This window comes from Bubalus bubalis, chromosome 2 (assembly GCF_019923935.1).
Source record: "Bubalus bubalis isolate 160015118507 breed Murrah chromosome 2, NDDB_SH_1, whole genome shotgun sequence".
NCBI classification, from domain to species: domain Eukaryota; kingdom Metazoa; phylum Chordata; class Mammalia; order Artiodactyla; family Bovidae; genus Bubalus; species Bubalus bubalis.
The window spans coordinates 146,444,990-146,582,130 of NC_059158.1; the positions used below are offsets into that span (position 1 = coordinate 146,444,990).

Here is a 137,141-nt window from a genome sequence, read left to right on the forward strand (position 1 = left end):
CTGTTTAATTCCCATCACCACTCAACAGCTGCTCAGATATCTTACCTCTCTGCAGACATTCCCCTTTCCTCTCCTGAGGGGCATCAGAAAGGGTATGTAAGACCCTTTCCAGCACTATGATTCTGTGACAATTGCCTTAATGTTACATTTCATGTATAGCTTAATCCTACTGATGAAACAGTTAAGTAGTATTTTTACCCTAGTTAAATGGTATTTTAAGTGATATTTTGACATATTGTGGGGATGAGGTGATTTTAAGTTTATAGTGTTCAATTAAACCAAGACTTCTTGAAAGAGCTAGAAAGTAGGACTGCTCCAGTTTTCAGCAAATCCGCTCCTGGATATATATCCAAAAAAACTAAAAACACTGATTCGAAAAGATACATGCACCCCAATGTTCATAGCAGCACTATTTCCAATAGCCAAGGTATGGAGGGAAACTGTCCATCAACAGACAAATGGATAAAGAAGATATGGGCTATATATATATATATGCGTGTGTGTGTGTGTATACACACACACACACATGTACACAATCAACTACTATTCAGTCATAAAAAAAGAACAAAGCTTTGCCCTTTGCAGCAATGTGGATCAACTTGGAGGGTATTATGCTAAGTGAAATAAGCCAGACAGAGAAAGACAAACACTTTCTTTTTTTCAGATTCTTTCCTTTTTTTTAGATTTCACTTACATGTGGAATCTAAAAAACAGGACAAGCTAGTGAATATTTTTTAAAAAGAAGCAGACTCACACATAGAACAAACTAGTAGTTACAAGTCGTGAGAGGGAAGTGGGGAGGGCAATACAGGAGCAGAGTGGGGAAGGATTATTAAGGGATTGCAGGAAATCATGTGTGTGAAACTTTTGAAAACTGTAAGCACTATAGAATGTAAAGAAACTTTCATTCAATTTACAGACAACAACAATAAAAAGACTGCTCAGGTTCTGTCTCTCCTCTGCCATCCCCAACTAGTCTTTTTCTCTGAAGAGAACTGGGGTTGGTTTATTTAGGTAGCGTCAAGTATCCAATGGGGCCTATTCTCAGCATATCCCAGTGTGGGTGAGAAAGATAACACCGCATCCTGAAAAGCTACAAGGTGCAGGGAAAGAAAAAGACAAAAGAGCTTTATACCAACATCCTGACGAATTAAAAAAAAAAAAAACCTAGATGGAGATTTAAGCAGAAAATCTAAGACTATGAGCTGTGAGTTGTCAGGATAATTGAGAACATTATCTTAAGTGATAATGAACTAATGTAGAAGAAAGGTGTTTTTTCAGCACTGGAAACAGGTTGTACCAAAATATCAAATTTAGGGAGATCCCAGAGAGACAGTGTGACACGTGTGTTCTGGGGGTGAAAAGGGCTCCCCCATCCTACAAAGCTGAGCACATTCATGCCTTCACCGGGGCTGGGGTCCCCACTGCAGGGAGGCAAAAGCCTGCAGCAGATTCCGGTGTCTGTAACCGGCCCTCCCTTTCTGCAGGGGGCAGGGTCAGCCCAGAAGGGCTTGCAACGGTACAAAGCAGGCAAACTCTTGCCTGAGAGCAGCCAAGAGTGTAGAACTTTGTCTCCGGGGAAGGTGCACTTCACTGCTCCTTCCTGAGTCCCCCCCTGTGGCGACCCTGCTGTGGTGCCCCAAGCTGAACTCAGGAGCTCAAGGAGAACCCTCACCTCCACTTTTCCATCTGTGGGACCGAGCCATTCAGTTCAGGCTGGCTGAGGGCAGGCTGTTTGGACCAGAGATCACTGTCTGGACATGTCACCCAGCATCTCCCATGTCAGGGGCCATGCTAGCCCCTCCACACACACCAACTCTCAGGCTCACGTTCTGTGAGTACCAGCTCCCTAAGTGCAGACAAACCAGCCTGGGAGGACTCACAGGGCAGGAGCCGAGCCATGGGGAAGAAGATGAAATGTGGTCAGCCGACGCAGCGTTGGGTGCCTGGTGGGAGGAGCTGGTGGCCTGCTGAGTCCTGGTTCCCCCATCTGCTCCCAACCCTCCTCTGTCAGGACACGGCACACGGCCTGCCATGGACGTGTGTGGATGTGGAACTCCACGCTCAGCCCACACAGTGACTCAGAGACGCCCGTGAGCTGATGCTGTCCCACTAGTCACCAACGCTCTGGGCGCTGCTGGTGATCGAGGCTGTGCCAACCGAGCACCATGCTAAAAAAGAGGCCAGTGAGAGACTTGGGAACGTCTGGAGCTAGCAGATAAAGCAACTGCTGGAAAGCCTCTTTCCATTGAACTAAGATGCGAAAAATGTAGGTTATCAGTTGACACAGTTTGATTCCACACCTGGATTTCTGAGTAAACTCTCAGGAAACGATTTTATCCAAAAGAAACCTAACAAAGCTGTTTTGATGCTATGTCCCTTCTGTGTCTCCCCCCCCCCCCCATTTATTTGGCTAATAGACAGAGGTGAGTCAAAATTTTTTTAAAACAAAACAAATGCAGGAGACATAAGAGATGCAGGTTTAGTCCCTGGGTCAGGAAGATTCCCTAGAGGAGGGCATGGCAACCCACTCCAGGATTCTTGTCTGGAGAATCTCATGGACAGAGGAGCCTGGTGGGCTACAGTCCATAGGGTCACAAAGAGTCAGACACAACTGAAGCAACTTGGCATGCATGCAGAAGACACCCTTAAGGTGTATCAGAAAATCACCCAAGTAATGGTAGCTCAGTTGGTAAAGAATCTGCCTGCAATGCAGGAGACCCCAGTTCGATCTCTGGGTTGGGAAGATCCCCTGAAGAAGGAAATGGCAAATCTCTCCAGTATTCTTGCCTGGAAAAATCCCATGGACAGAGGAGCCTGGCAGGCTACAGTCCATGGGATCGCAAGAGTCAGACACGACTTAGCAACTAAACCACCACCATAGAAAAACACAAACACGGAAAGGAAACCAAATGGTAGAGTGGCCCTGACCCAGAAGGCAGTGATGTCTCTACTTCCCCAGCCTGCACTCTCCCCCTTATCTGCCTTCTGTCTCTCACTCTCACTCAGGGCATTCTGTCTGCAGACAGACACGAGACTGAATACTGCAAAATAGGCTACTTTTATACTAACGGCAGTTCAATAAAAGTGAAATACGTAAAAGCTGGGGCTTATATAGTTTTATTATGATACTTTTCAGCCAAGCTTTTAAAAATTCTCTATGTTGGGAGAAGTATAAGCCGTGTATCTTGCAGGAGGAGACATAAGCAAACAAAGCCGGCGTGTGTACACAAAGACAACCCCCGCCCAAATAAAAACCCCACCTTTCCTATAAGAACCTAAATTCAGGCTCCACTCTCCTCATCCCCATGTGCTCTGGGGCAGCTGGCTTTTTTACGCTGGTCCTCTTGACGGTTTTAGGTGCCAAGGAGGTGGTCCCCACAAACTGCATCTTTCTATGAATCTTTCATAAAAGCACTTTTTCCCTCTTAAGCAGTGGTAATTTGATGTTCATAGAGATTGATGAGGAGCCCTGGGTGTCAGCAGAGAATCAGACAGATGGCAATTGTGACAATAAATAATCGTAATGCCTTTCACTCTCTTGACCTCAACAATTCAAGGGTCTCAAAACACAGCAGAAACTTAGAATTATAGGGCAGGAAGAGACCTTGGGAAAGGGCACCTCATTCATCCTTCCAGCTTCTCACCCAGAGCTCAGATTAAAACGAGGCGCTCTCATCGGCACTTGGCCTCTGACTGCGGTGGGACGGCTGTGTTGCTGGCGAGAACACCGATGTAGCTCATGAGTTATGGGACACGCTTTCTCCCTGCCCCAGGGGAAATCGAAGCTTCCAGACTCAAGGGCAGAGAATACAATGAGCTTGAGCTCCAGAGCCCTCCCAGGGAGATGCGGAAGCTGAATAGAAGTTGGTGCCAAGGACCTGGCCAAGAGCACCATCCTGGCAAGAAATGGCCACTCCGGCCACCAGGAAGGAGGAGACTCTGGGGAGCCCAGCTATGCCACAGACCATGCTGGCCCAGACCCACCACACTGTGGATACACATCGTAAATGACACACCTCTTGGAGCCCAGGCCAAGACTTCATATGTGTGGATTCATCTTCATTGGCTGCTAATCAGCTGTTAAGAGGGAACTCTTTAAAAAAAACTTTTATTGAAATATAGTCGGAGAATTCCATGGACAGAACAACCTGGAGGGCTGCAGACCATGGGGTCACAGAGTCAGACATGCCCGAGCAGCTAAGCACACAGTTGGTTTACAGTGTGTGTTAGTTTCTGCTGTACAGCACAGTGAACCAGTTCTACACAGATCCCCTTTTTCAGATTCTTTCCCCATGTATGTCATCACAGAGTGTGGAGTAGAGTTCCCTGGGCTCTGAGAGGGGACTTGGCATGAGCTGGTAAATAGCCACTCACCTCACCTCTCATCCCCCAGCCTCCATGATAGGGCATCCGGTGAAGGACAGTGTCAAGTATTTCCAGATGGGAGTCGGGACAGACAGAAGAGTGCAGTTCCCAAATCTCGGTTGGGCATAAACGATGGAGGACAAGTACAGAGAAGAATTGAAGCTTTGCTTTCAGTTACTCTTGTCTTCCCATTTCCCATCTTCAAGAACCAGTTCAAGGTGACTTCTGGCAAATTGGTTGTAAATATCCTTATGTTTAATTTTTCTTCGTTTCAAGGCCTCTTGAGACATCCTTCCCCCTACATGGATTCCATAATCATAAATATTCCAGCCAGACCACCCGGAGTTCTCTTGTTTTCTGTCCTGAGATCTCTCCTTTCCCCCTTCCCTCCTGAGTCTGAGCTGTGTTTTAATTCTCATCTCTCTTGAAAAGATGCAAATACAAAAAGTAGCAGTGTTTTTCGGAGAAGGCAATGGCACCCCACTCCAGTATTCTTGCCTGGAAAATCCCATGGACGGAGGAGCCTGGTGGGCTGCAGTCCATGGGGTCGCTAAGAGTCGGACACGACTGAGCAACTTCCCTTTCACTTTTCACTTTGATGCATTGGAGAAGGAAATGGCAACCCACTCCAGTATTCTTGCCTGGAGAATCCCAGGGACGGGGGAGCCTGGTGGGCTGCCGTCTATGGGGTCGCACAGAGTCGGACACGACTGAAGCGACTTAGCAGCAGCAGCAGTGTTTTTAAGCCCTTTGGGTCTTTGCAGTTTCCAAAATTAGCAATCTGAATTGAAGGAGTTTTAAATCTTGACAAATTTCTCAACTTACTTTTTCCAATTAAAAAAAAAAATAATATATATATTTTATATATATATATATATATAGTTGTATTATCAGAAAACTGACCTTGAAGCAACAAATGCCCACAAGTAAATAGTGCAGTTGACAAATCATTAAGAAAAAATGAAATTCTTTTTATGAGTCCTATTTATGGCTCAATTATCCTATCCTAAGTACTGACATAGAAATAAATTCATGGGTGGGTGAGCATGCTAAGTCACTTCCAGTCATGTCCAACTTTTTGAGACCCTATGGACTGTAGCTCTCTAAGCTCCTCTGTCCATCCAGGTATCACTAAAACAAGATAGATTCTAACGTTTGAAGTGTTCTAGAAATAAACCGTTCCTCAAAGGTACACATACAGCTCCTCCTCTGCCAGCCAAAGCACAGACCTTCCAGAGAAATTCCAGGCATCATAGTATGACAGTGCTCCGCCATCTGGTGGTCAAAGGTGGAATGACACTCAATCCTAAAGGAAATAGATCCTGAATATTCATTGGAAGGACTGATGCTGAAGCTGAAGCTCCAATACTTTCGCCACCTGATATGAAGAGGTGACTCTCTGGAAAAGATCCTGATGCTGGGGAAGACTGAGGACAAGAGGAGAAGGGAGAGACAGGGCATGAGATGGTTGGATGGCATCACCAATTCCAACTCAATGGACATGAGTTTGAACAAACTCAGAGAGATAGTGAAGGATAGGGAAGCCTGGCGTGCTGCAGTTCATGAGGTCACAGGGAGTTGGACATGACTTAGCAACTGAACAACAACTCAGCCAAAAGTCCGAAAATAGTCATATCAGTTCAGTTCAGTCACTCAGTCGTGTCCGACTCTTTGCAACCCCATGAATCGCAGCATGCCAGGCCTCCCAGTCCATCACCAACTCCCGGAGTTCACTCAGATTCATGTCCATCGAGTCAGTGATGCCATCCAGCCATCTCATCCTCTGTTGTCCCCTTCTCCTCCTGCCCCCAATCCCTCCCAGCATCAGAGTCTTTTCCAATGAGTCAACTCTTCGCATGAGGTGGCCAAAGTACTGGAGTTTCAGCTTTAGCATCATTCCTTCCAAAGAAATCCCAGGGCTGATCTTCAGAATGGACTGGTTGGATCTCCTGGCAGTCCAAGGGACTCTCAAGAGTCTTCTCCAACACCACAGTTCAAAAGCATCAATTCTTTGGCGCTCAGCTTTCTTCACAGTCCAACTCTCACATCCATACATGACCACTGGAAAAACCATAGCCTTGACTAGACGGACCTTTGTTGGCTAAGTAATGTCTCTGCTTTTGAATATGCTATCTAGGTTGGTCATAACTTTCCTTCCAAGGAGTAAGCGTCTTTTAATTTCATGGCTGCAGTCACCATCTGCAGTGATTTTGGAGCCCAAAAGAATAAAGTCTGACACTGTTTCCACTGTTTCTCCATTTATAGTCATATAACTTCATATAAATCATGAACAGTAAGGTTTTCTCAAGTTCTTTATCAATGAGCAAAGGAAGTTGGGATTATGAAAAAAAACAAACCAATTGTGAACAATCTTCTCTAAGGCTTACAAGCTCTTACATTGCTTGGTTGGATGAGCCTGACTGGTAACCAAACAGGTTCTGAAAAACTGCATTTAAAAACTGAAGTCTGCAAATCCCTTAGGTCAAATGTCTGCAACCATCCATTGTGCCATGCACATGTCTATTGGTGGTCAAGTGGAGGAACAAGTAGCTCATTTTGACACTACAGTTGATAATTGATATCAATGGATACTTGATAATAAAAGACAGGGACCTGGAACACTCTGAGAACCACTCGTGGGTGTATTTACCCAGCTATGGTCTGCATGAGCACTTCCCAGGGTCTGGTCTATGAAAAACCAGTTCCAGAGACAACTTACAAAACTGGTCAGAGATGTTTGGAAAACCACCACTCCTTCTCTAGTCTGCCTTCCATTTATCCTTCGGAGGAGATCCACAGGTTCTTTAGCATATGAAAGCCTCAGAGAATTCTGGCAGTAAAGATGCTTAGCTTTGCTTAGCTCAGAATATCTGAAGTTTCTTGAACCTCTCAATATATTTTCTGGCTTCCTTATTATACTTTTCTTCTTGGGTACTTTTTTTTAAGCTGTGTGATTCCGTTTTATTTTTTATTTTTTTGGCTGTGGAATCTCAGCTCCCCAACCAAGGACTGAACCCACATCCCCTGCATTGAAAGCAAGAAGTCTAAACCACCAAGGAAGTGCTGGGTCTTTTTTTTTTAATTGTCATGATTTTTAATATTACCCAAACAAATTGAGGAATACAAGTCTAAATGCAGTCTCAGCTCTTACGCTAGTTGAGCAACATTTTTGAAAGTTCCCTAACCTCTGTGTGCCTTCTTTTTTTCAGATGTAAACCAAGAGAGAAAAAAGAAGACAGAAAAATTATTTTATCTCAGCCATTCTTAAACTCTGCCCACACACAACTTTCAGCAGTCTCTGTGCTGGGTTACCTGAAGCCATTATCCTGTGATAACACTTCAAACTAGCCAACTGAGAAGACATACTTGTTCCTTCTCCTCTCTATACTCAACTAGACTGTGAAGGAATAATAAAAGCATATTAACTTATAAGGAAAAACTAGAAAGGGAAACAACCAAGACATGTAATGTCGAAAAATAAGAGGTGGATGGGGAAATAGCAACTGGTTTAACAGAATGGAGGAAGTTATAACATGTGGTTGTATTTTCCAAAAATGGCACAACCTTTCCTCCTGTTATATGTATTCTGCAATGTCACCGTGCCATTCTCCCTTTAAGAAGTGTGGTCTTACTCCCCTCTCCTGGAATCTGGATTGGCCGTAATGACCATGGGATAATGCATGGGAAAGCAGACTTGCAGCTCTGCCTGGGTGTCTGGGAAAGCTCGCTCCAACAACTCCACGCTGTGAGGAAGCCCAAGCCACATGAAGTAGTTACTTGTAGGCTCTCGGGTTCACAGGTCCTGCTAAGACCAGACTTCGAGTCATCCCAATCCAGGCGGCAGACAGGTGAATAGAGAAACCTCGGACAGAGAAGCACCTTTCCCTGTCTATTCTATCTACAAAAATACCCTCATCCTGCTCCACTTTTATTCATAGCCATGATTTAATTCATTTGTTTATTATTATTCTCCCTTGCTAGGATATAATCTTCATAAGGTCAGAGGACCTTATCTCATCAACCACTATATTCCCAACACCCAGAACAACACCTGGCACATAAAAAATAGTCAATAAATATTTGATGAATAAGTAAATGAATAAATTATTTTAAAAGGAATGGGGATGCAATCAATGTAAGGAACAAAATAAAACTTCCAAGAGGCATTAGTTGATACCCTCAGGGAAGAGTATAGTGTCCACATGACAAGAATTGGAAGCTAATGGGATGGTGGATCAACAAAAATAAACAGGGAATAAAAAAGAGCTTTACAAAGTGAAATTCAATAGAAGGTTTATTAGATTAAGGTGACAAAATCTTCCAAGAAGCTAAAACAAAAGAAATGGAGATGGAAAATTACAGGGAGGTAGGGAACAGAGGAGGCAGGGAGAAACTTAGGGGATCAATCAAGGCGACCTCACTTCTAATACAAGTTCCAGAAAATAAGAACAGAGAGAATGGAAGCTAGCTAAGCAGTAGCGAGAAAGCACTGGAAGCCGTGTGTGCACCAAGCCAGAGAACCACAACCAGTGGAAGCAGACCACAGAGGACAGGGACTCAAGGAAGCACAGGACTGGAGGACTGCGATTTGTCTGAGCGTTTGGAGACACCATTATAAAGTATTTCGTTGGAAATTTCTGTTGAAGTGCTTAGGAAAAAAAAAATGTTTATATAGTGGTAGAGCCACAGAAAATTAAGACAATGATTAAAAAACCAGGAAAAGCAAAACATTATGTGATGGCAAGAAATTAATCAGTCGATCTAAGAAAGAAAGGGAAAATTTTATTTGAGCCAAATTGAGGATTATAATTCTGGAAGAGCATCTCAGAAAGCATGGGAATTGTTCCACCTGTTAGAAGTCAAGGCACGGTTATATAAGTTTCTTGAGACAGAGGGTTGTACATCAAATGACGGATTATTGACAGTTTACACAATCCAGATCTCAGAGTCACCATGGCCCCTTACAAGATCAAGAAGGAATGTTATCTTTTAAGGAGTTGTCTTGTTGATGCTGGAAGAATGCTGCTCTCTATGGTTGAGCAGGTATTTCTGCCCACAGAGGTTTGGTTGATGCATAGTGCAGATACACAATACACAGTGTGGGAGAGAGGGGGCTGAAGGGCAGAGAAAAAAAATTTATGTTTAAATTTTTCCTGTTTTTGCCATAAAATATGAATTTTACTTCATGAGTGTAATCGAGCAGCAAAGAGGTGGGACATTAATTTACCCCTCAACTGTGATTTTGGGAGGATGGGGAACAGAAAAGCAGACAGAAGGGAGGAGCATGTAAGGAGCTAATTCTTCAACTACAGGGAGCCAAGAGATGGTGTCTGCATGGATAAATACTACACAGTAACATAAGCATGCTATGAATCAGTATGAAGTAAATACAGAAGAAACAACCATTGAGTTCTCAATGCAGGGCTATGGAGAGCGGATACAAATAGAGCAGGATATGAGTGCTTTTCTTTATAAGCCTTTTGATATGCACTGACTTTTCAGCTAAGTGCACACATGTCTTTGAATAAATACATTCTTATGTGTGTGCTAAGTTATTTCAGTCATGAACAACTCTGCAACCCTATGGACTGTAGCCTGCCAGGCTCCTCTGTCCATGGGATTCTCCAGGCAAGAATACTGGAATGGGTTGCCATGCCCTCCTCCAGGGGATCTTCCCAAACCAGGGATCAAACCCATATCTCCTGTGTCTCCTGAATTGCAGGCAGGTTCTTTATCACTGAGCCATCTAGAAAGCCCTACACATACCATACATACATTGTAAAAGAAAAGGAAATTGAATGAGATGCATGGGAAAGTATAGCAGATAGAGCGGTTCTAGGCCTGATTTTGCCTTCCTTCTCCTTTTTCACATTTTCCAAATTTTCTGTAAAAAAAAAATGTAATGTGTTTTAAAGGAAGTGTTCCAGCAAACATTTTTTAAGAAACATACTTACAAATATTTATGCCAAAGTCATAGTCCCAAAATGTTGATATGCATAGATATTACCTGGGGAATTACTTAAATGCAGGAGCCCAGGCTTCACCCTCTGAGATCTTGGACCATAAGAGATGCTCCAAATAGACCAGAGGGCTTCCCTTGTGGCTCAGCTGGTAAAGAATCTGCCTGCAATGTGGGAGACATGGGTTCAGTCCCTGGGTTGGGAAGATCCCCTGGAGGAGGGAAAGGCTAACCACTCCAGTATTCTGGCCTGGAGAATTTCATGGACTACAGTCTATGGGGTTGCCAAGAGTTGGACACGACTAAGCAACTTTCACTAAATAGACCAGAAGTGTCACAAATGGTTCAAAATATAAAGCAATACCAAGCCAGGAAATTTTTTTTTAATTTCTAAATTACCCAATCCATAGTATATATTCAACAGATATGAAGTTTACATACTGCCTTTCTAGACCGGACAATTTTCTAATCGTGAGTGTGTGTTCCTGCAAATGCCTTTGCTTTGCTCATGCTCTCAGCAGGTGCCAGCTGGGGTACAGAAATTTGCATTTGCAACATTTGGAAAAGAGCTATGACAAATATAGACAGCATATTAAAAAGCAGAGACATCACTTTGCTGACAAAGGCCCACATAGTCAAAGCTATGTTTTTTCCAGTGGTCATATACAGATGTGAGAGTTGGACCATAAAGAAGGCTGAGCACTGAAAAATTTATGCTTTCAAACTGTGGTGCTAGAGAAGACTTTTGAGAGTCCCTAGGACAACAAGGAGATCAAATCAGTCAATCCTAAAGAAAATCAACCCTGAATATTCACTGGAAGGACTGATGCTGAAGCTGAAGCTCTAATACTTTAACCACCTGATGCAAAGAGCTGACTCATTGAAAAAGACCTTGATGCTGGGAAAGATTGAGGCAGGAGGAAAAGCGGGTGAAAGAGGATGAGATGGTTGGATAGCATCATCAACTCAATGAGATTGAGCAAACTCTGGGAGACAGTGAAGGACAGGGAAGCCTGGCTTTCTGCAGTCTATGGGGTAGCCAAGAGTTGGACATGACCAAACAACTGAACAACAACCCCAGGTGATGTTAGAAACATAGCTCTAGGACTTTATTCCACATGGTGGTGCTCTTCCAGTTTGGTCCCTGTACCTCACAGTCCACGCAAGACCCAGTTCTTCATTCAGCTCACAACATCTGGGACCACTCTGTAACTACAGGGGCAAGAGAGACACTTTGAACTATCCTGGAAAGTACAATTTGGTGGAGAGCAGCAGTAGCAGCTTGTAAATTCAACTGAAAAAAAAAATTAACATAGTGAAGCAAATTCCCTCAGGAAGTAAAAGTGTTCAAGCATCACTCACTCAGCTCTCCACTCAACCCTCCATCAGGGGATGGCATAGAGAGCTTCCCACAGCCAGGAGGTGGCTCGACTTCAAGGTCCCTCATAACCTGAGAGTGGTGGTTGGTTTACCTACAGCAACTTTTCCTTCGCCCCATACCACCCCTAGGTGGTTCAGGGGTAAAGAATTTGCCTGCCAGTGCCGGAGATCCAGGAGACATGGGTTTGATGCTTGAGTTGGGAAAAACCCCTGGAGAAGAGAATGGCTATCCGCTTCAGTATTCTTGCCTGGACAGAGGAGCCTGATGGGCTAACACGTTAATATACCACCCTCTAGCCCCCTACACTCAACCAACCCTGAGGACATTTAACAATGTTTAGAGACATTTTTGTTTTTTAGAACTGGGGCATAGAGGTTGGGGTGCCACTGGTACCTACTGAGTTGAAGCCAGGACTGCTGCTAGAAATCCTACAATGCACAGCACAGCTCCCCCCACCTACTCCAACAAGGTATGCTCTGACCCAAAATGTAAATAGAATCTAGACTGACAAGCCGTGTGCTAGAGATTGTGATACAATTATTCAAGTAAGATAAAAAGATTGGCTGTCCTCTTATCACAATAAAGCTCTATTATCTATTAATACTTGTCTTGATAAAATGTGTTCCATGTGCAAAAGTTAGAACCATTTACAGACAGGTGCATCACTCAACCTTTCCCGAACAGGATCAAAACACACACTATTGCCACCTCTCCTTAGCAGGCCCAGCTGTAATCTCATAAAAGATGCTCTGCATGGTATGCTTTTTTTGAAGTCTTAATTCCCAACAGAAGCTGGAGATGGTAAAAAAAATAAAATAAAATCTGTATAAAAAGTTAGCGAGAAAAAAAACAATTTGATGAGTGATGTCCAATGCTAAAAATAAAGTAAGAGGTGTTAGTTTCCTAATATTACAGAGACTATAAGATGCTATAAAACAAGTTTCAAGATAGCAGCATGGCATTTGTTGGAAAGAATGGTACATTGTTAGAATTGTGAAGAAATTCTAGAAATAAAAGATCTGGCAATGTGCTAGGATAAGGTGCTCCATTAGGTTTTATTACTGTGTAGATGAGGTGAGGCCAACAGATCAGGAGATAATAGCCATTGAAGAGGATGTTTGTGACTCGTAAGTCTCAAGAGCAGAGAGAATGCCGTGCCACACAGGGCCACACAAGGGTGCACCAGGGTCAATTAGGAGGCAGAAGAGGGAAGCAGGGGCAAGAACCTTTTTTTTTTTCTTTTTTGGCCACACTGAACAGTATGTGAGATCTTAGTTCACTGGCCAGGGATGGAACCCACACCTGCTGCAGTGGGAGCTCAGAGTCTTAACCACTGGACAAGGGAAGTCTTTACTGTGGTCTTCATGGGAAGGAATGGGTGAGATAGGGTAAGCAGGCTAATTTGAATACTTTGAGCAGGCTGGGCACAAAGGGTATCTCTAGTTTCCTGGTGCCTGGCCCCAGGTGACTAGGGCAGGTGTTCATGGGCCCCGAGTGTGACAGCCCCAGTGAAGAAGGTGATTGGGGTTGTGGGCTCTGGATCAGTTGCTTTTGACAAGGGTACTGGACAGCAAGCTGTTTCCTGTCTCTAGGAACTGGCTAACCCTGGGAGGGGCAGTCATTCCAGGGTCATCCAGGCCACAAATAACAAAGCATCAGAATACGGAAAATAAAACGCATGGTTAATACACAAAGGGAATGTCAGAATGAATAACGCAATATGCGAAACAGTAAACTTATTCTTGCTGAGTGTGCATAGCTCCATGGGAAGAAGATATATGTCCAAGAAAGGCGAATGGAACATGAGAGCGTGGTTTCTTTCTCCACTGCAGATCAGGTTTAATTCAAATAGCTGGGTCATATACTGGGTTAACAAAACCAGACATACACCCAAATGCCATTTACTGATTGGTGGATAACAAAATGTGGCATAGTCATACAAGGAATATTGTTGTTTAGTTGCTAAGTCACTTCCGACTCTTTTGTGACCCCACAGACTGTAGCCTGCCAGGCGCCTTTGTCCATGGGCTTTTTCCAGGCAAGAATACTGGAATGGGTTACCATTTCCTTCTCCAGGGGATTTTCCTGACCCAGAGATTGAACCCACATCTCCTGCATTGTCAGGCTTTACAGCTGAGCCACAGTGGCTCAGCACAAAGGAATATTATTCACCAATAAAAAGGAATGAAGTACTGATACGTGCTACATCACAGATAAACCTTGGAAATGTAATGCTCCATGAAAGAAGGCAGACACGAAGGGTCATATATTGTACAACTCTACGTATATAAAACATCCATAATTGGCATTATAGACACAAATAGAATGCAGATTAGTGATTGAGGGGAGGGGGAATGACAAATGATTGCTAACTGGTACAAAGTATCTTTGGCGGGTGATGAAAATATTCTAAAATGAGATAGTGGTGACTGTATATATAAGACTATAAATATACTAAAAAAATTGAACTGTACACTTTAAAATGGTGAACTTTATGGTATATTAATTATATCCCAATAAAGCTGGTATAAAAAATAATAAATAAACAGACTGTGCAAGTTTCTTCCTAAGACATGGTAATGAATGTATTGTGAGTAAGCAAGAAGGCAGGGCTCAGGGCTGGCTGTCAGCCCAGAGGAAGGACCAGCCCCCAAGTCCCTTCCCCACAGCCTCAGTGGGTAACTGTATTCCACCCTAAGCTATTTATGACTTTGAGACGTGAAGGCTTTTGATAGTTGAGAGCCTCCTATTAACATGCAAATACGCCTGGGAGAGTTATAAAATAGCAATCACTCCCCAAGGTGGAAGGCAATCTTGTCAAAGAAGAAACTGCTGGCCACCTGCATTCAAATGTGTTAGTGTAGGTATGGCCAAAACGACTGTGAGCCTCAGCTCAGCCCTCAGCCATGTGTGTGTGTGTGTGTGTGTGTGTGTGTGTGCATGTGCAGAGGCTGACAGCAGGTGAGAGCAGATGACGGATGGAGCATGCCCAATCTGGAACAGGGAGTGAAGGACGTGGAGCCTGGGAACATCAGAGCTTCACAGGGAGTCAGAGCAACAGAGGCAAGCCCACACACCCCACGCCAACAGGACTCTTCATTCTCCCTGAGGAGACAGCGCAGCCACTCGCATCAAGATGGGACTAGAGAACAGATCTCAAGCAGGCTTCTGTGAAAGCAGAGCAGGACAGATGTGAAAAAAAAAATCAGCAGGCACAGCATCTGAGGCCAAGAGGCAGGGCAAGTGCTGCCTGGACGTATATCTCCTTGAGCATATATGTCCTTCCCATGGACCCATGCACACTCAGCAAGAAGGTGAGTGTGAGCGGGCCCAGCTGGCCTCAGCCGGTAGGAGGGGATGCCAGGAACCAACGGGCAGGACCTTAAAGCAGCAACACCAGGACAGGCATGATGAGCCCTAATCGCTCCCCACGGCAGGTTCTGACTGACCTTCCGTTCTGTACAAACTGAACACAAATGATGGGAGAACCAGGCCAGCCCTCACCAGCCTCAATAGGAGGAGGTGCACTAAGAAATCTGTTGGTGATCAATGGACTGCCAGGACTTCCCTGCACTAGCAAACATGACTGAAGCAAACGTGTCTACCTGGCACAGGCCCAGCGGCAGGTGGAGAGACAGACACTGGGTCCCAAAGCAGTGGGGAGCTAGTTACACTCAAGAGTCAGAAAGAAAGAAGATGCTCTTTCGGTGGTCCCTGGCAGAGAAAGGCATCCTCCTTTTAGACGTTGGGACAGCGTCAATTCAGAGAAGAAGGTTGAGGGCAGGAACCTAAACTGGGTCACCACCTCCTATTTTGTGAGCAAATGCAACTGACCGTGTGAAGAAATGGTACTTAAGAAGAAGAGGAAGGCACACCTGGAGACACTGCTGTATCCAGAGCAGGAAAGCATCCTGCATCTCAAACCTGAGTGAGCATCAGAATCAGTACTCTTGCTTGGAAAATCCCATGGATGGAGGAGCCTGGTAGGCTGCAATCCATGGGGTCGCTAAGAGTCGGACACGACTGAGGGACTTCACTTTCACTTTTCACTTTCATGCATTGGAGAAGGAAATGGCAGCCCACTCCAGTATTCTTCCCTGAGGATCCCAGGGATGGGGGAGCCTGGTGGGCTACCATCTATGGGGTCACACAGAGTCGGACACGACTGAAGTGACTTAGCAGCAGTAGCAACATGGATTTATTGTGCCCTTAGCCTGTGCAGAGCATATCCTGAGTACTTAATGCTTTATCTCACTTAAACCACCAGACAAGCTGTGGTGCTATTCATATCCCCTGCTTACTTGGACTGGGAAACCCAAGCGGGAGGGAGATAAGCAACTGGTGGTGCCAAGATTCAGGTCCAGCTTTGGGGCCCACATCTTTAACCGCTGTGCCCTGCTGCTCGTATAGGAAGGAGAGGTGACACTGGTAACAGAGACGCTAGAATCTTCTTTCCCTCATGAATCCTCCTGCTAGACCTTCAGGAAGGCACCTCCACTTTGCAAGTCACTCTCTGGGGAGAAAGGAGGTAAAAAAGGGAAATGTGTTGATCTGGTAGAGCTGCCCAGACTGAGTGCCTTAAACCACAGTATTGCATTGTTTCCCGTTCTGGAGACTGGCAATCCAAGAAAAAAGGTACTAGCAGGGTTCACACCTTCTGCTGGTGTCAACTGGGGGTTTGCTGGCTGTCTTGGGCGTCTTTGGTGAATGGACATATCACCCCATCTTTGCCTTCACGTTCACATGATATTCTTACAATGTGCATGTCTCTCCAAATTTTCCCTTTTTGTAAGGGCACATTCATGTCAGGTTAGGTGTCTGACCACATAACTAATTACTGGGTTTGCCAAAAAGTTCATTCAGTTTTAAGTAAAGATGCATTTTTCATTTTTACCAAGAACTTTATTTAACAACATATTCACTAACCAAATGAACTTTTTGGCCGACCCAATACATCTGCAATGACTTAAATTCCAAATAAAGCCTTGTTCTGAGATGCTAAGGACTTCCCTAATAGCTCAGTTGGTAAAGAATTCTCCTGCAATACAGGAGACTCTGGTTTGATTCCTGTGTTGGGAAGATCCACTGGATAAGGGACAGGCTACTCACTCCAGGATTCTTGGGCTTCCCTTGTGGCTCAGCTAGTAAAGAATCTGCCTGCAATGCAGGAGACCTGGGTGCAATCCCTGGGTTGGGAAGATCCCCTGGAGGAGGGAAAGGCTAAGAAGGGAGATGCTGAGTTAGGGCTTCAACATTTGAATTTGAGGGGGTACATAATTCATTCCATAACAGGAAGCAAAAATCTTCCTGGTATGAACTAAGAATGCCTAGATCCTAAAGACATCAAAAATATTTGCAACCTGCCACATGTACACACTAAATAAGAAGCCACCCTTTTATCCAAGACTTCAGAGTCGTCGCCTACGATATAGAATCAACTAGGAAAGAAAGATGAGTCCACGAAGGGAATTTTATAATGAGAATTCTGTTTTCCTAACACTTTACTTCAACTTTAATGCTTCTCTTTCAGATGTGTCTACCATCCAATTATAAGGTAGAAATGCAGCAAGTATGGTGAAAATGGTCTTCAAGCACTAACCCATGTGTGAACCTCTCCTTTTTGAACAGCATTTGAATAAAAACAGTGCTCATTTGGGAAAAGCAAGGTTGACTCAGGAAAGATGGATGTGGTGATTTCTCTAACAGAGGTCTAAGAAGTAAAGCAAAGAGAACTGATGTTCTGTATCAAATTACCTGGGAAAGACTTCGTAATATACTGATTTTATTATTTGAGATTCTCCCACTTCCTTCCAACACTTGGGGTGGGATGGGGCCAAAGGTAGAAAAACACAGAGTCTGAATCTTAAGAGCAGTTCCTACGACTAGGGATGGGCAGAACAACCTTTCTCTGGGGACGGAATGCAGCCTCCTCATTAACTGGAGAGATACCAGTTCACATCCAATGAGGAATTCAATCTGGCTTCACACATATCATGCTTGTTTAGAGAGGAGATGATGAAGGCACTTGGGTTCTAGCCTTTCCTGTAAAAGTCTCATTCACACTCGCCTATATTCACTGTTGGTTGGACTCTGATGACGTGTCAGGTGTTGTGGTCACGATGTTAGAAAGTCAGCTGGAACTGGCCCTCGTCTCATGGAGCTCTTCAACCTTGAACAGTACTTCTCTACATGTATTAGTTCCACAACCCAAAATCTGAACACTGAATTTCCCTAAAGAATTCAACTAAATTCAAAAAAACATCTACCTAGCCCTTAACTTAGTGCCAGATCGTGTATTCAAGGCCAGAAGGCTAGAGAGCAAGGAAGGAAGATGGGGTCTGGGGTGAGTTAGATGGGACCGTGCCTTAACAAAAAAGAAACAGGCCGGGGAAGGCAGCCACAGAAGGACAGATCAGTGCTCACCTGAGGTACAGGCACCAAGCCAAGGAGGGACTGACTCTGGGTGCTGAGGGAGAGCAGGAAATTCGTTGTTACTAATGTCCAACTCTTCGCAACCCCATGGACTGTAGCCCGCCAGGTGCCTCTGTCCATGAGATTTTCCAGGCAAGAATACTAGAGTGGGTTGCTATTTCCTTCTCCAGGGCATCTTCCTGACCCAGGGATGGAACGCAAGTCCCCCGATTGGCAGGCAAATTCTTTACCACTGAGCCACCTGGGAAGCCCCCAGTGGAGTGATGTGTGTCCTTTACTCTGGGTTTTAGAGGAGTAGATGCCTTCTCCGGTAGAGAACTGGGAAAGGACAGCCCAGGCCGAACATCCAATGAGCAAAGGTCCTCAGCATGGAAGCGCTACGCTGGCGAGAAAGGCACTTAACACACACAGTGCTCCTCGGTCACATGGCTCCCATCCCATCGGCCACCCTTCCCTCCTGTTCCCAGGAATTCAAAAATGTAGTTCAGAAGGGAGTTCAGGAAACAGCTGGGCTCCAAGAACCATCAGAGCAATTCAGATAAGTCAATATTGGAAACTGAAATATTGACATGGGTCAGGGTGGTGACAGAGAGCTTGTCACCTAAGGGAGACTGCTACTGCTCAGTCTGGCCTCGTTGGAGGAAAGTGAGAGCAGTCAGATTTGGGGACTTTTCAGAGAAGCTAGACAATATATGTGTGTGTGGGTATAAACATACATATATAGAAAAGTAAAAGTATATATATATATAATGTGTATATACACTCACGCATATCTACACAGGCTGTATACATATGTACACACATTCTTTATATTTATATTTTTCCTCTTAATGTTAACAGATGCAGGGCAAATAAAACACATGTGTAAGTGTGGGCCAAATTCAGACCCACATTCCACCTTAGTATGGGGGAAACTCAAGTTCCGAGAAGATAAGAAACGTGCATGGGCCAAGACTAGCAGGTACGGTGGCTAGGGTTCAAATTTTGCTCTGTTGGACCCCAAAGCTGAGCACGTGGGAGCCTGGGAAAGGACAAGGCAATCATTCCCATTATGGAACCGAAAGTTCTGGAAGGAAGAGGAAAGGAAACTGTGAAGGTACAACCTGGGACGGGGTTGGCGATCTAGGAATGAGATGCTCACAGAAGAGATATTCTTTAGATAATTAGAAAAGTCAAAACACACACGTGTGCTCCCATGTGAAGAGTAGTGAGAGGAACTGGCTAAAGTGAAAATACTCAAGCTTGGTGCCAAAAAAGACAGACCAAGGACCAGCAAAATGAGAAGACTGGGAGTAACCACAACTGCCAATACTAAATTCTAATGAGTTAATTCTCAACAATGGCTTCAAACAACACAGTGAAAATGTATGAATGAAAGGAAAACACCAAACTTAACCTGAAAAGAGAATCCTGGACTCGCCATCCCCAGCCCTTCCTTCAAGCCTCAATCTCTTTCTATCAATAATTGGAACAACATCCTCCAGGCATATTGAAGACCACAAGAAGTGAGCTCTGCCCTGCAGGGTGCCACAGGTGAACATTTGCGTATGTCAGAGTGAAGTGCATTTCCACCAGCCTCCCCTGTTCTCCAAAGACAGCCCAGAGCCTTACAAACATAATCAGAATTTCAGCAGAAGGTGAAATGATGCACACATGTACCCTCCCACTGAATGTGTGTGTGTGTGTGTGTGTGTGTGTACACGTGCATGCAGATGTCTATGATCTGTGATACTGGCAGGGAAGCAAGGTAGGGAGGAGAGAGGAAAAAAATAAAGTGCTGAGAGACAGGAGAAGGGAGAGAGATTTAAACTAAATGTAACCTTTCAGTAACATTTCTTTCTGCAGCAGCCATACAACTACTGAATGACACAGCTCTTCTTGGGTTACATCTTAAGGAAATTTTTTGATTGAAAATAGGGATTCTTTTCAGGAAAACAGGGAAAGCTGCCTATTAAGATGCATGGTATCAAGCCATTCAGGCTGAAGACATGGCCAGATACGCCTTATTGGGTATGAATGTGCAATGAGAGCATTGTCCTGTCAAGCCTTTGCTGTAATTAATTACACACACCTTTTGAGATTTCAGCATACACGAAGCTCTGAGGGCTTCTTGGGGAAGATCCACAAGTCATGAAGCAGATCTCTTTGACCCAGACTGAACCACCAGGTAGTAAGACATTCCCTTAGCTTGATTCATGGGAAATAAAAGGAAAAATAACCTAATTTTGGTATTTGTGACAGGCAGGGCCTGGTAATCTACAAAGGCTCCACAGGCCACAATCTAATTTCTCTTTGCAAGTTTCCTCCTCTTCCAAGAAGGCCAAACTGGAGGAAATAAAAAAGCAACAATGTTTCATTCCAAGCAGTTCCCTGGAGGAGGGAGGTTAGAAGGTGAGAAGGACAGGACCATGTGACCCCAAGGACACACAAAAGCCAGGGTGGGCTGGGGTAGGGGGGAGGATGGCACTGCCCCAGCCCCTCCATCCCAGCCCTGGGCCAGGCACACAGTGTCAAGTTCTCCCCTAAGAACTCCTTTCGCTCTCAGGAAAACTATTTTCCTACTTGACATCTATTATTAAAGCTTTTTTCCCCTATACTCTCTATGCTCTGGTCAAAACGTGAACAGCCCACTTTGATAATCCTTTTGAGATGCCCCTGTCCAAGCAGCTGACACGGGTGCTGAGAGGCGGGCTGCACACCTGCCCAAACTCACTTTGCAAAAGTACAGAGTAAGAAAGAGTTCAGTGAGGGATGAAGTACTGACCCTGGACAGAGGGGGCGGGAATGTCCAAGGCCAGGCAGCTGCTTCCTCACCGCACCTCAGCACCAAGCTGATCTGGCTGGAGTCATGGGGGTTCCATGTAACTAACCTGCCTTTTTTTCTTTTCCTTCTGCCTAATGTCATGTGTGTGTGGAGAGAGAGAGAGAGAGCAACTCAAAGAAAGACCTACTGCAGGGGGCACAGGTTAACAGTGGTGTAGTGAATAAGAATCCGCATGCCAATGCAGGGGACACAGGTTCAATCCCTGGTCCAGGAAGATCCCACATGCCCATGTGCCACAACTATCGAGAGCCCGCGAGCCTCAACTATTAAGCCCATGCATCCCAGCTACTGAAGTCTGTGAGCCTAGAGCCTGTCCACAACGAGAAGCCACGGTAATGAGAAGCCCGCACCCTGCAACTAGAGCAGCCCCTGCCCACCACAACTAGAGAAAGCCTGCGTGCAGTGATGAAGACCCAGCACAACCAAAAATAACACTAATTTCAAAAATTAAATTTTTAATTAAAAAACTAAGGCATGAAACAAGATATTTTCTAACCAAGAAGAGACTACACTAGATGTGTGTATGTGTATATATATATTTGTATCCCTCAAACATATATCTCTCGATTATGTTAAGAAGAGATTGAGAGGAGATAAAATAGCATTAATATTCACATCTCATTTTCAGCCCAAGGAGCTCACTGCACCCAAGCAAGCCTGGATCTGCTACTTACCTTGAGCTTGTTATTCATTTCTGCATTTATATCTCTGGGCTTTATTGCATGTACATTTATTTTCTTTATGAAAATCATTATTTCCATGCACAGCAGAAGATACATGTTTAGTTCTCCCTCAGGTCTCCTCATTCTTTTCTCTGAATATTGAAAAATCTCCTTTTCAGAAAAAAAAAATTGATTAGACTTGTTTATTGGATGAAAAAATCCATTTTTCAAGTGTAAAATGAATTAATAGGAAAGTAGTTATTTGGGAAAACTAGAATTATTGAATCTAGATTTGTGTAGCATATCTTATACTGCAGTTGATTTTGAAAAAAGATATGAAATATAGATGATATCATTCTAACTGAAATCTCTCTGGAAAAATACTCCTTGGCTTTGAAAGAATTTTAACAAAGAGCATTTTAGAGGTAAAGTTTGAATCATATTGTAGGTCAAAAACAATTAAACATCCACAATTTCAGTGACTGAATCAAATACAAGAGGACTGAGAAGAGTGTCATTACATTTTTAGTTAAATACAATAAAAGTTATGTTTGAATTTAAAATAGGTGAATTTTACAGCATATAAACTATATCTCAATAAACTTCAACTTCACTCGCTCAGTCGTGTCCGACTCTGCAACCCCGTGGACTGTAGCCCACCAGGCTTCTTTATCCATGGGATTCTCCAGGCAATAAGACTGGAGTGGGTTGCCATTTCCTTCTCCAGGGGATCTTCCGACCCAGGGATCGAACCCAGGTCTCCCATATTGCAGGCAGACGCTTCAACCTCAGAGCCACCAGGGAAGTCCCAATAAATACCTCAATAAAGTGTTATAAATGGAATGTTTGTGTCCTCCAGAAATTCATGTTGAAACCCTACCCTTCAATGTGGCCTTTTAGAAACAATTAGGATTAGAGGAGGCTATGAAGATGAAATCCTTATGGGTGGGATTAGAGAGTGAGGAAAAAGTTGGCTTCCTCTCTCTGCTCCCCACCACAGCAAAATACCAGAAATACCCATCACAACCCGGAAGAACTCAACCATGCGGGCACCCTGATCTCGGACTTCTAACCTGGGAGAAATAAATTTCTGTGGTTTATAAGCCATCCAGTTTATGGTACTTTGTTATAGCAGCCCAATGCATTAAGGCATTCAGTAAAGCTATTACAAATACTACTAGAGTTATTTACTCAAAACTATTTGCAAAGACTAACCCATTATTTATAGGTAGGAGGTCTACTGAGCATTCATGAAGCTCCATGAGTTATCTCACTTATCCAGAGAAGAGGAGAAAACCAGGCCACAGTGAAAAGCTGACCTCACTCTTCTTGGCTCTGTCCCCTAGTTCACAAGACTTGGGTGTCAAAGGGTCTGGTCTATTCCCAGCATTTGCTGTTCTGCAAGACAGGGGGATAATTAAACCAAGGCCACAGAAGTTTGTAGAGAAACAGCCAGAAACTAAAGTCCACAGCCTCAACTGCTTCTTTCTCCATAGTAAGTTAACCATTAACTTGAGACCAAACAAGGACTTTGTCTTTTTGTCTGAGGCTTTCCTCTTCTGTGGTGACACACCTGCTTCTCCCCACCCCAGCTCCCAGCCCACCTTGGAAAATATTATCAGGCAATAGACTCGCTGTGGAAGTTCACCTCAACCCAAGGGTCCATGCTGGGAGGCAGGGAAGGAAGAAAAGAAAAACAGAATCTGCAGCAACACTCTGCAAGTCTCTTACTTGCTGTCCAGTATGTCACCATGCAGTGGCCACACCAGCATGCCTTCCTGGAAGCAGACGGATCAGCTGAACCTACAGGAAGTCCTCTGAGGGTAGCTTCTCGCACTTGAATCCCCCAGGAATCTGACTAAAATGAAGATTCTGATTCTTTAGGTCTGGGCTGAGCTCTGAGAGTCTATTTCTCACGAGCTTTCTGGAAATGCTGATGCTGCTTGAGCAGGGACAACACTAAGTGGTGAGGTTCCAGAATAGCGCTCACTGTTCAAAAGAAATCTAAGGCAAGGCAAAAATGTGAGCCATGCACTTAATTTTAAATTTTCTGGTAGCTACATTAAAAAATGTAAAAAGAGGGACTTCTCTGACGGTCCAGTGGTTAAAACTTCATGCTTCCCTGATTGGGGAAGCTTCCCTGATAGCTGGACTTCCCTGATAGCTCAGTTGGTAAAGAATCCACCTGCAATGCAGGAGACCCGGGTTCAACTTCTGGGTCGGGAAGATCCACTGGAGAAGGGTTAGGCTACCCACTCCAGTGTTCTTGGGCTTCCCTTGTGGCTCAGCTGGTAAAGAATCTGCCTGCAATGTGGGAGCCCTGGGTTTGATCCCTGGGTTGGGAAGATCCCCTGGAGAAGGGAAAGGCTACCCACTCCAGTATTCTGGCCTGGAGAATTCTATGGACTGTATAGTCCATGGGGTCACAAACTGTCAGACACAACTGAATGACTTTCACTTTCTTTTCACTTTGGGTAAGCTTCCCGGGTGGTGATAATGGTAAAGAACCCAACTGCCAATGCAAGAGATGTAGGAGATGCTGGTTGGATTCCTGGGTGGGGAAGTTCCTCTGAAGGAGGTAATGACAACCCACTCCAGTATTCTTGCTAGGAGAATCCCATGAACAGAGGACCCTGGCGGGCTATAGTTCGTGGGGTCACAAAAGAGTCAGACATGACTGAGCACACGCGTGCATGCGCACACACACAAACACACACACACGCACATACACACACACACAGGGAAGTAAGATTCCTCATGCTGCGTGGTGCAGCCAAAAAAAGAAGAAACAAAGGGTAAAATACAGACAAAAAGGAAAGTGAGACAAGCTGGAGATAAAAGAATCCCAAGGAAAAGAAAGATGCCTCTAAACACTTAACCTCTATTTGCTTTCTCACTTTCTCACTTTAGTTCCTTGGCTACACAGAAGAAGATAACTTTTGGAGACTTTTTTCCTGCCTTGGTCTAGAAACGGGAGGAGACTTGATGCTGCCACAGCACTGAGCCATATAAAACCAGCATAAGAGGATCCCTCCTGAGCCTTCTACAGAATTTGCTTCTATAAGCCATAGAACTGGAGGACCATTGACTTCATATTCCCTTCAAGGCATGAATTCTTTTAGAAACAAGAACAGTCAGCCCTTCCTTGAGAATTTCTGGAAAGGGTTTACTGTCTTGATAAGACATCCTTTTCCATTTTTAAGAAATGTTACAAAACTATTTCTATCATGTTGAAATTTACCTCCATTTAATGTTCATCTGTTCATCCAAGTCCCATTTTCCAGAACTATGCAAAATATATGTCATCGTTATCCTTTAAATAATTGGAGACAGATGTTCTGGCGTGCTTGTCCTAGATCTCTTCCTGTTCAAGTCTGCCAACACCTATATATCAATTTGAGAGCAATATATATAGTATTATAATTGTTCAGAAAGAGGATTAGCTAAGTAAACTGTAGTCAATCCATACAGTGGATTATTATGCAGCCATTAAAAAATGATGATGGAGATGCAGATTTATTGACCTTGAAAGATTTTTACCATATGTTAAATGATTTAAAAGCATGCTAGCAAACCATGTTAGCTTACTCCTTGGAAGAAAAGTTATGACCAACCTAGACAGCATATTTGGAAAAGGCAATGGCACCCCACTCCAGAACTCTTGCCTGGAAAATCCCATGGATGGAGGAGCCTGTGGGCTGCAGCCCATGGGGTTGCTAAGATTTGGCACGACTGAGTGACTTCACTTTCACTTTTCACTTTCATGCACTGGAGAAGGAAATGGCAACCCACTCCAGTGCTCTTGCCTGGAGAATCCCATGGACGGGGGAGCCTGGTGGGCTGCCGTCTATGGGGTCGCACAGAGTTGGACACGGCTGAAGCGACTTAGCAGCAGCAGCAGCAGACAGCATATTAAAAAGCAAAGACATTACTTTAGCAACAAAGGTCCATCTAGTCAAAGCTATGGCTTTTCCAGTAGTCATTGGATGTGAGAGTTGGACTAGAAAGAAAGCTGAGCACCGAAGAATTGATGCTTTTGAACTGTGGTGTTGGAGAAGACTCTTGAGAGTCCCTTGGACTGCAAGGAGATCCAACCAGTCCATCCTAAAGGAAATCAGTCCTGAATATTCATTGGAAGGACTGATGCTGAAGTTGAAACTCCAATACTTTGGTCAAATGATGCAAATAAATGATTCATTGGAAAAGACCCTGATGCTGGGAAAGATTAAAGATGGGAGGAGCAGGGGACGACAGAGGATGAGGTGGTTGGATGGCATCACCGACTCAATGGACGTGGATTTGGAGTTTGGATGGACTCCGGGAGCTGGTGATGGACAGGGAGGCCTGGCATGCTGCGGTCCATGGGGTCGCGAAGAGTTGGATGTGACTGAGCGCCTGAACTGAACTGAACTGAGACATGTTGTAGGAGCATGTGTTGTAGGAGTGTGCTTAATTATCCTTAGGAAGCAAGAATTTCTGCTCAAGGTGAAGATGAGGTGTGAGGTCAGGTTTGAGGAAAGAGGAGAAAGTGTGAACATATCACTTAGAAGAGGGAGAAGAGCAAAGGGATTGCTTATTTGCTGTTGCTGCTAAGTCACTTCAGTCGTGTCCGACTCTGTGCGACCCCATAGACGGCAGCCCACCAGGCTCCGCCGTCCCTGGGATTCTCCAGGCAAGAACACTGGAGTGGGTTGCCATTTCCTTCTCCAGTGCATAAAAGTGAAAAGTGAAAGTGAAGCCGCTCAATCGTGTCTGACTCCTAGCGACCCCATGGACTGCAGCATATCAGGCTCCTCCATCCATGGGATTTTCCAGGCAAGAGTACTGGAGTGGGGTGCCATTGCCTTCTCCAAAATCATGCTTAAGTCCCCCTTATTTATAATCCCTTTTTAAAGATTATGAATTGATCATTGGAAATATTAACTTCACTACTAAAATCATAGAACTCTAGACTTTTTGAATTAGAAGATACTTTAAATACTATCATTCAACTTCTTGCTTTCATAGGGGAAAAAAATAGGAGATCAGGGAATTTAAGATGTTTGCTAAACAAGGTCCTTAGGCAAATTAGTGGCAGAACTCATATCTGTTTGGTGGGGAAAAGAATAAATAATTGAATGGTGTCTCCCCCAAACATAGACTACACATCAATAGCTGGAATGTACAGATTCCAGATAAATATAACACTTTCTTGCTAGAGATATACAATAACAGGATGGGAGTTTTAAATGTTGTGAAGGATGGTTCTTGCATTACAGTGGAGTTAGTCTAAATTACCCTTCTAATTCTTTTTTATTTAAATTTTTATGTATTTATTTTGGGTTGCACTGGGTTTTACTGCTGTGCATGAGCTTTCTCTAGTTGCGGGGAGCGGGCTTCTCACTGCAGTGGCATCTCTCATTGCAGAGCACAGGCTCTGGGCATGCAGGCCTCAGTAGTTGCCACTTGCAAGCCCTAGAGCTCAGGCTCAGAAGTTGTGGTGCACAGGATGCGGGATCTACCTGGACCAGAGATCGAACCTGTGTCCCTTGGATTGGCAAATGGATTCTTACCTACTGCTCTACCAGGGAAGTCCTACTGTCTAATTCTGATGTTCTACACTTCAGATGAAGTGTTCAAGAATACGATGCACTAAAAAGCACACCGCTGGCAGTGTCAGGACTACTAGGATAACAAAGGCCAACAGCTCACGTAAAACCTCCTCCCCTAAAGTCTTCAATTACAACTTTTGAAATAATAGAACTGACTGAAGCCCCTTATTTCCTCTACCCATGCTACAATACCTGTGTTTATTCACCAGGAAATGTCCATAGAACAAGCAGCCAGAAGAAGAGGTAGGAGACGTAAGATGCTTGAATAATAAACAGGACAGATAATTTGTCTTGAATAATTGATGTACTGAGGCTCCGAGGCTATTAATCTGCCAAGCATTTCTAATGGTGCTAAAACTAACCCAAACTTTTCCCAGCACCAACCAATGAATGGACCACAGTTTTCTCCTAAGTTTACACTGTAAAGAAAGGACAATTACACTGAAATTCCAATAAACAGGAATGGCCACCGCAGAGAAAATGTCTGTAGACACAATTTGGGAACGTTTTCTCCAATCCAGTTTGCTCCATAGAATGATTGTACTTTTAAAATTTTTTTATAGGATATTGGAAAAGAACTGGGGGAATGATAAAGACAGATATACCATGTCCACTGATAACCGCCATGTGTCAAGGCTGGTAGATTCCACCGGAGCCCTGTCAGATTCAGTTTATTATTTATGTAGACAGCAAAAAAAGCAAGGAGTGAAGGTGCCAGCTCCTTGCATCCTCTGTCTCACAGAGGGATCAGGTGACTACAGCATGCATCACAGGAAGCTCTGTCGCCGAGAAGTCATCGCCAAGCGGAGCTAATCAGTTTAAAGCCTGCAGCTGTGCCCTCACAGTGGGGACAAGGTCTTCTCAGAGGCTGAAAATGAAGAGGAAGATTGGGAGGCAAGTGAGAAATGGCCTGATAGCCTCGTCTCACAAACCTCTCCTGTTCTGAGACAATCCCAGGGCCCATGTGGAGACATGCCAGATCGCCAGGGCAGAGCCGTCCCCCTACACCATGGTGGGCTTAGAGTCTCTGGGGCAAGATGATGAACAAGAGGGAGGGGTCTGACGTGAGAAGTCAGTCAAAATAATCAACAAGGCTCTGATTAGAGAGCTGAGTCACTGACTGGTTAGCAAAGGAAAGAGAATAAACAGGCAGCTCCAGCTCATGGAGGTGGGACCCACCAGGAGGAAGGAACTGACAAACAGCCCATTGGACACAATGGTGGAAACAAGTAGGAAAAACTTTGGTTTAAAAGAGAGATCCAAACAGTTGTTTGCTTAGCACTCTATACTCCACAGTAAAGACACTGTGTTCAAAGCAAAAACAAAAGTTGTTAAAATTTTAGATCTGGAAGGAATCTTAGACGTGATATAATGTGATTTCCAAACACTGAAAGTTTTTAGCTCCAGAACTCACTGTTCAAACAAAAACCCATGAGAAGTGAAGTGTGTGCGTGCTAAGTCGCTTCAATCGTGTCTGACTTTGCAATCCTACGGACTATAGCCCACTAGGCTCCTCTGTCCATGGGATTCTCTGGACAAGAATACTGGAGTGAGTTGCCGTGCCCTCCTCCAGGGGATCTTCCCAACCCAGGGATCGAACCTGTGTCTCCTGCAGCTCCCGCATTGCAGGTGAATTCTTTACCCCTGAGCCACTAGGGGAAGGAAAGGGGGACAGTCAATCCCACTCCACCATTTTCTAATCCCATCCACCGCTCTGGGGGGCCTTGAGGACATGCCCAGAGCAAAGTAGAGAAACCCACTAATTTAGCTGAATTCTTGCAGTTTACGGATAAGAAAACTAAGGTCCAGAAAGGTGAGGCTATTTTTCCAAGGTTAAACTTTTAGTTTAGAGAAACAGCTTGCACATCTGAGCATTTCTTCACACTACAGTGCTGTTTCTAGTAAACTATCATTTCTAAACTGCCACACAGCTTGATTTAGTAATACAAAATTGCAGGAGTAAGGAATTGTTCCAAAGCAAAACTGACTTTTAGAATTCTATTGTTCTGAGACTGAAATTATACTTTTAAAATTCACTTTTTAGACATCTCTGGTGGTACAGTGGATAAGCATCCACCTGCCAGCGCCAGGGACAGAGGTTCGATCCCTGGTCTGGGAGGATTCCGTGTGCTATGGAGCAACTAAGCATGTTTGCCACAACTACTGAACCTTCAAGCCAAAAGTACTGAAGCCCGCCCACCTAAAGTCTGTGCTTCACAACCAGAGAAAACACTGCAGTTGAGAAGCCCGGTCACCACAAATCAAAGAGTAGCCCTTGCTCGCTGCGACTAGAGAAAGCCTGTGTGCAGCAGTGAAGATGCAGCACAGCCAAAATAAATAAATAGATCACTTATTTATTTAACAAAGTCTGTGTCCCACAACTACTGAGCCCAGCTGCCTTAGAGCCCAGGAGCTGCAAGAAGAAAAGCCACTTTCTCTACTAGAGAAAGACCACTTACAGCAATGAAGACCCAGCACAGCCAGAAATAAATAAATAAATAAAAATTACTTTTTTCCTCTACTGGACTAGTTCCATGGCATCAAGAATAGCTTCTATTTTTAGTAATTTAAGCATTATTTTATAAGACATTTAAGAATATGTGACTTTAATGTTTCACTGCATTTTCTACCAATATTTTAGTTTAGTCTCAGATGTAAAATACTTCCCAAAGGGGAGCATCTCCAATTTTGTAAGTTATGTCAACAAGAAAATATGATGAATTAATATAAATCAGATTTACTGCCAACTTTTCATGAATAAATGTATTTTGTTAAGTAGCTTGTTAATTAAATAGGAATATGATAAGATAAATAAATGATCATAATACAAATAAGTTATAGCCCCATGTTTCTTGTTATTTTCAGAGAGAAATGTTGTTAAGTAACAGCCATGAACAGAAAAACATTATACTTTCAATACCAAAATTCAAATATAATTTTGGCACTGCTATTCCATCATTATATGAATTAAATTAAAAAGACACTGGTACACATTCTTAATGATTAATATTCTGCACAGGTTTTGAGCAAGACATGGAAAAATGAAATGCTGACAATCTAGCATACGCTGTGACAAACGAGTGTAATAGACAAGATCACCAACTTTGAATATCAAGATATATTTGAAGATTCCTTGGCTTCTCCCTACCCAAAGAAACCAAATGTATTATCTGGCTTCTGCTTGCATCACAATGAGCAACAATTTATTGAGGTTCTGCAGCATGCGTTGGGCCACCATCCAAAACAATAAGGGTTTTTAGAAGACAGCTATCCTAATGTAGCTTGTTCTTCTTGAGCAGGTATAGGACATAGAAAGATAAATAAGTCAAGGAAACATATTTTGCATCAAATTATTACTAAAGGCAATGGATCAGTTCAGTTCAGTGGCTCAGTTGTGTCCGACTCTTCGCGACCCCATGAATTGCAGCACGCCAGGCCTCCCTGTCCAGCACCAACTCCTGGAATTCACCCAGACTCACATCCATCGAGTCAGTGATGCCATCCCGCCATCTCATCCTCTGTCGTCCCCTTCTCCTCCTGCCCCCAATCCCTCCCAGTATCAGAGTCTTTTCCAATGAGTCAACTCTTCGCATGAGGTGGCCAAAGTACTGGAGTTGCAGCTTCGGCATCATTCCCTCCAAAGAAATCCCAGGGCTGATCTCCTTCAGAATGGACTGGTTGGATCTCCTTGCAGTCCAAGGGACTCTCAAGAGTCTTCTCCAACACTACAGTTCAAAAGCATCAATTCTTCGGCGCTCAGGCTTCTTCACAGTCCAGCTCTCACATCCATACATGACCACAGGAAAAACCATAGCCTTGACTAGACGGACCTTTGTTGGCAAAGTAAGGTCTCTGATTTTGAATATGCTATCTAGGTTGGTCATAACTTTGCTTCCAAGGAGTAAGCGTCTTTTAATTTCATGGCTGCAGTCAGCATCTGCAGTGATTTTGGAGCCAAAAAAATAAAGTTTGACACTGTTTCCACTGTTTCCCCATCTATTTCCCATGAAGTGGTGGGACCAGATGCCATGATCTTCATTTTCTGAATGTTGAGCTTTAAGGCAACTTTTTCACTCTCCACTTTCACTTTCATCAAGAGGCTTTTTAGTTCCTCTTCACTTTCTGCCGTAAGAGTGGTGTCATCTGCATATCTGAGGTTATTGATATTTCTCCCGGCAATCTTGATTCCAGCTTGTGTTTCTTCCAGTCCAGCGTTTCTCATGATGTACTCTGCATAGAAGTTAAATAAGCAAGGTGACAATATACAGCCTTGACGTACTCCTTTTCCTATTTGGAACCAGTCTGTTGTTCCATGTCCAGTTCTAACTGTTGCTTCCTGACCTGCATACAGATTTCTCAAGAGGCAGATCAGGTGGTCTGGTATTCCCATCTCTTTCAGAATTTTCCACAGTTTATTGTGATCCACACAGTCAAAGGCTTTGGCATAGTCAATAAAGCAGAAATAGATGTTTTTCTGGAACTCTCTTGCTTTTTCCATGATCCAGTGGATGTTGGCAATTTGATCTCTGGTTCCTCTGCCTTTTCTAAAACCAGCTTGAACATCACGAAGTTCATGGTTCACGTATTGCTGAAGCCTGGCTTGAAGAATTTTGAGCATTACTTTACTAGCGTGTGAGATGAGTGCAATTGTGTGGTAGTTTGAGCATTCTTTGGTATTGCCTTTCTTTGGGATTGGAATGAAAACTGACCTTTTCCAGTCCTGTGGCCACTGCTGAATTTTCCAAATTTGCTGGCATATTGAGTGCAGCACTTTCACAGCATCATCTTTCAGGATTTGAAATAGTTCAACTGGAATTCCATCACCTCCACTAGCTTTGTTCATAGTGATGCTTTCTAAGGCCCACTTGACTTCACATTCCAGGATGTCTGGCTCTAGGTCAGTGATCACACCATCGTGATTATCTGGGTCGTGAAGAAGTGGCAAAGGATTTCTCTAGAGGAGGAAGTCTTCTTGAGGGTAGGATGGCTTGAAGGAGAGGAGTTCTTAGATAAGCAAAGGGAAGGTCTTCACAGTATGCACTATCACAGGTCTAGACAGGACTATGGGTGTATCCAATGAGGTATGTATGGATGAGTTTGGCTGGAAGAGAGGAGCTGTGAAGGGAAGCACATTTATTGTTGGTGATCACACAATGAAATGTGGTTCTTACAGGTTAGAAGAGACAAGATGAGGATCCTTGAAAACCAACCTATGGGACTTCCCTGGTGGTCCAGTGGTTGAGAACCCACCTGTCAATGCAGGGAACGTGGGTTCGATCCCTGGTCCATGAAGATCTAACATGCCAAGGAGAAACTAAGCCTGTGCGCCACCACAAAAGAGGCCTCCACAATGAGTAGCCCACACACTGCAACAAGAGAGTAGCCATAGTTTGCTATAACTAGAGAAAGCCCAAGTGCAGCAACCAAGACCCAATGCAGCCAAAAATAAATAAATAAATTTTTTAAAGAGAAAAAAACAAAACAAAAAAAAAAACAAAAAACCAAGCTATGTGGGTACCTTCCAACGAGGGAATGCAAGGAGACTGAATGAAGGCAGTTTCCACTGGAAATCCTAAATTACTCTCGGCCAATCTGGGAGTATTTTGGGAAAGTCAGTTTGGCAAGAGCTACGTAAAGGGTTGGTTTAAGGAAGATTAGAAGCATGAATACCAGTTAGAAAACAAATGTTTTAGTTACTGGTCTAGTCACCCAGTGATGAAAAGCTGGGAAGCCTGGGAGAAATTAAGATGACTGAAGCTTCTAGTATGGGTGATTAGGAGTCTTTATACTTGCTGAATGAATGAGAGAACAAGAAAGCAAGGGACGAAATTCAGAGCAAGCACTGGCTTAAAAGGGAAAGATAGTAAGTTTGGGTTAGACAAACTAAATTTATAGGGATGACTGAATAGAGAGGTGAAGGTTCTCAGGAGACAGTAGGAGCTGAGAGGCTAAAGCCTAACCGCAATCAGAGCTGTAGACGTTAAGTTTGGAGTTAATCTCCAGAGAGGTCAACATTTAAGCCAGGTCAAAATTTAAGGCAGTAGAAGCATCCTACACTGGAAGCTCGTGTACAGAGAAGAATAAAAAAGGTTGAAGAATGAGTTTGAGACATATTCAAATTTAGGGAAAAGAAAGAGGAGTTGAATGAAACTAACAGAGAACCCAGAAATGACATAATTTGAGAATTAAGTGGAGACGCAGGACAATGAAACGTTGTCCATGCTGACTGGGTCAGAGAGGTTACAGAGAATGGCATCAAAGTTCATCAATAACTCTGGAAAGAACAGCTTCAGGAAAATAAGGTGAAAGCTAAAGTGCAATGGTTAAAGAGTAATGGTGGAAAAAGCAGGTATAATGTTTAGCAGTAAATAGAAATGACAGCTATTGAAGGGAAAAGAAAGTAAGGGAAAGATGTTAGTCTTAAAAAAACATCTGTGACACAGAGGTTGAGTGCCACAGAGCAGCATATTGACCTCTCTGCATTGCAGGGGTGATACACAGTTTGGCTTTGTAAATTTGATTTCTACTCTTTAGTTTAGCTGGTGACATGCACATCTTTTGATAAAGGACCCTGTACTAATTCCTTATATTCTATTTTCTTAAATGCTTTAAAAAAATACTTGTATATATTTATTTTTGGCTGTGCTGGGTCTTCATGGCTACACTGGCTTTTCTCTAGTTGCGGTGAGCGGGGGCTCTTCTCCAGTTTCGGTGAGCAGGCCTCTCACTGCAGGGGCTTCTCGTGTTGCGGAGCACAGGCTTTAGGGCACGTGGACTTCAATAGTTGTGGCACACAGGCTCAGTAGCTCTGCGGCCTGTGGGATCTTCCTGGATCAGGTATCGAATCTGTGTCTCCTGCACTGGGAGGCAGATTCCTTACCACTAAACCACCAGGGAAGCCCTCTTAAATGCTTTGTAATCCAAGCTATATTCTACCAGTCAGCATACAGTGATACATTTTGTTCTACATAATGCTTTGTACTGTTAAAGAGTAAATATAGGACTTCCCTGATGGCCCAGTGGTAAAGAATTTGCCTGTCAATGCAGGGACATGGGTTTGATCCCTGGTCCAGGAAGATCCCACATACCTCAGGGCAACTAAACCTCCGTGCCACAACTCCTGAGCCCATGCACCCTAAATCCTGTGCTCACCAAGAGAAGCTACTGCAATGAGAAACCTGAGCATAACTAGAGAGCAGCCCCCACTGGCTGCAACTAGAGAAAGCTGGAGCAAAGCAATGAAGACCCAGTACAGTCAAAAAAAAAAATTTAAATGTAAAATCTATAAATATTAAAAAGCAAAAGACCAGTAATAGTTAACAGGGCTTCGGTAACTGAATACATCGTAGAATATTTTGGAACTTGAGTAAAATAACCCTACCTGTTGGTGACCCATATCCTCTTGTGTTACAAAAATCAGCACTGCCTTTATCTTTAGAAACTTCTTGCCCAAGCTTCTTGCCTATACGCATCCTCCTTCTCCACAGCTAACTTTTGTTCGTTTTCCTATTTTCTTTCCACTTTCCCCCAAACACCTATGTTGTTTGTATCTTCCTCGAGTCATAAAATGAGCATAACTAAAATAAGCAAGTGTTTACTTAGTGTGTGCACTAAGGAACTAACCACTGCACCGGCTTTCCATAGGTTGTGTCGTGTAATCCTCCCATTGCATTTAATGGTTGAGGAAAGCGAAGCAGGGAGAGGTTAAATGACTTATCGGAGATCACAAAGTTTGTAGATAGTGGAGTCAATATTAGAATAAAGAAAGTCTTACTCCAAGCTCCGTAGCCGTCACCAGTTGCCACACTGCCTCTCACCAGATCCTCTAAGTCTCTTCAGATCTGCCTTCTTTCCAGTCATGAACTTCTTCAGAGTACTGAATTCATTCAGTAATACTTTCCTGTGATTATGGGCAACCACACCGTGCTAGGGGCTGGGGCTTCAGGCGCTAACTGTACGGACACTGAGTGTCCTGTCCAGGTGGGACGAGCAAGTCATTGGAAAGGAGTGTGAGGGGTGAATGTCTACAGGCCCTCGTGAGGCCAGGGGTGGGGAGGGCCTTTCCTCAATACTATCGCCCCTAGGCAAGTCAGTCTGCTAGCCTCTGTAAGAGACTCTGGAAAAATTATTTAAGCTCTTTTAGGCCTGTAAGTAAAATATAATAGATTATGTAGAAGTGGTCTCCAAAATTTGTCCTTATCTTTCTTCCTCATCATTTATAGCTGGCTTCAACAAGCAACTCTATGTCCATAACTTCTGATCTGTAACTTCAGTTTGATTCTCTCTTCTGAGCCCTAACTCTAACCAGCGGACCGTGCCAACAGAGAGGATGCCCCTGTTTCTGACTCAACGTTTATGTATTTAAAACCATTAGAAAAAATAATTGACTCTGCAAACCATTATGTGTTGAGAGTGGTGCTGTCCGCTCTCACCATCAGTACCACTATTCTTCCAGAAATCCAGAGATGAAGTCTGGTTTTAGTTTCTCTTCCTCCTCCCTTGCTCCTGACATCTGAGTGTTCCCAAGCTTTTTTGAATTCCTCCTTCCTTTCCACTTTTCACTGCCACCGTCTTGACTTCATTAGCAAGCCTAACCATTGCACTAGCAACATCCCAACTCACCTCTCTATCATGAACCTCTGAAATGATGATATCAGATTAGTCCCCATCCCTCCCTTGTCCCGCTGCCTGATCTAGCCTTCCACGCTCACTATGCTCTCATCCCTACTAACTTCTCCACTCTGTTCCTCACCACCCTCCCTCATACATCTTATTTGTACATGTCAAGTTAAACCTCTCCCTATTCTCACACAAACCACGAGGCACCTGACTGAGTATGCCGCTTCCTCTATGTGGAATACTTCCTCTGTTTTCGGATGTCCAAATACTGTTCATCCTTGAATGCCCTGTTCAGATGCACTGTTCTCTACAAAATTTTCTCTCCCCTTTGGTTGGAAATGATCTCTTTTTTGACATGAACTTACATAGCATTTTGCTACTCTTCTAAGCACTCGACAATTTCTACCTTGTTTGTATAGTTATGCATCTTCTCTCTTCTATATGGTATTCTTGAGTGTAGAAACTAGTTGAGATTCAATCTTACATGTCCCATTGTCCGTAACCAGAAGTGCTCAAACATATAAACAAGTGAATAGTAATAATAATAATAATAAAATGAAGGCCAAAAAGACAGATCAATGGGAAGACAGAAGAACATAAGCAGCAATAGCATACCACTAGCAGCTTGAATGAAATTCAGAATACTAAGCAGTAGGCATCTCTCTATTACAGAGATTTAGAGTAGGAAAAATAACTGACTACAGTCATGTTAGAGAATTTTCCAGGACACCAGTTATGTGAAAGAAACAAACTAATACCGCCTGAATGTTCAGATCCACACATTTCTAAAAGCTACAAATTAATGTAAAAAAGGTTTTTTAACAATACAGTTTTTTTTTTTTTTTTAAGAATTACTGTTAATGAGGCAGATGATAGGGTAAAGAGCTGGAGATCTACTAATAAAGGAATTAAGTATATTATCTTCTAAACTTGAATTTTTGCTTGTACTCGGTAAACCACAGGTCCTCAGCACCGACCCTTTAAAGATGCTACCCCACATCCGAGGTCAGGGGCAGAAGCCAGGAGGACCCCATGCCCGAAGGGCGGTGGCCAAGAGGAGTTACCCCACGTCCGAGGTCAGGGGCAGCAGTCGAGAGTGCCAGGCTGCGACGGCGCAGGAACGGCGAAGAGGAGCTACCCCCCGTCCGACGTCAGGGGCGGTGGCCGGGAGGAGCTACCCCACTCCCCCACGCCCGAGGCCAGGGGCGGAGGCCGGGAGGACCAACCCCACGCCCAAGGAGCCGTGGCTGCGTGGGCGCAGGAGGGCCTAGAGAAACTATCCCACGTTGACGGTCAGGAAGGGAGGTGGTGAGGAGATACCCCTCGTGCAAGGTAAGGAGCAGCGGCTGCGCTTTGCTGGAGCAGCCGTGAAGAGATACCCCACGTCTAAGGTAAGAGAAACCCAAGTAAGACGGTAGGTGTTGCAAGAGGGCATCAGAGGGCAGACACACTGAAACCATACTCACAGAAAACTAGTCAATCTAATCACACTAGGACCACAGCCTTGTCTAACTCGATGAAACCAAGCCATGCTGCAAAGTTGCTTCAGTCGTGTCCTACTATGTGCGACCCCATAGATGGCAGCCCACCAGGCTCCCCCGTCCCTGGGATTCTCCAGGCAAGAACACTGGAGTGGGTTGCCATTTCCTTCTCCAATGCATGAAAGTGAAAACTGAAAGTGAAGTCACTCAGTCGTGTCCGACTCTTAGCGACCTCATGGACTGCAGCCTACCAGGCTCCTCCATACATGGGATTTTCCAGGCAAGATTACTGGAGTGGGGTGCCATTGTCTTGTCCCAAACTAAGCCATGCCCTTGGGGCAACCCAAAATGGGCGGGTCATGGTGGAGAGATCTGACAGAATGTGGTCCACTGGAGAAGGGAATGGCAAACCACTTCAGTATTCTTGCCTTGAGAACCCCATGAACAGTATGAAAAGGCAAAATGATAGGATACTGAAAGAGGAACTCCCCAGGTTGGTAGGTGCCCAATATGCTACTGGAGATCAGTGGAGAAATAACTCCAGAAAGAATGAAGGGATGGAGCCAAAGCAAAAACAATACCCAGTTGTGGATGTGACTGGTGATAGAAGCAAGGTCTGATGCTGTAAAGAGCAATATTGCATAGGAACCTGGAATGTTAGGTCCATGAATCAAGGCAAATTGGAAATGGTCAAACAGGAGATGGCAAGAGTGTACGTCAACATTCTAGGACTCAGTGAACTAAAATGGACTGGAATGGGTGAATTTAACTCAGATGACAATTATTATCTACTACTGCGGGCAGGAATCCCTCAGAAGAAATGGAGTAGCCATCGTGGTCAACAAAAGAGTCCAAAATGCAGTACTTGGATGCAGTCTCAAAAATGACAGAATGATCTCTGTTCGTTTCCAAGGCAAACCATTCAATATCACAGTAATCCAAGTCTATGCCCCAACCAGTAATGCTGAAGAAGCTGAAATTGAACGGTTCTATGAAGACCTACAAGACCTTTTAGAACTAACACCCAAAAAAGATGTCCTTTCATTATAGGGGACTGGAATGCAAAAGTAGGAAGCCAAGAAACACCTGGAGTAACAGGCAAATTTGGCCTTGGAATATGGAATGAAGCAGGGTAAAGACTAAGAGAGTTTTGCCAAGAAAATGCACTGGTCATAGCAAACACCCTCTTCCAACAACACAAGAGAAGACTCTACACATGGACATCACCAGATGGTCAACACCGAAATCAGATTGATTATATTCTTTGCAGCCAAAGATGGAGAAGCTCTATACAGTCAGCAAAAACAAGACCAGGAGCTGACTGTGGCTCAGATCATGAACTCCTTATTGCCAAATTCAGACTCAAATTGAAGAAAGTAGGGAAAACCACTAGACCATTCAGGTATGACCTACATCAAATCCCGTATGATTATACAGTGGAAGTGAGAAATAGATTTAAGGGCCTAGATCTGATAGATAGAGTGCCTGATGAACTATGGAATGAGGTTCATGACATTGTACAGGAGACAGGGTTCAAGACCATCCCCATGGAAAAGAAATACAAAAAAGCAAAAAGTCTGTCTGGGGAGGCCTTACAAATAGCTGTGAAAAGAAGAGAGGCGAAAAGCAAAGGAGAAAAGGAAAGATATAAGCATCTGAATGCAGAGTTCCAAAGAATAGCAAGAAGAGATAAGAAAGCCTTCCTCAGCGATCAATGCAAAGAAATAAAGGAAAACAACAGAATGGGAAAGACTAGAGATCTCTCCAAGAAAATCAGAGATACTAAGCGAACATTTCATGCAAAGATGGGCTCGATAAAGGACAGAAATGGTATGTACCTAACAGAAGCAGAAGATATTAAGAAGAGGTGGCAAGAATACACAGAAGAACTGTACAAAAAAGATCTTCATGACCAAGATAATCACGATGGTGTGATCACTGACCTAGAGCCAGACATCCTGGAATGTGAAGTCAAGTGGGCCTTAGAAAGCATCACTATGAACAAAGCTAGTGGAGGTGATGGATTCCAGTTGAGCTATTTCAAATCCTGAAAGATGATGCTGTGAAAGTGCTGCACTCAATATGCCAGCAAATTTGGAAAACTCAGCAGTGGCCACAGGACTGGAAAAGGTCAGTTTTCATTCCAATCCCAAAGACAGGCAATGCCAAAGAATGCTCAAACTACCGCACAATTGCACTCATCTCACACGCTAGTAAATTAATGGTCAAAATTCTCCAAGCCAGGCTTCATCAATACGTGAACTGTGAACTTCCAGGTGTTCAAGCTGGTTTTAGAAAAAGCAGAGGAACCAGAGATCTAATTGCCAACATCCACTGGATCATGGAAAAAGCAAGAGAGTTCCAGAAAAACATCTATTTCTGCTTTATTGACTATGCCAAAGCCTTTGACTGTGTGGATCACAATAAACTGTGGAAAATTCTGAGAGAGATGGGAATACCAGACCACCTGACCTGCCTCTTGAGAAATTTGTATGCAGTTCAGGAAGCAACAGTTAAAATTGGACATGGAACAACAGACTGGTTCCAAATAGGAAAAGGAGTACGTCAGGGCTGTATACTGTCACCCTGTTTATTTAACTTATATGCAGAGTACATCACGAGAAACGCTGAACTGGAAGAAGCGCAAGCTGGAATCAAGATTGCCGGGAGAAATATCAATAACCTCAGATATGCAGATGAGACCACCCTTATGGCAGAAAGTGAAGAGGAACTCAAAAGCCTCTTGATGAAAGTGAAAGTGGAGAGAGAAAAAGTTGGCTTAAAGCTCAACATTCAGAAAACGAAGATCATGGCATCCGGTCCCATCAGTTCATGGGAAATAGATAGGGAAACAGTGGAAACAGTGTCAAACTTTATTTTTTTGGGCTCCAAAATCACTGCAGATGCTGACTGCAGCCATGAAATTAAAAGACGCCTACTCCTTGGAAGGAAAGTTATGACCAACCTAGATAGCATATTCAAAAGCAGAGACAGTACTTTGCCAACAAAGGTCCGTCTAGTCAAGGCTATGGTTTTTCCTGTGGTCGTGTATGGATGTGTGAGTTGCACTGTGAAGAAGGCTGAGCGCTGAAGAATTGATGCTTTTGAACTGTGGTGTTGGAGAAGACTCTTGAGAGTCCCTTGGACTGCAAGGAGATCCAACCAGTCCATTCTGAAGGAGATCAGCCCTGGGATTTCTTTGGAAGGAATGATGCTAAAGCTGCAACTCCAGTACTTTGGCCACCTCATGCGAAGAGTTGACTCATTGGAAAAGACTCTGATGCTGGGAGGGATTGGGGGCAGGAGGAGAAGGGGACGACAGAGGATGAGATGGCTGGATGGCATCTCTTACTCGATGGACATGAGTCTGGGTGAACTCCAGGAGTTGGTGATGGACAAGGAGGCCTGGCGTGCTGCGATTCATGGGGTCACAAAGAGTCGGACACAACTGAGCGACTGAACTGAACTGAACTGAACTGAAGTGAACTCAAACATGTCATTTAAAAGCTTGTCTCCTTAAGGCTACTTTTTAAAAATCAAATAAAATACTCAGCACAACCTCAAGTTTTTGCACTTAAGCAGATATTTTAAAAAGCATCCTTAACTTCTGCACAACAAAGGAAACTATAAGCAAGGTGAAAAGAAAGTCTTCAGAGTGGAAGAAAATAATAGCAAATGAAGCAACTGACAAAGAATTAATCTCAAAAGTATACAAGGAACTCCTGCAGCTCAATTCCAGAAAAATAAACGACCCAATCAAAATATGGGCCAAAGAATTAAACAGACATTTCTCCAAAGAAGACATACAGATGGCTAACAAACACATGAAAAGATGCTCAACATCACCCATTATCAGAGAAATGCAAATCAAAACCACAATGAGGTACGATCTCATGCCGGTCAGAATGGCTGCTATCCAAAAGTTCTACAAACAATAAATGCTGGAGAGGGTATGGAGAAAAGGGAACCCTCTTACACTGTTGGTGGGAATGCAAACTAGTACAGCCACTATGGAGAATAGTGTGGAGATTCCTTAAGAAACTGGAAACAGAACTGCCATACGACCCAGCAATCCCACTGCTGGGCATACACACTGAGGAAACCAGAATTGAAAGAGACACGTGTACCCCAATGTTCATCGCAGCACTGTTTATAATAGCCAGGACATGCATGGAAGCAACCTAGATGTCCAACAGCAGACAAATGGATAAGAAAGCTGTGGTACATATACACAATGGAGTATTACTCAGCCATTAAAAAGAATACATTTGAATCAGTTCTAATGAGGTGGATGAAACTGGAGCCTATTATACAGAGTGAAGTAAGCCAGAAAGAAAAACACCAATACAGTATACTAATGCATATATATAGAATTTAGAAAGATGGTAACAATAACCCTGTATGTGAGACACAGATGTATAATACAGTCTTTTGGACTCTGTGGGAGAGGGCAAGGGTGGGATGATTTGGGAGAATGGCATTGAAATGTGTGTAATATCGTATGTGAAACGAAATGCCAGTCCAGGTTCGATGCATGATGCAGGGTGCTTGGGGCTGGGGCACTGGGATGACCCAGAGGGGTGGTATGGGGAGGGAAGTAGGACGGGGGTTCAGGATGGGGAACACGTGTACACACGTGGCAGATTCATGTCAATGTATGGCAAAACCGATACAATATTGTAAAGTAATTAGCTTCCAATTAAAATAAATAAATTTACATTTTAAAAAAAGAACTAGAAAAAAAAAGCATCCTTAAGTAGAAAAGAACAAGAGTTTAAAATCAACTACCATATAACCAAAAACATGGACAGATCAATACCAAGCATTAGTCTTCATAACTTGTCAGTTTCAAAGGCAGAGATGGATAATGAAGCTCTGTCAGTGTTGGCCGTTTTGTTAGTGCTGTGGATATCTGCTTCTAGCTGCAGAATGGTAACTTCTTTAGAGAAGCAAAGTACAATTCTGGAACGTACATGCCTGGATTAGAGATCAAGAAAAAAAAAAGTCCAAGGGGCTTCCCTGGAGGCTCAGTGGTAAAAAATCTGCCTGCCAATGCAGGAGAGACGGGTTTGATCCCTGATCTGGGAAGATCCCACATGCCACGGAGCAACGAAGCCCATGAGCCGCAACTATTGAGCCTGGCTCAAGAGCCCGGGAGCTGCAACGAGAAGCCGCCGCAATGAGAAGCTTCCACACTGCAACTAGAGAGTCGTCCTCATTTGCCGCATCTAGAGAAAAGCCCATGCAGCAACAAAGACACAGCACAGCCAAAAATAAATAATAAAAAATAATCTTTTAAACAGTCTAATGTCCCACAAAAGTAAAAAATCATAAATCTCTACAAGAGGAAAGTGTGATTAGAACATTACTAATTTTTCTTTGTGAATTTTGTCCTAGCCTCTATCAGTACCACACAATTCCTCAGCATAGAAAATGAAGAGTTCCAATCTACATATTAAAAAAAAAAGTAATTCAATTCCAAGGAGATACAAGGCAGGCACTTGGCAATGCCTTAAAGGAAGAGTGTTAAAAGGTTTTTGTTTGTACTACTTTGGTTATACAGCATGAAGTTGTTCTTACACTTGTGAAACTATGAAAAAGAAGAGAAAAAGGAGCTCCTGATAAATTAAATAGAAGCTGACTTGCAAGACCTCCATTATAGAACATAACAATTTCCTATGCAACTTCTGCTTGGATTTCAAGGTTGGATACCACCATAAAGTCACTTTGAGGAGCACTTAATTGATCCACAGATATGACACATATTAATCACTGTTAGTCTAAATATAAAGAACCATGAATAAAGCCCCCTGGAGTTCTTGCCAAAATATAAGATATAAAAAACATGTATAAATACTCTAGCTAACAAAGAGGAAAAAATCCTTACTCTGGATTAACAGCTTCCATCAACATCCAGGCAAAAGAAATTAAACCAAGAGCAAGGCTACTTCACAGCAAGATTTATTAATACATCCAAAAGAAAGAAAGAAAAATCATTTTGTCACACTATATACAGATAATACATACAGTGTTTTATACACATATTACATCAGTTTTTACACAAGAAAAATATACATAAAAATGTAAACTTTTGTATACAAAAACCCTTAAACAAATTAAACAAGGACCAGAAAACAAAAGGAGACCAATCCATTATTATTTCATCAAATTTTTAAAATGGTAATACAGTACATTCATTGAGATATACATGGAAAATGTGAGCCATCTCTTCTTGTTTAAAGGGAAATTACAAACCAAAGCCCATCATTTCCCCAAATGTGGTCTCCCCACCAGCAATAGCACACCCAATACCATGGATACGCCTTTCCTCAGAACTGGGGGCCCTGTCCCTAAACCTGCCAATCTCATCTTGCTCCTACAATCTGTGTAGAAACAAGTGGCTTCTAGCTTTTGTGCATATAACTAAGCTTCTAGCCACTATTAACATAGAGAAGAGTCTCAGTTTGTAAGTTCCCTTTAAGCAGCTTTGAATTTTTTGTGTGTATATATTCTAATGTATGGCCTGTTGAACATACTTGTGTGCCAAGGTGAAGGAGAACACTGAGAAGGAAGGGCTTTGAGGACGGCTCGTCCTTGCTACCATGCAGCTACTTTGTTAGAAGAGATTTCAAAACTGTGCAACCTGTTGTTTTACTGGTTTTGAATCTGTTACCTCACCTTTGATTTCCCACTGCAACTTGGTTTCAGCGTGCACTTCAGTACTCTGGTTAGTACCATACAACTGCCAAGAGGCTTCTGTTAAAGGCTGCTTCTGATATCAAGTTTTAGCTAAGCTACTCTGTGAAATCCCTCAAACCCCAACTTCTCTATTTGTGTCTTCAGGGGTATTCTTACTCCATCTGTTTTTTGTTAACATCTTACAATTTAGGATTGTCCATCTACACTCCTCTCTCTAGAAGGTCTTGAAATGGAATCTGCTACCAACTCATCATAAAATAAAATACTTAACAGTTTTTTCTTAGTATTCTTCCATTCAGCATGTCAAATTGATATACTAAGGAAAAATACCTGAAGCTGTGGGGAGTAAGAATTAAATCTAGGTCGGGTACATGCAGACTTGGAGTTCTTAAAAAAAAAAAAAATGTCTGGGAAGACCTTTGACTAAATAAATGTAAAACCTGCTTAAGATAGCTTCATGAGAGAGCTGTCTTTTCTCAAAGTTGAATTTTGAACAAGGCAGAATAACAAGTAGGTGATAAATTTCCCTGCAGCTAGAGAGTAGTTAACTTCCCCCAGGCAAAATGATCTCAATGATCATTAATTATTAACGAAAGGAAGAGGCAAATTGGTGAATTAAGTTGATCTGGGAGATGGTGGATGACATACGGTAATGGAAATGTTAGGGTTGCTTTATAACTGAAATAAACAGGCTGGTTTGTGGTGTGTCTCCATTCCAGAGAGAGGAAGACACGTGAGGGGCCTCAAGTGAGTCTCCAGTTCTCTTCCTCTCCTGGGATAGGTGGCGTTTTTAAAATGACAGTCTCCCTTTCAGTTAAAAAAAAATAATAACAATAAAAGGAAAAGGAGGAGAAATAAATAATGTGTGGACCTCTTTAGATGAGACTTCTAAATGTTCTTTAAATAACTTTTGATAATGTATTTTAAATCATTACATACAACTGCTATCGCAGGGACAATATTCCAGTAGGGGTAGCATTTTGCTAAATGTAAAAGATTGCCATTTAAAACTCATACATATACATGTGTATATACAATATATCAACACTATTTATATACATATATATCTAGAGAGCAACATTTCATTGCCTTTGAGTATCTATATATTCACTCACACAATATATACTAGAGACATACTGTGTGAGTATACAGGAAAGTATATGTACACATGCTCCAACATGTATATATACACTTCTGTCTGTGTGTGCATAAAAGCTTTAAAGGCACAATATATAGGGATGCAAGTTTTCTAGAGAGCTGCAGCAAAGTTAAAACAGAATGTCACAAATGTGAGAAAAGTCAAAAGGAAATATAGCAGAATTCATTAAAGCAGTTTCATCATGAAGAAAATGAGTTATAGAATTCAAGAGGCTTTCCATTAAAATGAAAATGGTAAAAGTATGATCAAATCACAAAGTAAAACAAAATTTTAAAATGACAAATTAGTGACAATAAATGAAAAAATAAATATAATACTAATGTCAATCATAAAAGCACAATTATGTTTTTTCAATTTAAGTAAAACATCCCCAAATTAACTAGGTAAAACTTTCAAAGTAGTTCTGTTTGAATGTTGGTCTTTTGTGTATTGGTTGGTTGTTTTTGAGACAAATGATGCCCAATTTTCAAAATTACCATAGAAAGTATTGCCAAAATTTGTGTCTTCCGGGAAATTTCAGAGACAAGTGAAGTGTTAATGAAATATGGTTAGGCCAAATGATTCTGGCGAAAAGGACCTAATAAAGGAGAAAAAAACACAAAGTAGTGTGATTTTTAAGTGGTGAGAGACTGACTTAGAAGTCAATGAAAATGAAGAATAGTGGGATTGGCAAGTAAGAACAGTTCTAAGAGGAATTCATAAACAAGACTATAATCCTTAGGACTTCCATCTTTGTACGCTCTGATGATTACGCTAGACTGTCCCTCTTCTTGCTTATAGAATAATCCACAATTCTCCAAAGATGTATAATCTTGCTTAACAAAGGCTGTTTATCTGTTACACACACACTTTTTTTCTTTTAGGGAAATATATGTATATAGATTTATCTATACACACACATATACATACGTGTATATATAGATTTATACAAATGTATAAATAAACATAATACTTCTCAATCTTTCCATCGACAAGGCAAGTTCACATTCAGCAAAGTGCCACCACATCCCATATACACATCTCTGTACAGATATACACAAAAGGGCTTAGCTTGACCCTTCAATCAGGGGAATTTATTCTAGCAAATCCCATTAACCAGTAACTGAAGGGAGAAATGGCACCAATACAACCTCCCTTCTTTCATTTGCATGCATATGTACAAGAAATACGCCGATTTTTTAAAAATCCATAAAGCAAGAGTGAATGAAACTGGGAGATGCTGCAAAAAATACAACTGTAAAAACAACATACAAAAAGCTTTCCTAGGTCTTGAGTATATCTAAAATGAATGAGGCTTCAAAGATAACGACAAATCCAGATGTTATTTATCAGAAGTTGTTTTAGCATGTTTCAAAGTACGATTTTTTAATATTAAAAATAAATGTGACTGGAGCATTTAATAAAACTCTAGCTTTGACTATTTTAGACCACCAGACACTTCAGTAATGAATGTATAGCAAAATGACAAAACTCAAAATACAGGAATGCATTTTTTAAAAATTGCATATAAACCAGGTAAAAACTCAAGGGTATCATAATTTTCCTATAGCCAAAATATGGTGGTTTGGGGGCATGCTAACTTCATAAATAACAACACAACTGAGTAATTAAAAAAAAAAAAAAATCTGGAAATAACTGAAATCAACCCAGCTTTGAAATGTGCATGGTGAAATGATCCCACCAACTCTTTAAACAAAGGAGCCCCTTTAAAAATGGCATTCTTTACAAAAGGCCTCTACTTTTCTTTATTTCACCAAGAAAAGGTGATCAATAATATTTTATAACTCAGAATATGAAGAAATCTATTATTAACATAAAAACGGTTCAACTGATCTCTGGTCCCACCACCCCAATAGATAAACACAGCTCATGTCCAGGTCTGTTTTTCTCTTATTTTTACACTCAAAAGCAAGAGGCTGGTCTTAGAACCTGCTGTTTTTTGTGTTATTTTAAAAACATAGCATAAGCTAATCAAAAGCTTGAAATAAAATGCACATGATATCAGAGCTAGCCTTTTAACATAACACAATCAAGAATTTGGTGTATTTATACAACAGAGACAATGAGAAAGGAACTCCAACGCCCTCTACTAAATAAATCATATTTCTACCATACATTCTGTTGCCTTTCTCTTTTTACGTAAGCACACATTCATCTCTCTCATACACGTGCCCCCAATGTATATTTTTGCATGTGTGTAAAAACACAGACAAATACATGCACACAAGTACTTTAATTCTATTTTTAAGTCACAGTGGGAATTCCTTAGTGAGGAGGGATACAAAGTTCCTGAATAAGACACTGAGAACATCTAGATTTATTATTTTTCCTATTTTACTTCCCAACTTACAGAATAAACTGTAATTAAAAGAATAAATCCATAGGAAATAAAAGAGGTCTTAAAAACTTAATTTACAAATTCCAGCTACAGTAGTTGGGAGTTTTTACTTGATCTATGTATTTCTATTTACCCTGTAACTAAGCTTCTAGCCATCTTAAGTGTAAACCACAGATCATTTACTAAGGAAACGTGATTTCTCAACGGTTCTATGAGCAGTAATAAATGGTCTAAAGGTGTTCTACATTTTGAGGCCCCAGGATATCCTTCTAGTTTATATATCTGCAAGGTAGCAAAGGATAGCTATACACCTTGACACGGCAGAGATCCAGTGTAAAAAGGTGCTTCACTAGTTTGTTTTGTCAAAAAAAAAAAAAAAAAGCTCATATATAATTTTTTAGCTATTAAACACATAGGCAACATAATTCATTACACTCAATACAGCTTTAGTATAAAACTTATAATTTATGAGGTGATGTTAATAGCATAAATTAATATACCTTTTCTCTTAAAATCTACAATAAGTATTCTGAAAGCTCATTGGGGAAGGAAATTTTTAAATAAAAGTTTTAAAGCTGTGCGTGGTGGGAAAGGATTCTGTATGCTGAGGCTGAGATGAGAGCCTGAAGGAGGAGAAGCGTCCCAAGCAAGACACCATGGGCTACGAACCAAACGTTTTCTCTTTCCTGCGCTCTCTCAATGATGAGTCACCTTTAGTTGCTTTTAAAACTAATTTCTTATTTTAAAAACTGCCCTAATTTCCACAAGGAATCCCTGAGACATACTCAACACTATACAGTGAAAAGAATTATCACTGTTGAGAGGAACTGATTCAACCCTTCCGAGCAGATGAAGACAACGTCCTAAGTACCAAACTTTCCCATCCCTTCCAGGCTCATCAGCTGGAGCCAACCGTACTTCAATGACGCAGGGTGGAGCCATGTCAGGGCAAATCAGTCTATTCTCCAAGTAAAAGCAAGGGTGGAGTTTAAACTGCATTGGAGCCTTCTGCACTGCATGTTGAAAAGTTTTCCATGGGGAACTTTGGGTGCATATAGAGCTTACTTCAGTGGCCCCCAGCTTAAAAAAATAGAACCAAGTGAAATAAAAGGTTCTCTTGGGCCAAGAGCAGTACAGATCATGCATGTGTGTGTGTACACACACTTCAGTGCTGGGGGTGGGCTGAGCAAGCAGGCAGAAGGGAAAAACGGAAGGAAAGCTGTGCTCCCCTACTTTGCTAAGAGTGAGACAGGTTTTCTCTTAGAAGACTGTTTTCCCAGACTGCACTTGAGACCACCACAACGCTGTCATTCAAAGTAGCCAAACATTCCCAAGCTTTGGGAACCTGGGGTGGGGAAAAAAGTCATCCCACATTTGCTCTTTCACTCTCTCTCAAATGCCACGTTTCCTTTTATTTGCTCTGTATCACAGTGCAGAGAGAGGGAAGCTAACAAAAAATCAGAGTAGGAGTAAAAAGAGAGAATTTTTGCTATTTAGAAATAAGGCTAAGTTTGACCCACAATTTTTGCATTAATGACACTGGTTACTAGAAGAGACAATTACTCATTTATGTTTCATGTTTTCTTTCCTAACTCACTGATCAGAAAAAAACACTTGAGATATTCAAATATATTCTTCACTGATCTCTTATTACACATCTTTTGAAAGACAGTATCATAAAAAAAAAAAGTTGCTTTAATTAACTAAACATGGATTTTGTGTCCCTCCAATATGATATTGGGCTTCCCTGGTGGCTCAGAAGGTAAAGCATCTGCCTGCAATGCGGGAGACCTGGGTTTGAACCCTGGGTCAGGAAGATCCCCTGGAGCTAAGGAAATGGCAACCCACTCCAGTATTCTTGCCTGGAGAATTCCATGGATGGAGCAGCCTGGTAGGCTACAGTCCACGGGGTGGCAAAGACTTGGACACGATTGAACGACTTCACTTCACTTCAATATATGATATTAGAAATCTTTATAAAGTTCAAGGTATTAAGCAGTCACTATATTGTTTTACTTTTCTATAGAATGCCCATTAAAATTCAGTTGTTTTCAATGTATTGGGGGAGGGGGGGGAAACAAAATCTATGTTCTGTCCAATATATATTCCCACACTCACCTTTCTCCAAGAAATATAATTCTCGGCAGGAAAAAAAGTCCTTGGAGCAATGTAGCTGTCTGCGATGAAACATTCAGACTGACTACACTTTCTTCCAGGGAATCCTTTAAATTGCCTCATTAAACTGCAGAATTCTGTTGACCATTTAAACAACCACTGCATTATTCTATATGCACCAGATTAAAAACAGAATTTAATAAGAGTGTTAAAAGAAGGCTAAAAAGAAAGAGGATGAAGAAACCAGAAACTAAATACCTAAACAAATTTTAAATGAATTTCAAACCTATTAGCTTGAAATGATAGTTTAGTGTTATTAATAGCCTCAGCTCTTTGCAATACCAAACCACAGCAACCTTTTGAACTAACTTGGAGAAAAAGCAACTTGCCTCCCACAAACACTGCGGATGAAGCTACCACCACCATTACCAGCCCCACAAGGCAGGGGCACAGGAAGGACTGCAGGCAAGTATCAGTGAACTTACAGGATGGGTGTGACCTACACAGGCTCAAATTCTACTGCCAAATGATAAAAGCCCAGTAGTATGGATCAACAGAAATATTTTTTTCAGGTAAGAAGAAAATCACACACCTAGGGCAGCTGTGTGTATCATGGACACTGTCTTTGCCTCTGTGGATTACAATCATGGACCAAACGACCTCTGATAAGGAAAAGCTTTAGTGTTAGTCACAGAAAATGATGCTGCTTAACTTGCAGTTGAGAGATTAGGCTTATTTAAGAAATAAATCTTATAGATAATTATTTGGCAAAGATAAAGTATTCGCTTTTTTTAGCCTTAAACCACTCAAGACAGTAACTATGATTTTAAGGAAAAGAAAAATTTTTTTCCAACTTTATGTCCGTACCTACTATTTGCTTCTCATTAAATTATACTCTTTTCATGGAGGGACTCTAGGCACATCACACTGCCTGCCAACATGAAATTGCTCAGGAAGTCATTTATGAGACAGTTCTAGTTCACGTGGTAGGTTACTAGAGAAAAGAATCCTTTGCCATATAAGCTATGTGGTGATAATTAGAAAAATTTTCCATTGCATAGTCTGTCACTTGGTGGGTTAAATGTAATTGCTACTTACTACTGTGGATTGTTTACTAACTACATAATCTACCCAGATGTGCAAATTGCTAAGCCATTTTTACAGGGGAAAATCAATGTCTTAAGTACTTTAACTAAAATAATATTAACAGTTATGTAGAGAGTGTAAAGGAGAAAAACACATCTTTCCTTCGGATGCTATAGATCACAGCCAGTGAGCATTATACATTAGCATGGAATTCAGATTTTCAGAGCACAGAATGTATCCATTAACTGCAGCAACTTTGTAAATTGAATCACATTAACACAATCTAACTGGCCTTTATAAATGGTCCCAAAGAACTGCAGAAACAGAGTGAACCTTCTTTGCCACTATTTCTCATGAGTTGAGTTTTAACACTAAAATGAAAGCTAGTATCCATGTAATTAGATAGAACCTTATAACAAATTTGTTTCTGATTCCAGTATTGCCTTATTGGAGCATTGAGTGCTATTTCAAAGACACTAATTTTCATATTTCTGGAGTAAAAGATACTTCATTCCTTTCTTTCCATGTTAATAGCAAACCTGCTACTAAGAGACTAAAATTGCTCCATTAGCTAAAACAGCAACCTAACGGTTATCTCTGGGTTCACAGATGTTCTTCTCTTTCCAAAAAGGGACTCACAAGAAACAGCAAGAGTAAAGTGAATCGCAAGCATGGATATTTATTTTGAAGTAGATAAAATGAGAAGAAAAATTTGTTTTTTTGCTACTTTCTTAAATCTACACAGGTACTTTCTACGGGTGCCCTTTCTTCAGCTATTTATGGTGGGCATCTACACAAAAACGAATTTACTCAAAAGTTTTTGGTGTGAAGCTGTAACTGGCAACATTCCTGATCATTTCATGCCTCCTTACCAGAAAGCAGGAAAGGGCTTAAAAATGCACAGAAAACAGAAAATTGCAAACAATAAAATGTGCAACTTACTGCAAACTCAGTTTCCATAACTGAAGAATTTTAAGCAGCTACCACAAGGGACAAATTGCCAGAAAAATTCAAATCGACATCCCATGACTTTCCCTTCACTGTCAAAGAAGGGCTGATAAGAAAGTCAATGTGTATGTACCACTTTTAGTTCAGTAGAAAAGAAAGTCAACGGGCTGCTCTGCTACAACCTGTGATTAGTACACAGTGGAGACGGAATCGAATCACTAAGAATGGACAATTAGCATGTGATGGTTATAATGGGATGTGAAGAGTTCAGTGAACTAAATGACGCTTTTGAGCAGAGGTAACTACTCATAATCATTTCATTACAGTACATTAAAATTAAAAAGCTTACTAACATAGGTTCACAGGTGAGAAATACTCAGATTATCTGTTCTCACCATTCAGAATAAAAATTTACGGTGCTACCAAATATAATTTTGCTTTGTGACATAATTTTATAATTTAGAAATTTCTCAATCTGCAAAAAAGGCAAAGCTATTAAAAAATAAATCTTCCAATCAATTATCATGATTAAAAAAAACCTAAATATATTACAAACATATTTTTGGCCCACAAAAAGAAAACTTCAATAAATACAAAATAGGGCGTATCATGATTTCATACAGTAATGTGACATTTCCCCTCCATAATCTCAGGCACGTGGTATCTGCATAAAGCCTGCTGATCACCATCATTCCTTTAAAAAGCAGAGAAAGAAAAGCTTTCAAAAGAAGGGACTGGTTAGCATTAGCATGGCATAAAGAGAAATACATAGAGGAAGTAGGAAAATACATCCAAATCTTTACCTATTGAAAAGGAATTAAGATCAAATATTCCCTGACAAATGAATTATTATATCACATCATTAATAGATATGTTCTCTCTACGCGTCTTTTAAAATATATATATGTAAATTAGACTAGATTCAGGTATAAATAGCCAATGGTATCTCAAGGGACAGTGAAACTTCTCAGCAAAAGCAGAGAACAGATGCCTTTAAAATCTAGTTCCACCCTTGGGCGGAGGGTGGGGGGTCAGGGAGAAGGCAGGTTAAAAAGAAACCTCACATATTCATTTCATAGTCACCAACTTACTAAACTATCCAATATGATTTTTAACCTTCAAGATCTGGTATTTCAAAAAAATTCCCCAAACTTAAACCTAAATACTTAAAATTATTTTAAAAGTACCAAAGGGTGAGTAAGATTTATGTCTAATTTCCATATTTTGCTTTGAAAGAAAATTTTAAAATGTGTATCCTTCAGATGTTACATGTCACTTCACAACTGGTACATTGATTCTACAAGTGTCATCGACATTTTACAAACTTTACCGAAGAATCACTACTGTAAACATGAAAAATCCCAAAGCAAAAGATGGATCAAGGAGTTCACAGATCCCATCTCTCCAAACCAATCTTGAACTATCCTGCTTTTCACATCAAAATATTTTCTTTAATTACATCTTGCGAATATATTCCATGGAAGAGGGATTCAGAAACAAATGCGTGTCTAAAAAGGCATTACAACCAAGCATCAGACCTCAGAATCGCAGCAACCCCTGCAGTCCCTCTGGCCAAGCTCTTCACCACATCCGCCGGGCACTGATGTGAATTCAGCTTTGTGTGTTCTGGGCTAACTTAGCAGAAAAGGGTTGTGCTACTCACGCCGCCAAACCGCCACCCTTCTCCATTCACCAAGGTCGGCTAACTCAGTGGGAAAGAATGACCAACCTTATTAGGGCTCTGAGATGTGGGAAAGGAGAAGAGACTTCTACTTATTAGGAAATAAGAAAGAAAACAAAATACAAAACAATGGGACAGCTGCTTCCTGCCCTGCACAGAAATACACGCGTGGGTGCACACATACACACAGGCAGTCAAAAGACTAATTCTTTTTCTTTTTAATTAAACATGATCACAATTAGGAATGGAATCCTGGCCTCATGTGGTGTTTGCTGAGCAGTTGGTGCTAAGACAGAGGCTTGAATCTGCCTCTGCACACCATTTGCCATCTCTTACACAGAACTCGATGAACAGGCTCATTCTAGCTAGAACCACCTGTGTAAAGACCTGGTATTAGAATGGAAAGCATTGATCTGCGATACTAGGAAATAGTAAAGGGCACTGGTAATCTGAGGTATCTTCCACTTCTAGGACTTGCTGCTGAAAGTCGATTCTATCCAGTCACTGTGCTGAGCCGCTAAGGAAACCATTGGGGGGAGGGTGGACCCGCCAGGAGGGAACGAGCACCAGTGCCAAGGAGCACATGTGAACACTGAAGCGAGGTCCACCGCAGGGGGAACTTGTTTAACTGGAAAAGGGGAGTTCTCCTCTAGTCCCCGTCTGTTGTTTTTAAAATCTTCTTTAGGAAAAGGGGGAGAGGGGGTGGGTGATAAAAGGGAAAAGAAGATAGAAAACACCAGGTTCCCCACCTGCCTGCAAACACACAGACACGCTCAGTTAGGGGAGGTAAAGGGAGAAGATGCGTTATTGGTACTTGTAGCTGTGGCACCTGTTACTGTGAAGCCTGTGGGAGGCGCTATCGAGCTGTGGCTGGGCTGCAGGTCCTTGGGAATGCCACTGTGAGAACTCAGCTGGTGGCCGAAGGCTGCGCTGAACTGAGGGAGTTGCTGCTTGGGGGAGGTGGAGGCCAGCAGTTCAGCGGAAGGCCCCATGCCACTGAAGCTGGTCTGCGGTAACCCCGGGAGCACACTGGAGCTGCTGGGGGTCACGGTGGCGAAGGCAGGCTGTGTGGTCTCTGAGTTCGAAGTGGTGGGCGGCGTGGAGAGGGACGTGGAAAGAAGATGCCCATCGGCGACGAGAAGGTTGCTGAACGGAGAGGGGTCTCCAAGGTTGACGGGGAGATTGCCCCAGTGAGTTCTGGGGTTCACGACCCCTCCGAGTGGCACCTCAAGTGGCGTCGGGAGCAAGTGCTGCGCCATGACGGGCATCTCTGCTGAGAAGGTAGCTGCCATGTTATCACCAGAGTAAGATGTCGTGTGGGGAGAGGTGATGTGGTCACTGTAGGGAGACGGCACGTGCTCGCTGTCATAATGGCTTCCATGGGGCGAGGAGTGTGAGTGATCACTGCTGTATTGCTGTCGTGAGGTGATTAGGTCATCTGCCTTGCTCAGCAGCTGGGCAGGATGTGGCCTCTGGGAGGCATGGCTGCCATCATGAAGTCCATGAAACTGTCCTGGGAAGGCTCTCTCCCCAAGGGCACTCTGGCTCATCAGAGTGGCAGAAGTAAGGCCGACGCTGGCGGGGGCAGAGAACTGCCCCTGGATCTGCCCTGCCAGGGGTGTAGGTGGGTTAGACAAGGTAGCTGAACGGAGCAGGCTCTCATCCAGCTCTAGGCTAGAGAAGTTGTCATGGACTATACGCCCATTCAGCAGCTCCCCCAGGTCCGTGTTGACCTCTCGGCTCAAGGACGGGATCCCCGACGCTCCTGTCCCTGTGGAGAAAACCCCTATTCCTCTGTCTGACAGCTCCTGGACGGGCACACCATCTGACTGGGTGAGCACCCCAATGGTACTCAGGCACTCGAGAGAAGTCACGGCCTGCAAGGCCCGTTCAAGTTCCTCGGCCTCTTCGGTGGTGGGGAGGAGGTCTCCGTTCTTTCCTGGGTAAACAAGAGCTATCAACAAGTCAGCGGGGCTTCCACCATCCTGACCACAAAAACCACACATTAGAACTATCTGTCAAGACATTCTACTAAGGACTACTAAGGAGAGCAAGAGTGACATATTCACGGCAGGACAGGTGAGCCTGAACCACATTTTCGGGTCACTGACAGCACTCTCACAGCCATCTCAACACAGTGTTCAGTGCTCAGGAATCTATTTAAAACCCGGGGTGACTATCTGATTATAAGTATGTTTTTACCCAAAGTTATATTAAGACATTAAAACAGAAAACATATCAATCAGTTCACATTTGAGACAAAAGGCTGTGCAGGAGGAACCCTGTTAGCTCTTCTGCTCTTGGGCTCTTTCACCTGGAGGGACAGCCCCGTGAACCCAGAACACAGAACTCACACGTATATCTCAGCACAAAAGCAAGTGCTCAGCTCACTTTGTTGATTACCTTTTCCCACGTTTCTGCATTACTCTCTGCTCTTCCCCTCTCACACGTCTCCCATTTCTAAGGAATTTTCATAAAATGGAAGCTACCCTGATTTCCTTCCAATATCAAAAAAATCTACTGTTAGGAACTGGAGTAATCACTATAAAAATATCCAGTTTTTAATGGTGAAGGAAACATTCTCAGAGTAGAAAAGATTTCCCTTGAAAGCACTAAACAATTGGTGGGGTTAAGCAAACTTTGTTGTGGAAAAGTGCACTTCAAGTGAAGTACAGGGTGGGGTATAAAAATGAAGACAAGTTCTGAAAAGTTCAATAAACTCAAGTTTAAAATGTCTTTATTCAAAAACAAACTAAAGTAGGGGCATTCCCTGGCGGTCCAGTGTTAGGACTCAGCGCTTTCACTGCCATGACCCCTGATCAAGGAACTAAGATCCCACAAGCCATGCAACGTAGTCAAAAAGAAAAGGTTAGAAAATAAATAAACTAAAATTACTGATTTTTGGGCTCCCTTGTGGCTCAGTTGCAATGCAGGAGACCCGGGTTCAATCCCTGGGTCGGAAAGATCCCTTGAAGAAGGGAATGGCAATACACTTCCGTATTCTTGCCTGGAGAATTCCATGGGCAGAGAAGCCTGGTAGGCTACAGTCCAGGGGGTTGCAAGAGTCGGACTCAAATTTAGCGACTAAACCACCACCACCACCACAACCAACACCACCACTCATTTTAAAGGAATAAAGTTATAAACCTAGCTATCAAACCTACTGATTTACTAAGCCTATATTATCATTTTTTTTTAAATGTATACCTTCTAAAGAGAATAAAATAGTTTCAGCACTTTATATTTTCTGTCCACATTACATGTGAGGAGGAATACTTTGAACATATTTAAAAAAAACTATTTCCCTTTAAAAAAAAGAAAAATTCATTTGAGAAACCAGTTTTCTTGAATCTAAATACTGACCGTACCTTCAAAAAAATCGAAATCTTGTAAGTCATCAGGTAGCCTCGGAAGGACATCAGAGAAGTCCTCCTGGTTCAATTCCAAGTCGTGTGGAATGTCGGTGATCTCATTGGCAATGTCATCCGGCAACTCATCAGCGCTCAGCTCCGGTGTGGACGGGCTCCTGGGGAAGATGACATGGTTGGCCCACCACTCCCACTTTACCTTCCCACCAAGTCACCAGAAGCAGAAATGGAAAACCCTAACTCAAAATAATCTCCTCGCCTACTTTAAGATCTGAAACCAGAACGGCAGACCTCACCATATGCACTCACATATTTCTGCAAATTTTCACCCATGTATTAAGAGAAGGAAACCATTTTGAGATACTATTTTTACTGCAAATTAGTAGAATGAATTGCAATTTGGTGTACTAGTAGAACGAATTACAATCTGGTCTATCAAGTGTGTCTTACTACTTTCTGGTAGAGTTTTTAATCTGGCCAAAATAATTTTTAAACAAAGATGAAAGAGATAAAACTGAAATTTGCAGCTGAAACAGAAGCATCATTCATCGGGTCAAAATGCTTACCCCTGTCAAAATTAATAATGCATCACGTTTCTGTTGGAACATATATGCAATTTCTGTTGAAACAGAAAAATCTGAGAAGAGACAATTAAATTCCCAATATCAGCATCTGCTCTCTTGGATTTTAATCGAAAACTTTACTTCAGATCTAAACCCGTCAGGTATCTGGTAAAAATCCTACTGGAAACTACAGAGTCTAAGCTGATACACCACAGGGTGCCTTTAGCCTACTTCCAACAGGAAAGGAAGCCGATGTTCTGAGAACTATCAGAGCACGTAAAGGAGACGTGAGTCCTGGCGCAATCACTGACCGCATGTGGGAGGCCTCCACTGGCAGTGAGACGCTGGTGGGCATGCTGAGGTTCCCCTGGGGGACTGCAGGGGGGATGGGCTTCTGGGGTCGACGAGGTCCACGCCTTCTCTTCTTCTTGTGTTTTTTGGTAAGTGCAGGAGGCTTGGTTTTTTTCCTGGGTTTCCTCTGCTGCTGGTGCTGAACTTTACGGGAGCTATCTCCTCTCAAGAAATTATCCTTTGGAATGAATAAACGTGTATTTTTAAACTCAGATTATTCGGGAAAAAGCAAACTGCTATCTGAAAAAAATACTTATATCTCTTATTATTTTATACAGTGCCACAAACTATGTATAACAATAATTAAATGAATACGAAATTCATTTTAAAATTTAATTCACATCAATTCAATATATATATAAAGCTCATTCCACACTTCAAGGCATTGTCACAGGTGCTGTAGTATAAAAGAACTGAATAAAACTTGATTTGCGCTCCAGAGGAATTTACTTGGTATCCCATGGGAAAAACATGAACACGAGTGTAAATACTATAGGAAAAACTGGGCGATGATGATATAAATACCATCTAAGGGTATGCAAATGGAAAATTCATTACTTGTAGTTATGTGGGACTAAAGCATAAACAGGACTTTCAGTTGCTGGGATAAGGGGGAAGACCACTCTAAGCTAAAGGAAATAGCACAAATGAGACAAAAAGGACAGCAAATAACTGGGTATGGCCTGTTGCTTGAGGATACGATGGAGAGTCAAATATAAAAGTCAGCTGTACGGAAGTCTGGCAGCAGATCCTGTATGACTCTGAATACTCTGCTCAGAATTTTAAACTTTATTTTATTTTACAGGCAATGGGGAATGATTTTTGATGACAGCAGATGTTTTAAAAGGATTAACTGGACTTCCCTGATGGTACAGTGGATAAAAACCCGCCTGCCAATTCTGGAGACGCTGGTTCGATCCCTGGTCTGGGAAGATCCCACATGCTGCGGAGCACAGCTAAGTGTGCCACAACTACCGACCCGCACTCGAGAACCTGCGAGCCGCAACCACTGAAGCCCATGTGTTAGGGCCCGGGCACCACAACAAGAGTATACCCTGCTCTCTACAAGAGAAAGACTGTGCGGCAACGAAGACCCAGCGCAGCCAAAAAATAATAGGAATACTAGTAACAGGATTAACTAACCTGGTAGAAACAATGTAAATGAATAAAGAGAAGGGGCAAGTGAGTGAAGGCAAAAATTCCAATCACAGGGCGATTTCAACAGATATTAGAAGATAAACAGCTGAGGGCAAAGTGAGCAAGAACAGAAAAGCAAGGGCTTGCTGAAAGAGAATTCTCAAGATATGACAGCTGCGTGGATGTGGTGCGGATGAGGGGAATATAAAACTCGCAAGTGTTTCTAGAGTTCCTAGTTGAGGTGATTGTTAGGTGAGGATGCCGTTCGTGGGATACAGAGCACAGCAGAATAAACAAAATCAGAGTTAAGGAATTCAGCTGGGCTCACATTATGTTTGAGGTGTGAAGATGGCCGGAGGGGGGGGCAGGAGAAAATTGTATCTGGTGCACAGGATGCAAGAAAGGGATGGAGGCATAGACTTGGAAGTTGAACACAGTGGAAGTCCTTCAAATAATTCACATGGACCAGGGTGACAAGGTAAAGCGAGAAGACAATGGGGACACAGCTTTATAAAACTGCTGCAGTTAAGTGAGGAGGGAAAGGAAGAAGAACCAGCAAAAACCAGAAGCTTGCAATATAACTAGTTTCTTCAGCTAGTACCCTTAAATCTGAATACGGTATTTCATCAATTCCCAGATGCACATTTTACTATCACCACAGTTGGGAAGCATTTTACAATAATGGCATATTATTATCTCTGTCAGCCAGGTCATTATAGTTGCTGCTGCCTACATGTTCAAAGTTGGTCATAGCTCTCTCTACTCTCCTTGTTTGAACTGAAGTTTTGTGCACTGTTGGTTTTACATGTAGAGGAAAAACATGGGTATGCAGAAAGGCACAGAAAGAAACAAGACAGAAAATTGTTATTAGCGAAGCAAATATTCATTATTAAAGAACTGACCACAATCCCCACCTCTACCTTTTTTTTTGCAAAGCAACAACCAAATGAAGAACAAAGCTGTGTTATAGTAGATGTTATATACTGCCTTTCACACATCAAAAATTAGCTGAAATCAGGGGTGAAATAGAAGATAAAAATATTTATGTCTAAGTCTAAAAAAGCTATTTTGATAAGTATAAACTAAAAAATTTAAGTGATAAGAAATGCACTGTGCAATGTTTTTTCCATCTGGATGGTATATAAAATAATTGTGGTTTCTATGATTGATGTCACCTTTGAGTTGATGAATTCAGTAATAACTTTTATAACCAAATACATTAAAAGATCTGAAGACTAATAAATATCAGTAGCAACAAACATACCAAGAAAGAATAAAATTAAGCATAAATCCAAGAAATCTAAAAGAAGGTTAATCCCAGCCAAACACCTGAATCCAAACACAATTACAAACTCAAAAGTCGCAAACAAATTTAGAACACAACAGAAGACGGGGTGCTTTCCAGGCTCTGTAATTCTTTTTGGTTCAACACTTGATGTCTACATTTTTTATGCCCACTGTGCAGTGAATAAGCAGCTGCAAGTCCCCACCAGGAGCTGGCATGCACTCCAGGATCTCCCTCTAGGACCAGCGTGGGTCTTGAATATGAGGAAGTCAGAGAGCTCTAGTTAAAAATATATAAGCCCTACTAGTTCTGGTCTAGGCTTCTTCCTTACTCTTCTATACTTATGCTGTGTATCCTGGCAACACTCCACATAGAACCGCCTGTGACCGAGGCCCCGTCTGGCTCTTGCTATCCCCTTCCTTGGCTCCTCCAGAAAGCCCAGAACCTGTGTCCTGGAGGTGTTCCTAAAGCCAATTGTTCCTTTACCGACGCTATCTACGAACACTGTTCACTCCCAGCGTTCTCAACTGTCCCTTTCTATTAATATTTCTCTGCAGGACAACAACCCATTTAATACCTTACCCTCTGTTCTACAAGTTCATTCCTGTTGAATACCATGTTCTGTCTGCCAGCCTGGACCTCGTACAGCTTGAGTCTCTTCTACCAATGGCTGTCCTATCCAGTGGCTGAGTCTAGTTCAGAATCTGCCCCCACCCCACAAGCCATGTACCTACCAATCAATTATTCAACCATTACTTATGGACGATCTTTGCTCCAAGCACTGCAGATAGAGCAATGAACAAACAACGTTCCTGCCTTGTGAAGTTTACATTCTAGTAGGGGGATTCAGAAAATAAACAAATAAATTAATAAATAACATTCAGTTCAGTTCAGTCGCTCAGTCGTGTCTGACTCTTTGCAAACCCATGAATTGCAGCACGCCAGGCCACCCTGTCCATCACCAACTCCTGGAGTTCACTCAAACTCACGTCCATCGAGTCGGTGATGCCATCCAGCCATCTCATCCTCTGTTGTCCCCTTCTCCTCCTGCTCCCAATCCCTCCCAGCATCAGAGTCTTTTCCAATGAATCAACTCTTCGCACGAGGTAGCCAGAGTATTGGAGTTTCAGCTTCAGCATCATTCCTTCCAAAGAACACCCAGGGCTGATCTCCTTCAGAATGGACTGGTTGGATCTCCTTGCAGTCCAAGGGACTCTCAAGAGTCTTCTCCAACACCACAGTTCAAAAGCATCAATTCTTCAGCGCTCAGCTTTCTTCACAGTCCAACTCTCACATCCATACATGACAACATCAGGTAAATACAAATGTTAGGAAGGAAAATAGGTAGAGTATGAAGATTCCCTGGTGGCCCAGTGGTAAAGGACCTGCCTGCCAATGCAGGAGACTTGGGTTCGATCCCTGGTTTGGGAAGATCCCCTGGTGAAGGAAATGGCAATCTATTCCAGTATTCTTGCCTGGGCTTCCCTGATAGCTCAGTTGGTAAAGAATCTGCCTGCAATGCAGGAGACCCCGGTTCGATTCCTGGGTCAGGAAGATCCGCTGGAGAAGGGATAGGCTACCCACTCTAGTATTCTTAGGCCTCCCCTATGACTCAGCTGGTAAAGAATCCACCTGCAATGCGGGAGACCTGGGTTCAATCCCTGGGTTGGGAAGAATCCCTGGAGAAGGGAAAGGCTACCCACTCCAGTATTCTAGCCTGGAGAATTCCTTGGGGTCACAAAGTGTCAGACATGACTGAAGGACTTTCACTTTCTTTCATTCATTCTTGCCTGAGAAATCCGATGGATAGAGGAGCCTGGTGGGCTATATAGTCCATGAGGTCACAAAAGAGTTAGACATGATTTAGTGACTGAACAACAACAAATGAGCATAAAAAGTGGCAGGGTAGAGGGGAGGTGGAAATGAACTGACATTTGATCAGAAACCTGGATGATATGAAGGAGTGAGACATGGAGAATTTGGGGAAAGAACATTCCAGGAAAAGACAAAAACAAGTACAAAGCCCCTGAGATAGGAGCATGCTGTGCTGTGCTGTGCTTAGTTGCTCAGTCATGTCTGACTCTTTGAGACCCCCACGGACTGTAGCCTGCCAGGCTCCTCTGCCATGGCAAGAGGAGGCATGAAGACTGGAGTGGGTTGCCATGCCCTTCTCGAGATGGAAGCATATGTAAAGTGTTTAAGAAAGAGCAAGAAGGCCAGTGTTGCTGGAGGGTGAGGAGAGGGTGTAAGATGAAGCTGGAGAGGTTTCTAGGGCTAGATGAGGAAGTGCCTCACAGGCACGATTAAGAATTTTGAACTGGATTCTAGATGCGATGTAAAGCCAATAGAAGGTTTTGAGCAGGGAACTAAAACGATCAGATCTATATTCTGAAAGGCCTGCTCTAAAGGCTACATACTGAACGATTCCATTTATAAGACACTGGAAAATGTAAACAGAGACAGAAGTAGATCAGTGGGGATAAAAAAAGGCTGACTACAAAGGGCAGCACTAGAGACTTTTGAGTGGGTGATGAACTATTGTGTATCTTGATTATGGTGGTGTTTATGCAACTGTATGCACTGTCAACATTCACAGAACTGTACAATGAAAAGAGAGAACTCTATTATATGTAATTCAAAGACAGTGGGACCCATGCACACGGTCTACCTGGCTGATATGCAAGCACCTCATGTGGGTGCAGGAGGCATGGCACGAGGAAGGGAGCCTAATTAGGAGACTATTACAGTAATGTAGGGAAGAAGGAAATGGCAACCCACTCCAGTGTTCTTGCCTGGAGAATCCCAGGGACGGGGGAGCCTGGTGTGCTGCTGTCTATGGGGCCACACAGAGTCGGACACGACTGAAGTGACTTAGCAGCAGCAGCAGGGAAAAATGATGGCATATAGTTGGAAAGTAGAGCCATGAGATCAGCATGGTTTTTACCATGGAGTCTCTCACTGGTGCACTGATGGAATACAAGTGTTGCTATACTCTCTTATGTAATTTTTCACCTAAAAATAGCTCAAACCAGTGTCAGATTCTACAACTGCCTCCAGAGAGAAAACCATTTGTATCATTGTAAAAACTTTGCATTGAAAATACCTTTTAAAACCCTAATTAATATAATTTTATTTACACTGTATTTTTTATTATATAATAAATATTATTTTATGACTAAGTTTATTACACTAATTCAACCTTATGTTTGCCCAGCTAAATTTGTCTAAGTAGAATATTTAACCAGCTGAAAAGAATAAACTGCTTTCAATTTCTTTAGAAGTATTCACATAATTGTTATACTGATCAATTCACTGAATCAATAAAGCAGATCCTGAAGTACAGACCCCTGCTATTTAACAATATTTTCCTAGTCTTATTAGAAGTATGCTAGAATGGTGATCATTTACTTCAGTGGTTTGAAAGCTACAGAGCCTATGTTACCAAGGGTCCATGAGACCACCAATGAAGGTCCTCAAAAGTGGTTCAAAAAACATATGGAAGTCATTCTTTAACCATGATAAAGCCTCAAAAAGCTAACAAAAATGTCTTTATTTTAAATGTTAAAATAATTACATTTGTATGTGTAGTTTTAGTATACAACATTTCAAAATATATGGTCAATAACGGAAATCTAAAAACCAAAAGACGTTCAGGAAGAAGCAGCCATTAAACTTAATATATGACAACTGAGGTCTAAAAAGAATGAGATCTAAAAAATCCTCGATATGCACTTAGCTAGTGGCCATGCCAGGACCACGGTGTTACAATACTAAGTCCTGTCCAATGGCCACTGGGTGACCCTGATGCAGCCCTGCAAACTGAAATATGCTCATAGCAAGTAAGAGCTGCCTTACTCAGTTTTTTAGCACACAGGTACCTAGCACAATACTTTGCAAACAGCAGAACTCAGGAGTGGTCTCATGGGGAACTGCCTTTATCTTAAGTGATTATATAATTCAGACAGTTTACTGATTCAGACTTGTCTCTCCTCTCAATTATTCTGCATTAATTAGGGCTTATGCTACCAGCACTAACTAAAGCAGTAATTAAATTCAATGGGATTATAATAGGGTTTGGCTTTTGGCTGAAATTTCACCAGATAAGCAAGACATTCACAGAGTTATATACAAGTAAAGCAAAAACCTAGAGAAATGAGGCAAAGAAAGATCTTGGAAAATCTGCCTAAGTATAAGAAAATGTATCTTAAGAAGAAGTATAGACTAGGTATAGATAATAAGCAAAATGACCATATCTAAGTAACTACTAAATATTTTCTAGTTTCTTCTGTAATGAATATAAAATTAATCAGTATTTTATTATCAACATTTTTTTTAGTGAAATAAAACAGACTACAAAATGTGAGTACTAAAAGAGCTTCACAAAACTTGTTTCAGTAATAAATATACACACATAATTTATACCAAGTCACAAAACATTTCCTACTGTGGATAGCTATCAAACCATTTAAAGCCTCAAAATGTTATATATAAGATGGATAAACAACAAGGTCCTATTGTATAGCACAGGGAGCTATATTTAATATCTCATGACAAGCCCTAACAGAAAAGAATATAAAAAAGAATGTATATAGATGTATAACGGAGTCACTTTACTATAGAGAAAAAAAATCAACACATCATCATAAGTCAAATATATTTCAATAAAATTTTTAAAATACCAATATGAAAAAAAAAAAACCCTTGAAAGCCTCTGTTGCAGAAAATAAAATCTGAACTTACCATTTTTTTGGCATGTTCTTCACACAGAGGTGTCTGGTGTGTAATGTCAAAGACAGGCACAGAACACTGCTGTCCATCTGCGAACTTGGCTGTGCAACTTGAGAAGAGTTGCTGAGAGCGGTTTAAGAGGATATCTGGGGTTTTTTTAAGTTAAGAATAAAATATACTGAAACAATTTAATTTTTCAGTTTCTATATAAAATTTATTTCTTCAGTTACTTGTGCTTAGTAATCATAAATTTTGTTTTCTACAAAAGCTAAAGAACCAACCCAACCACTATTATAGAAAATGGTAACAACTGAATTTATCATCTTCAGTTATCAGAAGATACTTCTAAAGGAGTCTATTTTGCTAATGAGCTCCTAACATGAGTCTCTCTTATGGCCATTCTGATTTCTGTTATTTAGAGAAGCAGGGTCATTTCCTTCCTAACACACTAACTCCTAAAAGTTACACTATGATGGTTTAAACAAAAACAAAACTTTCTTTTAAGGAAAATTTCTGCCTAAGATACTAATCAAGAATAAACAGTTAAAGATTTAATTACAAAAAAACTCATCTATCCATATTTGAATTTTTCATTTCACATTTCCAATACCAAACTCAAACTTCTAACTTATGAAATATTACTTTAAAATTAAAACTATACTATTAAAAGTGGAACATCAGCTTTTTGTCATCATCATTTTTAAGCAGTGATACTTTTAGCCACTAACTACATTTCCATATAATAGATATAAAGTATGTATCCTTTGCATTTATATCTATTTATACTTTATTAAGAGAATATGTTTCATTTATTCCTTTATGCTTTTACAATTAAGCATACAGGAAAAAAACCTTTACTGCATAGAAACTGTTGCTGAAAAAGCTGTGAAAATAAAATACCAACACAAAGGAAGGAAATACTCAGAAAGATACTAAAGAAAAGTAATTGCTACTATATCAATTTTTAAAATCCTACTCAACTTTAAATGTTTAATAGAAGTGAAAGTAATAAGATTTTATGATCACCCTGAAGTTCCTTAACATAGGTTTTCCTCATGTATATGCTTTCTTAGGATATCTTCTTTCCTAGTTAGTGATGTTTGTTATCTTTCATACATTTCAGATCAGCCATGTACTCAATAAAAAGAGCATATTAATCCCACAGTAAAAAAAAAAAAAAAAAAAAAAACCTATAAAACTGTATAACTTTCTAGGAAGACTAAAGACAGTTCTTGAATAATGGGATTTTATTTTCCTGTCAATGGGTGTCATGGTTATCTCTTACAAACTACCTCCAACTACTGGAAGGACCAGAATCCTATTTTAAAAAAATTTTATTTAAATGACAGCCATTGGAAGAACCTACTACTTGCTGTCCATTTTGCCCATTTTGATATAATTGTTGAATACAGAACTATAATGACAAGCAGAAAAAAAAAGCTCTTCAGTTTTTGAGCAAAACAAATGCAAGAAACTTTGAGTAAACACCAAGAAAATCAGAAGTAATATAAAAACTATTTTAAATACTAAATAGCTATGATTTCAAGCATCGTTCACTTGGCCTAAGAATGAAATCTATCACCCCACAAGCCAGTACTTTTCAATGTGCACTCAGTTAGTCAGGAGGATACGTTGGAAGCAGTGTCTGGTGAATGGAAGGGCTTTGTTGGTGCACTGTTCGCCCTTCACGGTCCCGCTGCATGCTGCCGCTTCCATCTCCTTCAACGTGGTCCGACTTACGCTAAGGAATGAAAACATAATAAGAATTTTTTTAATGCTTTAAGAATCTAGCGCAATTATTCAAATAATGTTACTATTTTATAACATTCACACTTTTAACTACCTAGATTCATTAATTAATATCCAAGTATGAATTACAATGACCAGTTCTAATATTTCTCCAACTGACAAAACAAATAATTACATTATAATTTGGCCTCAGCTATGTCTATCTATTTTGGGGTTTTGTTTGTTTTTTTTTTTTAAGTGATACTTTGGTTTCTTTTACTTCACAAGGAAGCAGCAGAAAATAGTGAAGACCATGAGATTAGATCAGACAGACCTGGTTCTGAATTTCAGCTCTACCTCTTACTAGCTCTGTGATCTTGGGCAAGTTACTTAGCCTTGCTTAAGTCTCAACTTCCTCACCTGTGGAGTGGAGATAAGAGTCCTCTAGCTGACAGGCAAGCATCAAAAGACGTAACACATCTAAAACACCACACAGAGTATAGAGTATGGTACATAGTAAAGAATCAATGGTTGTCAGTCACCACTATTATCAACATTGTTAGATTTTGGCCTCAGAAAGCTTCTAAACAATACACCTGCAAAATAATGAACCTAATACATGAGGAATGGGATGCAGAACAGAAAGCTAAGCAATGAAGAATCTCCTTTCCACCCCGTCTCAATTTGCCAGCTTCCACTCGCACTATTAATTAATATGTGTTCATTTTATTAGTTTGTAATCCTTCCATAGTTTTATACAAATATTAAATTTTTAAAAAAATTTAATTCTTGGAAGTTTAAAAACTATGCTATCTATGTAATTCTATCAAATGTCATAAACTATTAGGCCTTTACACATGCCTGAGTATGGAAAAAGAATCTACTTGGTGCACTGAGTCACAAGTCAGGCATCAAAAATTGAAAAATCTTTTCAATTGTTTGTTTCTAGTATCATTCTAAGGATTTAAGTGAGATGATTTACATTAATTAGAAAAGGTCATATAGAATCTAAGTTACACCTAATATTTCTATTACAATTGTAACTTTCATATACTGAATGCTAAAAGGTGCTGCCTTAGAAGCAGCTTTAATTAAGAGTTCTGCTAGGTTTGTCAGGATCACGAGTGAGGAAGTAGGTCATTAAGCTCACAATTCCCAAAAACTGAAGCTTTACTATTTTGGCAGCTAAGCCCAATTTCTCTTGGTCGAGATTTAAATAGAAGGTAGCTCTCTAATTTGAATGGATAACTTCAATTGAACTCTTTAGTAATTTACTCAACCATCTGCCAGGCCTAGTGTTACAACATAGCCCTCACTTACTTTATCCTAAACTTCAAAGTAAACCCCATTGGCTTCAATTTTAGAATCATCATTATGTTCTAACTCACCAATCTAACTCTAAAATAAACCCAAAGTCAGGATTTCAATATCCCCATAGAGAATAATCCCAACAAAACAAAGGTTTTGATGCTGTTAACATGAAAATATTTACTGTGGGCTTCCAGTTTGTATGCTCTACTGGATCCTCTGTTAAAAAAGAAGATTCCATACAAACAATACTATCTCTCTGCAGAACTGTGGTCTATAAGATATTGAGACTCAGGTTTATAAATTTTAAGCTTTTTCAATGGTTTATTCTACATGCTCACCCATAAATGACAAAGTTACTAGATAAAGAATATTCCGGGAGTTTGTGAGGACAGGGAGGCCTGGCATGCTGCGATTCATGGGGTCGCAAAGAGTCGGACATGACTGAGCGACTGAACTGAACTGAACTGAAGTTTATATCTAAACCATATTTTAAGAATACCTATTAGAAGGTAGCCATTATAGTTTCAATTTCTAAAATATTTAACAGCAACTTTTTAAATGTTTTCTGTGGAACTAGGCCTCTGATAACAAAAACATTAAATACAGAGGAAGTTAGTCAACTGAGTTGATTTTTGAAGACCTTATATATAATGTAAAGAAGTAAGGAACTAATCACCAAGGAATGATTATGGCACACTGGCATATGATTATCAGCAATGCAGCGAGCAATAGAGCATCTTATTAATCATGGGGGACATAAGCAAACGACATCACATAAATTTGAGATCTGTAATTTGAGTTCATCTTGGTGTCTGTTTTGTAACACTTGGTTATCATGAAATTTTCTGAAAAACATCACTAAAGGTGGTCTGGGAGATGATAAAAAGGGGTTGATTCTGCCAGTTAAAAATCATAGGTAAGTACAGTTTCCATACAGATAGCGAATTGTCCCAAACTCACAGTATAGTCTCTTTATATGTCACATCTTTGACAGAGTTGTAACAATATATGAGACCCAATATAGATAGTGATCTATATCTAGATTGCTTCATGCTGGACAAAACTAAAATTTCTACTGAAATTATACACTTGAAAGCATTATATCATATAAATGTTAGATATCTTTATTTTAAAACGTATATCAAAATGAGTGAGTTCTTATAACAAATAGAAAACAGACCCTCACTTGTTCAATTCTATTCATTCATTCATCAACACTGGAGACTAAAAACAAAATATACACTGTCCCTGCCCTCGTCTGGTATGACAGAGAGACATTAATGTAAGTATAAAATTCTACAATGAAGCAGAGTACAGAGCACAAAAGCGTATGTATTAGGAGACCAAACACAGTCAGGGGAATCTGGGAATGTTTCTCTGAGAAAGACAAGTCTCTGACCACGTAAGAAGTAAGTTAAGCCCTAAATACCTTCTCGTACAGACAGTACCTCCATGACAGGAGACAGAGTTCTGAAAGTGAGAGGAAACACTGCAGCCTGCAGTCACTGTGGAGGTATATCAGATATACATACGTAGTTTCAAACCACTCCAAATATGCCAAGAAGCAGAAAATTCTTAAGGGCATATTATTTTTTGAGATACTCAACTGGAAAATAGGTTACTTTGTTAAAGCAAATATAATGAAAATCAAAATACACAAAATGAAAATGAAATTTCAAAAATTATAGTTATGTAAGGAATATGATCAATAGCTACAAAGCAAAGGTTAATTTTTAGTTTTCAGCTTGTTTTAAACCCTTTTTCCCTCAAATGACTTATGATCGTCCTTGAAAAATTAAAATACACAAACTACAAATTTTTTTAAACTTTATCAATAATCCCATCAACTTGAGATAATTCTGGTAATATTTAGGTATATATAAACCCCAAAATGTTTTACATATATAATGTTTATTTGCATACACACACACACAGAAAAAAGACTAGGAGGAAAAAGAATAAAAATATTCATAGTGCTCATTCTGTTCTGTGAATGGTGATATTATGGAGATTTTCTACTATTTTCCATATTTTTCAAACTTTCACAATAAGCAAATATCTTCATTATAAACAGAAGGGACTTTTTCCCCCCAAATAAATCCAATGTAATAAAACATTCTGAATATGATATTTGGGATAATGTATATACTACCAGAAAATATAATAGAAATGCTTATATAAGAAAATGCTTATATAAGTCAAAAACATAAAACACCACTTTGGTAGTTAAAAAAAAAAACTATACGTATTACTTTTACAAGAAATTACTTAACAAGAAATTTTTAAGCATTGTATTTTTTTAAAGACAGGTAGCATTCCCAAATTCTCTACTAAATAAATTCTAATTGAACTCCAGCAAAATTCTAGTAATACTTTTTTTTTTTAATGGTCAGCTTGTGGCAGGATAATTTTGCCATCGCTATAGAACTTTGAGCAACAAAACCAAAATACAGGGCTTAAGTACTTCAGGATAATATGTCCACCACTCTCTGTGTCTTGACTATCCTCTCAAAAAATAGAGAAAACAGACAGGGTGAGCTCTTAGAAACAGGTGGCTGTGTGGAGCTCTGACCTGGCTCGACTGCATGCAGCTCTCTGCAGCTCCTGGATCAGCTGGCCAGCACACTCTGGTTCTCTACTAGCCGCCTGCAGCAAGGCCTTCCTCAATGTGTGCCGGCATTTCTTTTGACGAGATTCTGCCCGCTCCAGGCGGCAGAGGTGCTTATATTTCTGCTGAAAGTAAGTGCAAAGTTGGGTCACCCTGGAGCTCCTACTCTCCGTGTCATCATCATCCGACCTAGGAAGTGCAGGGAGAGAAACACAAAACTTGATTACATGGGAGGTGCATTTTAGAAAAGAGAAAAGCAGGTTGAGGAAAGGGGGCTGGATGTACAGGGCTGAAACCGGTGGCTCGTGAGCACACACAATGAGAGGAACAGAATTCAGTAGAGCAGCTGAGAACGAGTACAGTGTTCTAACACTAAGCGGGCAGCAGAGACAATCCAATGCTCTAAGAGGCTTAAACTTCTTAGTCCGTCATAATTAAGACATTCCATGTATCAGTGTCTTCTAAATTTTAAGTAAAGAGGTATCTGGGGGAAGAAAATAATTTCTTTACCTCGATTTACTAACAAGTCTGAATAAATGACATGAAGGTTATGATGAAACACTCAGCGTAATTTCATAAAAGATAGGTCATGCCAGAAATGGAGCAGTGAATACATCTAAGAGCTGTCCTTTCAGATGCCCTGGTTTTTAACTACCTTCTTTTGCTAAGCACTAAAAGAATTTTGATTGTAGGGATCACAATCATTCTACAGCATTTGTTCAAACCAAGGAAATATCCTAAACATTTCACATCCCAGGGAATTACACAGAGGCTTTTCTGTCTTTGGGTTCCCTAGGTGGTGCAGTGGTGAAGAATCCGCTTGCAAATGCAGGAGACACCAGCAATGTGGGTTTGATCAATGGGTCAGGAATATCCCCTGGAGGATATTCCAGGGGATATTCTTGTATATGTGCCTGGAAAATCCCATGGACAGAGGAGTCTGGTGGGCTACAGTCCATGGGGTTGCCAAGAGTCAGACCCAACTGAGCACTTTTTGTCTTTATGCTAATATTGATTGACGGGTAGCCCTGGCTGGAGCACTATGTTGAAAAGGATGCTGAGAGTACATCAGGCTCAAAAAGAAACAGTACGGTGGTTAGTTAGCAATGTCTACCACCAGGAAAAAGGAAATGGCAACCCACTCCAGTACTCTTGCCTGGAAAATCCCATGGATGGAGGAGCATGGTAGGCTACAGTCTATGGGTCACAAAAAGATTGAGTGACTTCACTTCACTTCACCAACAGGGAAGTTAACAAAGTCCTTTTCCTAGGTAACAAATGTGACCTCATTTTTTTTTTTTTTCTTCCTATTAGGAATAATGCACATAAGACTGGAAAACCAACCTGTATTATATATTACCTTCCTTCTCTTATATCCTAACATAAACAACACACATGTGACACTCCAAACGATATATAGTATCTTACTAATTTGCAGTAAATCCTGCTCAGTTTCTCTTCTCTTCTTGAGTGGCATCACCCCTCTTTCCTTCAAAATAGCTCATAACCAGCTACTCTGTAAACTTCTGTTTAGTATATGTCCTAAGTCATGTTTTCTTCAGCACAGTTTTTACTACAGATATACCAACTGAAGGATCTCACTTCAGTCTTTTCCTCTATTTGACATCCAACATTTGCTCTATGTCTGTCATACTTTGTGAAAAGCTAGGAGCTATTTAAAATTTCAATTTCCCAAGACCTATCCTAGATGTGCATGCATGTGTGCTAAGTCATTTCAGTCATGTCCAGTTCTTTGCATCCCTATGGACTGTAACCCGCCAGGCTCCTCTCTCCATCCATGGGGTTCTCTGGGCAAGAATACTGGAGTGGGTTGCTATGCCCTCCTCCAGGGGATCTTCTGGACCCAGAGATTAAACCCATGTCTCTTATGTCTCCTGCACTGGCAAGCGGATTCTTTATCACTAGTGCCACCTGGGAAACCCACCCTAGATCTACTGACCCAGAACTTCCATGGGATAGAACACAGCAATCTTTTAATTGCTCCCTAAGTCTCACAGCAGGTCTCCATTTCAGAGTTCTGGTAGGGCCAGTAAATGCTGTTAGTATGTTTAATGTGAGATAGAGAACAACAAGTAACATAGGAGAGGTACAGATAAAATGCTTTTAACGTCTACTGAAAAGACTCCAGGATGAAAGGCTTCGTAGAGGAGATGACAACAGAACAGAACCTTGAAGAAAAGGTGGAATCTGAAGATGAGAAAAGAAAGGGATCTCACAAGGATAAAGCAATACGCCAAGATACAGAGATGGACAGGATAGGGAACAGCAAGGACCGAAGAGCTTAGGTGGGCTAGGGAGAGGGGTATGCAGAGTACTGATGGGTAAGGCCAAACATAAAGGCCAGATTACAGAATTTAACCTGTATTCCACAGGCAATGAAGAACTCTATAGATTATTAAGAATACAGCTAACAATAACTGAGCTTTGCATGAGAAAGATTACACATGTACAGATATAAACAGAGAAAGAGATAGAAGAAAATAGTAATGAAGAAGTTATTACAAAACCCCAGGGACAGGCTTCCCTGGTACCTCAATGGTAAAGAATCCGCCTGCTAATGCAGGGGACATGGATGTGATCCTGGTCCAGGAAGATCCCACCTGCCTCCGAGCAACTAAGCTTGTGCGCCAGAACTATTGAGCCTGTGCTCCAGACCACGAACTGCAGCTACTAAGCAAACGCGCCACGACCACTGAACCTGCTCACCGAGAACCTACAAGAGAAGCCAGGGCAATGAAGAGTAGTGCCTGCTCGCCACAACTAGAGAAAAGCCCTAGCAGCAACAATTGGCTGTGACTCGGCACAGCCAATAAACACATGAAGTTAAAAAAAAAAATTCCAGGTAAGAAATAACAAAGACCCCACACCAAGATGGCAGCAGCAGGACTGGAGAACACGCGAAGTCATCTGCACGTATTAAAGATTTGTCAGCTGGGCAAGGAAGAAGCCGAAGGGACAGTTATCAGCCAGCAGCTCCACTGGCGAAGACCAGGAAACAGCAGCAAGAGAAAATCTGGGGTAGGAAATAAATTCCATTTTGCGTGCATACATGCACAGTCAAGCCCGTCTCTTTGAAACCCCACAGACTACAGCCCACCAGGCTCCTCTGTCCATGGCAAGAATACTGGAGGGCTTCCCAGGTAGAGCTAACTGTAAAGAACCCTCCTGCCAATGCAGGAGATGTAAGAGACTCAGGTCCGATCCCTGGGTTGGGAAAATCCCTTGGAGGAGGGTGTGGCAACCAACAAGATTCTCCAGTATTCTTGCCTGAAGAATCCCACGGACAGAGGAGCCTGGTGGGCTATATAGTTCGCATAGGATTGCAAAGAGTTGGACACGACTGAAGTGACTTAGCACACACGCAATAATGGAGCGTGTTGCCATTTACTCCTCCAGGAGATCTTCCCGAATCTGGGAGTAAACCCCCATGTACTGTATCTCCTGCACTGGCAGCAGGGTTCTTTACCACTGAGCCACCTGAGAAGCTCAAATTCCATTTAAAATGCAGAGGAGCCATCAAAGGGAGTGGTAGAAAAACCGTTGGAAATTATAAAGTTGAGCACTTTTAGGGAAGAGATACAGATTTCAAAGTCAACAGCAAACAACTGGGAGTGACTAAAAGTAAAAGGCCACAGAGATAATAGAAAAAACAAGACACATAAGGGCCATTATCACAAAAGAATTTGGTGACTGGGCATGAAGGATAAGAAAGTCAATAATGACTTTGAATCTGCATAACTAAGAGAATGCAAGTGTCATAATAGAAAGAGAAGAGAAACAGTTAAGTCTTAAAGGGAAAATAAAGGTAGGGTAAATAATCAACTGCCAACACTGTTATTTAAAGACTCTGCTGCTGCTGCTGCAACTCAGTTGTGTCCGACTCTGTGCGAACCCATAGAGGGCAGCCCACTAGGCTCCTCTGTCCCTGGGATTCTCCAGGCAAGAATACTGGAGTGGGTTGCCATTTCGTTCTCTAATGCATGAAAGTGAAAAGTGAAAGTGAAGTCACTCAGTCATGCCCGACTCTTAGCGACCCCATGGACTGGAGCCTACCAGGCTCCTCCATCCATGGGATTTTCCAGGCAAGAGTACTGGAGTGGGGTGCCATTGCCTTCTCCGAAAAAGACTCTATTACTGCACAGAAAATGGACTGAATGAACGGTTCTCAAGTTAACCATGGGAAGCTGCACCTGGATGCAGAGGCATGTTTTATGTCGTGATAAAAGTTTTCAGAGCTTATTCATAACTCTCTTATTTATCTTGCTGTGGCCCAATAACTGGCAGTTTGCAGACTAGCACAAGTTCACAGACCATCCTTGGTATGGTCCTAAGCTAGAAAGTCCTCAAGGTGCCTTCCACTCTAAGACGGCTTGAGAGTAATACTTCAAGGGGCTTCCCAGGTGGCTCGGTGATAAAGAATCCACCTGCCAATGCAGAAGACTTGGATTCGATCCCTGGGTTGGGAAGATCCCGTAGAGTAGGAAATGGCAACCCACTCCAGTATTTTTGCCAGGATAATCCCTTGGACAGAGGAGCCTGGCAGGCTCTAGTCCATGGGGTTGCAAAGAATCCAACAGGACGGAGCATGCAAGTACATTCTTCAAACCTAGTTGCTGAGGAAGATTACAAAACTAGGAAGAGAAAGGCCAGGTCCTATCATTTACCAGCAGTGACAAGAGCTTGTACCTACAGCATTCCTCAGTAAGTGTTAAGTCTCCTTCCTTCTTTAAATTTTCTCATTGGTGAAATGAGAGACATAGCTGGCTCCTCTATCTCCCATGGTTAAGAGGAATAATATGTGTGAAATCACAATATAAGTACAGGTATTAAGATGCTACTCATAGCCCCACGTACAGAGCAGTAAAATTCCGAACTTGATTTCCTAAGACTTTAGGCTTGTCTATAATCTCAGAGCAACAAGAAATTTTACAAATAAAATTAACGTTAATTTATTAAAACAAAAGAGCAAAAACTTTCCACAAAGAAAAAATTCAGGACCAGACGGATTCACTGGTGAATTATACAAAATGTTTGAAGAATTAGAGGGCTTTCCTGGTGTTCCAGTGGTTAAGATTCCATGCTCCCAATACAGGGGCATGGGTTTGATCCCTGGTCGGGGACTTAAAATACCACATACTGCAGGGTGCAGCCAAAAAATGAAACAAAACAAAAATAAAAACTACAGTAAGATGTCACCTCCAACCTGTTGGAATACCTATTATCAAAAAGAAATAACAAGGGTTGGTGAGGCTGTGGAGAAAAGAGAACCCTTGTACACTGTTGGTGAGAATGTAAACTGGAGCAGACACTTGGGAAACAGTCTAAACAGTTCAAAAAATTAAAAATAGAACATAACTACCACATGACCCAGCAGTCTCACCTCTGGGGACATAAAATCACTGTCTCAAAGAGATATCAGCATCACCAGGTTCACTACATCATGACTCACAATAGCCAAGATGTAGAAGCAACCTAAGTGCCCACACACGGATGAATGGATAAAGAAATTGCAGGAGATGTACATAACAGAATATTATTCAGCCACAAAAACAAAATTCCTGTCATTCATGACAACATGGAGGGACATCAAGGGCATTATGCTAAATGAAGTAAGTCAGAGAAATAAATGCCATATGACCTCTCTGTGTACGTGCAATCTTTAACAAAAGACTTGATGCCGGAGACAGAGGTATATGGGAGGAAAAATAGATAAGCTATGTTTTAGGGCATTTTGTTTTGTTTTTTAGTTTAAATAAATTGAATAATAAAAAAGGATTCTGCTTAGTCTCTCATGGTAGAAACAAGACTGCAAAAGAAACTTTCCGAACACTGATACCAACAATCTTACTCAGGAGCTGGTGGTCCTGCGCTCCATCTATGTTGCCTAACCCCATCTTTTACATTCAAGCATATATATGTTTTCTCTATTGGCAAATGTAGTAATATTAAGGATAATTTTAAAATAAAGAAGATTAAAAAAAAAAAAAAGGTCAAATAGAGATTTCGACATCCCATTCTCAGTAATTGATAGAACAAAATGAAAGGAAATCACCAAAGATGAAAAGAAAGAAAATCAGAGAAAACCTCAACACTATTAACCAAGTTGACCTGATATTTACAGAACACTCTAATCTAAATGTGATCTCTGATCACAGTTAAACACACAATTAAATGAGAAACCAGTTCCTGATAAATCTCCAAATATGTGTAAACTAAATATCACTTCTAAATAACCCATAGACCAAACAAGATATCAAAAGAGGTATTAGAGTTCCCTGGTAGACCAGTGGTTAGGACTTCTAGATCTTACTGCCAAGGGCCTGGGTTCAACCCCTGGTCAGGGAACTAAGATCCCACAGGCTGCACAGAGATTTAAAAAAAAAAAAGGAGGTGGGGTGGGGTCGGTATTAGAAAGTATTTTGAATTTAATAAAAATGAAAACATGTCATACCAAAATTTGTAGGATGCAGCTAAAAACAGTGTTTAGAGGAAAATGGATAGCACCAAGCATCTATACCAGAAATATCTCAGATTTACATGACTTAAGCTATTATCTTAAAAACTTCAAAAAATTAAAGCCAAACAGAAAAAACAATAAAGAACAGAAAGCAACAAAATAGGACTTTCCTGACGGTCCAGTGGTTAAGACTCCACACCCCAGTGCAGGAGGCAGGGGTTCAATCCCTGATCAGGGAAGATGCCGCATGGTGGACCCAAATGAAAAGAAAGCAATGAAATAAAAAATAAGAAATTAAAAAGGAAGAAAAAGCAATGAAATCAAAAGCTTTCTTTAAAAAGATTAAAATCTATTATGAAGCTATTTTAATTAAAACTTTAAGTTATTGGCACAAGGACAAACAGGCCAATGGAAGAGATTAGAAAAAGCACAAATAGACAAACGCATAATATGTCAAGGGTTCCAATGCAATGGAAAACAAGTGTTCGATAGTGTTGCTTAAATAGAAGTCATATTGGAAAAAAGAATGATCTCTGGTCCTAACTCACATCACATATAATATATACAAAAAAAAATTCCAGAAAGACTGCCAGTAAAACAATAAATCTTTTAAAAGATATTATGAGAAAATAGCTTCATAATCCTGGCATAAGCAATGATGTCTCAAGTGAGTCACAAATAAACTAACCAGAAAGGAAAAAAAAAAAAAAAAACACACTAGTAAATTGTACTCATTAAAATTAAGAACTTTATTCTATTGAAGGCATCATTAGGAATGTGAAAAGGTAAGTAGTTCCTGGCAGTAATTACTGTTCAATTGCAAAAATGCAAAATGGCTGTCTGGGGAGGCCTTACAAATAGCTGTGAAAAGAAGAGAAGCGAAAAGCAAAGGAGAAAAGGAAAGATATAAGCATCTGAATGCAGAGTTCCAAAGAATAGCGAGAAGAGCTAAGAAAGCCTTCCTCAGCGATCAACGCAAAGAAATAGAGGAAAAGAACAGAATGGGAAAGACTAGAGATCTCTTCAGGAAAATTAGAGATACCAAGGGAACATTTCATGCAAAGATGGGCTCGATAAAGGACAGAAATGGTATGCACCTAACAGAAGCAGAAGATATTAAGAAGAGGTGGCAAGAATACACAGAAGAACTGTACAAAAAAGATCTTCATGACCAAGATAATCACGATGGTGTGATCACTGACCTAGAGCCAGACATCTTGGAATGAGAAGTCAAGTGGGCCTTAGAAAGCATCACTATGAACAAAGCTAGTGGAGGTGATAGAATTCCAGTTGAACTATTTCAAATCCTTAAAGATGATGCTGTGAAAGTGCTGCACTCAATATGCCAGCAAATTTGGAAAACTCTGCAGTGGCCACAGAACTGGAAAAGGTCAGTTTTCATTCCAGTCCCAAAGAAAGCCAACGCCAAAGAATGCTCAAACTACCACACAATTCCACTCATCTCACACGCTAGTAAAGTAATGCTCAAAATTCTCCAAGCCAGGCTTCATCAATATGTGAACCATGAACTTCGTGATGTTCAAGCTGGTTTTAGAAAAGGCAGAGGAACCAGAGATCTAATTGTCAACATCCACTGGATCATGGAAAAAGCAAGAGAGTTCCAGAAAAACATCTATTTCTGCTTTATTGACTATGCCAAAGCCTTTGACTGTGTGGATCACAATAAACTGTGGGAAATTCTGAAAGAGATGGGAATATCAGACCACCTGATCTGCCTCTTGAGAAATCTGTATGCAGGCCAGGAAGCAACAGTTAGAACTGGACATGGAACAACAGACTGGTTCCAAATAGAAAAGAAGTATGTCAAGGCTGTATACTGTCACCCTGCTTATTTAACTTCTATGCAGAGTACATCATGAGAAACGCTGGACTGGAAGAAGCACAAGCTGGAATCAAGATTGCCGGGAGAAGTATCAATAACCTCAGATATGCAGATGACACCACTCTTATGGCAGAAAGTGAAGAGGAACTCAAAAGCCTCTTGATGAAAGTGAAAGTGGAGAGTGAAAAAGTTGCCTTAAAGCTCAACATTTAGAAAATGAAGATCATGGCATCCAGTCCCATCACTTCATGGGAAATAGATGGGGAAACAGTGGAAACAGTGTCAGACTTTATTTTTGGGGGCTCCAAAATCACTGCAGATGGTGACTGCAGCCATGAAATTAAAAGACGCTTACTCCTTGGAAGGAAAGTTATGACCAACCAAGATAGCATATTCAAAAGCAGAGACATTACTTTGCCAACAAAGGTCCGTCTAGTCAAGGTTATGGTTTTTCCTGTGGTCATGTATGGATGTGAGAGTTGGACTGTGAAGAAGGCTGAGCGCCGAAGAATTGTGCTTTTGAACTGTGGTGTTGGAGAAGACACTTGAGAGTCCCTTGGACTGCAAGGAGATCCAACCAGTCCATTCGGAAGGAGATGAGCCCTGGGATTTCTTTGGAAGGAATGATGCTAAAGCTGAAACTCCAGTACTTTGACCACCTCATGCGAAGAGTTGACTCACTGGAAAAGACTCTGATGCTGGGAGGGATTGGGGGCAGGAGGAGAAGGGAATGACAGAGGATGAGATGGCTGGATGGCATCATTGACTCGATGGACATGAGTCTGGGTGAACTCCGGGAGTTGGTGATGGACAGGGAGGCCTGGTGTGCTGCGATTCATGGGGTCGCAAAGAGTCGGACACGACTGAGTGACTGAACTAAACTGAACTGAATAATACATTTAAGATACCAACTTACTTCTGCTACTGAGAGACCTCAGCAAAATCCTGCTGCTGCTGCTGCTACTAAGTTGCTTCAGTCGTGTCTGACTCTGTGCGACCCCACAGACAGCAGCCCACCAGGCTCCCCTGTCCCTGGGATTCTCCAGGCAAGAACACTGGAGTGGGTTGCCATTTCCTTCTCCAATGTATGAAAGTGAAAAGTGAAAGTGAAGTCACTCAGTCGTGTCTAACTCTTCGCAACCCCATGGACTGCAGCCCACCAGGCTCCTCCGTTCATGGGATTTTCCAGGCAAGAGTACTGGAGTGGGGTGCCATTGCCTTCTCCAAGTAAAATCCTGAGAGCTCCGCTTTGGCATACGCATCTACAACTATACTAAGTAACCAAGGAACCTTCATCAAAACAGGGCCAAACTGTCTCCCCAAATTTCTTTAAGTACCATTTTAATTTAGGAAGAAAGTTCATGAAAAGGTTCTTCAGAGGGGAATGCGGTGATCAAACCACTGTCTGTTTTTCTTCCCAAAACACAATGCACACATTGAGGGATTTTAAATGGCAAAACCTTTTCAGAAATCTCACGTGGCAAAAATTTCTTGAAGATATAATGGACAGGCTAGGCAGGACCAGCTTCCTAGAGCTCTCCATTTGCTGTTACAGTGGAGTACAACTAGAAGCTGGAAGGAAGTTGTTCTACAGGTCATCTGCAGTACAGGACAGAGTTCCTCAGAGAGCACAGCAGTAGATGCAGACGTGCAGCCGCAGGCATAGGAGGGATGATAAACCAACGCAACCCCAGTTTCACCCAAGGGAAAGAATGCGGTGCCCTGTGCCTGAAGCAGAACACTGCCTGAAGCATAATACGAGTTCAAGGAGAATATGCTGAGTGAGTGAACAAACAAATGAGTGAAGAGGAAAAGATTAAAGGGACAGCTGGGCAAGAACTAAAGACTACTGCTTGTAAAAAGGAGAAATACACACTGAAGGGAAAGAAGGGCCAGCAAAGCAGAGTATCATGGTGAGTCAAGGAAGAAGCATGTAGCAAAACTCGCCAAGAAAGTAAAATGCTACAGAGATAAAGACGATAACAACTGGTCACAAGTCTAACACAAATTCTGAGAACTCGGCAATTAAGGAAGAAATGGAATATAAACTGCTCCTGATCAAAGGCAAATACTGCCAATACTAATGTTCAGGTCACCTGCAGAATTAAAATAGGATTCTCGGCCACCATTTACCTGTCGTTTCTCATGAATCAGGTATTATGCTGAGCATTTACGTATGTTACCTCATTTAGAGCAATTTGTAAAATTAACTCAAAATATCCCAAATCAAGCTAAGCTGATATGAATATCAACCTTAGGAAATATGTTTGATATTATCTATAACTTGGAAAGAAAGCGTAAGCTCAATTGTACTTCCATCTGAAAGCAAGAAATGCTAATGATAAGGAAACAGTCTTGAATGACATATAAAACAGAACCTCAGAGAGAGAAAAAAACATACCGCATTTTCCAATACTAACTTGGAGACAGGAGAGACAGGGACAACTATATGGGATATAAGTCCCAAGAGTGGATACGGAAGCATTAGGCTATTAAAGGTTAAGGACAACGACCATTAATAAATACAGCTAACTCTCCTGCTCTAACTCCACATCCAAATAAGCTTCTGACCATAACTGGCTTCCCGTGTATTTTTGCTTAGTGAACATTTGTACCACTTAATGATTGTATTTCTGACTATAAACTGGCATTTTGGCTTATACATTAGTCTCTAATGGATCAGTTTCTTAAGCCTAATCATCTCTGGGTATACTAACAAATCACATTGTACGCCTATAAATTCAGAAACCAGACCCTAGAATGTATATCCATACAAGGATATTTTGAAATTCTAGGAGCTGGCCTGGGGCAGATAGTCTCCCCTCTATCTTGATGAACATCTATTTAACAGAACTTAATGGAGAGGGAGGAGGGAGGAGGGTTCAGGATGGGGAACACATGTATACCTGTGGCAGATTCATTTTGATATATGGGAAACCAATACAATATTGTAAAGTTAAATAAAATAAAATTAAAAAAAAAAAAGAACTTAAAAAAAAAAGTAGCCGAATCTGTAAGTCACCTTTTGGCCTCACAGGAAAGGATCTCAGTCCTCTCACACTGCACCCAGAGCACTGACCCATGATACTGTGGCAGTCCTCCGAAAGAGAACTGAAGGGGCTGGGCATTAACCTACAGCTTTCTGATAAGGCAGGTACCAAGAACCTCTAATGAGACTATTTTGGAAACTACTTTAACACATTAGGAATATTCAGCACATTAGAAATATTAAAGAAAGGATCAATCTTGCATAAGATGGAGGTGAACTAAAAAGAACTATTCCCAGCTACCGCGTGGATAGGGCCAAAGAAAACATGGAGAAATCAGACAGGGGGACTCGAAGTAGGCCAGGGACACTGGCAAGTTCCTTAACCCGTCAAGGCCTTGATTTCCTCTTCTATAAAATGAGGAAATGGGATCAGATAAACTCTCAGGTCCCCTTCAGTTCTAAAATCTATTACAATTGGTTCCTTCAGTCATAACTGAAAAAGGTACCGAAACAAATTTACCAGGGAAACATAAACATCACTCTCCTCAAATAATATAGTACATCTCCTCTCAACTGGAATCTGTTTCTACCTGCATTACAATAAGACTACATCCAGTAACATTTTAAAAATAAGCATATATAGGAAGAACCCATTTACTACAGTGGAAATTGAAGACTAAAAAGGAAAAGGAGGACTCACGTGTGTCTTTCGTATCTGAGGGTCTCTCGGATGGACCAGGCCACCTGGTATGGCGAGGCCTGCTCTGAGTCCTCAAGTTCTTCTCCACTCTCTTCAGACCAGTCCAACCCTAGGACAGGGGAGAGGATGTGGCAAGTTAGAAAAAATTCATGTTTATTTAAAATTTAGATGAAAAGCTACCTGAAACACATAACCCAATACCTGTGGCAAACACTACCATAGTGTGAATAAATGCCTCCTGATGAGTTTCATCCCTGTTTCTAGCAAAGATATTAATAATGAATGTATAACATGCACTCAAATTTAAAACGATGACATTGTAACAAAAAGGCTCAGATGAACTTCTTCTATAGGATTCTTCACAAAGGGAGAAGAAACAACAGAGCGTTCAAGTCAGAAAAAAAAAAAGAAGGGTAGAATTTCTTAAGTATCAAAACATATACACTAAAATAATGTCAGAAAAACATAAGAGATATTCAAGACAACGGGGAAAGAAGCCTAATGTATGTTCAGGCAAGAAAAAGGCAAAAGGTACCACTGGACTCATGCTATACCTCAACAAAGAAGGGCCCTTGAATAAATTGTTAAAAGGCAGGCACACTGCATCCCCCCTCTCCCAACAACGTCTCTGGAAGAAAGGACTCCATCCACAAAGCAGGAGCGTGCCGTCTTTTCTTCCCCAGGCGAAGAGGAAAGGGCAGGACTGTTGTTCAGTCGCTCAGTTGTGTCCAGCTCTTTGCGAGCCCATGGACTGCAGCATGCCAGGCTTCCCTGTCCTTCACTGTCTCCCAGAGTTTGTTCAAATGCATGTCCACTGAGTCAGTGATGCCATCCAACCATCTCATCCTCTGTCGCCCCATTCTCCTCCTGTCCTCAGGGGCAGGACAAAAACGTTCTATTTCTAATGTTACTGGGGTTTCTTTTAGTTAAACAAAAGCTGTCACATTTTGAGTTTCATTTTGAAAACAAGATTAGAAGGAAAAGCAGAGAAATAGAGTATGAATAATGCTTATGCATTTTGTTAAAAGCATTATTTTTAATGACTGGATAATTATTAGCTTCCTACATAAAGGTTCTGCGTTTTTAAAAGTTTTGTATCTTGAAGAGGTTTTGATAAATACTGATCCTGCATAGCCTAAAATACAACAGTGTGTGGACTACTTAACATATTCAAAACCACTATGAAACTTTAATTAGACACCCTGATGACTAGTATTCTATGTCTTCCTTCTTGAGACCCTCAAAAATCAAGAGACAGTCTTTATTACGCACAATTAGTTATAAAGGATCTCACAGATTTCTTCCATAATTCAAATAGGTTTAGTGTCCAATATAATTGCTTAGTCATGTCCGACTCTTTGCAACCCCATGGACTGTAGCCTATGAGGCCTCTCTGTTCACAGAATTCTCCAGGCAAGAACACTGGAATGGGTAGCCATTCCCTTCTCCAGGGGATCTTCGCCACCCAGGGACCAAACCTGGGTCTCCTGCATTGCAGGCAGATTCTTTATCATCTAAGCCACTAGTTCACAGGTGCCACACTAGGAAATTAAGAAAAGGTTAATTGAAATGCAAATTAGAAATGCTTAAAATTAAATAACACTGCCAACGGCATAAAGAAACTCTAAACCTAGTTCCAAGATGACTACTCAAACTATCAGGTCATCTTAAAAAGTTACTTTCTCTAACTAAAATAACTATTAATTTGTTAAAGAGTAAGTAAAAAAAAAAAGTGATCACATCATTAGCTTCAGGATGTTGAAAGGTGAGATCTTTCAAACACAAAGTGACACTTAAGGCACCTTTAAAAATTAGAACATGAACTGTTATTTTTTAAGTTTCCGTAAAAGTCAAAATAATGTCTACTAAGTCACCTATGCTTTTTCTGAAAAAGTCAAGATATAAGTCGTAAGAACTGAGATTGAAGTGCTTCTCCTGTTGTAAAATTAACTGTCCAGTAAAGCAAACCTTTGATCTTGGCTTCATTATCACCAGTTTCAACATAACTAATTGAGATAACCAACCCAAACGGGACGGGAGGAGACAATTAAATACTGCATTTTTCTTTAAGTATTCTTTGCTGACATGAATGCAGACTTAGTTGTAACAGTACATTACAATTTCTGGTTTCTCCGAAATAACCTGTTTTAAAAACTTGGTGGCAGAGACCACACAACATTGTAAAGCAATTATCCTCCAATTAAAAAAACAAAAACTTGAGTTCCTCAAACATTTACATTTTCTAAAAATAAAAAGACAACACTTTTCCATGAGTTTTATTTCTGTTCAAAATGATTGAAAGTCAGCCCTCAACATAACGTAAAATTTCAAAAGCTAAAATATTATCAGTATCTAGAAATAAATAGAAATACAAATAAATATTTAGCAGATGATGTGGGTAAATGCTGGAACGAGAGGCAGATGTGCAAAGAAAACTTAGATCTCTGCCTCAAAACTAATGCCTAATGAGTTCCAAATAGATGACTGAAATAACAAAAGGACTAAAGAAAATGTTGGTGAATACATACATATATATATGTTTTCTTGGAATGAAGACAGCCTAAACAAAGGGAGAGGAAAAAAAAACTGATTCAAAAAGAAATCTTAAAAAAAAGAGAGAGAGAGAAAGAGAATTTACATAAAAAATTTTAACCTCTAAATTCCAAAACCTTTATGCTGCTGCTGCTAAGTCGCATCAGTCGTGTCCGACTCTGTGCGACCCCATAGATGGCAGCCCAACAGGTTCCTCTGTCCCTGGGATTCTCCCGGCAAGAGTACTGGAGTGGGTTGCCATTTCCTTCTCCAATGCATGAAAGTGAAAAGTGAAAGTGAAGTCGCTCAGTCATGCCCGACTCTTCGCGACCCCATGGACTGTAGCCTACCAGGTTCCTCCGTCCATGGGATTCTCCAGGGAAGAGTACTGGAGTGGAAAACCTTTATAATGGGCACTAAAAGCGAATAACAAATAGGAGGGAGGAGAGGCTTTGCAACAAACATGAAATATGTGTAAAAAGCCCTTACCTATCAAGAAAAAAGAGAAATGCTTAAATAAAACTGGATGAAAAAACTGACAAGATAAAATAGGAAATACATATGTGCAAAAAAGGCAGTATGAACCAATAGTCAAAACTACATTATTAACCTAGAATAGCAGTTTTTACTCAAAGTTTGGCCTACAGATCCCCAGAGGTCCCTTAAACCCTTCTGGGGAGACCTCTAGGCCAATACTACCTTCAAAACAATATTAAGATATTATTTGCCTTTTTTACTGTGGTGACATCTGCACTGTTGGTAAAACAACAACAAACCATAGTGGGTCAAACTGCTGATGCCTTAGCATGAATCAAGAGGGGCAAAAAACTGCACTAGTTGTCAATATATGTTCCACACAATGACTTACAGTGAAATGAAAGAAAAAAACAAGCCAAAGCTCAATTCTGCAGTAAAACTTGAATTTATCACTGATGGTATGACAAATTCTTATGAGTCAGATTTTTCTGATATGATTAGTGTTGATATTAATGAATGCAACCTAAAATTTTAATATAACAAAATATGTCAACATTTGGGACATGTGTGTAATTCAGTAAGCCAGTATTTACCAAATGACCAACATACGATGTTACAATATCATCCATGGGTAAGATATTCATTCAAAGTACAAGGCAAATCAGTGGATTTCAATGTAACTGTATGCACAATTCCTTGATATGGTTTCAGATTTCACATTGAAACTAATCTTTAAAAACTACCGCTTGTCAAGTTATGGTGAAGAACCAATTACAAATATCTACAATTTTTTGGAAAAATAACTATTAAAATACCTGCCCTCCTTTTCCTACAACAAATGTGTAAAGCCATCTTTTTATCTACTAACCAAAACCACATTGAATCAGGACACACTGAATGCAGATATCTAGCTGTCTTCTACTACACCAGACATTGAGTTTTGCTCAACAGGGACTTCCCTCAAGGTCGAGTGGTTAAGACTCCACGCTTCCATTGCAGGAGCACAGGTTCAAACCGTTGGTCGGGGAACTAAGATCCCACAGGCCACACAGTGGTGGCCAAAAAGATTTGCTAAACAAGGTCAAAAAATGCTGTTCTTCCCATTATATTTGTTTTTGTTTTGGAAAGTTATTTTTCATAAGTTAACAAAAAGAACATGTTAATAGGCAGTAAGTTTATTGTTATTTTTAAATGAATTAGTAATTTTAAAATTTCTCAGTTTTAACTTCTAATCCAGTAACTAGCAACAGATATAACTCACATATATAAAATCTCGACAGTGACCTCAACAACCTTTGAGTGCAAATAAAGTGATTCTAAGGCCAAAAATTTGAGAAATACTGGTCTAAAGTATTAAAGCACACCTCAGAAGTTTTTTATATGTACTGCCAAATTTTCTATCAAATTTGTAAAGGCAAAATAAGAATAATAATAATATCTAATATCCAGGTCTATAAAGATGTAGAGAAACTCATTCTCATACACTGCTGAAAGAAAAGTAAACTGAAAAAATAATTCTGAAGGCCAATTTGGCAATACATATCAAAAACCTTTTTAAAAAGTGAAAAAGCTTGGAATCAGCAATTCTGCTTCCAGGAATCTATTTGAAGGAAAAATTAAAGATGTGACAGTAATTATTTTACAGCAAGGGCTATACAGCTGCAATACTTTATAATTAAATAAATTGGAAATGATTTAAATTAGAGAAAGAATTCAGCTGTGACAAATGATGTTGTGTATGAAAAATTACTAACTTAATACATTATAAAAATTTTTAAATAGGTTATAATACTGTACATATAGCAGGAATTTAAGTTTATATATCTGAAAAAATATGCCAAGGTATTAACAAATAAGTACTAATAAGGCTTGCTTTGTTATATTTGCTTATCTATATTTTTTTTCTTTAAGCTTCATTAGTTTCTTTAATTAACAAAAGTCAAGTTTGTTGTTGTTTAGTCGCTAAGTCGTGTCCAACTCTTTATGACCCCATAGCCTGTAGCTCACCAGGCTCCTCTGTCCATGGGATTCTCCAGGTAAGAATACTAGAGTGGTTGCCATTTTCTTCTCCAGGGGACCTTCCCGACCCAGGAATGGAACCTACGTCTCCTGCATTGGCAGGTCTATTCTTTACCGAGTCACCTGGGAAGCCCACCAAACGTCATACATTGCTTAATAACAAGTGACACAATATAAAGCTATATAAGAGTTATCACTCCCATCTCCCTAAAAACACATCCTGTTCAATTCCATCCCACATGGCAGCCAATGTTAACAGCCTAATAGTGTACATTCACTCACACTTTAACTATGCTTGTAACAAAGAGACAAACATTTATTCACATGCTTGATCAACAGATATACTGGTGTCCCTTGTTTATTCACTTTGCTTATTTTTACAAAAATGGGACAGTACAATACCACAGTATTTTTCTGCTTGTTACGATATCATGGATACATCCAGGTAAAAGAGATTTCACTCATTCTTTTTCTTTTTATTTTTTTTAAATAGCTGTGCAATACTTCATAAAATGTATACATATCAGAATTTACTCAAAATTTCCCACAGGTTATAAAGGTGGTTTGCAGATTTTTAGTAGTGCAAGTAATGCTGCAATAAACATCCTGGAACACATATCCTTATATTCTGGTATTTTTTTTAATACACAGAGTTCCAAAAGTGAGCTTGCTGACTATACATATACTTTTAATTAGTAGATATTGTTGCATTACTCACCAGCCACGTATGAGCTCCCATATTCTCATTAAGAACGGATATAATTTTTGCTAATCTGATGGTAACTGATTGTTATTTTAATTTGCGTTTCCCCATCTGTTAGGAGGATTGAGGTTTTCATTTGTTTATTGACCATTTATATTTCTTCTTCTTCTATTCCCATCCTTTTCCCATTTTTCTATTGCTGCCATATTTCATGCAAATAATCTTTCCTAAAGTTAGAATCACAGCTCACAACACAAGAATAAATTCCAAATGTCTCCAAGGTTTAAATGAACAAAAATAAAACAATCAAACTATTAACAGAATATGTAGAATATCTGTATAAACTTGCTATCAGAGGATTTTCTTGATTAAGATAGAAAACTCAGAAACAACAAAGGAAAGATAGATATTTGTCTCCATGACAGTTTTCTGTAACGTTTTGCTTTTAAATCATGAACAGGTATTACTTTAAGAATTTTTTTTAGAAAAGTGTCAGCAGATGCCAACAATACTATCTTTATTCCAAAGTTCTGTGATAAGACATGTCAAGAACTTCATTAGACACACAAGGACTGTGCTCACAGAAGTACAAAACCAAACACAACTGCTTTTATTGCTACTACTCTACTAGAAGCTGTAACTGGAACTCTAAACTCCCAGCTCCTATTTTTCTGTATCCTGTTCACCAATTACTGTTCTCTCCAGTAGCATGTTTATGTTAAGGTGATTTATCTAAATACAGAGTCTTATTGGACACTCTGTCCAAGTATTCTTCCACCCCTATTACATATGAGAAGGCTATGAAAATAAAACCTTGTGCAAAAGGGCACATTTTGTTATATTACACACTTATATGACACGGTAAAAGAAACGGTAACTCACCTAAATGGGGAAACAGATCAGTGTCCAACTGATGTTTTTGGGTGCACAGTTTCACCAGTCTCTGCAGTCGACTTATACAAGAGAAGTGTGGAGAGAAGGCTGTGGCTTTCATAAGGACCCGGTCAGTCCTGGGCGGGTCCACGGCGGGAGCCCTACTGGATGGCAGGAGGGGCAGAGGCCTCTTGTGAGACAACTGCCTTGCTTGTGCTATAGTGTGTGTGGTGGGGGCCACTCCCTGCATTGGTAGGCTGGTGTTCTGAGGTTGAGGTGACTTGCAGACTACACCCTGCGGTGGCGCTGGAGGTTTTAAAGTGGGTAAAGGTGACAGGTGGGAGTGCTGCTGCGGAGGCTGCTGCTGAGAAGGGGCAGGAGGGGGACTAAAGTGCTCTTGTCGAACTTTTAAAATCTCTGTCTCTCTCTGGCGCTGCCGATTCTGGGCCAACTTGCTCTGCAACTTCTTTCTCACAGTTGCCCCTTTCTTTAGGTCATCATCTTCCTCGTTGAAAGCAAAGGGGTCTTCCAACTCGGTTTCCAGGTAGTGGACAGGGACCCTTGCCCCTGGTGGAGAGAGGGACATTCCATCCAGTCCATTGGGCATCTTCAAGGCCAGCGTGGGCACTGTCAGGCTAAAGGCCATGGTATCCATCTGGTGCCTGACCTTGACCTCATCTATAGGGTCATTCTTTTTCTTCCTCTCTTTTTTCGGGATAAAGCCAAGTACCTGCAAGTGGCTGTTGCAGTACCTATAAAAATACACACATATACAGGAGACTATTCATAATACATCTTGAGAAAAGTGGAATACAAAGCTACATATCATAAAATGTGAATCCTTGTATGCTCAAAATGCATGACTATAATAACTCTGCATTCATGGATGTCATTTATACAACTTCCATTACCCTCAAGTAATCCACAAAGTCTGTGCAGTTTTGCTAAAGCAAATAAATGAATTGCACATGCAAAGAGGCTGCCAGACAGAAGCAAGTCATTCAAATAGTGAGTGGTCCTGGATAAACACCTAGCTATTGGTTCTCAAATGGCTTTGTTATTCCCTATTCATAGCATACAAATTAGCTCATCAGGAATCTAAAGAATCACTTAAAATTTTCTTCCAGAGAAAAAAATCACATGTCCCAATGCCATTCAAGTATTGGAGATTCACAAAGATCTTATGACAGAACACTTAAGAATGTCAAATGTCTCCTGTGTGTTCTGCACACACACAGGAGAAAATAATAAAACCAGTTGGTGCGATTACAGATTAAATGAGTTTCTCAACAGCCATGTGTTGAGTACATGAATTATCTCTTCTAATTTCTACCTGCAGTAGGTACCAAAATAATGCCCTTTATACAGATGAGGATATAAATTAACTTACCCAAAACCACCTACATAGAAAGTGACAGAGCTAAGACTTAATCTAAAAATCAAAGCTCATTTAGCACAGTGAACAATATTTACTATCCTGTGATAAACTATAGTGGAAAAGAATATAAAACAGAATGCATATATGTATAACTGAATCATTGTGTTGTACAGCAGAAATTAACATGTAAATCAACTACAATTAAAAAATAGAAGAAAAAAATCAAAGCTCTTGAAGACTCTTATTAAGAATGCATGTTATTTGAATACAATTACACTGAAAACCTATAAAGGTTTCTAACCAATAGAAAAGTCATTTGTCATTTAGTTGCTAAGTCATCCCGACTCTTTGCAACTCCATAGACTGTAGCCCACCAGGCTTCTGCATCCATGACATTTTCCAGGCAACAATACTGGAGTGGGCTGCCATTTCCTTCTCTAGGAAATAGAAAAGTAGTATTTCCCAAACTGGTATACCTCATGCAGTTTTAAGGTATGCTGACAAGTATGCCATAAAGACAGTATGCCATGCTTAAATAAATTTGGGAAAACGCTGGCTTAAACAGAAAGAGATAGTAATTATATCATTTGTTTCTGCCGAACAATCTCAAAGCATCTTGTATGATATGTGCATTATACTCCAAGGGTAGAAATGTACCCATGTGGCACTGTTTCCCAAACTTATTTAAAATGGCACCTATTTTTACTGCAGCATATCTCCACAGAACACAGTTTGGGAAAAAAGGCAATAAAGTAAATAATGTCGATTCCCAAACTCGCTGGGCTGCAACAGAAAAGTGTTAAAAACTGTTAAATACACAGATTCATCAAAAATGAGGACACATGGTTTTGCTGCTTTGTCTCACTCTTTCATTGTAAATACAACTATTAAGAAAAAGCTTTCTGGACTATAAAGAAACTCTGCACTGCACATGTATGTGTGTGTAACTAGCAGGTTTGAGCTAGGTCCTACCTACTCTAAATAGAAAAGATTCATAAAACTACAGCTAATAAGGAAAAGGGTTTCAGGTATAATTGTATTAAGCTTCCCAACAAAGTGTTGATGGTTTTTGTTGTTTTCTACTCATTTTCAAATTATCAAAAGGATTAGTAAATTTTTAGAGAGGAGTAATGAAGTGGGCTTTTTTAAATTTAGAAATCAAGCTGCTCTGCTCATTGACATGGGCCGTCTAGACTGGTAAATGAGGCTACTATCTGTGCATCACCTAACCCAGCGGAGGCCAATCCACAGGGACAGTCCTCCTTCAACCCCACCCTCAACCCACTCCAGCCACTGTCACACTGTGACCACATAATTAGAATTACAACAGCTTACTTAGTTATGCACAGCATTTAAAATAAGTATATATTTAAAGTAAGTATGTAAATATGAATTTCCAGTCAAAAAGAATACAGGGAAATGCCTGAAAATGTGTTCCTTTGCAGGGCTGAAAATGTGAAATTAGACTATGTTGATAGTTATACACTCCTGTAAAGACATTAGAGAATACTGAACTGTATACTTCAAATGGGTAACTTGATTCATATATGAATTATATCTTAAGCTGTTTTAGAAAAGAATATAGGAAACAAGAAAATTTCTTGGTAAATACATACAACTAAATAAATATATATATATATATATAAAACTATACCAAACTTAAATTTACAATACTACATAAAATAACCAATTGAATATAACCATTTATCTCTGAAATATCAAGGCTACAGTACCAGGCCTTAGCTTCCCACTGTTAAAAGTATATTAAAAACTGGACATTACTTTGTAATTATACCAGTACTTCTAACTGAACTTAACACTATTCTATCCAAAAGATGGAATTTCATAAGTTAGCATTTATAATACACACCAGGTAAGTTATGCACTTTTTCTAGCTGACTATTGACCAGATATTTTTGTTAATTAAAGTCCTTGGGAATTTGTTTTCTAAAACTATACATAGTGAAGTGAAGTCGCTCAGTCGTGTCCGACTCTTTGCGACCCCATGGACTGTAGCCTACAACGCTCATCCATCCATGGGATTCTCCAGGCAAGAGTACTGGAGTGGGGTGCCATATCCTTCTCCAGGGGATCTTCTCAACCCAGGGATTGAACCCGGGTCTCCCACATTGTAGGCAGACGCTTTACCATCTGAGCCACCAGGGAAGTCTAAAACTATACATAAAACCATTTCAAATCCCTAAGTGTCCAAGGAGTAACTGCCTTAACAATGATAAAAGCTTATTTTCAAAAGAATATTAATCTTTTCTACATTGTGTCATATAGTATAGTTACAACTATTACATTTATACACAGGTTTAAACATATTATGACATGAATTTAACCTGGGTTTCTTGAGGTTAAGTAAGAATATTACTTCCTACTAACATCTACTTTAATCTGTTTTCAAACAGCCCTACAACAACAAAAACACAAAAATATTAATAGCATTTGTGTTCATATGGTCTTCGACCAATTTTGAAAAAATATATAACTCAGTACTTTTTAAGCCCAGATTCTCCTGACAGAGCAACACAAAAATTTTTTCCTTTCTTGCTTTTAAAAAAAAAGAAAACTGCTTCGAATATAAAGGTGAAGACATACTAAATTAATTTAGAGAATTAATATTTTGGAGAAATTCAGAGTGACTCTCAATTTACTTCTTGCTATTTGCTGTTAAGATAATACTTGCTTCAGCTGAACTGAAAAAAAATCCAAGGTTGACAAAAATTGCACCTCTGATAAACTGAATTTAAGACAAAATTATAGAAATGTGATTATAATGGATCTTGATGTGAAAAAAATAATCCAAGTCCATTCATTCTTCAAGTTAAAAAGGGGTAAGAGTAAGAAATTATTTTTAGTCAGCTAAAACCAACTGGACAGACATGCTTAGCCTAATACACTGGTACCTTTCTCACCTGAGATTAAAATTTTATTCCTTTCCTCACTAAACAGCTGTTTCTAACTTTCAGGTATTGTAATTTGAAACCTGAAGTGCTCATTAGATATTCTAAGAGAGTATTTCCAAATCACCACATTATGCTGTACTCATTTTGGTGGGATATTTATCAACACAAATTATTTATTTCACCCTAAAAGTTTGTAAGCTGCTCACCATGACATACAAAATACATGATTCCTTTTCAGCCAATGTACACAGGTGACATTTGTTTACATATAGGAACAAAAAATAAAGGCTGTATATGTATTTTTTAAATATAGTAGTAAAAAGTTCAAATTTTCTACCTAAAGACAAGTATTTGAAACTTTCAGGAAAAGAAGCATGCATCTCTCTGTAATATCCTACAATGATCAACATGGTTGCTGGAGAACTGACAAAAAGAGACATAAAAAAAGAGATTATATGTGAAATACAGTATAAATTTTTCTAAGGATATGAAAGATGAATAATCAGCATAAAACTCCTTTAAAAACATATCATTATTTTCTTTAACTCAGAAAAGTATAAATTCATAATCCCAGTCATAAAGCCTACTTTACTATGAAAATACAGGTTCTAAATTATAGTAAACATAGTTTATACGGAACTCTTTTTAACCAAAAGAAGCCTGAGAGAAAATAAACTTTCTGAATGATTCAAGTAATCATTCTTTTGAATAATGCTTTTTCAGTAAGTATATATCATTTGCTACCTTTCAAGTGCAGATTTAAAAATTCCAAAATTATTATCATTAACTATAACACCAAAGTAGTTCCTCTCATTTGTCTCATTTAGGCTGACGAAAGACTAAGTAGAAAAATCAGAAAATACTTTCTAAGGCTGTAAACCAAGCATATCAGTACCAAGACTTCAAGCAAAAAAAAAAAAAAAAAATTTTTACACACTTAAACATACTTCACAAAGAATTCTCCAAAGTTACTACTCCATTTCCTAAAAATTGCCACCTCTCATCTTTAGAACCACTCTATAGTTTACTTAGATTAACCCCTGAACTCAACATTTAAATTCATCATATCATACATCAAACAAAACAGAACCAACTTCCAAGCTTGCTGATTCAATCAAAGGCTGCTCCCCACTGTCAGAGCTTACCTGCGGTCCTCCGATTTAGGAATGGGGTTGGTGCAGCGCTGGCTGTTATACTTGGCCACATATTCACATTGCTTGAAGGGGGCAGTCTTGTCCTCCAGAACGTGTCTGATACAGAAAGCGTAGCCGTTGAGTCGCCGCTGCTTGCACAGTTTGGGGCTATATGAGCACAAGGGCTTATTGTCAACCTCAGAGAAGTGTATATGTTTCCCTTCATACATCACGTGACTCTATTCCTTGTGAACATCAGCTAAAAGACCACCACAAAAAAAGAAACCCAAATGATAAATCAGAGAGTATAAGGCAAGTTTAAGTGGAGAATTTCACTGAGGGACTTCGGGCCCCACAGCCATACCTGATTTTAAATCTTCTGCACCATAGCAATGTTAAGAGAACCCCAAGGATACCACAGTTTGGAATGCTGCAGAATCAAGATGAAGCAGATTGTCTACAAAAATATCAAAAGGCCTAGTTAACAAATAGAAATAAGCAAAGCTTGCTCACCTGGGAAGTAAAATTCTAGGGTATCACCCTTCCTAACAGGATGGATTCTTCACTGTAACCCAACATCCCAGTATTGAATTCAAATAATAAGACATAAAACATTAAGTTAACCTACCACTCCAAATTGAACTAAATAATTTTTGCTTTAAGTCTTGTAAATACCTCAAAATAGCAGGGTTCTTCCACCAAACTCATGTTATAATGTGGCGGGTCCTTTTTTTTTTTTCTTTACTGATGGTTTTACCTTGTGGCGATTTTCAGAACTCAAATCTCTTTAAAATGGCAATGGAATGAGCTCTACAGACCCAAAACTTCCCCCAGAAAGTCTACATTTTCCGATGTGTTGGCAAAATATTTAGCAATTTGTAACAAACATTTCTATGAAATATTAAAAAAGAACAAATCCTTGTTTTTTAAAAGTTATTTTTCCCTCTAATACTCCCCCACACCTGTCCCATCCAGACGATAGCCTTGAGCCCAAAGACTAGTCACCACCACATTTCCACCATTCAGTTGAGTGCTCTGCTCCACAGAATGCTCCCAATTACACCAGACAGTGTAATTACCATGGCTGATGAGTCTCTGGAAGCTTAATAAGAAGACGGAAGGAAGAAATCACACAGTAGTCACTACCTCTCAACACACAAAGGTCTAGGAGTAACATGTATGATAACACCATACCGTCTACAATGAAACTGAAACAACGGATCGGTCACATCAGGACACAGGGGGCTGCTGTGGTCCAACCTGCTTGCTCTACACTCCAAAAGCCACCGAGACAGATGATGAACAGCTTAGACACCAGCTACAGAAAACCTCGAGAAGCACTCTCCCCTTTACGAAACTAAATAAAAAACTCCTGTATCAGTGAATGACAAGATACACAAATCTTTCAAAAGTCAGAAGATATGTTTGCTTAAGTCAGAGATCTGCCAAGATAACTACAGTATTTACCTTGGACAAATCATTTAACCCTGGTTTTCTCATCTGTAAAATAGAGATAGTATTAGTAGCTATGTTATGAGGTTGCTTCAGGGATCAAATCACACAAAGCATGCAACACACTAAGTACCATGCCTTGAACAAATCCGAGTTATTACTCATAAAGTTCTTATTATTACTACATTTTACCTGCTGATGATACAGGTAGAGAATTTATATTACCTTTAAGCAGCATTTCACTTACATCAGTAGAAAAAATTCTGAAATTACTTGGTAAATTTTTTATTACTTAGGTAATAAAAAAAAAAAAATCACACATTACTGAGTAAACCTAATCATGCATCAATGAAAAACAAAAATAAGAACTTTGCCTTTTCACTTTATTAGGAGGCAAGGAAGAAAAGCTGGACTAAAAATTTAAATTCAGCTGCCCTGAAGGTCTGGATGTTCAGGACAGGAAATTATTTCAAAGCAAACCCATGAGGTTTCATTTTTACACTCTCTTTGGCCTGCTCATCCACCTGGCAAACATCAATCTTTCATGAATTAGTTAAGTAAATCTATATGAACTTCAGGAAATAAATAGGCTGGATATAACTAACTGAAAAAAGGAATTTACATAATCAATTTGATTGCCATTATGAAAAAAAGCAGCCTATATATCTAGATGGATGAGAATATTTTATAAATCACATGAAGGGTAACATTCACTTTTTATCTGACATATCCTAGGTGGCATCATGTCTATTAAGATTGATGATTCCCCCATGCTTGCCAATGTTCATGCATCCTTTTTCCCTATTTGAATTGGCTAGAACTATTGAAACAATGTTAATAACAGCAGCCACTGTTACTCCTAATTTTAAATGAGAATTGCTTCCAGTCAATGGCAGTAAAATGCTGACTTCTGTGTTACGTTAAGGAAGTATGAAGTAATTCCTACTTTATTAAGAAAAAAACAAACTCAGAAGTGACAGCTAATTTTTACCAAATTCTTTTTCAGTTTCCAGGGAAATGATCATTTTTCTCTTGCACTTTAAAAAATATATACTAAAAATATTTAGTACTTAGTACTTCCTGATACTGTACTCTTCTTACACTCGTGGGAAAGCAACCTGGTCATCACGCATTACTCTTCTACTGTATGACTGGGCTATGTTTGCTAATAGTGAGGATTTTTGTATTTTGATAATGTCTAGAGTTTTTTCTACGTGTGTGCCTTGGCAGAATTAGGTATTAGTATTTTAAAAACAATGTATAAAATCTATGTTCCTGAACAAGTTCAAAAGCACTGCAGTTGTAGCGTTCCTTAGAAGGTTGCCTGGGCAGTGTTTCGTGCAGATCAGGTTTTCAAATTTACCTGTATACAATTGAGCAATGTGACCTCTTATACTTCATTTACTAAATATCTGTGACTCATTCTTGTATTCTACGTATGTCCATACACATTTGTGATATTTGTGCTTTCCCCTTTTGTTCATGATTGGGTTGAACAGGCATTTATCTGCGTAACATTTTTACCAATATACTTCCCCCCGCAAAAAGAAGGAAAAAAAAAACCTCTTGGAATTATCAGTGAAGTGAAGTGAAGTTGGTCAGTCATGTCCAACTCTTTGCGACCCCATGCACAGTAGCCTACCAGGCTCTGCCATCCATGGGATTTTCCAGGCAAGAATACTGGAGTGGGCTGCCATTTCCTTCTCAGGGAATCTTCCCAACCCAGGGATCAAACCTGGGTCTCCTGCATTGCAGACCTTGTATTTTTTAACTTCTTGGGCTTAATTCTTTTATTTTCATTCTTCTCTTGCTTAGTAATTTGTTTACAACCATGAATTTTCCTGAGTAGTGTTTTAATCATATCCCACATGTTGATTTGGATTTTATTTTTTAATTTCTCCTTTGACCCAAGAGTTATCTAACATTTTCGGATGGCAGAGTCTTAGGCTTCCCTTTGTTTTAGTTCTAGTTAAGAGTAAGGACCACTGGGAATTCCCTGGAAGTCCAGTGGTTAGGACTCCATGCTTCCACTGCAAGGGACCCAGGTTCGATCCTTGGTCAGGGAACAAAGATTCCACACACACACACACACACACACACACACACATAAAAGAAAAAGGAGCATACTGGTGTCTGACTGATTCCCTGGGCCCAGCAAAGGACCAAGCTTCCAGAGCCCTGAAGACAAGGGTTAACACTCCAGAACACAGACTTATTTTCCATCCTGCCTTCACTGACCAAGCAATTGCCAAGAACAAAGGCTGCCTCTCTAGACCCCTAGCAAACAAATGAGGTACTTCCTCACAAATGGATAGCTTCTCTGAGGGTTGCACAAGTGTATCTGGGGAGAACTCGAACAAGTTGAGGAACGCCTGTCCTAGGAGACTGAACAGATACCACAGAAGAATCTGGATGTCGTGAAGGAGGTAAACGGTTCAGGCAGAGAGAGCAGCTGCTGAGATTACTAGGAAGCTGGAGAAACAGGAGAAGAAACACTTGAAGGAAACAGCTGGCTGCAACTGCCCTCCTATCATCAGAAAACAGCAGCTGTGTGGAGAAGGAATATAAGGAAAGAGAGGTGCTGGGACCTTGTGGAGAGCCCAGGGAGCTGGCTGGAACACACTCTGGTTCCCTGGGCTCGGCTGCCTCCCAGGAGGCTAGGACCCCAATGAAGAAAAAGCCCCAGGAGACTCCTCAGGAGAATGGAATGAAAGACCTATCTCTTTTTCCAAACCCAAGAAAAAGAAATCTTTTTCCAAGGAGAAGCTGGTTAGCAGCAATCTTGAAGACACAGCTAGCATGGAAGTCTTCCCAAGAGGAAGAAATCTTTCCCCAAAGAGGAACCAGTTAGTGACCCTGAACTGTCAGAAACAAGAGTGTCCCCAAGAAAAAGAGGAAATTCTCTTCCATGGAGGAGCCACTCAAGCAGGGGGGCCTTCAGAGTCTGCTGGCAGCAAGAAAAGCAGCTCTAAGAAGTTCCAAAAGCTATCCCAAGAAGATCAGAATGGACACCTCCCTGGTGGAGCATAACCCATGGAGATATTTCTCAAATCATCCCCTGTATTCTAATAAAAACAAATTTCACAAGGAAAAAAGAAAAAGAAAGAGCATAACCTGCATGTATCTCTGATTTTGGATTTGACTGTATTTTTATTTGGGGATTAATAGGTGCTCCTGGAAAAAGCATTTGTTGTTTCTAGGGTATCTTGCTAGTTATACCATATATCATGCTATTAACATCCACTGTTATTTAGTTTGCTTTTTCTGTTTACCAAGGGATAAAACAAAATCTCCAACTATAATTTATTTTCCCTTGTATTTATTTTATAAATTTTAAAGCTATATTTTTTGATAGAGATTTCATGATCATTAGACTGTCACTCTTTATCATTAGAAAAGGCAATTGATGTTATTTGTCTTAAATTCAACCTTGTCTGATATTAGTATCTGGACTTCCATTTTTTGGAGCTGAATTCGCTGGTTAAGTCTTGGCCTATTCTTTTACTCTCAGGTTTTCTGAAGCACTATTTAAGATCATAGGTCAACAAACTCTGGCTTATAAGACAAATTTTGCCTGCTTTTGTAAATAAAGTCCCGGGGACGGCGGCGCCTGGTGGGCTGCCGTCTGTGGGGTCGCACAGAGCCAGACACGACTGAAGCGACTTAGCAGCAGCAGTCCCTTTTTCAGTGCATCTCTTAACAGGTTTTTCCTCCCCCCCTCCAATCTGAGTCATTTTCTTTTAATTAGTTCATCCAATTTATAATTTAATATTTACTTACGTGACAAATGTTTCATCTTAATTTTACTACCTTATTTTTTGTATTGTTTAGTTTTCAATTCTATCTTTTTATTACATATTTCATTTTATAGCGTTTTCTTGGAAGATTTATAGTCTGTGTCCTTTAAATCACATTTCTTTACTCCAAACTAAGAAAGTTAGTGTGCTTAGCATTCCTGTGATTGATCTTGCTATGAATGAGAAAAAATTACATTTTTGTTAACTATCATCCCAACTCAGTATTTCTTCCTTATATTATTTCTACATTGTTACAGCTTATGACATTTTAATGTTTGTCCTATATTCAAAATTATTCGATGCTAATCACTAATCTTTTAACTTAGCTTTCAATCCATCTCTGGATTCAACAGTTTATAATTTACTTACCTCCATTCTCCATCTTTCCCATCAAGGGCTGACTTACTGAAAATAAGCCATGGTTTTTCTATTTAAAAATATGTCAATTGATATTACACTTAAACTAAAGCTTGCCTGGACATAAAGTCTTAGGTCATATTTTCCCCATATTTTAACCTAACAATAAAAGTCTTCATAAGAATTCTCTGGTGATCCAGTGGCCACTTTCACAGCCAGGACCTGGGCCCAACTCCTGGTTGGGGAACTAAGATCTGCAAGCTGCATGATGTGGCCAAAAAAAATTTTTAATTTTCAAATTTATAAAGTCTAGAAATCATGTTAGAATTTAAACTCATTTTTTTATTGTGGGAAATGCTTCCTTAATGTCTTGAAACTTTTTCTATTTCATTTATTCTATTATATTTTTTAGAGGTATCAATTGTAGGCATGCTAAATTTACTGTCTTCTGTATCTGTCTCTAGGCTTTATTTTTACTTTTTCCATTTTGAATTGCTCAAATTTCTCAAGTTTACCTCCATTATCCTCAGCTATCGGGTATATGTGCTGCTTTGAAAGTGACCTTCATTTCTATAATAACTATACATTTCTCTTTTATTTCATACTTTGGTTCCATTAGCTCCACTCTTATATCTTATCATTTATTTCTTGAGCTTTTGTATCTATAAACTTCTGTTTCAGAGGAGCCATGTCTTACCCCAACTCTCCAGACCGCCTCCCACCATAAGAAACTATTTATTCATAATTTTTACTTTCTCAGTTCTTTCTGAAAATGATCATCTTCAATATTTCTCCCTTAAGGCTTGACTCAATGCTGGACTAGTCTCCCCTACTCAAAAGGGCCCACATGGCATAGATTTGGGGGGATGGTCATTTAGGCTTTATTTCTCTTCAGCTGACCAGATACACAGCTATATAGCTGCATGCTGCCAGTTTCTCCTCTGTGCTTAACTTCTTGCAAAAATAGTTCAACTGTACAGCTTGTTTGGAGAAGGCCATGGCAACCCACTTCAACAGTCTTGTCTGAAGAACCCCATGGACAGAGGAGCCTGGTGGGCCACAGTCGACAGGGTCGCACAGAGTCACGACTGAAGCGACTTGGCACGCATATAGTTTGTTATTCAATCCCACCTCTCTCACCACTCAGGGAGCACAATGTACATAACCAACCTTGCCATTCCTAGTGAGGGGGTCACTGGTTTTGTCCTCACGGTGTTTCCCAGCACTCTGCTTGAGTTATATAGAGGAAATCACCTCTCCTTGTGGAGAAGGAAATGGCAACCCACTCCAGTGTTCTTGCCTGGAGAATCCCAGGGATGGGGGAGCCTGGTGGGCTGCCGTCTATGGGGTCGCACAGAGTCGGACACAACTGAAGCGATTTAGCAGCAGCAGCAGCAGCAGCAGCATCTCTCCTTGCATCCTTTCCTGCCCTGGTTCAATTCCCACTGCACTTAAATAATACTAATTCATGCATTCAAATTATAAGGTTTTGTTATCAAAGATTGAGTTTTTCTTGTTTCTCATTCTCCTCATTCTTTTTAGTTGGTTTAGAGAGGAGAGAACAGAGATGTCAGTATTCTGCCATCATTAACCAGAAGTATCTTTAAAAATTCTGTATAGTAAAATATACCAAAATATAAAATCATAAAACAAACTTATCTAATTTTTGCAAACATATTCTTTTGCGATCATTTTGAATTTATTTTAATGAATAAACATACTATTAAAGATGGTACTAAATTTGATTTATAATCACTATGCCAAATCCATGTGATTCTAGCTTTAACGCCAAGTATTCATTTATTTATTAAACACTATGACAAGTCCATCATTTTCTGAGAAGCTACAGAGTGTATGAATAGTAAAAGACAACTTTTTTCCCCTTAGAAGATTACAATCTATGCAGTGCACATGTGCTAAATTGCTTAGTCTTGTCCGACTCTTTGCAACCCCATGGACTGTAGCCCGCCAGACTCTGTCCATGGAATTTTCCAGGCAAGAATACTGAAGTGTTTGCCATTTCCTCCTCTAGGAGATCTTCCCAACCCAGGGATTGAACCTGCATCTCCTGTGTCTCCTGCACTGGCAGGTGGATTCTTTACCACTGAGCCACCTGGGAAGCTCCATAATCTATGCAGTGAAATGCACTCAAAAGAAAGGAAGTGAGTAACTGGAGGATTTTACCCACAGCTCTGAGCACCCAGGCTCCTCCAGCCTCACCATAACCAAAGACAGGCCCTCTGTGCAGAACAATGGATGTCTTCCTCTTTGTGCCCCTCCTCTGGCCGGTGCAGCCTTCAGAACACAGCTCAGTTGTCACCACATGCACATTCCCAAAGGCACAGTTAGTTCCATGCTCTTTTGAGGTACTCTGTGTATTTATCTGTTTTAACCCTCAGTAGAGTCTACTTTGCTTGTTCTTCTGCTCTCTTCCCTCTTAGGAAATGAGCTTCTAGAGGGACAGTTTCCTGTTCTTCATTATACCCAGAGCCTAGCACAGTGCCCAGAAGTAAATAGCTGCTCAGTAAGTACACACTGCCTACATAAATGGCTTCTGTGATAGCAACTCAATTCTAGGTTGTCTACCCAAAAGAGGTTACTAGATTCACCCACCAATAATTAATTTTTAAAAATCACTAAATTGGTACTTAAGTCTACACAGTGATTTCTAATAGCCATTCCCAAGAGAAAGTATAATTTAGAAGCTTTAAAATGTTTGAATATCACCGTATATCTCATGAACATCAAACGTTTCAGGGGCTTCCCATGAGGTTCAGTGGTCAAGAAACCGCTTTGCAATTCAGAGGATAGTTCAAATCCCTGGTTCTAGAAGATCCCACATGCTGTGGGGCAACTAAACCTGTGAGCCTTGAAGCTGGTGCACCTAGAGCCCAAGCTCCATAACAAGCCACTGCAATGAGAAGCCCGTGCAAAACAAAAATCTGGCACAGCCAAAAATAAATACGTATTTTAAAAAAAAAGTTTCATCAGATTCATATAATTTTCCACCCAAGGTCTATCTAGCCAATAACTTTAAAAAAAAAAACATTAAAATATTGTTTTTTAATAAATGTAAGAACACATTAAAATCTGCCTATTCAACATCTTTCTAACTCTAAGAATTCATTAATCTATCCATTAGTCTATCTTTCAGCACTTGCCACAAGATGCCAAAGCTCTTGCTAACGATCTCTATGCCATTACAAAGTGTTTGCAACACCTTAAAAACAACTTCTCTCCAAATGTCATGTTTTTTACATCAACCTGTGATTATTTTTTCTATTTCTTTGAATTGTAACATTTTAAAAATCCTACTAAAAGCCAACTTTCCATCTTCTTTTTAAATAATCACCTCCCTGTTCTCCATTTTCAAATCCCTCTTTTAATAAGCCCAATTTAATCTTTATAGCTATATTTTCAATTCCCTGATGCGTTCAGACTTACTTTATACACTATAAAAGGAAAGAATGTTCAGGGAAAATGGCTTTCTGCTTTGAATCTAACTTCTTTCCTAAGAAGTATTGTTTAATCAAATAACATTTGATATTAACATCAAAATCACTTGTCTATAAACTGGAAACAACCATTAGTATGGTCTTCTCTATCTTAAAAAAGTAATCATGACAAAAGCACCAAAATAGATTTCAGGGGAAAAAAAAAAACACCCTGCATTTTAAAAATTTTGTATCTCTAGCCTCCTAACACTGAAGTTCTTTACTGCTACTCCACCAAAGATGCAGTTCACATGGCCTTCATTCATTGACATTCGCTGTAAGATAATATTTGAGGAAACATATAATGTATAAAGGCCACATGATCTTAATCAAATGTCTTATAGACCCTTGTATTTAAATATGATGCCACTGAAATACTATCCCATTGTCTAATCCATTTAGAACTACACCTTTTAATATACGATGACTATCACTTTAAAAAGTCTTAACCAGACCAAGTGTATTTATCACTACACTAGATACTATCTTCATCTGTGGAAATAGCTTGCTTAGAAAAAGAATACAAACAAGTTTATGTGAAAGAGAATTAAGGTAATTAAGCACTCTCAGCAGCACTAGAATATACCCTTTAATATACATTTATTATTATCAAAAAAGCAAAAAATACCTGAGAAGAGAGTCACAGAAAGAAGTTTTTCACGGCAAACATATCCGTGTACCAGAATTGAAGAGGAGGAAATATGGGTAGCTGTAAAATCTTCCTAAAAAATCCTCCTTGTTATTATGTGCAAGTCGCTCAGTCATGTCCAGCTCTTTGCAACCCCATGGACTATACAGTCCATGGAAATCTCCAGGCCAGAATACTGGAGTGGGTAGCCTTTCCCTTTCTCCAGAGGATCTTCCCAACGAAGGGATCAAACTCAGGTCTCCAGCATTGTAGGCAGATTCTTTACCAGCTGAACAAAGGAATCCCTTGATATTATATGCTGAGTTTAATGAAAAAGAAAACAATTCCCTTCCATAGTCTCTTTCTTCTTGCAAATACAGAGGAATAAGACATTAGTAGGGGAAAAGGTAAGAAAGATAAGCTTTTAACAAAAGCAACCTACAGCCCTTTCGGTCTTCCGACAGCAACCAGAAACCAATTTGCAAAACATGAACATTAGTCTCTTTGGGACTGCCACTGTATCACCTCCATGTGGAATCTCTGTGTGTCATTACTGCTCTTTTGAGTCTCCTGTTTCAGAAGCATGTTCATTTCACTGCCACACTATTTTCTCCTAATTGCCATCGGTAATTTTATATAGTCTACCCCCTTTTAAGGGCCTGGACCTACAACATACCTTACAATTTTTTTCTAATCCAACGTGAACCTAAATTCTCAGAATGCTAGCTAATATATTTAATACAAATGAAAAGAATTTTTGTTTATCCCAGATGATATAAAATCTGAAAAATCTTAAAAACTTAAAAAGTGTCCCATTTTAAGTTTTTTTTTTTGAAATGTTTTGACTCAACTTCATGCAGCATAGAAATGTGAAACTAAACAGATGAATATATTGATTAAAAAAAAAAAAGGCAATATCCCACACATCAGTGTTAGACTCAGAAATTATAAAAATCTATCAACTGGTGCGATTCAAAGATCAGTGAGAAAATCTACCTATCATCCCAAAATATAAACAATATTCAACACAAAGTGCAAAGGAGAGTATTTTAAGCTAAGTTAAATGCTTATCGAATGTCTACTATGTGCCAAATACTGTGCTCAAATAGCACTGTGCAAATAAGTCTGCATTATGAATTTCAATTAAAATGACCTTTATGCTAGTTGAGCTTCTTACCTAATTTATTAGAAAGGTAAGGAGAGCTCATGCAGCAGTGGAGAGCACTTACTGGCTTCAGTGGGTATCAGAGATGGGGCTTAAAACGGGCTCAGCTCATTACTAGGTGTTTGACCTTGGGCAACTTATTTAGGTTTCAGTTTTCTCAGTTGTAAAGAGGATTGTAATAGTATGTACCTCATTGAGTCACTTAGGAGAATTAAATTAGGTATTTCAATATGCATGGTATCCAGCACATAGTAATCACTTAATGTTAACTACTATTAGAAGCAGTTAAGTAGTGGTTTATTGGTATTATCATTTTAATCAAAGATCTGCAGGGCTGAAAGGCAGTCTCCAGCTGCTGGTGGTTCTCTGAATGATACAGTGTAATTCCCCAGTAAATCAGGCCCTCCCACCTTCTTGAGGCTAGAGTAACAGAATCCACTGAAAACTGTTTCCTATGATTATCCGTATTAAAAATCTAATATTAAAAATGTTTTCAACATTCTATAGAACATCTAGACACTGGCGTTCTTGGGACAAAAATACTAGCAGAATGAGCAGTGTTTGATTGGGTTATGGCATTTATTAGCTCCAATTAAGACTCCTTTACAGCAAATGCTGAGTTTCTATCACTGCCATGGGGTCACTTTCAATTGTTACAGAAACCCTATATTGCATGACAAAAAGAAAACTTAAGTTGTAGCTACAGTTCTTTTGTTCTAAGAATCTGAAACTAACGGCCTCTTTGTTGCTCAATTCCAGGTACTCTTTTCCATCCTTATCTCACTTGACCTCTCTGTGGCATTTGACATGCTGACCACTTTCTCTTTCTTGAAAAATCTCTTTTTGGCTTCTCAGTCAGTGGCTTCCTTTCTCTTGGCGCCCACACTTAAATGTCAATGTTCCCGAAGATGCTTTTAATCTTGTTCTATAGGGATGCAAGATGAAATGTCTCCATGTGCCACAGGGGTGGGCAAAGACTGGCAAACTTTGCTCATCTAAAGGCAGCAGACTCAAACCAGTTTCAACAAGTTGTTGGAATTAAAACACACACACACACACATACACACACACACACACACACGGACCTATGGTTTCCAGATCTTCCAATTTTTCAAAAAATACAAATCCAAATTTTCTCACTAAAATCTTCCATGTCAGTAGCTCATTTACACTGTTCAAACACAAGGTATGTGACCCTGAGCAAGTTATTTTACAAATCTGTTTCCTCATCTATAAAGTGTCAGTGATACAAGTGACACACAAACAGTGAACGCCAAACAAAAACTTTTACCGGCTTCCATTTTAATGTCTGTTCTACATTACCCCAGGTTTCAAGCTGAATATATAAAACTGTAAATATGTATAAATATATTTTACTGGACTAAGAACCACTAAGCCAAATTTTTCTACTTCTACAACTTCAGGTGTTATCTATACAAGGATGGATCCCAAATCGGCATCCGATTACCGGAAGAAGACCCCTTTACCTCTGTAACCAGCCTCTCCACTGACTTCTCTCCAAGCCCATTGCCATTGCCATCACGGTAGTCCAAACCTTCAATCTCTTCTCAGCAGCTGTCCACTTGCCCTCCTTTGTTCCACTTTTTTACGATCTGAATCCTCTAAAATGCAAATAATTTGGCCAAAGGCCTACATAAATGTATGAGAAATCCAAACCTCTTAAGTACAGACTCCTTAAGACCTAACCAAGGCAACCACTCCCTCTCCCATTACAGATTCCTACTCCCCCAATTCCTACAATTTGCAATACAGAATACTCCTTAGTCAGGTCCCACCTCCTGGAATGCCTATCTAACTCCTCCTATTTGCTCTGGGCAGAAACCCACCCCCCTGGAAAATCCTTACTTTTTGCCCCAGGCCAGAGTAAATAAGCTTTCCTTCCTCCAAGCTAAACTATCCCTCCTCCTTCAATGTTGTAAATGTCAACTTTATTTTTCTTCTCCACTAGACTAAAAACTCCTCAAGGGCAAACAAAGTATCTTTTTCTTACAAGGCCCAGTTGTTTTTCAGTTGCTCAGCTGTGTCCAACTCTTTGTGACCCCATGGACTGCAGCACGCCAGGCTTCTCTGTCCTTCCCCATCTCCCAGAGTTTGCTCAAACTCATGTCCATTGAGTCGGTGATGCCATTCAACCATCTTGTCCTCTGTTGACCACTTCTCCTCCTGCCTTTGATCTTTCCCAAACTCTAGAGCTACCACTAAAGAAGCCGATGTGATAAATGAACGAAGCGGCACACGCTTCAGCAAACCCTACCATCACTCAGATAAGCATCCTACCTTCCCAAGGTGAGCCTACCAAATCAGCCACAGACTATTCAGCTTTTCAAAGCCATTCAACACACACACCTGCACGCATATAGCTTCAAGTTTAAAAAGAGCTAGAAGAAAAGCCACCTTCTTTGCCCACTGGTGTACTTACTTACCACTTCTTTACATTTACCAACTCAAGAGCTCAATGGCAGAGACTAGACTAACATCAAGCTGCTGAAACTTTCTGTGAATATACTGCTTATTTTTTACTGCCACAAAAATATTTATTTGCCCCACGAAGGTAATTATTATATTTTATCTGTACTCAAATACTTACTAGTATTATTAATACATGCTAAGTCAAGCACTCATTCACACTGAAAAAAATTAACATCGAGAATATTAAAAATCTTTAAAGGAAAATATTATACAAAGACCACATATGAGGCTTCATGTGCAGTTCCTCATTTAATCACAACAGCCTTATGAAGGTGTTATCATCACCCCCTTTCACAGATGAATAAACTGAGACTTAATGAGATTAATTTATCCAAGTCACATAGGTAGGATTCAAAGCCAATGTGACTCCTCTGCCCAAGCTTTTAACCAATACAAAACAATCAGTTCAGTTCAGCCGCTCAGTCATGTCCAACTCTTTGCGACCCCACGGACTGTAGCACGCCAGGCTTCCCCGTCCCTCACCGACTCCCATGTATAAAAGTATACAACATTGTTAAATGCAAGATCCTGAGATCACGTGGTATGCACACACAATCACAAAACAAACACACGCAGATCACAAAATGTTAACAATGGTTATCTCTTGAATAGAATGAAAGTGTTAGACACAAAGTGTCCAACTCTTTGTGACCCCATTGACAGCAGCCCAATAGACTCCTTGTCCATAGGATTTCCTAGGCAAGAATACTGGACTGGGTAGCCATTCCCTTCTCCAGGGGATCTTCCCCCACCCAGGGATGGAACCCCGGTATCCTGTATCACAGGCAGACTGAATGGAATGAATATGAGTAAATATTACCTTGGGGTATCCCTGGTGGCTCAGATGGTAAAAGCATATGCCTACAATGCGGGAGACCAGGGTTCGATCCCTGGGTTGGGAAGATCCCCTGGAGAAGGAAATGGCAACCCAATCCAGTATTCTTGCCTGGAAAATCCCATGGACTGAGGAGCCTGGTAGGCTACAGCCCATGGGGTCGCAAAGAGTCAGACACTACTGAGCGACTTCACTTTCAAATATTACCTTTAATCAGAAAAAAAGTCAAACAAGAGAAAAAGTATAGAGAATAGAAGAGTAAAGTGGCCTGAAAGTGAAAATGAAAATTGCTCAGTCATGTCCAGCTCTTTGCCACCCCATGGACTGACTATACAGTCCATGTAATTCTCCAGGCCAGAATACTGGCGTGGGTAATCTTTCCCTTCTCCAGGAGATCTTCCCAACCCAGGTCTCCCGAACCGCAGGTGGATTCTTTACCAGCTGTTGAGCCACAAGGAAGCCCAAAGTGGCCAAGGGGAATAGTATAGAGCACAGAAGAGTAAAGTGGCCTAGGTGAGTTAAGAGTCAAGTACATGAGCTACCTTATCTAATCTTTATATCAAAAGAAAAAAGTTTTTTCCATTTTACAGATAAAGCTGAAGAACCTGCCCAGTGCAAGAACTGGCTGGGATCAGAACTCAAGACCCAATTCAAATGTGGCTGACTGTAGGGTGAAAGTGAAAGTGAAGTCGCTCAGTCAAGTCCGACTCTTTGCAACCCCATGGACTGTAGCCTATCAGGCTCCTCCGTCCATTGGATTTTCCAGGCAAGAGTGCTGGAGTGGATTGCCATTTCCTTCTCCAGGGGATCTTTCTGACCCAGGAATCGAACCCAGGTCTCCCGCATTGCAGGCAGACGCTTTTACCGTCTGAGCCTGCTACAAATAAAATGCAACCAAAAAGCTGTCTTAAAACCAAGTCACATTCAGGGATAGAAACCGAACCAAGTAACCGAGCATCCTAAGTGCAATCAGGGAAAAAAAGAGAGGAACGGGAAAAGAGTATCTCTGTGAGTGTCCCAAAAAAGCCAGGACGAGTCATTACAGTTGAGGTTCTGGGACAAACTCTACCTGAAGGAAGTGAGAAGAAGACTCCACTGCTGTTTGTTTTGCAAAGCACAGAGCTGCATTAGCATAAATTAAATGGGCTTAGATGGAACACCATTGTATATGCAATGGAGTATCTCCTTCGGGGACAATTGGCTGCCTCCAACCCAGTATCATCCATTCATCCATTGTTTACACATTACGAGGTATGTGGGGGGAAGAGACTGGGTGCTACTAGTCTGAGAACATTGCCGTCTAACTGTATTCAGATATAAATGACCTCTCCTTATCCATAACTATGGTTCCAAACCTGGATAGTGAGAGCTGCTAACTCTGGGGGAACAATTCAGATAAGACTGAATCATCGGCCTTTTTTTTTTTTTTTTTGAAGTGACATGTTTAATTTTGGGTGCTCTGACTTAGAAATTTTAAAATCCATCTAAACTGTAATTTCAATTCTCTATAATAGTATTAACATGATTTACTGAGAAAAATGGTTTGGGGTAGGGTATACAAATTTCCTTACACAATCTTTCAGAGGAAAGAAAACTTGATTACTTCAGACTTATAAATGAAAATAAACATCTACTTTTGAAACTAAATATTTAATAGTGAAAAAGTATACTACCTTCTCCCCTGGTGGCTCAGACGATATAGCGCCTGCCTGCAATGCAGGAGACCAGGGTTCGATCCCTGGGTCGGGAAGATCCCCTGGAGAAGGAAATGGCAACCCACTCCAGTACTCTTGCCTGGAAAACCCCATGGACTGAGGAGCCTGGTAAGCTACAGTCCATGGAGTCGCAAAGAGTCGGACACGACTGAGTGACTTCACTTCACTTATACTACCTTAGCCACTAAAAACTAATTCAATATTTGCCTTAAAGCCTTTTTTTTAAAGTTTCAAACACAATGTAACTTTTTAGATTATCAAACCCACTATTCCTTCAAAAATAAAGTAGCCCATGGAATGATTAGATCAGGAAAGACTGCAGGGGTGGTGGGGTACAAAACTTTTGGGATTTGTACATATACACATTTTGAAAGTCTGGGAATATGAAGCGAACAATACACCTTAAAAATATCAAATTAGGAAGCAAAGAGATTTTTTTTAAAAACCTCAAAATGTCCTAAGAGATTCATAGACTGATTTCTTCCATACAGTATGCTCTAAAAATAAGGACAAACTATAATATAACAGAAGTAACAATTTTGGATACACAAGTTTATGAAAACATCCAAATCAACAAGCAATTTCAATAAATCAATAAAGTTAAACAACCATTAAATATAATTTACATTTTGGGTATGAAATCCACACAATTTCAAATATCAAGTGTTTCTTTCTTAAGCAAAATACTAAATGGCTGGATGGCTGTCATTGCAGAGAAACAGGAGTTTTATTTCAGGCAAACAAAAGGAAAAGGAGACACTTAGTAAGACTCCACAGAAGGAATCTCACTTCCACGCGGAACACAAGTCAGCACTGACCCTGTGGTGGGTTACCCACTGCCCTGCAAGTGCCAGCATCTCCTGGATAATAGTACTCTGGGGGTGAGTGGTCAGAGTGTGGAACACCTCTGCCAGCCAGCTCCACAGCCTGCTACCAGGCGGGACACACATACCTACACACAGCCTCCTGCCCCAGGTCCAGGTCTACTTAAAAACAGCTGGGAAGAAAAGAGCCAATAAAAGAGGAAAAACCACCTCCCCAGACAATCCCACGCTGGGGGCTGGTGGGGGGTGGGGGTGGGCAGGGCACATTAACATTTGACTTCCACACACTAAAGAACACCAGGAGGTTAAGTGGAGCCACAGGAAACATCCCGTCCCAGAAAACCAGGAAATTTAGATTTGGAAATTTAAGTTTTATACATTAAAAAAAAAAAAAAAACTTTCAAAACTCACGGCACCAAAATATAGCTAAAATTAAATCCGTTTAAACATAGAGGAGGGGGGAAATAGCCAAACCACAGTGTTCAGTTCCCTGAGGGCTCTTCCATAGACCCTTCTGAGTTGCGGCAATAACAAGTTTCCTTAAAAATCCCCCCCTTTTCTATTTCTAGGGTCGAACAGAAGAGTATCACAAAAATCCAAATAGTTATTATCAGAAAAAAATAAACGGACGATCCTTAAACTGTAGACCTTGTTTCAGGAGCTGCCCTGCCCACCTCCACTTCCCTCCTCGTTCTTAGTGCTTCCCAGCGGGGTCCGTCCTGACAACCAGGGTCCCCGCCTTGGGTCCAGTCCCCGTGTTTGTTTTCCCGGACAGTGACCAAACAGGACAGGAAAACTCCTCCATCTAGGGGCTGCTCCAGACATCCAGCCCCCGTCTCCCTCCCTGACAGTCTCCTCCCCCCTCCCTGCATCTTTCCCTCTGCAAGGCTGTCCAGAAAAGGGGGCTCGGGACTCGAAGAAGTCGGGATGGGAGGAAGGGTGGGTGCTCGGTCTGAAAATAAACACTCGCGCTTCCTGGGGTAAGGGCTAAAAAAGCGATTAGAAAAGCCTGCCCAGTAGAAATACCACCTGAATGTACCTCCTCCCTTTCCCACTGCAACAAGACCAGTCACTAACTAATCAGCTAAGACAAATCCCTGGAAAACTTTTGCGAACGGGCAGAGAGGACCCTCTCCCCAGCCGGGGGGCTCCCGGGGACGGGGCTGGAGTTTGCAGCCCTGGAAGGGCTCACCGGGGAACGGGGTGGGGCGCGGGCGAGGGGTGCAGGGGCGGAGTACCTTCCACGGACAGGAACTGGCAAAGAGTTTCAAAATAGCCGAGTGCTCTCCCCCACGCCCTCGGGGGTCGCGAGCGCTAGGACCGGGGCTCCCCGAAAGGAGGCCAGCCCCCAATTCGGGCCTAAAAGGAAACTTTCCGGGCCGCGGCTGCACCTGACTCCTCCACCGCCCCTCCACCCCACCCCACGCCCGCAAGGCCGCCCGCCCCGCCCCGGCCTGGGCCGCCCGGAGCGCAGAGGAGGGGGAGAAATAAATCCAACTATTACCGGAATCGGGGGTGGGGGACGTCGTCGAGAGACTCGGGGGAGGGAGCAGCTGGACGCCCATTCCCCACTCTTAGGCCCTGACGACCCTGTCCCGGCCACCCCGGGCCTGCCGCCCCGCCGGGGAACCTCCGGGGGGCCCGCGCAGGATTCGGCCCAGCAGCGCTGCCGTCCCGCCCGGAGGCCCCGAGGGATCCGAAGGGGCGCGAGGAGGCCCGGGGTGCGGGGGCAGGGGGCAGGGCGCGGCCGCTACGGGGCCCGCCGGCCCGAGGCCTAACCGGCACCCCCAACCCCCCCGCTCCACACCCCTACCCCGGCCCGCGCAGGCCGCGCCGCTCGCCCCGCTCCGGCCCCGGCTGGACCCCTGGCTGGCGGCCCGCCGTCGTTGCCCGTGGGCGCCCCCCAGGCCCCCGAGTCCCCAGCCCCCGCCACCCCGGCGCCGGCCCTCTCACCCTTTCATTCTCTGCCCGGGGCCTGGCGCGGGCCGGCGAATCCCCGGCCTCACGTAAGCGTGCTCGCCGCCCGCCCTGCCTGCGCGGCCCAGCCCGCCGCCCTACGGGAGCCCGGGGATGTGGGCCGGGCCTGGGGCCGCTTCTGCTTACCTTTCAGCTGCTTTTTTTTTTTTTTCTCCTTCCCCCCTTTTCCCTCGGCTGGGCTGACAGATCAGAGTGAGAGGCGCTGGCAATGGACTAGGAAGCTCGGCTGCCGCTGCTACTGCTCCCCCCTGGGCTCCGGCGAGAGCCTTTCCCTGTCAAGCAAGAGGGGTGAGGATCATATTTTTATTTTGGAAACTAAAAAGTGCTCCCAGGGTCGGTGATTATTAAGGGGAAATCCCTGAATATACTCTCCAGCCAAGAAGGCAGGGCTGCCGGGGCTGCACAAGAAGAGGCAGCAGCCTCCTACAGCACCACTACAGGCACTGCGAGGACATAACACCAGAGAGCCGCTCCTCTGCCCTCCGAAACGACAACTTTCCTACCATCTTGGAGGCAGAGCAAAGGGGGGCCAGGGGGAAAAGTGCACCCGCTCCCGATAAAGTACAAATTTCGACTTCTCATCTCTGGAAAAAAGTCCACACCGGCCGTCTCCACCGGCGCCTGGGGGAGAAAGCGGGGAAGAAACTGGGGGTGCCTCAGAAACGTTTGCGTTTACTCCAGGGGGGAAAATGTTTCTGCATCTTCTGATGGAAAGAAATCTTTACAAGACACAGGTTTTCCGGTGATTATTGTTTTCTGTTTTCTATTTAATTTTTTTTTCCATGTTCGTGATAGCGGTATTTGAATTTTTTTTCAGCCTAATAATGATTTTTTTTTTTCCATTACAGATCTAAGTTCTGGGTTTGATGGTCAGTTTATAAATTTGAACTTCAAGAGACTTCTTAGCCACTTTATTTGTCTGCTTATTTATACGTTTTTGTATATAGAGATATTTCTTTCCTTATATATATAAATTTGTGCTATATATTCCCTTCCAAACTGAGATTGCTGGAAGACAATTTTAAAGGGATGTCTTTTGTCTCCTTTTCCCAAAGCAATGGAAATAAAACCTATTGACTGTCCAGAAAGGCAAGATACAGCTGTTTATTTTTCACAGTGCAAATTAAGACAGAGATCACTGGGAGGTTAAATACAACGCAAGTATAACTGACCGTGTTTCTAGAAATAATCCTAACGCTCTTATGGTCTGCTTGTGAAGAAAGATTACTGGAAAACTCCAAATAGACTATAAAGACAGCTTTAGATTTTCTTTAAGTAAAGTTGCTTATTTAGAATTATATCCAGGCATTTAATTTTTTTGTTGTTGTTTAGTTTATATCCTTTAAAATTTAGATTTTTGGTGCATTGCACGTGTTGCTGACCACTTTCTGTGTCACAGAATTGAAAACGAGTGTGTCTGCTTTTGTTAGAGTTGAAATGTTCAGAACTTCCAATGTGTTGCCAAGCTATGAATTACTTTTAATATATTACAATGGATGTCATGAATCAGCTTTTCTTCAATAAGCAAAAGGTTAGTAGATAGAGGGGATCAAAGTTACCCAGGATGGGGGGATCAAAGCTGAGATAACAGAGAGATGAGGGACAGGATGCTGCTCACTTGCAACAATGCCACAGAAATCTTACTGGAGGAGAACAAATCGCAGAGATATTTTGCTAATTTTGTAAAGAAAGAGAAGAATACTAGAAAATGAACAAAAGATCTTTTTCTATTTTTACAGGGAATGATGAATCTTGTACTAAAAGTTATTTTTCTGATGCAGATTGCCTGACATAGTGGAAATGAATTTGTAATATCAGTGTCTTATATCAGTAGAATATTTAATTCCTTTAACTTAAAATTGACTAAAAAGCATGTAAAAATAACTGATGGCTCACCTTAAAATGTTTATTTTTTGAGCTTCCAAATGTCTAAATTCCCATAATATTAAAGTGAGTTCAAATAATGCATATAACAGATACTAAGTATTTTCATTCTCACCCGCATCTTTATTATCTCAGTTTGAATACAGTACCTGAATAGTCTTGGGTTTTTTCCTAGATTTTTTATCTTACTATTTGCTAGAAAAATCTGAAGTAATTAAAAAATTAACTGATTCTTAACATCTCAGAAGCCTCAGTTTTAAAGTTGTGTTCTATTTACAATTTTGGGGTTTTTTTTCAGTGTTTAGAAATCAAACACTTCGGTCATAACAAGGAAATCCGTTCCCTTAATGAAATCTAGTGGAGTTGAAAAATAGGATTTTGAGCAACTTGTTCCTTATGCGTGACATGACTTTATAGAAATACTTTGAATTTTTCAAGACATTAAGATGTGTTTGATTTCAGCTGACCGCACCCTTTTATGCAGTCCCTCTTGTGACCAGCAAGCTTTTTTGAGTGATACCTGTCTGGGGATAGGGGTATGTTCATAACATGGTACAAATATGGTACCATTTCAGTGTCTTTCTCTTTGTAACGTTTGACTTGTACAGGGCTGTGATCCATTAAGTTTTTCCACCAGCTGAGCTAAATAGCCTAGTCTGAGGGAATTACAGCCCAAACAAAAAAGAAATCCTGCTACAATTGCAACATGGGTGAATTGATTCAGTTCAGTTCAGTCGCTCAGTTGTGTCCGACTCTTTGCGACCCCATGAATCTCAGCACGCCAGGCCTCCCTGTCCATCACCAACTCCCGGAGTTCACTCAGACTCATGTCCATCGAGTCAGTGATGCCATACAGCCATCTCATCCTCTGTCGTCCCCTTCTCCTCTTGCCCCCAATCCCTCCCAGCATCAGAATCTTTTCCAATGAGTCAACTCTTTGCATGAGGTGGCCAAAGTACTGGAGTTTCAGGTTTAGCATCATTCCTTCCAAAGAAAACCCAGGGCTGATCTCCTTCAGAATGGACTGGTTGGATCTCCTTGCAGTCCAAGGGACTCTCAAGAGTCTTCTCCAACACCACAGTTCAAAAGCATCAATTCTTCGGCGTTCAGCCTTCTTCGCAGTCCAACTCTTACATCCATACATGACCACAGGAAAAACCATAGCCTTGACTAGACAGACCTTTGTTGGCAAAGTAATGTCTCTGCTTTTGAATATACTATCTAGGTTGGTCATAACTTTCCTTCCAAGGAGTAAGCATCGTTTAATTTCATGGCTGCAGTCACCATCTGCACTGATTTTGGAGCCCCAAAAAATAAAGTCTGACTCTGTTTCCACTGTTTCCCCATCTATTTGCCATGAAGTGATGGGACCGGATGCCATGATCTTCGTTTTCTGAATGTTGAGCTTTAAGCCAACTGTTTCACTCTCCTCTTTCACTTTCATCAAGAGGCTTTTTAGTTCTTCACTTCCTGCCATAAGGGTGGTGTCATATGCATATCTGAGGTTATTGATATTTCTCCTGGCAATCTTGATTCCAGCTTGTGCTTCTTCCAGTCCAGTGTTTCTCATGATGTACTCTGCATATAAGTTAAATAAGCAGGGTGACAATATATAGCCCTGACGTACTCCTTTTCCTATTTGGAACCAGTCTGTTGTTCCATGTCCAGTTCTAACTGTTGCTTCCTGATCTGCATACAGATTTCTCAAGAGGCAGGTCAGGTGATCTGGTATTCCCATCTCTTTCAGAATTTCCCACAGTTTATTGTGATCCACACAGTCAAAGGCTTTGGCATAGTCAATAAAGCAGAAATAGATGTTTTTCTGGAACTCTCTTGCTTTTTCCATGATCCAGCCGATGTTGGCAATTTGATCTCTGGTTCCTCTGCCTTTTCTAAAACCAGATTGAACATCTGGAAGTTCACGGTTCACATATTGCTGAAGCCTGGCTTGGAGAATTTTGAGCATTACTTTACTAGCGTGTGAGATGAATGCAATTGTGCGATAGTTTGAGCATTCTTTGGCATTGCCTGTCTTTGGGATTGGAATGAAAACTGACCTTTTCCAGTCCTGTGGCCACTGCTGAATTTTCCAAATTTGCTGGCATATTGAATGCAGCACTTTTACAGCATCATCTTTTAGGATTTGAAATAGCTCAACTGGAATTCCATCACCTCCACTAGCTTTGTTCGTAGTGATGCTTTCTAAGGCCCACTTGACTTCACATTCCAGGATGTCTGGCTCTAGGTCAGTGATCACATCATCGTGATTATCTGGGTCATGAAGATCTTTTTTGTACAGTTCTTCTGTGTATTCTTGCCACTTCTTAATATCTTCTGCTTCTGTTAGGTCCATACCATTTCTGTCCTTTATCAAGCTCATCTTTGCATGAAGTGTTCCCTTGGTATCTCTAATTTTCTTGAAGAGATCTCTAGTCTTTCCCATTCTGTTGTTTTCCTCTATTTCTTTGCATTGATCGCTGAGGAAGGCTTTCTTATCTCTTCTTGCTCTTCTTTGGAACTCTGCATTCAAATACTTAAATCTTTCCTTTTCTCCTTTGCTTTTCACTTCTCTTCTTTTCACAGCTATTTGTAAGGCCTCCCCAGACAGCCATTTTGCTTTTTTGCATTTCTTTTCCATGGGGATGGTCTTGATCCCTGTCTCCTGTACCATGTCACAAACCTCAGTCCATAGTTCTTCAGGCACTTTATCTATCAGATCTAGGCCCTTAAATCTATTTCTCACTTCCACTGTATAATCATAAGGGATTTGATTTAGGTCATACCTGAATGGTCTAGTGGTTTTCCCTACTTTCTTCCATTTAAGTCTGAATTTGGCAATAAGGAGTTCATGATCTGAGCCACAGTCAGCTCCCAGTCTTGTTTTTGCTGACTGTATAGAGCTTCTCCATCTTTGGCTGCAAAGAACATAATCAATCTGATTTTGGTGTTGACCATCTGGAGATGTCCATGTGTAGAGTCTTCTCTTGTGTTGTTGGAAGAGGGTGTTTGCTATGACCAGTGCATTTTCTTGGCAAAACTCTATTAGTCTTTGCCCTGCTTATATTTGCTTTGGCCTATATTCCAAGGCCAAATTTGCCTGTTACTCCAGGTGTTTCTTGACTTCCTACTTTTGCATTCCAGTCTCCTATAATGAAAGGACATCTTTTTTGGGTGTTAGTTCTAAAAGGTCTTGTAGGTCTTCATAGAACCGTTCAACTTCAGCTTCTTCAGCGTTACTGGTTGGGGCATAGACTTGGATTACTGTGATATTGAATGGTTTGCCTTGGAAACGAACAGAGATCATTCTGTCGTTTTTGAGATTGCATCCAAGTACTACATTATGAACTCTTTTTTGGCCATGATGGCCACTCCATTTCTTCTGAGGGATTCCTGTCCGCAGTAGTAGATATAATGGTCATCTGAGTTAAATTCACCCATTCCAGTCCATTTTAGTTCGCTGATTCCTAGAATGTCAACATTCACTCTTGTCGTCTCTTGTTTGACCACTTCCAATTTGCCTTGATTCATGGACCTGACATTCCAGGTTCCTATGCAATATTGCTCTTTACAGCATCGGACCTTGCTTCTATCACCAGTCACATCCACAGCTGGGTATTGTTTTTGCTTTGGTTCCATCCCTTCATTCTTTCTGAAGTTATTTCTCTGCTGTTCTCCAGTAGCATATTGGGCACCTACTGACCTGGGGAGTTTCTCTTTCAGTATCCTATCATTTTGCCTTTTCATAGTGTTCATGGGGTTCTCAAGCCAAGAATACTGAAGTGGTTTGCCATTCCCTTCGCCAGTGGACCAGATTCTGTCAGACCTCTCCACCATGACCTGCCCATCTTGGGTTGCCCCACGGACATGCCTTAGTTTCATTGAGTTAGACAAGGCTGTGGTCCTAGTGTGATTAGATTGACTAGTTTCCTGTGAGTATGGTTTCAGTGTGTCTGCCCTCTGATGCCCTCTTGCAACACCTACCATCTTACTTGGGTTTCTCTTACCTTGGGCGTGGGGTATCTCTTCATTGGTCAGTGTTAATTTCTATTGATAGCTGAACTCATTTCAGGTGTTATATCTCTTAATTCCTAGAAACTACAGGTGCTAACAAAACTGCTGACATAGATAGCCTTAAATAACCCTATTTTGCCCAGTAAAATTCCTGGTACTCAAATCTGGCTAACTTTGAGCACCTGCCTCTTGAGAAATCTGTATGCCTGTCAGGAAGCAACAGTTAGAACTGGACACGGAACAACAGACTGGCTCCAAATCAGGAAAGGAGTACCTCAAGGCTGTATACTGTCACCCTGCTTATTTAACTTACATGCAGAGTACGTCATGAGAAATGCTGGGCTGGATGAAGCACAAGCTGGAATCAAGATTGCTGGGAGAAATATCAATAACCTCAGATATGCAGATGACACCACCCTTATGGCTGAAAGTGAAGAACTAAAGAGCCTCTTGGAAAAAAAAAAAAAAAGAGCCTCTTGATGAAAGTGAAAGAGGAGAGTGAAAAAGTTCACTTAAAGCTCAACATTCAGAAAATGAAGATCATGGCATCTGGTCCCATCACTTCATAGCAAATAGATGGGAAAACAGTGGAAACAGAGACTTTATTTTGGGGGGGCTCAAAAATCACTGCAGATGGTGACTGCAACCATGAAATTAAAAGATGCTTGCTCCTTTGAAGAAAAGTTATGACCAACCTATTAAAGACAGCATATTCAAAAGCAGAGACATTATTTGCCAACACAGTTCCGTCTAGTCAAAGGTATTGTTTTTCCAGTAGTCATGGATGTGAGATTTGTACCATAAAGAAAGCTGAGTGGCAAAGAACTGATGCTTTTGAACTGTGGTGTCAGAGAAGACTCTTTGAGTCCCTTGGACTGCAAGGAGATCCAACCAATCCATCCTAAAGGAAATCAGTCCTGAATATCCATTGGAAGGACTGATGCTGAAGCTGAAGCTCCAATACTTTGGCCACCTGATACAAAGAACTGACTAATTGGAAAAGGCCTTGATGCTGGGAAAGATTGAAGGTGGGAGGAGAAGGGGATGACAGAGAATGAGATGGTTGGATGGCATCACAGACTCAATGAACATGAGTTTGAGTAAACTCCAGGAGTTGGCGATGGACAGGAACGCCTGGCGTGCTGCAGTCCATGGGGTCACAAAGAGTCTGACATGACTGAGCGACTGAACTGAACTGAGCACCTAATATATCTTGGTAACTTTGCTGAACACTTTTTTAATTTAAATTTATTTATTTTAGTTAGAGGCTACTTAGTTTACAATATTGTAGTGGTTTTGCCATACATTGACATTCATGTCAGTGTGTGCTGTACACTTCTTTCTGTGGGCTCTGGTTTAATTCCCCTAACAGCTCCAAAAAAATACTGTTTTTCTTTCCTTCCTCCCCTCCTCCTACTCCTTTCCCCTTCTGTTTTAAATACTGTTGGGATAATTACCTTCACTTTCAAGGAGTGTGGATCTTCTTAGGCTTTCCAAAGATTCCAAATCCTTTTGCCGTATAGTTGCTGAGGTACTACCACTGCTCTATACTCTCTATCTGGAAATGCTGTTTCTGCCATTTTTTGGTAATTTAGTCACTAAGTTGTGTCCAACTCTTTTGGGACGCCATGGACTGTAGCCTTCCAGGCTTCTCTGTCTGTAGGGTTTCCCAGGCAAGAATACTAGACTGGGATGCCATTTCCTTCTCTAGGGGCTCTTCCCAACCCAGGGATCGAACCTGCGGCTCCTGCATTGACAGGCATATTCTTTACCACTGAGCCACCTGGGAAGCCCTTCTGCCATTTACTCTTTGCCAAAAACAGAGTAGCCAGCAATTAGATCACCCTTTCATTCACTAGAGGCAGCTAGTGGCTTATTTCACTCTTGTGAAGTCTAGTTCCTACGTCTATCCATTGTTTTGAGGGGTGCATATATATATTGATATGTATATGTGTCCACTGAAACACTGTGGTTAAGAGAGATTTCCTTCCTGATCCTAAAAGTGGACAGTATATGTGGAGCTCTAGTGTAATTAGAAATGTTACCTATGGTTGTAAAATTGTACTTTCTAAAAAATCTAATCGATGGATGAAGTAACCTGGAACCATGAATGCCAAAGTTTACCTATGTGATCTTTAAAGCAGTGTCTTTTATTTATTCTGTTATGCCTTAATTTCACAAGTAGCTTGTTTAGCCTTTAGCTGAAATAAGAAATGCTTGCCTTAATATTTTTACTATTATTAGAAATTTTAATTGATCTGCCTTTTGGTATTAGTGAATTTAATTTTTCAAAAATTAACCACCTTATTGTGGACACTAGTGAAGTTATGAAAATACTACCTAGGGACTTCCCTGGCAGTCCAATGGTTAGGACTCCCGTACTTTTCACTGCAAAGGGCTCAGGTTCAAGCCCTTGTCTGGAATCTAAGATCCCAAAAGCCACAGGGTGCGGCCACAAAAAAAAAAAAACAAAATACCACCTAGATTCACAGATTGTGTGGATTTAAAGTGAAGGATTTATGCATGTTTAATATATTAGATGTCTTTAAGCAATAAAGCCCTACCTTTATTAGCAAATGTGTGCTGACAGAATCACCAGTGACATCAGACATTATTATACAAATTTAGTGGGTTTTGGGAGAAGTAGGGGTATGATTATAAACCTTCCCTAATCACAGAAATGTTTTTCTTAACATTTCTAAAGGCAAACTCGGAAGTCATATCAAAAGGTCCCTAGTGTGAAGCTTTCCAAGGAGGTAAAAAGAAGTGGGGTGTGTTCAGAGCCTAAAAGTTTTCAAAAATCATACTGTTGATCTCAGAGAAAGAGCAGTGAGCAGTCCTGAGGAGAGATCTTAGTTCCCTGCCCAGGAATTAAATCTGGGTCACCTGGATGAAAACCAAGAGTCCTAGCCACTAGATTACTGGAGCTAGAAGCAAAGTGGCCCTGGCTTTTGCCCCTGTTTGAAAACAAGAATGTGTCAAGGAGGCAAAAACTGTAAAAACAGGTACAAAGTTTATAATTAGAGACACAGCACAATGTGTGGGAGATCTCACAGGAAAACTGTTTATCCAACTCAGAAGCAGGGCAGAGATGTACACCCGGAGAGAAAGGGTATGGGCATCCTCTCTAGAGAGGAGTACAGTAAGTCAGAAACTAGGCAGAGATGCACACCGGGAGAGGAGCACGGAAGTTCTGAGTGCAGAGCAGTGCAGTATGGAGGCGATGTAGATCACTTATATAGGACAGTCCTTCCAAGTCTTTGTTTACTCTTGGCCAGTTATCTTGTTTCTTTCTTCACACCTGACTGATCCGTGGGTCCTCCCCAAGATACGTGTGCAACCTTTTTGCTAAGCTGGATCCCACTCTAGAGGCCTAAGAGTGCATGTCCACACTTAGTATGGTTGGGCCTCCCCACTCCCTTTCTGCCTTCCAAGAAGCCCCCAAGAACCCTTCCTGCACATGTGCAGACGGGGAGGCTTTCTTGGACCTCAGGAGCAGGTACTTTATCTCTCTGTTCTAGCAGAGCTCAGCTTTTACCACTAGCTTTGTCCTTGGAGTATCTGGGTGAGAATAAAGCTTGGATTTATTCCACTTGACAAATACCAGATGTCCAGCCCAGAGGCCCACTGTCTCCTGCCTCACTATTATGGTGGCCATACATGTACAATTTTTTTTTTACTTTAAGCGTTTCTGTTTTGGAAACATTTGTTGGTAATGTTTCTATCTAAAACAAAGATTTTGGTTTTCTTGTGGTTTTTATGCCCTGACGAAAACATTTTTGAGACAAGCATATTTGGGACATATCCTCATTGTAGCTTTAGGTTATTCGAATGTGAAATTTCTATATTAGAGATTGAACTACAGTCAAAGCACACACAATCAGGTAATCTCCAAGTTCTGACACCTACCCAAGGGCACTGAATCCTGGAAACAACTATCTAATACCAAGCCAGAAATGTCTTTTTTTTTCAAATCCCCATAAGGGAGAGAAGATACTCTCCAGGAGGCAGATAGTCACCTGCAGCAGCAGGGACAGGACATGTCCCCAGTGCCATATCACTGCCTTCTTGTCACACTGCAGGCAAAGAATGTGACATCACTTCAGCCTTGGCAGTCTCTGGCCATTTCTTTTGACCCCAACCTTCAGTTCAGTCGCTCAGTTGTGCCCAACTCTTTGCGACCCCATGGACTGCAGCATGTCAGGCTTGCCCGTCCCTCACCAACTCCTGGAGCTTGCTCAAACTCATATCCATTGAGTCAGTGATGCCATCCAACCATCTTATCCTCTGTTGTCCCCTTCTCCCATCTTCAGTCTTTCCCAGCATCAAGGTCTTTTCCAATGAGTCAGTTCTTCACATCAGGTGGCCAAAGTATTGGAGCTTCAGCTTCAGCATCAGTCCTTCCAGTGAATATTCAGGACTGATTGCCTTTAGGATGGACTGGTTGGATCTCCTTGCAGACCAAGGGACTCAAGAGTCTTCTCCAACACCACAGTTCAAAAGCATCAATTCTTCACCACTCAGCTTTCTTTATGGTCCAACTCTCACATCCACACATGACTACTAGAAAAACAATACCTTTGACTAGATGGACCTTTGTTGGCAAAGTAATGTCTCTGCTTTTTAATATGCTGTCTAGGTTGGTCATAACTTTTCTTCCAAGGAGCAAGCATATTTTAATTTCATGGCTGCAGTCACCATCTGCAGTGATTTTTGAGCTCCCCAAAATAAAGTCAGCCACTGTTTCCATTGTTTCCCATCTATTTGCCATGAAGTGATGGGACTGGATGCCATGATCTTCATTTTCTGAATGTTGAGTTTTAAGCCAACTTTTTAACTCTCCTCTTTCACTTTCATCAAGAGGCGCTTTAGTTCTTCTTCACTTTCTTCCATAAAGGTGGTGTCATCTGTATATTTTGATTCCAGCTTGTGCTTCATCCAGCCCAGCATTTCTCATGACGTACTCTGCATGTAAGTTAAATAAGCAGGGTGACAGTATACAGCCTTGAGGTACTCCTTTCCTGATTTGGAACCAGTCTGTTGTTCCATGTCCAGTTCTAACTGTTGCTTCTTGACCTGCATACAGATTTCTCAGGAGGCAGGTCAGGTGGTCTGATATTCCCTTCTTAGACTGACCTTAGACTGAGGAAAACACCTGTCCAACTGAAGCTGTGTTTTAAGTAATGGTTAGTAGAAAGAAGGGGCTTCCCTGTGGCTCAGACAGTAAAGAATCTGCCTGCAGTGCAGAGGACCCAGGTTCTATCCCTGGTTCGGGAAGATCCCCTGGAGAAGGGAATGGCTTCCCACTCCAGTATTCTTGCCTGGATAACTCCATGGACAGAGGAGACTGAGCCTAAGCCTGGAGGGCTGCAGTCCATGGGATCACAAAGAGTGGGACACAACTGAGCGACTAATACTTTTCACTTAGTAGAAACAAACACCCCCCCAAAGCAGTATCAAAGGTTGGATTTGAGCAAAATTGTGATAGTCAACTTTTTCTAAAACGTGTAATGAGAAAACTGTGTCCCCAAGGTGATTGTTAGCTAAAACATTGTAATAAGAAGAGAAATCCATGGAGTCCTCAGAATAATAGGCAGAGATCAACACAAAGGTGACTGTTTTGCTATGTTCCTGGTTAAGCAAGCTTTATAGACCCACTAGGAGCTTAACTACTATTTCCATGGAAAAATTAATCCCGGGTTCCAAATAGCTAATTTACAGTGATACTCTGCAACACAATCCATTAATAAGTTTGGACTTCCTGTGCTGTAATATCTTTGCCATATATTTGTTACAGGGTGCCAGAATTCAAGTAAAGATGGGGAAGTGGGTTGGTGGGAAATCCTCTCATTCAGTTAAAGTAAGGAATAACCATTAACACAATTTAAAGAGCTTGATTTAAATTCAGGTAAAGGAGATTTTCGAAGCTATTTTCATAGCTTTCATAGCTATGCTTTCATAGCTAGAAATGATGAGGCCAGTTGTAGTACACCAGTAAGAAGAAATGACTTCAGTCAATAAAAATTGTACTGTTTATACACTGATGTTTCTGTTTTATGCCTGTTTGAGTGCTGTATGGTCCTATAGTAGTTATTTGCATTTTGTTTTCTTCTTAAGGAAAACCAGAAAGAGAAATGAAGGCATAGACATAGGTAAAATTTTACTAAAAACTACATAACCTAGTCTCCTGCTATTAGCCTGATGCTGTTTTACCCCACAGAGCAAGCCCTGCCCATTCCTGTCATGATGCCTCTGTTCTCAGCTCTGCCAATTAAGTCCCACTCTGCCCTGATGCTATGCTCACAATCTTCTTTCTGAAGCCTTCTGGTGCCAATCTGAGTGTAGCATATTCTTACTCTGTGCCTTGAGTTGTTTTCCAGAACTTTCTTCCCCCCGATATGTGTTCTTTTGTGCAGGAGGAGCTGAAGTAGTTTAAGAGGTTAGTCTCCAGTCCAGGCTATCTGGTTTAGAAACTTGGCTCCACCATTTTCCTTGGTAGTATGACCCTGGGCAAGCTGCTTAGCCTCTCAGGGATAATAATAGTACCTACCTCATTGTATTGTTGTGAGATTACAGGGCATAATGCATAAGGCAGAGCCTTAGTGCCATGTGAAGGTCAGCTGCTCTCTGGTTACTTGCCAATAAACATCTTACAGGCAGCACAGCCCAAGGTCAGGGAGTGCTGTTTTGTTTGTGTTTTGTTTTTAAACATTACCAAGACAGTGGACTTAGCAGCACTAGTCACAAGTTGAATTAACTCAGCACAGAAAAAGACAACGACTATGATTATGGCATACCAAATATCTACACCACAATACCTACAAAAACAATCAATTGACTCTTTTTTCTAAATACTCAGATAGTTGATAGTCTGCAGCAAAGAATTTTAAGATTAGCTGAGATCTGAGTGTCCTTCAGACTCATCCAAGGTCTTAAAAACTGTAAAATGAAATACGGAAGAGTCCATACAGAATACAGAAGAGAAATAATGTGATCAGTTTACACCTTTTCATTAGCTGTTCTAAAGAGAAAGTGTTAGTTTCTCAGTCGTGTCCGACTCTTTGCAACGCCATGGACCATTAGCTCACCAGGCTCCTCTGCCATGGAATTCTCCAGGCAACAATACTGGAGTGGGTAGCCATTCTCTTCTCTAGGAGATCTTCCCAACCCAGGGATCGAACCTGGGCCTCCCACATTGGAGGCAGGTGCTTTACCATCTGAGTCACCAGGGAAGCCTATTCTAAAGAGAGAGAGAGAGATGCATTTAAATTTCAACATGAGATCTTGAAGAAGACTTTTCTGACAAGAAGACATGGAAAGGTTTATGAAATATCTTCAAAACAAGTAACCCCACACACACAAAAAATAGGTGTTTGACACATATTTCCAGTGAAATGTTTAATAGGGCAGGTACTAGTTCATTGTTTAAAATGTACCTACAGTGTTAAATAGTAGACAAACTGGGGGGTTTAGATCAGAAAACCATGTGTGACTCCCAAAGCTAATATTTATTTACTAGCTGTACAAACTCGGAGAAGGCAATGGCACCCCACTCCAGTACTCTTGCCTGGAAAAGCCCATGGATGGAGGAGCCTTGGTGGGCTGCAGTCCATGGGGTCACTGAGGGTCGGACACAACTGAGCAACTTCACCTTCACTTTTCACTTTCATGCATTGGAGAAGGAAATGGCAACCCACTCTAGTGTTCTTACCTGGAGAAGCCCAGGGATGGGGGAGCCTGGTGGGCTGCCGTCTCTGGGGTTGCACAGCGTCAGACACGACTGAAGCAACTTAGCAGCAGCTGTACAAACTAAGTTTCCCCAGCCCCTCAAACCTCAGTGCACTCATTCTCAACACGATTGATTGAATAAGATGAGTGATAGGCCATATATAGTATACTGTATGACATGTAACAGCCACTCCACAGCTGTCCATTCCCATTTTTGTCACTGAATTCATAGAAAGTGCCTGGAATTAAGGTAGGATTTTAATTAGAAAACTGTAAAAGAGGATCTTGCTCTAGAAGCAGTTCCTAAAGTATTGAAGAACAAATACCTAATTAGAACCCTACTTACATAATTTCCCTAGTAGCTCAGATGGTAAAGAATCTGCTTGCATGTGGGAGACCTTGGTTTGATCCCTGGGTTAGGAAGATCCCCTGGAGAAGTGAATGGCTACCCACTCCAGTATTCTTGCCTGGAAAATTCCATGGACAGGAGAGCCTAGTGGGCTACAGTCCATGGGGTCACAAAGAGTCGAACAGGACTGAGCAACTTCCATTTTATTTTCACTTACATATTTACTATTTTCTTGCATGATTTGTGTGAGGTTTCTCTTTTTGACTAGTTATTACTGCTTTTGACAAAATTATCTTTTAGAAATATGATCGAACTGTATATTTTCACAAGAGGCTCAACCAACACAAAACCACAAGTGTTTATTCACTTAGCCATGTTCCTTCCAGACAGCTATGCATTTCCCTGGCACTTGGCTCTAACAGAAAATGATGACGAGGGACTTCCCTGGTGGTCCAGTGGGTAAGACTCTGTGCTCTCAAGGCAGGGGACCCAGGATCCATCCCTGGTCAGGGAACTAGATCCCACATGCCACAGCCAAGAGTCTGCATGCCACAGTGAAGATCTCAAAAGCTGCAACTAAAACCCAGCGCAGCTAAAAATAAATAAAAAATTTTTTTAAATGATGACAAGTCTTCATGTTCAGGGTATTGCATGATACAGTGGCGAGAGACCTCACCTCAACTCTGTGGCATAGAGTGTTTACAAGAGGGAACTTAAGAAATCAGTTTGGCAGCTTATGACCTACTGGAGAGAATAGTGATATAGAAGAGAAAATATCCAAAGTCATTGTGGTTGATGTATTATTTCACAAAAAGATTCTCTTCAGTTACAGATGCATGTATGTATATTTTTATGGTGGATTAGGGACAAAAAATTGAAGAGATACTGGTGTATCTTATGAGGCTGACATTTGTAGCATCCAGCAGTAGTTAAATAGTGAGCAAACCAGTCCCCATCCTCATTGGCTTTATTATAGTCTTAGCACAGGATAAGGGTTTGAACTGACCTGGTTGAGAAGAACTTGGAGACCACTGGACTTAAAAATATTTTAAGTTCCCCACCCCCCTCCCGGCCCCCACCCCCCACCTCTGGCCAAGTTAGGCACCTCTGTGGTAGATTTGTTGGCTGATTATAACATCTGACCTGGATAGGTTATCTCATCAAAATACAGTTTAGCCATGCAGTTTTGATTGCCATACCTCAACAACACCAAGGAGCCAGTGTGTGGTCAGAAGAATGAAAGAGAACCTGGGAACACGAGTTTTTCTTCACTGAGAAAAATCAACAGGCTTGTGTTGTGATTCAAGTCAATGAAGACTTAGATCAGCTGAACATTAAATTGTTTACCTATAAGTCAAAGATAACTTGAATCTCAAATGAGGTGTTTATGACTAAAAGGAAGTATTTTTTTCACACAGCAGGTTTTGACCGTATAGAACTTGATTCAAAAGATGGGATTTATTGCAAAGGTTAACTTCCTAACAGTCAAAAGTAAGAGACAGCCAGAGTTGGTTAACCTTCTCAGCGGCTTATTTATTGCACACTCATTGGGCATGGTACTTGGTTAGGTTCTGCAGGGAAGTAAAAGAAGATACTAATATAATTCACAGTTGTGAACTTAGGATCTAGTTGCAGAGGTAGATAATATCCAGGAAGCCCCTTGGAGAACAAGTAAGAGCTTCTAGTAGGGAATGGAAGGGGCAGAGCAAGAAGAGGAGGCTGCCATGGGTTATTGTGGGGGATCCACCTAACTGAGTAGCCCAGGGACCTCAGGCTGCTCTCAGAACTCGGAGCCTCTCCCACACCTTCTAAAAACCAATGAGAGTGCTTGTGTGGATTTAAGGAGACCTGTGGACAGCTCTACCACAGTCCTGGTATGTAGAAGATACTAAATCAGTGTTTGTTGAATCTAAATGGGGAAAAGTTTTATTTACCTGGACAGAGGAAAGAAATAACATTTGCCAAAGCAGGAGTGAGCATGTCTCAACAGAAGGTGTGTTGGGAAAGATAGAGGAAAAGGAAGTAGTAGGGGAAGGGCTCAGTGAAGAGGATCTTGAAAGCCAAGGCAAAAAGTTTGAACAGATGTAACAGGCAATGAAGAAGGCAATTATTTATACTTAAACAAAAAAAGAAAAATCTGCTATTTAATTATTCAAGGAGTACCTATGAATCATTTATAGTGTGCTAGGCACTGTGGTTAAGATATGGGGAAATGGCATCCCTGCCCTCAAGTGGCTTAAGTCTGACAAGAAAAGTAAGAACTATTGCTTTGGGATGTTTTATTTATATACAGATCTAGTTTTACTTTTCTTTATTCCCCTCCACCCCTTGCCCGGTAGAGCAGTCGTAGTTCCCTGACCAGGGATTGAACCTTCACCCCTTGCCCGGCAGAGCAGTCGTAGTTCCCTGACCAGGGATTGAACCTTCACCTCTTGTATTGGAAGCACAGAGTCTTAACCACTGGACCACCAAGGAAGCCCCAGATCCTGGTTTTAAAAATATTAACTCCTTGAAGGCTAGCTGTTTTGTCCTTTTTTTTTTTCCCTCTTGATCTGTTTTGTTGACTTAGCATGTAGAATAGCGCCTAGCACACAATATGCACCATAAATATTTATTGAATTAATCTGAAATTTTGAAATTTTAAACAGTACAGTCTCTTTGAGACTAATAAGATAATTAACATGACTTTTAGATAGGTTAAGTGAGAAAAGTTCTAAGAAAGCTTGTGTTGGACTTACTGTTGTCAGTCTCAATACAAGAGTCCAAGATGATTAGTAAAATATCTGTACAACTCTAATTCTGTCAATAACCTTTGAGCATTGTATTCCATTTGACCATGTTAAAGTCCCACTAAAAAAAAACCTGGGAGTGGTGTTAAGTATTCTACTTTTTTCTATGGCATATTCTGTTGTACATTCTTTTTTTTTTTTTTTTGCCACACTGCTCGACTTGTGGGATCTTACTTCCCTGACCAGGGATCAAACCTACATTGGAAGCGCAGAGTCTGAACCACTGGACCGCCATGGAAGTCCTTATACTCTTATTTTTAAATAACTAATGTCAGTTAATGCTGAAAACTTGTCAGGTTAAAAATTGAAAATACAGTATAAGAGAATCATCCAAAGTAAAAGGCAAACGTGCAAAAGGAAAACAATATGGCTTTCATTAAAGCCGTTTGTGTGGAAACTCTCGAGCGTATTTGAGCAAATGTCCTCGAGTATCCCCTTCCACCACTTTTTAGGGTGGGATCAGTTTTACCATCTGCTCTTCCAGGTAACTTGGCAGCTGTTGATTAACTAACAGTGTTCCCTGAGTTTTGCTGTCACCATAGATGATTCTGGAACATAAGAACAAAAGATTTGTCAGAATAGCTTTCCTAACACGAGTTTCCTTTAAATTATAGACAGGAGAAAAAAAATCAATATTGACCAGCTGGGAAGAATTAAATAAATATTTACATAGTCATAAATCATTTCAGTTTTCTCAGAGCTTATTACCATGATGTTTTATATATCTAAATGTTTTAAATGTGTAAAGAAAGAGCAATTAAGTAATTTAATACCAACAGAATTTAGACTTCAAATGGGGAAAGAGTGGATCATCTCAGTTGTGGTAAGATACACAGATGCTTCCTGTTGCTCTGTCCAGGACGATGTTAACATTAACCTCAGAGGAGGCCGTTAAGCCAGCCTTGAGCTAGAGGCTAGGTACTAGGTTTCTGTCTATGGAGGAAGGAGGGAAGAATTACCTTACTTACAAGTATAAGCAGCAAAGTCAGAGTACTTCATGCAATAATATGATGAGGTGATAAATTATCATTTAATCTCTATAGTATGTGTCCAGTTTTCTAAAATGAAGCTGAGAAAAAAATTATAAGGAAAGAGATTCATGATACCATTCTTAGAAAACTTATGCAAATACCCCATGCAGGTCATTTATCTTTTTTTTTTTTTTTTTCCTATTGGAAGGGGATTTCTATCTTGTATGAATCAAACTGTCCATACAAACTGTGTGTTAGTTTTTTTGCTTCCCTCTCTGTATCTTGAATTCAGGAAACTTCTAAAATGTTCATGCTTTTAAGCTATTGAAAAGATTTTGTGTATTTATAGTTTTACACGCTAACTTCTTAATTTGAAATAAAAGTAAAAAGCAAACATCAAAGCAACAACCACAAAAGCCCCTACAATGTACTATATTGTCCGATTTTTCATTTTCAGATTTCACCCATTAATAGTATTTGCTTTCATTAATCTCTGCCACTGCGTCAAAGTCATTACAATGTTGAAGCATGCCAAGTCTCCCAAAACACACCAACTCTTCCAAAATTAAGCCATCTTAAAGGCAAATAGAATTATTAAAAGGCAAACAGTAAGCAGCATAACTTACCATTTTAGCTAAGAATCTTAAAGCACACTGCAAATGCTTTTCATGTTACCTAACAATTGGAAAAATAAATTCTAGAAGTGAATTTCTTACTATTACACGGAGTTGCCCAATTCTACAGAGAAATAGCTTTGGGTATGTTCTGTTGTAATTTTTTTCTGTCAGCTAAACTACAGACTTTATTCTGATTTTTGCCAGTTTACCACTGATGTCCCTTTTCTGTCTCAGATACTCAAATTTTCCTTATCTTTCATGACCGCCACAGTCTTGAAGAGCACCAGTCTATTATTTTGTAGAACGGCTCTCAATCTGAGTTTCTCTAATATTTCCTCGTGATTAGATGAGGGAATCTGAGACATGGCGTGTCCTTTCAGAGCATGCTGTGAGGGAGGACGTGATGCTGAGCTGTGCTGGGACTGGCTGTGTGGTTTTGTACTGTGCTGCGACACAGCTCCACAGACCTGCACCGCCACACAGCACCCGTCTCATCTGCAGGGCAGGGGGCCAGGCAGGCTGGCTGGTCTCCCTGCTCGGGGTCTCCCAAGGCCAATACCAAGGTGTCAGCTGGGCTGCGTTCTCATCTGGAGCTGGTGGTCCTCTTCCAGCTCATTCAGGTTGTTGGCAGAATCCAGGATGGATGGTTTACCTGCTGACTGGCAGTAGGAATCTCTCTCAGTTCCTGGAAGCCATTCTCAAGTTCTCAGCTGCAGCCCCTCCATTCACAAGGGCAGCAGGAGAATTGCCCTCCCTGACAATCCCTCTTACACTTTGCATCTCTGACTTCTGGACCCATATTTACAAGGCTCATATGATTAGGTCAGGCGAACCCATAATCTCCCTTTTTTAAATGTCAGTTGTGTCATATAATATAGCCTAGTCACAGGATTAAAATCCATGGTATTCACAACCTGGAAGATTATGACAGGTGTGTCCCAAGAGTGGGGAGGGAAAGGCAGATAGTGAACATCTCAGAATTCTGCCTACCACGTTACTGCTATTAGCCTGGTTACTTGGTATAGCTAGTATCTTCTGGTTTCTCCATTGTAACCTTACTGTCTTTCCATTTCTAATTAAAAGATACCAGGAGGGAGGCCATTTGAACTATGTAAACATTTTATTTCTCCTCAAACTTTCCTAAACTAATGTTAACTCACCAGTGGAATTGTCCATTCTCTGCCATTTATTTATTTGTTTGTCTATTTCATTGCAGATTCATGGATACATATTTTATTTGGGAGGTTATGATCCAACACTATCATTATTTTGCTGTGCTAATTGTCCCAGCTTTGGCCATTGCAGGCTCTTTCCTTTAGCTCCTGTGCTCTTTACATGTGCCCTCACACTTTCTCAGCACTTCTTTACTTTCTCACACTGTGAGACACTCTAGATTCACCTTGCATTTTTTCCTGCTCAAGCCCCGAAAAAAATCGTTTTTCCACAGATAACTCCAGTTTTAATCCAAGAGAACTCGAAGCACCAGGCTTCCCTGGTGGCTCAGATGGTAAAGAATCTGCCTGCAATTCAGGAGATCTGGGTTTGGTCCCTGGGTTGGGAAGATCCCCTGGAGAAGGGAATGGCAACCCACTCCAGTATTCTTGCCTGGAGAATCCCATGGACAGAGGAGCCTTGTGGGCTAGAGTCTATGGGGTCGCAAAAAGTCAGACGTGACTGAGTGACTAACTAGAAGTCACTTCAGTTTGTACTGGCTACAAATTAGTGTCTCCACAGGTTAGGTGCAGATTAGTAAATGTATTTAGTTTCCACCAGCTATCCTCACATGGTGCCACAAATTTGGTGGCTTAAAACAACACAGATGTATTATCTTACAGTCCTCAGGTCAGGGATCTGAAATGGGTTTTACTGGTTGTCGGGAAGGGCTACATTTCTCTCTGGAGGCTCTAGGCAAGAATCTGCTTCCTTGTCTCTTCCAGCTTCTAGAAGCTACTTGCATTTGTTGACTCCTGATTCCTCCCTATGTCTTTATTTATGTATTTACTTTTGGCTGCATCTCGAAGCTTGTAGGATGTTAGCTCCCTGACCAGGGAATGAACCCCATCCTGCAGCAAGAGCACAGAATCTTAACCACTGGACCAGGGAAGTCCCCTTTCCTATGACTCTAAAGCCAGCAACGTAGTATCTTCCAGTCTCCAGTGACTCTTGTCCTGTCCTGCTCTTATTAGGATCTTTCTGCTTACATTATGCCCACCCAGATAATCCAGAATAATCTCCCTATCTCAGGATCCTTAATTCAGTCATATCTACAAAATCCCTTTTGCCATGTAAGGTAACATTCACAGGTTGGGGGGAGGATTTGAACATGGACATACTTGGGGCCATTATTTTACCTATCACATGAATATATTTGCACAGATGGGACCATCAGTCCACAAAAATCAGGCAAAAGGAAAATATCCCTTTAATAACAGATCCTTTTTTACTTTTTCTTCTTAGCCCCGTAAGTAACTTTTTAAAAAATTGCAGCATATTTTGCTCATTTGTCTAAATCCTTGGTAAAAGTAGATGTCATTAATCCTCCATTGGTAGGACATCAGTTTTGATTTGTCCTCCAGCAGCCGTGAAGAGCCCCTGCTCATCCATCTGTCTCTCCTCCTCCTCTGTTGCTTGTCACCAACCGCACAGATTTTACAGGATCATACCCAGTTGTAAAAAGCAATGATTATAGTTTCCCACGATGCATTACTCTGCTGTCCAAAGACCTGTTTCTATAGCATGTATGCACATTATTGGTTGGAAATTACATTGCCAGAGCTAGTGAAAAAAATTAAATGTTCTCTAAATACCCTTGCCTATAACTGCATTTACTTTTTAGTTCATTTCTAAAACCAAGGTTTTCCCATTCTTACTATTTTCAGTGAGCTATAATAAAATTTTTGATGTAAAGTATTTTGTGTAAAAAGCCATTTAACGCTGTCTGTTCTAATACTCAACTATGGATTGGTTGCATACTAAGTCGCAGGCAGGATTCTAGGTATACATTTTCATTCTTTCTTTTTAAAGGATGGAATAGCAACAGCACCTTACACTCATTAAGCACTTACTCTTGTCCTGTGTTTTACACATATTAAGTTATTTAGTCAAATCTCTGAGGCAGGTGTTGCTATCATCATAGCATATGCAACCCCCATATCAATAGGTAATAGTGGGAATTCCCTGGCGGTCCAGTGGTCAGGACTCTGTGCTTTCACTGTGGAGGTTGTGGGTTAAAGAACTTAATTCCTGGATGGGGAATTAAGATCCTGCAAGCGTGTGGCTTGGCCAAAAAAAAAAGGGGGGGGGGGGAATAGTAATAGAGATGACATAGCTGCTAAGCAGTAGAGCCAAGACTTAAATCTAGGAAACAGATTATGGAGCTTTCTCTTTTAACAAATCATTTTGTACAGTATCACAGTGTTTTTTCTTTTTTAAAGAAAAAAAAAGTTGAATATAATGATTTTTTCAAGCCCTGCTCTTAACCAGATCATTTTTTCCAAATTGGCATATAGCTGAAAAACTATAATGTCAAAAGATTGTGATACATGCAGTGAACAGAAATTTTAGAAGCAGCCTAAATGCTGCAGAGACTTAGTAAATCCAAGTCCTATTGAATGCACATATGATAATTAAATCCCAGGACATTTCAGACTCCAGTTCATCATTGCTGCTGTTGAAATCATCCCTTTAATTTGATAGCATGAATCAGGGAGAATGTACCAATAGCTCCCAGCACAGTTATCTAGTTTACCATTGGCAGTTACTTTCCTATAATTGAGGACAACTGCTGTCAAGTTAGGCATTTGCTATGATTTGAACGTTAGTGTTTCCTTAACATTCATATGTTGAAATCCTAAATCCCTAAGGTGATAGTATTACGAGGTGGCACTTTTGGAAGGTGCTTAGGTTATGAGGCTGGAACTTTCATGAATGGGATTGTTTCTGTTATAAAGGAGACCCTCCAGGGTTTCCTAGTATGTTCCACCATGTACGGACACAGCGAGGGATGATAGTCTGCAGCCTGGAAGAGGGTCTTCCCCAGAACTCGACCATGCTGGCTCCTGATCTTGGACTTCCAGCCTCCAGAACTGTAAGAAATAAATTCCTGTTGTTTATAAGCTACCCAGTGTGTGGCATTTTGTTATAGCAACCCAAATAGATTATAACAGTATTATTTCTCCAGTTCTTAGAAAAATCCTGGAAGAAAACTTGGGCAAATAAATTTTGGCTGCCTCATAATAGATTCTTAATAGTATATTCTATTTACATCTAGTCAGAAAGAATGCTCTTCATGTTTACTTTATACATTTCAGTACTTACACATTTCATTTATAGAAACATGTAAATTTTTCTATTCCAGAACACTCAAATCTAAAATATTTTTATGTTGAAGTTCATAGATATTTCTCATACTTAGTTTTAGAAATCTGTAGTCTAGATAAATTGGAAAGGGGGAAAATGAATTCAGTTTATATCCAGGTTTGTACAAGTCTTTGAAAATGGATACACTCAACAAGAAAGAACATTATTCAAGATAGTTGAAGGTTTTGGAATAAAATAGATGAAGTATATGAAATGTGATTTATATAGTCTAATAAAATACACATAATCTAAAATATATTCAAAATGAATTTATATTATGATCTGAGAGTAAGTTTTGTCAACATATATATGACTGTTGTTGTTTAGTCGCTAAGTCGTGTCTGACTCTTGTACGAAGCCGCCAGGCTCCTCTGTCCATGGGATTTCCCAGGCAAGAATGCTAGAGCGCCTAGCCATTTCCTTCTCTAGGGCATCTTCCTAACCCAGAGACTGAACCCACGTCTCCTGCATTGTAGGAGTATTCTTTACCACTGAGCCACCTGGGAAGCCCATATGTATGACTACACATGACTAATTTCTACTAGATTGCTAACCAATTGGAAGTGATTTTCATAAGTAGGCTTGTCTATCAATAACTTTAAAGAAATAGCAGATAGTTTCCTGAAGGACCAATAAAAATGTTTATGTACAAGTATGATTAATACTACGTTATCTGTAATAGAAAAAAAATAGGAAAGCCCTAAATACCCCATCAATAGGGAAGCAATATGGCATTGTGGTTAAGAATTGCCTGGATTCAAATCCCATCTCCACAATTTACTGTGTGATCATGGACACATTATCTCACTCTCCAATTAGTTTGCTTGTGCTCAGTCGCTAAGTAGTGTCTGACTTTTTGCGACCCCATGGACTGTAGTCCCCAGGCTCCTCTGTCCGTGGGATTTCCCAGGCAAGAACACTGGGGTGGGTTGCCATTTCCTTCTCCAGGGGCTCTTCCTGACTCAAGGATCGAACCCTCATCTCCTGCATTGGCAGGCAGGTTCTTTACCACTGAGCCATCAGGGAAGCCCCATCTGTAAAATGAAGCTAATAAAATTTACTCCACTGGTTTGTTGTAGTACTTAGAATAGGTCCTAGTCCATAGTATATACTCAATAAATTTTAGTTATCATTATTGATAAGGAATTGGGATACATCTTGGTAGAGGCACACAAGGGAATACTAGGTAACTTTTTAAAAAAAGACAGCTATATGCACTACTTAACTAGAAGACAGTCTG

The 137,141-nt window shown here is 40.9% G+C and overlaps 1 protein-coding gene across 17 annotated transcripts; it reads right to left on the reverse strand.

The window, feature by feature from the left end:
• Positions 1-43,262: 43,262 nt before the first annotated feature.
• INO80D (INO80 complex subunit D) lies at positions 43,263-113,458 on the reverse strand. 17 transcript variants are annotated; one of them, XM_044937525.2, is made up of 12 exons: positions 113,320-113,447; positions 106,840-106,974; positions 94,824-94,916; positions 94,472-94,718; positions 89,046-89,788; positions 82,433-82,541; positions 70,387-70,611; positions 66,407-66,516; positions 64,788-64,921; positions 57,586-57,803; positions 56,712-56,869; positions 43,263-55,297 (listed from the first exon to the last, which is right to left on the reverse strand). In XM_044937525.2, the coding sequence occupies exons 4-12, from the start codon at positions 94,687-94,689 to the stop codon at positions 54,117-54,119; spliced, it is 3,096 nt and encodes a 1,031-aa protein (XP_044793460.1). In that variant the 5' UTR covers positions 94,690-94,718; positions 94,824-94,916; positions 106,840-106,974; positions 113,320-113,447; the 3' UTR covers positions 43,263-54,116. The 17 variants fall into 17 exon arrangements, with proteins under 17 accessions (XP_044793460.1, XP_044793462.1, XP_044793488.1 ...); XM_044937527.2 differs by lacking the exon at positions 113,320-113,447 and adding an exon at positions 113,170-113,187; XM_044937553.2 differs by lacking the exon at positions 113,320-113,447 and adding an exon at positions 93,664-93,749 and having other exon boundaries at positions 94,472-94,627; positions 106,840-108,730.
• Positions 113,459-137,141: the final 23,683 nt, after the last annotated feature.

Excerpts from the sequence above, each read along its gene's own strand:
- INO80D (XM_044937532.2), bottom strand. The coding sequence starts at position 94,689 with ATGTATGAAGGGAAACATATACACTTCTCTGAGGTTGACAATAAGCCC. Across the intron at positions 64,922-66,406 it reads CACCAGACACTGCTTCCAAC|ATATCCTCTTAAACCGCTCT; the intron begins GTATCCTCCTGA and ends AAAAAACCCCAG. Across the intron at positions 55,298-56,711 it reads AGATTTCGATTTTTTTGAAG|CTCTTGTTTACCCAGGAAAG; the intron begins GTACGGTCAGTA and ends ACTTGTTGATAG.